Source organism: Xiphophorus maculatus, chromosome 3 (assembly GCF_002775205.1).
Source record: "Xiphophorus maculatus strain JP 163 A chromosome 3, X_maculatus-5.0-male, whole genome shotgun sequence".
Taxonomy (NCBI): Eukaryota; Metazoa; Chordata; class Actinopteri; order Cyprinodontiformes; family Poeciliidae; genus Xiphophorus; species Xiphophorus maculatus.
Window position 1 is genome coordinate 25,182 of NC_036445.1, and position 122,369 is coordinate 147,550.

General features: G+C 47.7%; 13 protein-coding genes across 40 annotated transcripts in view; 8 read left to right on the top strand and 5 right to left on the bottom strand.

The window, feature by feature from the left end:
* tmem79 (transmembrane protein 79) overlaps positions 1–387 on the bottom strand; it is a 2,575-nt gene extending 2,188 nt beyond the window's left edge. The window contains exon 1 of the mRNA XM_005815714.2: positions 354–387. The gene's annotated coding sequence lies outside the window, so the exon portion shown is untranslated. The remainder of the gene's footprint in view (positions 1–353) is intronic.
* A 4,746-nt stretch (positions 388–5,133) lies between these two features.
* On the top strand, positions 5,134–6,735 carry LOC111608185. Its single transcript, XM_023331469.1, has 3 exons — positions 5,134–5,139; positions 5,269–5,948; positions 5,979–6,735. The coding sequence occupies exons 1-3, from the start codon at positions 5,134–5,136 to the stop codon at positions 6,247–6,249; spliced, it is 957 nt and encodes a 318-aa protein (XP_023187237.1). The 3' UTR covers positions 6,250–6,735.
* A 92-nt stretch (positions 6,736–6,827) lies between these two features.
* Positions 6,828–21,847, top strand: arhgef2 (Rho/Rac guanine nucleotide exchange factor 2). Of its 2 annotated transcripts, XM_023331432.1 has the most exons (22): positions 6,828–7,582; positions 10,351–10,501; positions 11,859–11,926; positions 12,005–12,068; positions 12,151–12,283; positions 12,661–12,764; positions 12,843–12,986; positions 13,109–13,359; positions 17,610–17,735; positions 17,880–17,997; positions 18,069–18,317; positions 18,388–18,464; positions 18,572–18,744; positions 18,834–18,901; positions 18,985–19,194; positions 19,289–19,366; positions 19,450–19,502; positions 19,859–19,900; positions 20,027–20,077; positions 20,155–20,433; positions 20,502–20,652; positions 20,721–21,847. In XM_023331432.1, exons 1-22 carry the CDS (start codon positions 7,523–7,525, stop codon positions 20,753–20,755), a joined length of 2,685 nt encoding a protein of 894 aa, XP_023187200.1. In that variant the 5' UTR covers positions 6,828–7,522; the 3' UTR covers positions 20,756–21,847. The 2 variants fall into 2 exon arrangements, with proteins under 2 accessions (XP_023187200.1, XP_023187201.1); XM_023331433.1 differs by lacking the exon at positions 6,828–7,582 and having other exon boundaries at positions 10,409–10,611; positions 11,103–11,926.
* A 10,950-nt stretch (positions 21,848–32,797) lies between these two features.
* LOC102237830 (tropomyosin alpha-4 chain-like) lies at positions 32,798–43,086 on the top strand. 2 transcript variants are annotated; one of them, XM_014475016.2, is made up of 9 exons: positions 32,798–33,038; positions 36,058–36,201; positions 38,379–38,512; positions 39,111–39,228; positions 40,970–41,040; positions 41,495–41,570; positions 42,071–42,133; positions 42,241–42,310; positions 42,554–43,086. In XM_014475016.2, exons 2-9 carry the CDS (start codon positions 36,067–36,069, stop codon positions 42,634–42,636), a joined length of 750 nt encoding a protein of 249 aa, XP_014330502.1. In that variant the 5' UTR covers positions 32,798–33,038; positions 36,058–36,066; the 3' UTR covers positions 42,637–43,086. The 2 variants fall into 2 exon arrangements, with proteins under 2 accessions (XP_014330502.1, XP_014330501.1); XM_014475015.2 differs by lacking the exon at positions 41,495–41,570 and adding an exon at positions 41,768–41,843 and having other exon boundaries at positions 32,799–33,038.
* A 700-nt stretch (positions 43,087–43,786) lies between these two features.
* On the bottom strand, positions 43,787–45,374 carry pmvk (phosphomevalonate kinase). The gene is made up of 5 exons (XM_005815228.2): positions 45,147–45,374; positions 44,560–44,623; positions 44,338–44,490; positions 44,103–44,232; positions 43,787–44,022 (listed from the first exon to the last, which is right to left on the bottom strand). The coding sequence occupies exons 1-5, from the start codon at positions 45,230–45,232 to the stop codon at positions 43,847–43,849; spliced, it is 609 nt and encodes a 202-aa protein (XP_005815285.1). The 5' UTR covers positions 45,233–45,374; the 3' UTR covers positions 43,787–43,846.
* A 204-nt stretch (positions 45,375–45,578) lies between these two features.
* decr1 (2,4-dienoyl-CoA reductase 1) lies at positions 45,579–50,956 on the top strand. Of its 2 annotated transcripts, none has more exons than XM_023331165.1 (10): positions 45,579–45,668; positions 47,508–47,704; positions 47,776–47,833; positions 47,905–47,991; positions 48,077–48,224; positions 48,290–48,389; positions 48,460–48,532; positions 48,690–48,836; positions 49,331–49,393; positions 50,697–50,956. In XM_023331165.1, the coding sequence occupies exons 1-10, from the start codon at positions 45,627–45,629 to the stop codon at positions 50,799–50,801; spliced, it is 1,020 nt and encodes a 339-aa protein (XP_023186933.1). In that variant the 5' UTR covers positions 45,579–45,626; the 3' UTR covers positions 50,802–50,956. The 2 variants fall into 2 exon arrangements, with proteins under 2 accessions (XP_023186933.1, XP_023186934.1); XM_023331166.1 differs by having other exon boundaries at positions 50,742–50,956.
* Positions 50,957–51,030: 74 nt separating this feature from the next.
* Positions 51,031–55,765, bottom strand: LOC102237313 (purine nucleoside phosphorylase-like). Of its 2 annotated transcripts, XM_005815230.2 has the most exons (7): positions 55,675–55,765; positions 55,370–55,542; positions 54,686–54,789; positions 54,216–54,391; positions 53,953–54,137; positions 51,332–51,411; positions 51,031–51,235 (listed from the first exon to the last, which is right to left on the bottom strand). In XM_005815230.2, the coding sequence occupies exons 1-7, from the start codon at positions 55,695–55,697 to the stop codon at positions 51,098–51,100; spliced, it is 879 nt and encodes a 292-aa protein (XP_005815287.1). In that variant the 5' UTR covers positions 55,698–55,765; the 3' UTR covers positions 51,031–51,097. The 2 variants fall into 2 exon arrangements, with proteins under 2 accessions (XP_005815287.1, XP_023186935.1); XM_023331167.1 differs by lacking the exons at positions 51,031–51,235; positions 51,332–51,411 and adding an exon at positions 53,587–53,843.
* A 1,144-nt stretch (positions 55,766–56,909) lies between these two features.
* On the top strand, positions 56,910–61,616 carry LOC102237576 (ankyrin repeat domain-containing protein 34A-like). 3 transcript variants are annotated; one of them, XM_023331164.1, is made up of 2 exons: positions 56,910–56,963; positions 58,451–61,616. In XM_023331164.1, the coding sequence occupies exon 2, from the start codon at positions 58,527–58,529 to the stop codon at positions 60,120–60,122; it is 1,596 nt and encodes a 531-aa protein (XP_023186932.1). In that variant the 5' UTR covers positions 56,910–56,963; positions 58,451–58,526; the 3' UTR covers positions 60,123–61,616. The 3 variants fall into 3 exon arrangements, with proteins under 3 accessions (XP_023186932.1, XP_005815288.1, XP_023186931.1); XM_005815231.3 differs by lacking the exon at positions 56,910–56,963 and adding an exon at positions 57,625–57,701; XM_023331163.1 differs by lacking the exon at positions 56,910–56,963 and adding an exon at positions 57,996–58,078.
* Positions 61,617–62,216: 600 nt separating this feature from the next.
* On the bottom strand, positions 62,217–85,555 carry LOC102238089 (ras GTPase-activating-like protein IQGAP3). Of its 4 annotated transcripts, XM_023331241.1 has the most exons (38): positions 85,388–85,555; positions 76,105–76,192; positions 75,870–76,026; positions 73,270–73,347; positions 73,111–73,187; positions 72,968–73,035; positions 72,726–72,839; positions 72,477–72,655; positions 72,322–72,400; positions 71,688–71,851; positions 71,517–71,604; positions 71,288–71,451; positions 71,045–71,205; positions 70,853–70,968; positions 70,618–70,781; positions 70,456–70,546; positions 70,181–70,348; positions 69,969–70,111; positions 69,253–69,423; positions 69,102–69,185; positions 68,586–68,657; positions 68,407–68,476; positions 67,288–67,496; positions 67,058–67,210; positions 66,809–66,972; positions 66,503–66,727; positions 66,296–66,436; positions 66,077–66,161; positions 65,602–65,834; positions 65,395–65,527; positions 64,647–64,749; positions 64,379–64,502; positions 64,219–64,306; positions 63,931–64,143; positions 63,700–63,863; positions 63,494–63,619; positions 63,315–63,423; positions 62,217–63,022 (listed from the first exon to the last, which is right to left on the bottom strand). In XM_023331241.1, exons 1-38 carry the CDS (start codon positions 85,413–85,415, stop codon positions 62,909–62,911), a joined length of 4,908 nt encoding a protein of 1,635 aa, XP_023187009.1. In that variant the 5' UTR covers positions 85,416–85,555; the 3' UTR covers positions 62,217–62,908. The 4 variants fall into 4 exon arrangements, 3 of the variants coding, with proteins under 3 accessions (XP_023187009.1, XP_023187008.1, XP_023187010.1); XM_023331240.1 differs by having other exon boundaries at positions 69,969–70,348; XM_023331242.1 differs by lacking the exons at positions 76,105–76,192; positions 85,388–85,555 and having other exon boundaries at positions 69,969–70,348; positions 75,814–75,888.
* A 307-nt stretch (positions 85,556–85,862) lies between these two features.
* ttc24 (tetratricopeptide repeat domain 24) lies at positions 85,863–92,059 on the top strand. Of its 14 annotated transcripts, XR_002752598.1 has the most exons (16): positions 86,604–86,784; positions 87,892–88,091; positions 88,206–88,499; positions 88,610–88,642; positions 89,586–89,787; positions 89,856–90,062; positions 90,194–90,322; positions 90,437–90,558; positions 90,682–90,756; positions 90,869–90,939; positions 91,010–91,212; positions 91,300–91,328; positions 91,417–91,456; positions 91,540–91,586; positions 91,668–91,788; positions 91,892–92,059. XR_002752598.1 is itself a non-coding variant. In XM_023331656.1 (15 exons), the coding sequence occupies exons 1-15, from the start codon at positions 86,712–86,714 to the stop codon at positions 91,713–91,715; spliced, it is 1,773 nt and encodes a 590-aa protein (XP_023187424.1). In that variant the 5' UTR covers positions 86,604–86,711; the 3' UTR covers positions 91,716–92,059. The 14 variants fall into 14 exon arrangements, 13 of the variants coding, with proteins under 13 accessions (XP_023187423.1, XP_023187417.1, XP_023187420.1 ...); XM_023331656.1 differs by having other exon boundaries at positions 91,668–92,059; XM_023331657.1 differs by having other exon boundaries at positions 91,010–91,074; positions 91,137–91,212; positions 91,540–92,059.
* Positions 91,770–96,770, top strand: LOC106700302 (gonadotropin-releasing hormone II receptor-like). 4 transcript variants are annotated; one of them, XM_023331660.1, is made up of 5 exons: positions 91,770–92,365; positions 92,698–93,172; positions 93,317–93,842; positions 95,867–96,068; positions 96,220–96,770. In XM_023331660.1, the coding sequence occupies exons 3-5, from the start codon at positions 93,318–93,320 to the stop codon at positions 96,627–96,629; spliced, it is 1,137 nt and encodes a 378-aa protein (XP_023187428.1). In that variant the 5' UTR covers positions 91,770–92,365; positions 92,698–93,172; position 93,317; the 3' UTR covers positions 96,630–96,770. The 4 variants fall into 4 exon arrangements, with proteins under 4 accessions (XP_023187428.1, XP_014331033.2, XP_023187427.1 ...); XM_014475547.2 differs by lacking the exon at positions 92,698–93,172 and having other exon boundaries at positions 91,773–92,365; positions 96,223–96,770; XM_023331659.1 differs by lacking the exon at positions 92,698–93,172 and having other exon boundaries at positions 91,775–92,365.
* A 4,584-nt stretch (positions 96,771–101,354) lies between these two features.
* LOC106700376 (immunoglobulin superfamily DCC subclass member 3) lies at positions 101,355–111,230 on the bottom strand. Its single transcript, XM_023331645.1, has 13 exons — positions 111,013–111,230; positions 107,408–107,902; positions 107,188–107,332; positions 106,982–107,112; positions 106,749–106,886; positions 106,515–106,673; positions 104,291–104,456; positions 103,601–104,073; positions 103,338–103,526; positions 103,067–103,174; positions 102,870–102,993; positions 102,678–102,777; positions 101,355–101,449 (listed from the first exon to the last, which is right to left on the bottom strand). Exons 1-13 carry the CDS (start codon positions 111,053–111,055, stop codon positions 101,375–101,377), a joined length of 2,346 nt encoding a protein of 781 aa, XP_023187413.1. The 5' UTR covers positions 111,056–111,230; the 3' UTR covers positions 101,355–101,374.
* polr3gl (RNA polymerase III subunit G like) lies at positions 106,634–119,332 on the top strand. Of its 3 annotated transcripts, XM_023331663.1 has the most exons (9): positions 111,832–111,989; positions 116,416–116,541; positions 116,674–116,835; positions 116,978–117,107; positions 117,191–117,259; positions 118,363–118,416; positions 118,497–118,588; positions 118,658–118,765; positions 119,133–119,332. In XM_023331663.1, the coding sequence occupies exons 3-9, from the start codon at positions 116,728–116,730 to the stop codon at positions 119,217–119,219; spliced, it is 648 nt and encodes a 215-aa protein (XP_023187431.1). In that variant the 5' UTR covers positions 111,832–111,989; positions 116,416–116,541; positions 116,674–116,727; the 3' UTR covers positions 119,220–119,332. The 3 variants fall into 3 exon arrangements, with proteins under 3 accessions (XP_023187432.1, XP_023187431.1, XP_023187430.1); XM_023331664.1 differs by lacking the exons at positions 111,832–111,989; positions 116,416–116,541 and adding an exon at positions 106,634–106,705; XM_023331662.1 differs by lacking the exon at positions 116,416–116,541 and having other exon boundaries at positions 111,834–111,989.
* The last annotated feature ends 3,037 nt before the right edge of the window (positions 119,333–122,369 follow it).

The following is a 122,369-nucleotide window of genomic DNA, read 5'->3' on the forward strand; positions in this document are numbered from 1 at the left end:
CGCTAACGTCAGCATTAACATTTGTAGAGAAACTGTGGAAAGACGAACTTTGCTACAATCTGATGAAGAACCTGAAGATTAAAATCTAGAAATATCTCTGCTGCTCAACTCTGATGGATATTTATTAAATAATTTTGCTGCAAAGATGATTTTTAAATTAGTGTCTAATGGCCTCAAAGCCATTAGACACTAAAGTAACTTAAATCCTACACAGAAAATCCAGGAGGCCCAAATCAACTCTGTCAGGTTTGATTTCAACCCTTTTAAAGTGTCTATATGGATCCACAGCAGAAAGTGTTAATTTAGCTCTTTTTGGAGAGTTGGTACCTTAACTCTAATTAAGTGTCAAATACCGGGGCGTGCTGTGGTGGCGTAGCGGTTAGCGCGACCCGTATTTGGAGGCCTTGAGTCCTCGTCGCGGGTTCAACTCCCGGAACCGACGACATTTGCCGCATGTCTTCCCCCTCTCCTTCCCCGTTTCCTGTCAGCCTGCTGTCATATAAGGGACACTAGAGCCACAAAAATTTAAAAAAATTTTTTAAAAACTGTCAAATGCCAATTCTGCTGGAGTTAGTCACTTAACGCTAAGCAACACTAACTCTGTGTTAAGAGCTTAATATTAACTCTCCCAGAGTATTTTTTTAAACTTCATAAGAGTTCTTTGTAATGAATATTAAATATGTATTTTATTGTATTGAACTTAGGGTAGGGTTATGGTTAGGCTAACCCTACACGAGCCATGTCTAACATGCACGTTGGCCTCAACTCAAAATAATAGTAATATAAACCATCTCAGAAAAAAATATTGAGCGAGCGTGGTGAAGAAGTTCTGAATTGTTCTGAAATGACTTTTCTTCTGTCGCTTCGCTTGGTGGGAACCTGTGACTCTGGGGGCGGAGTCAGTGAATAAACTCCCTTAGTGTGTGTAGAAATAAAAATGTAATAATCAAGTATATTCATTTTTGTGTGAGTTTTGCATATTTCGAATATTGTAATCACACCTTTTGAATAGCAAGTATAATGCTTCATATTGCTAAATTACGTATTTTCATTATAGTTTGAAATGTTTCAGCTAAGGATAAGATGAATAACCTGAGTGCATGCAACCGTTAGATAAGGAGTGCAAATTATGCTAGAACAGGATGCAGCCGTACGGAATGTACTAACGAGCAGAAGTTTCTGGTAAAAAGGTGCAACATCGAGTACGAAGAAGAAAACACTACTCCTTAAATGATTAGCAGCCAAGAGTGGAGTGTTTAATGCAGGAGAGGATTTGACAGCTAAAGTTTGAGTGTATGGCAATAACTGGAGAAGTTTGTGATGGATGAGAGATTAACGTATGGGTTAGTTAGGGTTGTCTTGTTAGAGATTTTACATTCTGGTTTGTGCCTCATTTTTCTGTCTTGCCTGAAATATCTAAGAGTGGGTAGAGAGACGTGTTTTTGAAGCGATGGTTTATTGAGTCTCTCAACAAGGGTTATAGCCGCTGTAAGAGTTCAGAGCTGGGGCGTGCTGTGGTGGCACAGCAGGTTAGCACGCCCCACGTTTGGAGGCCTTAGTCCTCGACGCGGACGTCACGGGTTCGAGTCCCGATGACCTTTGCCGCATGTCTTCTCTCCTCCCCCTCCTTCCTGTCTGCCTACTGTCGAAAAAATACGAGCCGCTAGCGCCGCAAAAACTCTTCGGAGAAAAAAATGGAGAAAAAAAAAAAAAAGTTCAGAGCTAAAAAGTCAAGAGTTATTGATTCCATTTTAACACCTTCAGATTTGATACGGGAACACTTTGTTTTAAAACTCGATTTTAACTAGAAATAATAATATACTCCCCGGAGTTACATAATCAGAATGTGACTCTATTAGAGTGAAATGAACGCTGCTTTTCCACAGTCTCTAACACCAAAACATTTAACACTTTTGAATTTGCTTTTTCTGCACTCATTTATAGATTATTCTAAGTGTGATGCGAACCACACAGAGTAAGATCCACACCTGACCACAATATTATCATAATATTGTAAGTTATTTAATAATGGTAAGTTTAACAATGTGTCTCCACTTATAAGGTGAACTGAAGTGGAGATTGTTTGATAGTTACAACATTACAAAAAAAAATCTTTAGTAATTTTTGCTTGTTTTGTGTGTTGCACTATTCACTGGAAAACTCTAAGTAGGATTTTAGAGCCTCTCCTCCCTGCCCCAGCCTCCAGGTTCTGCGTTACGGCCCTGTGTTTGCTGCCAGAGCGCAGTGCATGGCGCTTCTCCTGTATGGGGGAATTTTCCTGCCATAATCCAAGAGATGACATTTTCATTTTGAAAGCAGGACTTCATGTCTTCCTTCTCAAAACTTGTAACGCTTGTACTCAAAACTTCTCCTGGCGCTCACTCTTAGTCTCCGCTCAAACTCTCTGCTCGCTTACGAAACATGGAACTGCCTTTTTGGCAGAGTCGCCTAGCAACTTCTCAGCCAATAGAATGAAAGCGTTGTGCTGGGTGCGTTTGCTACTATTGATTGTAGCAGAAATCTCAGCACTGCCGGATGTTTTTGTTCATATCGATGGATTATTGACGTCAGATCTCGGGGGATTACGTTTCACAAGTAAGATGGACATATTACTGTTTATATTTTGTGAATAGAATATTACTATACTGTAGTTATATCCACCAGCTAATATTAGCTATAGTGCTAACAGTGTAACACCGGCTTCAGCTATGAAGGCTAACTGAGATTTTGTAAATCTTAAAAAGTTTTAATTATTCCCTAACATTGATTTAGATTATGCGACACAAAGTTGCAAAGACTGTTATTTATATGTAATTGTTTCACTCTGTCTAAAGTAAGATATCTCCCGTTTTAGTTTAGAAGGTTTCATAAAGAGGGAAATGAGTTTAAGGAAAGACGGATCCACTGTTATGGATCTCTTAAGCTGCAGCTCCTCGGCTGGAAAACATGAATAAAACCTATATAGATATTATGTATATAACCATGTTCATCATTATTTAATCAGCTTTGTTCCTCATATTTATATATATATGTATTGATATGACTAAATAATATATTTAAAAAATATGACTGGTTGTGTGTTTTGTAAAATGCTCATCATACATCAATATCAAAATATTCTATTCCGAATCTATCCTGTTTTCCACACTAATATTTAAATATGCTGAACCATGCATCAGTCGATTCAAAAACACTTAAAAACATAAATTTCCTTGTAAGTGCAGCGATGATAGTTGTTTGAATAATCCTGAAAATCTATTTAGTATTTAGTAAGTTATGATCAATTAAATGCGCTGATACTTCATTACGCCTACAATCAATAGCAGCCACACAGGCAGATCCGCTGGAAGGAAACAAACGCACCCAGCACAACACTTTCATTCTATTGGCTGAGAGGTTGCTAGGCGACTCTGCCAAAAGGCACTTCCATGTGCGAGCAGAGAGTCTGAGCAGAGACTAAGAGTGAGCGCCAGGAGAAGTTTTGAGTACAAGTGTTACAAGTTTTGAGAAGAAAGACATGAAGTCCTGCTTTCAAAATTAAAATGTAAGCAAAAGTATTCAAAGTTTTCTTGGATTATGGCAGGAAAATTTTCCCATACTCCTGCGGCTTCACAACTCAGCTGGCTGCTCAGATTTGTGACATTGATCTTAATATTAATAATTACAACGGCGTTTAGTTGCACAACTTTACGGACTCGTTCATTCATGGCTGTTTTCACTTTATTGCGCTGTTCATTTTAGTCTCGGTGCTTAAAGTTTTCTGGAGCACAATGCGGAGCTCGACGTCATTCAGAGGTCATATATTAATTTGATATTAAAGACACAGCGGGACGATCATCCGGAAAATGATGGACCTGGAAGGTCTGACTAGAACTAACTGGTTGTCAGTCAAATCCTGGGGCTTATTTCAAAACTCAAATGAGTTACTTTACGTTCAAAAACAAGTCCAAAGAAGTGACTCATTACATTTAGAAAAAACGAGCCCAAAGCCGCTCATATTAACCGGACTTGGCGACAGAAACTCTAAATAGTTCCTGTTTTTCCAGCAACAACATGTGGATCTTGCTGTTGGTCACTAAAACACGTAGAGGAAATAAAATTAAATGACAAAGTCATTGTAATCTGATTACTGGATTTTAAATAGCAACGCGATTACTCGTTAAAAAAGTAGCGAGTAATAACTACTTTGTTACTTGTAAAACTGTGTAACGCGTTACTGACGTCACTGTCTCTCTATCCGCTGATGTCGGTTTAAAGCTCCGATGACCCTCCAGTTGGATAAAAGGGTTTATTTTAGATCAAACCCAGCAGAACCTCCACGGTCTTGATTCGCAGCTCAGTCTTTGATCTGAGGAACCGCCAACCTGCTGCTGAATGGAGGGAATTAACTGGTTAGAACCTCCAGAACCAGTCGGTACCAGAATGACTGATCACATTTGCCAGCAGCGGGTTTCATTGGGACCGGATCAGCGGGATCCAATTGGGTTTTTATTTTTATTTCTCTGAATATTTCATCAAAAACAAACAGAACCTTTTGGACCTCCGGAACCACCCGAGTCCACATAAACAGGAAGCGTGTTTGCAGTTTGACGTCACTCTGGTTCAGGTCCACCTGGAACCACCTACGTCACGGACGAATACCGAACCTGCTGACGGAGAAAAGAACTGAAGGCTCTGACCTTGGTTCTGGTTCGGTTCTGGCTCGACGGCTCTGGGTCTGGGCTCGGGCTCTTCTTCTGTTGTTCCGATACTTTGCGGAAGTTCAGCCCAGGTGAGGTCAGGGCAGGTGAATTAAAGGGGATATCCTCTTAAAGGAAAAGCATCACAAAAATTAAAACTCAGACGAAGGATAAGTCAACTTCGGAACCGAAAGTAGAACCAGAAGCCGGAATCAGCGGACCGGAACCGGAGTTCTGCTGAGAAAAATGAGATGAAGAATTTTAATTTTTACTGACAATGAACCAGACTAACTTTATTTAATTATTTATTCTTTTACCCTCCAGGGTCTTTTGTGGCTCTAGTGTCCCTTATATGACAGCAGGCCGACAGGAAACGGGGGAAGACATGCGGCAAATATCGTCGGGTCCGGGAGTCGAACCCGCGACGGCCGCGTCGAGGACTGAGGGCCTCCAAATGCGGGTCGCGCTAACCGCTACGCCACCACGGCACGCCCTCTTTATTTTTATTTTGGTTTTGATTCCTGCAGCAGCGACCGTTCACATCCTCAACGGTCCAGAACGCTGTTGCTGGGGTTCTGACTAAAACCAGGGAGATAGAGACACCACCCGGTTCTACACCGCCCGGTTCTGCAAAGCCTGGTTCTACACCGCCTGGTTCTACACTGCCCAGTTCTACTCCACCTGGTTCTACACCGCCCGGTTTTACACCACAAGGTTCGACACCGCCCGGTTCTACATCACCCGGTTCTACACCACAAGGTTCTACACCGCCCAGTTCTACTCCACCCGGTTCTACACCACAAGGTTCTACATCACAAGGTTCTACACCAAAAGGTTCTACACCGCCCAGTTCTACTCCACCTGGTTCTACATCACCCGGTTCTACACCACAAGGTTCTACATCACCCAGTTCTACACCACCCGGTTCTACACCACAAGGTTCTACACCGCCCAGTTCTACTCCACCTGGTTCTACATCACCCGGTTCTACACCACAAGGTTCTACATCACCCGGTTCTACACCGCCCAGTTCTACACCACAAGGTTCTACATCACCCGGTTCTACACCACAAGGTTCTACACCGCCCGGTTCTACACCACAAGGTTCTACACCACATGGTTCTACACCGCCCAGTTCTACACCACAAGGTTCTACACCGCCCAGTTCTACACCACAAGGTTCTACACTACAAGGTTCTACACCACAAGGTTATACACCGCCTGGTTCTACACCACAAGGTTCTACACTACAAGGTTCTACACCACAAGGTTATACACCGCCTGGTTCTACACCACAAGGTTCTACACTACAAGGTTCTACACCACAAGGTTCTACACTACAAGGTTCTACACCACAAGGTTCTACACCACAAGGTTCTACACCGCCCGGTTCTACACCACAAGGTTCTACACCACAAGGTTCTACACCACAAGGTTCTACACCGCCCGGTTCTACACCACAAGGTTCTACACCGCCCAGTTCTACACCACAAGGTTCTACACTACAAGGTTCTACACTACGAGGTTCTACACCACCCGGTTACATACGCTAAGGTTTCGGAACCTTTAAGCCATCTGGCCCAGCCCAAATGATGATGTCATAGCTTTTTGAGCGTCTGATTGGTTCAGTCAGAACACAGGCGTCTCACCTGCGGAGGTGAAGCAGCAAATCAGACTCTTCCTCGTTTTTTGTATAAGAGAATATTGTAATAGAGACATGAGTCACATCTGTTGATAGATGATGAATTCTGGGACGACCTGTGGAAAAGCAGCCAGAGAAATTAACAGCCATTATGGAAATAATCTGAAGCTCAAAATTACTTTCTCTAGTTTTGTAAAGTATTGATCAACCATATATTGTTATCCAAGATATCCAGCTATGAAAGCTGACTGTAACTGAATGGAAACAGTCAACTGATGGAAAATACCTCTGTTAATACTGATCTTTCTGACGGGAGGGGGCGCTGTGTTGAAATCTAATTTTAGAAAGTGGGTTGTTAAAATCTCATTTCATGTAATTTTCCTTTGGAATCAATAAAGTATTTTAGTATATTTATTACAACTAATTTCAATGAATGTATGTTAAATTTTGTAAATATTCAAAATAAAAAAGTTAATCATAAAGTTGAACCGCAGTTCACGGTGCTGCCGGCAGGCGGCGCCTCCGAACGTGCCTGCTGTGCGTTTTGTGTGATGGCGGGTTGTCATGGTGACGGCGGCAGTGGCCGTCATTGATCCAGATCTGCGGTGATCAGTTATTGTTTATCTCGTGGTTCCGCTGCGGCACCGTCATCTCTTTGTGTCTGAGCGGAGCCGGTGAAGGTTCGGGTCGCTCACCGGCGCCGCCCGCTGCGCTGCGGGGCGGGCGGGGTCCGATCCTTCACTTCCACGTCACTCGGTTGTCTGTTGTCCATGCCTCTGCCGGCGGGCGGAGCTAATCGTTCCGGTGCCGAGAGCGTTTGATCATCAGTCACGTGACTTCTAGTGACGCCCTGGCTGGCTGATGTGGGTCATGTGACTTGGTGACACGTTGTCATAGAGACTAACCCCACCCAAAACGTTGACTGCGCTGCTCCAGCTCCAGAAACGAGTGCTCTCCTAGATGTGTGGGTGGGCGGGGCCTAAGCTACGAGCAGCGACGGGATTAGCCGAGCGCGGCGGCAGCGGGCTGCGCTCTGATTGGTCAGAAGTACAGAGAAGATCTGTCTGTCAGACTCAAGCCCCACCCCCTACACAGACGGCGGAGCGCTCCGGACCGGGACCAGAACCTCCGGACTTTGTGGCTCAGAGTGAGAGAGACTGACTCGGACCGTCGGAACCGATCGGAACCGATTTGCGGCTCGATGTCCCGGCTGCTGGAGAGCCGGAGGGAGAAGGACCGGATGAAGGAGAGCAGCCTGAAGGTGAGCCGCAACCCCGGAACCCGCCGAACCCCGCCGCGCGCGACCACCCACACTTTAATTATAGACACTTTAAAATGGGTCGAACGGAACCGAGCAGACCGGTTCCTGGTCCCGGTCCGAGTCTACTTGGTTCCGCTCCGATCTGACCGGGCACATCTGGAAAACACGAACCGAACCGCTGGTTTCGTTACTTCGGCGGACTGGCTCAGTGAGCGGGCCAGGGTTCGGGTCAGGGCCCGGTTCTGGGTCCAGTTTAAAGGGAAACGGAGCCGAAAAGTTCGGAGATCAGAAACGGGAAACAGATTTTTTTTTCTTTCCGCTAACTCAAACGAGCACGCGCGTTTCTTCTACTGCGCGTGAACAGGGTGCGTGCTTGCGTGGGTCACAGCGTGTGCGAGAAGCGTGGGCCGGTACCGAAGAGGTTCGGTGAGTTCGGACTTTTTAAAGGAGGCAGCGTGGCCGCTTTGTCCTGCAGGAGGAAGCGGGGAGGGGGGGGGAGGGGAGGATGCGCGCGCCGCGTGCGTTGGGGCGCGCGCGTGCCAGTGTCTCATACAGGAAGAGATGGGAAGGTCTGACCTCTGACCCACAAACCCAAACAACCCGGTTCTGACGGAAAACCCAATCAGTTCCTGAACCAGGGCCGGTTCTGATCAGCAGAACCGGCCTTGGTTCTGATTTTGAGGGTTCTTCAGAGCTTCCATGTTTGTAATCAGAACCGTTGCTCTCCTTCCGGGTCGGGTCGGTGTGGCTGAGCTGTGAAGCACGGTGGAGGTGTCATGGTGGTGGGGAGGGGGTCACTGGTTTAACTGGGAATGCTGCTTCAAGGACAGTGGGAGTTTTAAGTTTTTACTCCAAAGTCTTTCAACAGAATCTGAGCTGAGCTCTGATTGGCCCGTCAGTCTCAGGCGCTGACTTCTGATTGGTCGCTCAAGCGGAGCTTAGTGTTCTTCATCCCGATGAAGATGAGGCATAGCGGGTGTTCGCACGCCTACGCCTAGCTGAAGCATCCTGGCCGTTGCCATGGTTACCTGCAGGCTGCAGCAGCCCTGTGCGCCCACTCACTCCACTGCTCAAATATTGATCGAAGCTTGGTGATAAGACAGCCGTACGAAGGATTTATGATCAATAATCTCAGCCATTTAATGAAAGCAGCAGAACTGATCTGAAACCTGCAGGTTGACTCACCTGGAGCTGCAGGTTGCTCTAGTCTCAGCTGTTCAATCGGAACCAAAACAGCAACATTTGTTGCTGTTGCTTTGTTTCTCTTTCTGAGTCAAACCAACTGAACCCTCTGAGCAACGTGTTCACCTCCGCGCCTGTGGGGGCGCTGTGAGGTCTGGTATCCATGGCATTGGTACAACCACCTCATCTTAAATGGAATTGGTTGGAGATTTCAGGGTCAAAGGTCAAACATCAGGTCTGTGGCGGGAGAAGAAGATGGTTGCTGGGTGCTCCAGCAACATGCTAACAGTGCTAGCTCTGCTGCTGGGGCTGTAGCATCACGACCAGAGTTGCTGGTCACTCTGCGTCTCGTCGTTCTGCGTCTTGCTTGTGTCTCATTGCGCTGCGTTAATCTGCGGCTCGCTGGCCCCCTCTGCTGGCTGGGAGCACTAGGGATGTGATTGGCTGTTACCGTAATACCTGGACTAGAGGACTCCAGAACCTTATCACCTTGCAGACTTCAGTGGTCACATGACCTGGAACCACCTTTCTCCTCCTGACTCTCTCTCTCTGCTCTAACCCAACTTGCTCGCCCTCCCTCTCTCTCTCTCCAACAGAGCTCCCTTTCTTCCTCTTCATCACTGAACTCTTTATTTATCCATCAGCTGATCACCGACTGTCACTGAGCGCCGCTTCTGCCCTGAGCCGGTTCCGACAGACCCGGTATGATCCATATGGACCAGCGTAACCCAGTCTGACTCGGTCAGAACCAGTTTAACAAAGTCAGAACCATCTGAACAGCTCATCAGAACAGAACCGTTTTCTTCCAGCCATCTGTGGTGCTGTTGGTGAAATGCATCCTGGGAGTTGTAATCCAGCTGAGGATTAGAGACGATTAATGATGCATACAGGTGGGCGGCGCCAGATTAAGGACCACCCACCTGAACACAAAGGTTACAACCAGAACCAGGACCTGGGCTGCTGTCTGGACCCGGCCCCTTTACACGTCTCTGATGTAATCCTGCGGCCGGTTCTGATGAATACAGATGGACTTCCTGTTCCTCTTCCTGTTGAGAGAAACAGAACAGAGGAAAGCAGAAGTTCCCATAGTGACACAGCCCTCTGACCCGGTTCTGATCCAGTCTGGTACCGCTCTGACCTGGTTTACCTCAGAACAAAACACTGAACAGTGAGAGCTCAGGTGTTTCCAGCCTTCACCCCCTAAGTATTAGCCCCACCCTCTGTTCCAATGGTTCCACTGGTTTCATTGGTTCCACTGGTTTCATTTGTTTCACTGGTTCCACTGGTTTCACTGGTTCTACTGGTTTCATTGGTTCCACTGGTTTAATTTGTTTCACTGGTTTCACTGGTTCTACTGGTTTCATTTGTTTCACTGGTTCCACTGGTTTCACTGGTTCCATTGGTGTCACTGGTTCCATTGGTTTCACTGGTTCTACTGGTTTCACTGGTTCCACTGGTTTCACTGGTTCTACTGGTTTCACCAGTTCCATTGGTTTCACTGGTTCCATTGGTTTCACTGGTTCCACTGATTCCACTGGTTTCACTAGTTCTACTGGTTTCACTGGTTCCAATGGTTTCCTGTCCAGATCAAGGAGAAGGAGCGGCTGAAGGAGACGAGAGAGCGGGAGGCGCGCTCCAGCAGCGGCCACCTGTTCACCTCGCTCAGCGTATCGGCCACTACGCTCTGCTCCTCCTGCAACAAGAGCATCACGGCCAAGGAGGCGCTCAGCTGCCCAGGTAAACTCAGCTGCCCAGGTAAACTCAGCTGCCCAGGTAACTGTGTGACCACCAGGATCAGTTGACCCTCAGATTTGGACTCGGTAATCTAACCACCCTCCAACCCCCAGGTGAGAAAAATGTCCTCACTGTCCACAAGAAGCTCAACTTGTGGGTGAAGTTGGTTCTTTCTATGCACTATAGGCAAGTACACACTCAGCCATTTTGTTGTTCAGTAATGACATCATCAGTTTTTCCACTGATGATGTCATTACTGGACCGAAATATACACACAGCTGTTATACTTCTGCTAAAGTGTGTGTTTTGGTTTTTCTCACGTTGTAAGGCCCATTTTTCTTTTTGTGAGGATCCACTGCTCCGTATGGGCCCCAGAGCCTGGGACCCATAAGGAGAACTACTGTTCTAGGGTCAGAGGTCAGGATTAGGACTGAGGTGTGAGTTGAGTCGGTGCAAAGTCCTTATGAAGATAGAAAGGTGTGTGTCCATAGTGCGTAGAGAGGACCAACTTCACTTTCAGAATCAAAGAAACACAGAACAACTGGGGTGTTAAGAATAAATAGATAAATAAATAAAGTTTGTTCTTGACTTTATGATCCTGAAGCGCCTCCCTGGGGGCAGGAAGAGGTGGTGCTCGCGGTGAAAGGGGTCCGTGGTGATGCTGCGGGCTCTCCGAAGGCAGCGGATCCTGTTGATCTCCTCCAGAGACGGAAGAGGGCATCCAGTCAGTCTGTGGGCGGAGCTTCTGGCCCTCTGGAGCTGCTTCCTCTCTGCAGGAGAACCACTGCGAGACGCCGTGGCTCAACACCAACTCCGCAGAGAGCTCAGCTCTCCGCTTGTTCTTCCTGAGAGTCATCAGGAAGTTCAGACTCTGCTCTGCCCTCTTGAGGACTGAAGTGAAGTTGGCGTTCCAGGTCAGGTCTTCACTGACGTAGCTGCCCAGGAACCTGAAATCTGGCACATTCTCCACCCTGTCCCCGTCTCTAATTATGGGGTGAATGTGTGGTTTGCACCCCTAAAGTCGACGATCAGCTCGTGTTCAAACGGAGGTTGTTGTTCTCCGTTCTCCACTCTGTAGTCGGTTTCCAGAGAGAGGCCCTCAATCCCTGTGATGGTACCATTTGGGTCTGTGGGGCTCTCAGCATGTGGCCTTGTGGAGACCCGGTGCTGGTGGGACAGGTGGGGTCGGGTCCAGGTCTCAGAACTCCAAGTAGGGAAATGGACCAGGTCTACGTGACAGTAATGTCTCACCTGGCTACAGTGATGCACAGGTGCACCTGACCAATCTGTGACATCACTACTGTGGTTCCTGCAAAGCCAATCAGAGAGCAGGTACTGAGCAGACTCCTTTCTTTCCTAGGATGCAACGTCACCATCCACAACCGCTGCAGGGACAGCGTGGCGAGCTGCGCCAAGATGAAGCAGAGGGTAACACGTCTATCTGACCACCTGTCTGTCTGACCATCTGTCTGTCTGACCACCTGTCTGTCTGTCTTTGTCCCACAGCAACAGAAGCTGACGTTAGTCAGAAACAATTCGGCTCTACAGAATGTCGCTCTGCGGACCAAAAGTGAGTCCACCTGTCTGTCTGCCTCCACCTGTCTGTCTGCCTCTGCCCACCCTACATCCTCTTCCTCTGTGCTCATCCTCAGCTCCGATGATGAAGGAGCGTCCGAGCTCAGCTATTTACCCCTCAGACACTTTGCGACAGTCTCTGCTGGGATCCAGGCGGGTTCGGACCGGCCTCACGCTCGCCAAGAGCGTCTCCACCAATAACATCGCAGGGTGAGTAAAAACCAAGATCTGATTGGCTGCTGGGAAGCACTCTCAACTGCTAACAGGTAGCACCTCCACATGCTAACAGATAGCATCTCTACATGCTAACCGGTGGCACCTCCACATGCTAACAGGTAGCACCTCCACATGCTAACAGGTAGCATCTCCACATGCTAACAGGTAGCACCTCCACATGCTAACAGATAGCATCTCCACATGCAACAGATAGCATCTCCACTTCTTCTTCTGTTCCTGACACTGTGGTTAAAAGCTAGCAGGCGATTAATTGGACCTGCAGGTGTGATCATTTGCGCCACTGCTGAGTCCAGAGATCCGTTCAGAGTCCTGAGCTACAGCTTCAGATGGACTGTCTCTCTGTGTCCCAGGGGGACAGAGGAGTCCGTCGGTCTCCGCAGGATTCTGTCCCAGTCCACCGAGTCGCTGAACTTCCGCAACAGAACTCTGTCCATGGAGTCTCTGACCGACGACGGTGCGTTGAGCTTATTGACGGGCCGCTAGCGGCGGCGGGGGGCGCTGCGTCTGATAACGACAGGCTGTATTGTAACAGGCGAGTGGTGGTGGAGCCCCCTGCTGGAGGAGCTGCAGGAGGAGGGCGGCTGCGTCCAGGCCGACAGCTGGAGCATGGCGGTGGACTCCAAGTTCCTGCAGATGCAGCACAAAGACGTCATCAAGCAGCAGGACGTCATCTACGGTACGACGCAGGCCGCGGCCACCAGGGGGAGCCGCCGAGACACAATCACCGGACTGAGCAGGACCAGAACCAAATAAACGGAATAAACTTTACATGTTGCCTCCACCTGTCTCATGTCTCAGAGCTGATCCAGACGGAGTTCCACCACGTCCGGACGCTGCGGATCATGGAGGGCGTTTACCGGCGAGGGATGCAGGAGGAGGTGCTGCTGGAGGCGGGCGTGGTCCACACCATCTTCCCCTGCCTGGACCAGCTGCTGGAGCTGCACACCAACTTCCTGTCCCAGCTGCTGAGCCGCAGGAAGGACGGGCTGCAGGAGGGCAGCGCCAACAACTTTACCGTCCGTCGCCTGGGCGACCTGCTGCTGCGACAGGTGAGCTCACCTGTGGCGACAAGGTGGGTCGGAGGGAATTGGGGTCCGGACAGAACCAGGCAGAACCTGGCAGGTTCAGGTCTGAGGAACCAGTTAAATAAAATATTTTATTTGCACACAAAATCAATAAAAAGACTAGCTGCTCACCTGAGACGTCACAACATGAAGCCAGACTGAAGGTCCGGTTTCAGTCTGAGGGAGACAGCTTCCCCTGCAGGTCTCCAGCGGTACTGAATTCAGCCGGCCCACTTCCTCCGCCTGTGTACTGACAGAGGACGTCCACAAGAGGAGGTTCTGACTGAACTAAAGGCGTTTTTTCACCAGAGCGTCTCTAACCAGTCTGCTCCGGTTCTGTCCCGGTCCGCCCCGACCAGATTCAGTTTCCATCAGCAGATCCGGCGCGACTCAGCCCGGCTGTTCTCAGACTTTCCTACCTACTCCAGGGTTAGCATTAGCAGCACAGCAGGGTACGGCACCGAACCCATTTGATTGGCTTGTGATTTACGACACTGGAAACGGCAAACAGCATTATTTAGCTGTGGACCGGAGGCCCAGCAAGATGGCGGTGTTACAGAAAAATGTGTGAGCGCAGGGGGTGATAGCTCGATGATTCTGGCCAGAATAATCTGTGACCAGTGTGATCCATTTCTTCAGCGGTTACCGGTTTATTAAACGGCCACAGTTGGTTTACATATTTTAACGACAGCACATAGGGATGCGATGGTCATTGTTCACCCTCAGATACAAAGTAATACATTATATTTTCTTTGCGATGGTAATAAAAGAGACCTGAATCTTACAATCCAGCTGTATCAGTATGTACCCAGTAATGAACAGAATCGGTGACAAAGGGCAGCCCTGGCAGAGTCCAACTCTCACAGGAAACGAGCCCGACTTGCTGCCGGCAATGCGGACCAGACTCTGATAAAGGGACCCAACAGCCCGTATCAAAGGGCCCGGTACCCCACACTGCTAGAGAACCCCCACAGTGCTCCCCGAGGGACGCGGTCAAACGCCTTCTCCAAGTCCACAAAACACATGTAGACTGGTTGGGCGAACTTACAAGTTGTCACCTGAAATTACATATCAGAAAAATCAGTCATTACTTTAATCAAATCTATTAAAGCAAACCTTCAAATAGTTATTATTAATAGTATGAAACACCAGTGATGTTCATTAAGAAGCATGAAAATCCATGAGCGTCCTCTTCATCAGAAAAACAGTCTCTTCAGTCAGAGGCTGTAACACAGACTGCTACAGGAGATCCTTCAGCATCAACAACAACTCTTTGTAGAGCCTTGAAATAATGAGATAAACATTAGAACTTATTGGTAATTTAACTACAACTGGCATTAAGCAGAACATCACTTAGTACTTTGTGCTGTGATACCAGTTGATCCTCAGGATTAATATCTGCAGCTGCAAATGATTTCATAGCTGATGATCCAGAGAGAAGGAAAAAACACCCAGTGTTTACTGAGGTTAGCTCAGGATAAACTACATGCTATTATGGATCAGACTGAACATTTACATTTTTTGTTCATCCACAACCATTAATTAGTTTACAGAAACTAGTCCACTTCAGTGCTTACTGGACAGATCCTGCTGGTAGATCCCACCTATGGATCTAAAAATAATTCAATTCAAATATACTTCATTGATCCAAAGGGAAATTAAATGGTGTAACTCCCATTAGCAGCTGCCTCTTCTCATGGCTGTTTTGGAAAATGTCAGCAAGCTTTGCAAATTTGACTGTATAAACTTTAAGTATTAATGCATTTATTTTCTTTAACTTGGCTTTTTAAAAGGGACAATGTACAACCCAAACATAAATGTTACCATTTGAAAAAGCCAATTCGCATTCAGTTCCTGCTGTCACTTTTACTCGTTGCCAGCAGCTCCACTCTGTAGACATGCAGACTCTCCTGATTACCTGCTTACCACTTATGTTGACACTGAGGTTCAGGAAACTACAACATTAAGGGAAAAAAGAGCAGGACATTTCACGCAGAAAAATATTTCTGGCCGCATCAAACTTCTAATCAAAGTTGAGAAGAAATGAGATAATGGCGCCACGTGGTTGATACGAAGGAGGACGAATCTTGTCATGATACAAACACAAAAGGCGTCGGGAACAAATCTGGCTTTTTACGCTCTAACATGCTTGGTTAGAATATGATACAAATAAGTATGGAAACCAATAACCTACCGAATAGATCCCATCGGTTTCATGTGAAGTAAAGAAGCTTTGTTTCATGACTGCAGAAATCTGAAGTGACGTCACTCGGTAGGATATACATTTTATTTTTTTTTACCCCTCCAGGGGTCTTTTGTGGCTCTAGTCCCTTATATGAGAGTACGCTGACAGGAAAGGGGGAAGACATGCGGCAGATATCGTCGGGTCCGGGAGTCGAACCCGCAACGGCCGCATCGAGGACTCAAGGCCTCCAAATGTGGGTCGCGCTAACCGCTACGCCACCACGGCACGCCCCAAATGAAAGGACTTTTATTTAAGTATTACTCTCTTTTGAGATACATTTACATTACATTAGAATAAATGCAATGCAGTTTATGCAGGAAAGGGAGTGAGAAAAATCAGACTTATAACCATATTTTGAATGGAGAGGATAATGTTTTTTCGGGCGTGGAGCCCCCTACTGCCTAAGTGGGGTATTGAATTTAGTAACTTCATTTTATAAAAACGTCGCGCACGGACGTTCAGAGAGTTTTCTAAAGAAAACATAAATGGAGATTTTGTCAAAAATATTAACTACCATAAGGGTTTTAAATTTATTTAAAACTAATTAAGTAAAATTACAGCAAAAATAATTTTTTCCATAATGTGCAAATGTATGGATGGAGTGATCGTTAAGACCGAACATTTGCTTACTAGCTGGGTAGCAGACGTCTTGAGAATCAGAACTAACAGTTAAGTAATGACATTTAAATATTGAAAAAGGTCCGTTTATAATATCATTTCTCTGTTGGGAGGGTTTGTTAGATTTTCCTGTGACTCCATTTAGGGTTAGAAGCTACAACTCTTAGCAGCATTTCTTTTTTTAAAGTTATTTCACTCAATGCTCGAAGGTTAAGTTACAACACTAAAAGAAAGGCAATTTTTTAATATATATTAAAAACTGTAAAGCTGATTTTTGTTTTATCCAACAAACTCAAGTACAAATGATACCAAATTCCGGAAAACTCAGTGGAGGGACAAAGTGTGGCTGGTACATGTTACTGCTCAATCAGCAGGAGAGGCAATATTACAAAATCTTACAAATGATTACAAATTACAAATCTTAATTAAAAGTTGTCAAGTGTTGTATATTATCTCAGGGGGGCCTGGAGGGCCGGCATCCTGCACGTTTTAGTTCTGTCCCTGGTTAACAACCTTTTCATCATGTCAGTGTTTTTCTTAGGCCTCTAACGAGCCGTCATTGGGTCCAGGTGCGTTAAAGCAGGGAGAGAACTAAAACATTCAAGGACCCACTTTGGGAACCACTGCATTAACTGTAATGCATCTGCAGGGTTAGGGTTAAAATTGTCTCATGGTTGCTCTAAAGGTTATTATATGAAAAGTTGTCCAGTCTCCCCGTATTTATTTATTCTTGACATATTCTTTCAGTTAAAATAAAGAAAAAAATTACAGTGATTAATGTTGAAAACAGAAATATTGTAATTTCTTAGCTTGCTGATGATACTGCAGTATTTCTAAAGAATAAATGTGAAATAAAAAACTCTATTGAAATTATCAACACCTTCTCCAAAGTTTGGTTCGACTCTAAACCTAAACAAATGTGAATTACTTCCCATTAAATCTCCTTTAAAAGGCACATTCCTCAACATTCCTATAAAAGACAAAGTTAAATAAGTATAGTGATGAATACCTGGACCTTTTAGATGTTCTTTATGATTTTGCTCCAAACCAGTACAGCATGTTAAAACGTCTTCACATGAGAACTAGTACTCCCAGTTTAAATCATTATATTCTATTTGTTTGCTTGTTTTAATCACACTTTCAAATCTGTTGACTTCTTGATCCTTAATGTTCCTCCACCACATTTGGAGAAATGAAGTGAAAAATACAGAATTTATCAGTGACTCCCATTGGGGGGCCGGGCCCCGCACAGCAGCTAGCAGCGGCCCTGAACACCCCAAATCTGGTGAGGTCTGGAGACAGATGGGAACATCAGCTTCAGAGTCCTGAAGGACAGAACATGTTTCTAATAAGTGTGTGTGTGTGTGTGCAGTTCTCAGGTCAGTGTGCCGAAGACATGAAGAAGCTTTACTCCGAGTTCTGCAGCCGCCACCCCAAAGCCGTGAAACTCTACAAAGAAGTGCTGAACCGAGACCGCAGGCTGCAGCAGTTCATCAGGGTGAGGAGAAGGACCTGATTCACTCCGGTTTACACCGACTGAACCGGATTCACTCCGGTTTACACTGATTGAACTAGAACTGGATTAAAGCGGGTGCTGCTGGACGGTATCCAGATTAAACCGGTTTCTTTCTGTGTTAATCAGCGGGTTTGTCGCGGTCCTCTGCTGCGTCGCCATGGCGTCCAGGAGTGCATCCTGCTGGTCACCCAGCGGATCACCAAATACCCGGTTCTGATCCAGAGGATCCTGGACAACACCAAAGGTGAGGCTCCACCCCCACACCAGGTCCTCCTCATCCCCGGCGGCGGCGCTGATCCGCTCTGCCCCCTGCAGGCTGTCCGGACGAGCGGCGAGACCTACAGGAGGCCCTGGTCCTCCTGAAGGAGCTGATCGGCTCGGTGGATCAGGAGGTTCTGGAGCTGGACCGGAACCGGCGGCTGCAGGAGGTCCAGGCCCGGTTGGACCCACGGGCCCAGGCTGAGGTGAAGGGAGGCGGCGCGTTCAGAGGGGGGGAGCTGCTGAGGAGGAAGCTGCTCCATGAGGGGACACTCACCTGGAAGGTGCAGGGCTCCAGGATGAAAGGTAGGCGGGGCGGGGACACCTGGGGAACACCTGGGGAGCACCTGCTGACTACACTCACTGCTCTCTCCAGATGTGCAGGTCTTGCTGATGTCAGACATCTTAGTTTTCCTCCAGGAAAAGGACCAGAAATTCACTTTTGCGTCACTGGTGAGCCACACCTGATTTCACCTTTATCACCTTTAAAAACCTGTGAACTCTCTGAGGGACCCTGCCTGTCCTCTGTCTCTTCACCTGTCTGTCCTCCTGCGTCTCAGGACAAGTCCCCTGTGGTTTCCCTGACCAAGCTGATCGTCAGAGAAGTAGCCAATCAGGAAAAGGGGATGTACCTGATCAGTGACTCCGCCCCCCCAGAGATGTACGAGCTGTACGCTTCGTCCAAAGACGACCGGAAGACGTGGATGAGCTGCATCCAGAAGGCCGCTCAGAGGTCGGTGCTCCGCCCAGCTACAGTGACGTAGTTTGCAGTTCCTTCTTGTTCTGAACTGGTTCGTAAAGCTCGTCATGTTTTCTTTGCAGCTGTCCTTCCAGAGACGAGTTTCCTCTCATTGAGACTGAAGACAAAGCTCTACAGCGCCGCCTCAGAGGTACTGATGCTGCTCCCGGTGACCTCTGACCCTGAGTGAATTTGGGTCCTAATGTCCCTCCTCTTCCTCGCCTGTCTCCACAGCTGACATCCAGCAGAAGGACAAGGAGGTTCTGGAGCTCCTGCAGGAGCGGGCCACCTTGTTCTCCGACTTGGTCCAGGCCACGGCGCGAGAAGACGGAGAGGAGCGGCGTGTGGAGGCGAAGACCTCCTCCTGTAACCGGAACCTGTTCAGAGCCGACACGCCGCACGCTCCCAAAGCAGAACCGCTCCTCCTGGCCGCCATTGGAGAAGGTGAGGAGGTTCTGCTTGGTCCTTGTTGGACCTGCTTGGTTCTGGTTGGTCATCCTGGTTGAATCTGACTTTCCTTCTCTGTTTCTTGTTTCAGTCGACAAACTGGCGGCGCTGCTGTCCGACACCAGCAATCAGAAATCCTCCGTGACCAACGGCAACCAGGACATCAGCAGTGAGTCACACCTGTTCTGCTCTTTTCCTGGCCCGGTTCCGACCTCCTCTCACCTGTCCCTCCCTCACCTGTTTCTCTCTCAGATGGGGATTCGGGTTCTGTCAACGGTTCTTTTAAACTCAACAGCTCTTCCAAGGTAAAGCTCCTTCCACCAGAACTCCGCTGATTCTACTTAGTCTGAGGCGGTTCAGGTCCAGTTCAGGTCCAGTTCAGGTGTAGGTTTGGTTTAGGTTTGCAGATTAATGATGAAGGTTCTGACTGGTCCCAGTTGGGCTGTTGGTGGTGTTGCCATGGCAACAGGAGCAGCTGCATGGCGGCGGTATCGCTCTGCAGTTCTGGGCGGGTCCATTTTCACTCGGCTGGCCGGCGATCCGAGAAGGTTCTGTTTCAGCGAGTCGTCTGGAGGTGGCTGATGAGAGCCGGGCTCGACCCGTTTCATCAGAGTGTGTGTGACCATGAGGGTTCTGGTTCTGACCCGGTTTTGTGTTTCAGGACCGGAACGGAAACCAGCTGCAGGAACGGACCCTGAACGAGGTAACCACTACTTCCTGTTTCTGCTTCGACCAATCAGCTTTCAGTCGGCTCAGAGGTTAGGCTGAGCCGCAGCGTCAGAACCCGGTTCTGGGTCTGACCCAGTTCTGACCCGCTTTATGTCAACAGGAAGTGCGCCAGCGGCTGGTCGGGCTCAGCACGCAGCTTCACGCCCTGCAGGTCCGTTCCTCCGTTCTAAAAGTGTTTCCTGTTGAAGCAGGAAGTGATGTAATAGCTGTGTTTGGCTCTGCCCCCAGGCGGCGGTGATCCGGCAGGACTCGATCCTGGAGCTGTCGGCGGGCGCCGCCCCCCAGGCTGGCCCTGGCTCCGCCCCCCGCCTAGTGCGGTCGATGTCGCGCGATGCGGCGCTGGACGCCAGTGGCGAGGCGGTGCTGCTGCGCCGGCAGGTGGAGCTGCTGCAGGAGGAGCTGTCGCGGCTGCGTCTGAAGGCGGAAGAGGGTGGCAAGAAGGGGGCGGGCTCCGGAAAGAAGAAAAAGAAGAACAAAGGGAAGGGCGACGCCTCCAAGGACCAGCAGGTGCGTCTGGAGAGCCAGGTGATGTGGCGACGGCGAACAGCGCTGAGGTCCGTTGTTTCTCCCAACAGGTCGACAGGAAGCCGGAGGCCGAGCCGCCCGCCGTCGCCCCGTTGGCTCTCGAGGATCCCGTCGACCAATTAGATGGCCTGGAGGAGGGGCTTGAGGAGGAGGAGGACGAAGAAGTGATGAAGATCTCGCCACGCTCCGACAGTCCCAGAGGTCAGTACCGCCGTCACTGCCGTGCGCCTCACTGTCACCATGGTAACCGCCGCTCTGTGACCCCCCAGACCTCCAGGACATTCCCGAGGAGAGCGAGAGCTAACCTCCCAGTGGATGTCGCCGCCATGATGTCACCGTCGCTACCAGAGATCCACTCGCTGTCGGACATTTTCCTTCAACATTTCCTAAATTTTCTGTTCGATACAGGAAGTGTAACCATGACAACTGTTTACTGATCATGTCTGCTGGAGGGGGGAGGGGCATAGAGAGAGGGAGGGGCTTACAGAGGCTGTGGTCAGCTCTGATTGGAGGCCCTAAGGCCATTGGGCGGAGTTTGTGTGTCTCAGTCCAAAGTTCAAAATCTGCTTCAAAAAATGCTTCATCCGATCGGCCATGCTGGGAGCTGGAGACCAGTACAGGTTTACTGGGAGCTACTGGGAGGGTCAGGGGAAAAGAAGCTGGAGTGAAACTGTGGATAAAACAGGAAACGCTGCTTGGCAGGATTCAGATATTAAAATGAGAGTCTGATCAATAAGTAATAATCGATTTGGCCTTATAGGAACGCTGATTCAGCAGATCTCAGAGCAGACCGACCTGCTGACCTTCACTGGAAGCAGAAACATTTCTGTTCCTGGCTCAGAGCCAAACATGAGACACATGAACGGTCACCACACTACATTACCCAGAAGGCCTTTGGAGCTGCAGCCTGACTGTGGGAACTTTATTTAAACAGAAGTAGTTTTAGAAACTTTTATTCTGTTTGTTACGTCTGAATATTTAGCTTCAAAATCTGTTCCAGGTTCAGGTGAAGCCAAAACATTTTAATGCAGCAGCAGGGTGGGAGGAGGGACCAGTTAGAGATAGGGACTGGGAGGACTGGGAGGGAGATCTGCATGAGTCACAGCTGCTGTACATTAGCATGTTAGCATGGCTGCTTTTTCTATAAGAGTTAATTAACCAGTTTGTAAGTGTCAACATGATGATGATGATGATGATGTAAACACTATGAACCTGCTGATGGACACAAACGACTCCAGCTCTTCAGCTGATGAAGATGATGATGAAGGTTTCCTGTCCAGAACATTTTAGAGAATTTACAGAAACATCTGGAAGATCCAGGAGAACAACCTGAAACCTTTCAGGAACCGATTATTGATTATTGATTTCTGCTGAATATAAAAACTTCAGAAACTTCCTGTCTGCTGTCGTTAGGATGGATGGATGAATGATGAATAGAGATGTGGATGAATGATAAGGGCTGCACAGTGGCAGTTGCCTTGTAGCAAGAAGGTCCTGGGTTCGATTCCCGGCCTGGAGTCTTTCTACATGTTCTTCCTGTGCATGGTGGGTTCTCTCCGGTTCTCCTGCTTCCTCCCACAGTCCAAAAACATGACTGTCAGGTGAATTGGTTTCTCTAAATTCTCCCTAGAAGTGTGTGTGTGTGTGTGTGTGTTGTTTATCCTGTCTGTCTCTGTGTTGCCCTGCGACCTGTCCAGGTGACCCCACCTCTCGCCCGAAACGTTCGCTGGAGAGGCAAAAGCACCCCATGATCCCACTGGGGACAAGGGTGAAAGAAAATGGATGATGTGAAGCTAACCTGGCTAGCGACTGGTTCATGTTCCTGCTACGGTGGCCCTGAGGTACAAACCACTTCAACAAATTACAAAAACACAACGTTAAGAAGCACAATTACAAATTCAAAAACGCTACAACATTGACAAAACGGAAAGGGTAAGCCCCAGCTGGAAACCTGAGAATTGGCTGATTGGACAGCAGTGCTTTGAACCGGAAGTTATCAAGCGGCAACTTCCAGTCGGCCCGTTGTTGCGATACGTTATAGCGTCCGCCATATTGAAAGTAGCTTATCTTCCAGCAACCTAATACAAGTAAATGGGCCGAACTTCGCAAAGTGCCGTTCTGCAAAGTATTTTAAGTTAATGAATGTCACCGACACAATCTCTCACACACTATTATATATAGGAATGGGGAAAAACTAAGGGCAACGTTTCAAACTTTTTGATGTGATTATTTAATTGTTTTGGGGCACAATAATTACATTTGATACAGCTGATTCTGAGAAATCGTTTTTATTGAACACACACACAGTGGTGTATTCATGAATATATTAACATAATTCAATGTGCATTTGCTATTTCAAGATATGAAAAAACGTAACTTCATTTACATTTTTAGTCATTTTATTGTAAAGACAAACTTTGATAATAGTTGTCAAACTAGCTACATATTTTTACTTAAGAAAAAATATTTATTACAGCGTAATATGTCAACTGTGTAATAGAGAGCAATGTCAACGAAATCTAACAAACTAAATTATTTTTAATTTCTTTACATAAACTGTCGTAATACCCTAATACTTCAAATTGAGATATTTCACTTAAAATGCACAAAAAGTGAAAGGAAAAAGTGCACAGTACATTACAAATTTATATTATACTGGCAACACATAGCACAGACAGTCTATAGTGTTATCACTACATGTTGGATACTCTGTGTATGTTAACACAGATTAACAGCAAGACTAACTAAATTTTCATGAGCCAGGATCCCTTTATTACGGTCTTTTGTACAATTTTGTGTGGGAAGCTCAATAAAAGCGTTGAGTTAAACTATAAACAGAAACATAAAATTAAAATATGCATCAGCTCTAAATGCACAGAATAAACTTCTAGTTTAACATAAATCAGAATTAACCTTAGCTGTTGTTAAAAACAGTCACGTTAGCTATGATCATTACTATGTAAAAAAAAAAAAAAAAACTACTGGGATGGGACATGGCTAATTACTGGAATAAACACATTTGGAAAATGACCTCTAAATAAATTCTAATAAAAGAAATAGCGCCAAACAGAACACAGATTGAACTTACAGCCACTCCTTTCGGAGTTAGAAAAGATTGACGACACAGGAGGCGAAGTTTGTACATTAATAGACAAGTTTTCTCTCCGCAAACACCTGTTCCTCACTGCCACTGCTACCCACAATGCACTGATACCTCAAAATAAAATACAGATGAACCAATACTGTAGAAATTTTTAAACTTTCAAGACATATTTCTAATTTCTACCCTTGGGCAGAACACAGTCTGCTAGTCAAGCTGGGATCGGTTCGGTGACTGGGCCTTCCGATACATCTGGCTAGCCACAGGTTAAAGCGAATGATAGAAAATACATCCCTGATTGGTTCACGTTCAGAAAAAAACCAACATATCTTCACCATTTGCAGGCTTTGACTCAGCATATAAACCCAGTCCTTGTGGAGATGAGCTGCCAAACAGAAGTGTGAAGAAAAACAGCTGCAGCTCTGATCTTTATGGACCCGTCCTGAGGAAATCCCCGGTCTGGACCGGTCCAGGTCGCTATCAAGCTAATTTTCTATTATCAGCTTTACAAATCTTTTACATTATGTGACCAGCAGGGAGGGTCTTTTTAAACAAGATGCACCAGAACACAGAATAGTCCACAATATTTTATTAAACAATTTCATTAAAACATTTCTCTTTTTAAAAACATGGCTTCAGGCCTACGACTCGGTCCCTGGAAACAAAAGGGATCATATGAAATAAAGGACAATTTAAATTATTCCAAAAAATAAATGAACAAACAAAACATGCAATGCAAAAGAAAACAAATTAGTAAATCAAAACAAAAGAAAGCAAACGCATTAGTAATTTCAATAATGAGCAAACAAACTGTAAAAGAAAAAATACAAGCACTTCAAACGGTGGAACAAATTGTCGTTGTCCAATTTCAATGCCTTTCAAATGGGCCAGAGGAGTCGGGTCCCGCTCGCTCAGCCTGTCCAAGCAGCAACAGGCTTTGTTGAGAGCGGCCCAAACAAACACCGGCAAGACAAGACAGCAGAGCGTCCAAAGCAATCCTAAACCAGAAAACTCATTAGAAAACCTGTAATAAGTTTATAGCAGGTGTGTGAATGACCTAATGATCAGACTGCTGATTGCAGCTGGTCCACATTGTTAGCAGAACTAGAGGGCCCCAAAACCACATTTGGCTTAGGGCCCCATGGAGGCTTGGGCCGGCCCTGGCCTCTCTCTCTTTAGAAAAACAACGCAGTATAAAAAAAGGGAGCTAAGGTAAGAAAATAATCAGAGTAGTTAACTGGGGCAATTTAGTAACAAAGGAAATATTTCTCTGCTGGTTAGAAGTTTGTTTCAGGAATTGCACAGTACTGGCCACAAAGTCACGACATTCTGCTCGTAAATTTACATCATTATTATTTTAATTCTTACCTGTGAAAGGTAAAGGCAGTGGCTCCACTTTGTACTGTAAAATGGTTGAAATTAGTCCACACAGCACGTTCTCTCCACTGCCACTTTCAAGATGGCGGCGTCGTAAGCAGGACTCAGTGGATACGTATTCATGCCTATTGTCCATTCAGCCGTTTCTCAGGTCTCACACTGGGACAACCTCCTCTGTTTTGTTAATGTTTAGCGTTTTTGTCAGTTGTAATTGTGCGTCGTTAATGTTGTTGTGTTTTTGAATTTGTTGAAGTGGTTTGCACCTCAAGGCCACCGTACCCTGCTGTCTGGATAACTAATGAAGCTAACAGAAGAACGGCTGAGGCGTTCCTCAAAGTTCATTTGGAGTCCAGAAATTTCATTTCATGGCGCTGCCATTTTGTTCTGTTTAAGGGAGAATTATTAAATAAACTTATTTTGATTGAAAATGTGTTTTTTTATATAAATGAACCTGAAGACAGATGGGTCCCACACGGATGGGTCCCTCTGAATATCAGTAACGCGCTGTTCTGAAAAGATAGATAGATAGATAGATAGATAGATAGATAGATAGATAGATAGATAGATAGATAGATAGATAGATAGATAGATAGATAGATAGATAGATATCATGTTAGCGAACAGTAGCACAGAAAGAACAGACGCCTCATGGCCGCTCCTGCCTATGGGCTCTTTGCACCTGCCGCCATGACGTCACAACCGCATGCGCAAATGCGGCTCTCTTGTTTCTGCTTTGAGTTACCATGACAGCTAGAAAAGACAAAGTTGTATTTCAGACGCAAATAAAACAATACTATGCACTTTGCTGTCTTCCTAATATAAAGGGCTTTTAAGTTTTCATGGATTTCCAAACAGTCCTGAATTAAGAAGACGGTGGCTTGTAAATATTCGTGGCTACCAGTTAAAGCTAACGCAGCACAGCAAAGTTTACAGCCTTCACTTCACTCCGGATCAACTTGTTCAGCCTAAAGCAGAAGGTAAAGGAGCCTCCTGTGTTATTTCCATGGAATCACTTCTGTATTCAGCCTGAAAGAGTTTATGGGAACCAGAGAGCAGACCAGAACCAGACAGCCGAGCTACTGACCCGCCTGTACACACTGCTGGAAACACCGTCCTGCTTCACAAGAAACATGCTAAACTAATAAAACTAAGTAACACGGAGACCTTAAGGAACACGGCCATATTTTTCTAAAAGCAGCTGAACTAGAACTCTGACACCAGAGCTGCTCTACTGTTAAGCTATGGGCTTGTTGTTCCTCAGGCTGCAGAAGCAAAAAGCCTGAACCGTAAAATCCCCGTTACTTGGTCTCTGACACTAACGACAATAAACCACGTAATATACTTGAACATAAGGTAAAATATTGTCCGTTAGAATGGATGAAAAATGTTTAGATACTTAAATAGCACATTTTATAAGAAAAAAATCAGAGAATATTGCCTTGTAGCATAAGCTAAAGCTAATGTTAGCCACAAAGTTTAAAGACAGTAAAACTCACCTTCGTATCTGTGAACGTATAACGAGGTGAACATTGTTAAGGAAAGAGGATCAATTAATTGCTAGCTTTGGACAAAACGTTTGGCTCTTTTCCTCTTTTCTCCTCGAGTCCTTGGCGAGTGACGCTCTCCGTGCAGCGACCGCGTGCTGCTAAAACGAAACAACAACAAAGCGTGTTGACGTCACAGATCACAGAGTTTAATTCCATACCAAGCAATGAACAACAAAACTGCAGAGGAACAGAGATATGCATTTTCTCATAAAAATAAAAACACACACAAGGGGTAGACAGACAAACACAGAGACAGACAAAGGCGCCCACGTGGAGAAAAGATGAAAAAACTCTCTACTCTCCGGTGATGACCTGAAACTATAAACCAAAAGGGTGTTTCCCTATTTAATATATGCAAAGAAGGCGTTCTGCTCTTCGACCAATTAGAACTCCCTCAGGCCCCCAAAGAAAGTTGGGACTTCCTGATTTATAGCAAAGGTGTCTGTTTTTTATCTAAGCAAAGGGCGGACTACCCCGTGGTCATCTCTGCCTGATACGGAAGATCTCTGGCGCCAAGAAGTCTCTTCTGCTCTATCGGAATTGTAAATTTTATTGCTGTGTCTGTCAAAAGGGGGAGGAAAAAAGGGCCCTGCCTGCCTGTCTGCCATTCCCAGTTCCCACATGCTCAACAGAAAACCGTTCCAAATAAAAGTGTTGGCTATACCTTTACACGTGTCGTATATTAGCTGTATTAAACGCCAACAAATAATCATTTTCCTTTACAACATCTTAAAACTTTTCTCCAGCTTATTGTCGGGGCTTCAGATCGATGTTCATCTTTAATTGTCACCTTGGACAAGCCCTGCTAACACCCAGTGGAAAGTTTCCATTTTCAACAGACTGGAAACGAGGAGCCGCTTTTCCCCGAACGCGGAAGCTGACATGCAAAGAGCCCGTTGTCACTGACGAGATTTAGGGCGGCCATCTTGGATAGGTCGACCGCTCCACTCAGCCTTATATGTTTGACATGGGGAATGAAGTATCAGCGAATTTAATTAATCATAACTTGCTAAATACTAAACAGATTTTCACGATTTTTTGCTATAAGCCTTATTCAAACAGCTATCATCACTACATTTACAAAAAATTATGTTTTTAAGTATTTAGAAAATCTAAGTTAGCCTTTATAGCTGGACCAGGTGTTACACCATTAGCACTATAGCTAATATTAGCTGGTGGATATAAATACAGTTTAGTAATATTCACAAAATATAAACACTAATATATCCATCTTACTTGTGAAACGTAATCCCCCGAGATCTCACGTCAATAGTCCATCGATATGAACACAAATATCCAGCAGTGCTGAGGTTTCTGCTACAATCAATAGTAGCCACACAGGCAGACCAGCTAGAAGGAAACAAACACACCCAGCACAATGCTTTCATTCTACTAGAGCAGAGACTGTCAGCTGGAGAAGTTTTGAGTACAATCGTTACAAGTTTTGAGAAGACAGACATGAAATCCTGCTTTCAAAATGAAAATGTGTGCTCTTGGATTATGGCAGAAAAATTCCCCCATACCGTCTCTCTCCTTTCTCCATCTGAAGCAAACTCACCAGGACTAACATTTCTGAACTTCCCTGAGAAAATGAAAATGGCTGCCGGTGCCTTCCCCTGTAAGGAGAGCTGGGTGGCTCAGAGATCCGGCTCCACTGGTCCTCAGCCAGCGGGCCCCATCCTCACCACCTGCATTCTGCATGGAAATGGGCTGGACATTCACTGGCACCATGCAGGAGAATCCCTGTTTGAGACCTCAGACCTCAGATTGATCCTCTGCAAACTGAACAATGATCTACCAGCAAGTCACTGAAAGGCTCTGCTGGATGTCAGACCATTATCAGCTAAAGGACCAGTTCACAACTCCATCACTGAACGAAATGAGATGTTGATCTGCAGCGGCATCTTCACATCGTCAACGGTCCAGAACGCTGCTGCTGGAGTTCTGACTAAAACCAGGAAGATAGAGACACCACCTAGATCTACATGGATCTACAAGGGGCGTGCTGTGGTGGCGCAGGGGGTTAGCACGTTAGCACGCCCCACATTTGGAGGCCTTAGACCCGCGGACACCGCGGGTTCGACTCCCGGTCCTGACGACCTTTGCCGCATGTCGTCCTTCAAAAAATGGCGCCGGCTTAGCTGGCTGCCTGCAGACGCAGCTCCGTCGTGTGTGTGTTAATCTGTGTATAAAAAATTCTTGCTGTAACTGCGGAATAATTTCCCTGCTGGGATGAATAAAGTAATTCTTCTTATTCTTCACACGGTTCTACAGTCCTTCACTGAGAGAAGAGACTTTAAACTACTGCTGGTGTTGAGAATAAATAATTCTGCTCTGTTAGCTAGTCGCTAAGCTAAAGCTAAGCTAAGTCTGAAGGATATGACATGTTAGAAAATGTAAATGAGAGCTAGGTAAGGGTAAGGAGTGACACACTAGGCAACATACTCTTTAGGGCGTAGCTTAGATGGAGGCTAACAAAGGAGATCACAAACCCATCAAGGTGCCGTTTTGTCTGTTAGCTCTTAAAGGTAGCCGGTCATAATGGACCAGCTATATTTTTAGACTTAGACTTAGACTGACTTTATTGTCATCTTGCATGCACAGGGTGAATACAGAACGAAATTTCGTTGCATACGGCTCAGGACAGTGTTTTGAGCTTCCAATGTTGTGAGGTTACTCCAGAATAAAATAAAATACAGTATAAAATATGAATATAAATATGAATATAAAATATAAAGTGCAGGACTGACAGTAAAATGGAAGTTATTTACCCTACCCTCTGTACATGTGCAGGGTATGAAGTGGAGACCAGATTTTAAGTGCAGTCCAGTTAAGAGTTCAGCAGTCTGATGGCAAGTGGGAAAAAGCTGTTTCAGAACCTGGTGGACCTGCACCGGATGCTGCAGAACCTCTTTCCAGAGGGCAGCAGGGAGAACAGTCCATGGTGGGGGTGTGAGGGGTCACTGATGATGTTTCGGCCTCGGGACACACAGCGCTGGGATGAAATGTCCTGAATGGAGGGAAGGGGGGCCCCGATGATCCTCTCTGCTGTCCGCACCACTCTCCTCACGTTCTTCCAGTCGGAGGCGCTGCAGCCTCCACACCACACAGAGAGGCAGCTGGTCAGAATGCTCTCTATGGTGCTTCTGTAGAACGTCTTGAGGATGGGCGGGGGCAGGTGTGCTCTTCTCATCCTCCGCAGGAAATACAAGCATTTCTGTGCATCTTGACCAGAGACGTGGTGTTCCCAGTCCAGGTGAGGTCGTTTGTGATGTGCACCCCCAGGAATTTGGTGCTGCTGACCACCTCCACAGCCGAGCTGTTGATGAGCAGTGGAGCGTGGCTGGGCCGGTTCTTCCTGAAGTCGACGATCATCTCCTTCGTCTTGTCAACGTTCAGGATCAGGCTGTTGTCTCTGCACCAGTCCACCAGCTGCTCCACCTCCTCTCTGTAGTCCAGGTCGTTGTCGTCTCTGATGAGGCCCACCACCGTTGTGTCGTTCGCGAACTTCACCATGTGGTTGGTGGCGAACCTGGGGACGCAGTCGTGTGTCATCAGAGTGAACAGCAGAGGGCTCAGGACGCAGCCCTGAGGGGAGCCTGTGCTGAGGGTGATGACGTCGGAGGTGTGTTGTCCGATCCGGACTGACTGAGGTCTGTCGGTGAGGAAGTCTAGCAGCCAGTTGCGCAGGGGGGTGCTGAAGCCCAGGTGTCCCAGTTTTCCTGCCAGATGCTGTGGGATGATTGTGTTGAACGCTGAGCTGAAGTCCAGGAACAACATCCGCACCTGAGTGTTCTTCTCCTCCAGGTGAGCCAGGCTCAGGTGTAGGGTGGAGGAGATGGCGTCCTCAGTGGAGCGGTTTCGGCGGTAGGCAAACTGGAACGGGTCGAATGTGGAGGGGAGTCTGGAGACGATGTGTTCTTTTACCAGCCTTTCAAAGCACTTCATCATGATGGGAGTCAGTGCCACAGGCCGGTAATCGTTGAAAGAGGTGACTTGAGGTTTCTTTGGCACCGGAATGATGGAGGCAGTTTTGGTATTAATGAATGGAATTCAAAAATTTAACTCACTGACTTTTTTTTAACCTCATACATCAAGAACTCAGCATGGAGAACGGATGATTCTCTACCATACCAACTTTATTTATGAAGCACTTTATACACCAACAGGACCAAAGTTCTATACACAATCATAAAATACAATGCAATTATAAAATAGAAAAGACTGAAATATAAAATACATACAGACACAATAAAACAAAGTGTAACCTCTCAGATTGTGCCAAACGCCAAAGAAAAAAGATGGGTCTTAAGAAGGGACTTAAAAACAACCAGTGAAGAGGCCAAAGGAAGATCATTGCATAGCTTGGGAGCTGCCACAGAAAAAGCCCGGTTCCCTCTGAGCTTGGACTTTGTCTTTGGTACCTTCAGGAGCAGCTGATCATCTGACCTGAGGGAACGGGACGGTGTGTAAGAATGTAACAGCTCAGAGAGATAGCTAGGGGCGAGGCCATTAAGAGCTTTAAAAACAAATAAAAGGATTTAAAATGAATCCTAAAATTTACTGGCAACCAGTGTAAGGAAGCTAAAATAGGGGAAATATGGTCATATTTTCATGTTCCTGTTAAAAGACGTGCAGCAGCATTTTGTACCCTCTGAAGCTGGGAAATATATAAATCACTGAGTCCTATATAAAGTGCATTACAGTAATCCAGCAGTGTGGTCACAAATGTATGGATCACTGTTTCAAAGTGCTGTCTGGAGAGAATAGGTTTTACTTTGGCAGCTGCCTTAAGTGGAAAAGGCTGGATTTTACAACGGCTCTAATTTGTGCTTCCAGCTTAAGACCAGCATCCATCTTGACCCCTAAATTTGTAATAACCGGCTTAACATACTGGGCCAAAGAGCCAAAATTGGTCAGGGAATCTACAGTGGATCTGCCAAAAATCACCACCTCTGTCTTATCCTCATTAAGTTTCAAGAAATTTAGGGCCACCCAGGCCTTCAAATCTTCCAGACATAAAAACAGAGACTGAATGGAGTCTGCATTCTTTAGTAGTAAATATATCTGTGTGTCATCTGCATAACAATGAAAAGCAATCCCATATTTTCCAAAAATAGAGCCAAGAGGAAGGAGGTACAACAAGAAAAGAAGAGGGCCTAGAACTGAGCCCTGTGGGACACGACAGTGGAGCAGAGGGAGACCTACGGGCATCAAGACAGACACAGAAAGGCCAAATAAGATTTAAACCAATCCAGCGCGATGTGACCGATCCCCACCCACTGTTCCAAACAGGAAAGTAAAATGCCATGATCGACTGTATCAAGAGCAGCTGATAAATCCAAAACAACACAGTCACCAGAATCAGTTGCTAAAAGTATAACATTAAAAACTTTTAAAAGAGCTGACTCTGTGCTATAAAATGGTTTAAAACCTCTAAAATGTTATGTTCATTAAGATAAGCTGATTATAGACTACCTTCTCAAGAATGTTTGAAATAAAAGGCAGTTTAGAGATGGGTCTATAATTCGCCAGAACAGTAGGATCCAAAATCGGTTTCTTAAGTAGAGGCTGCAGAACTGCATGTTTCAGAGCTTTAGGAGCAACACCTGAGGACAAGCTGCTATTTACAAGAGCAAGGACTGAAGGACCTATAGTAAGAAAAACATCTTTAAATAATAGGAGAGGAATAGCATCATCTGGAGAACCAGTTGGCCTGAAGTGACCAACCGCCTCCTGCAATGACTGCAAAGTCTCACATTCAAAGCTGTAAAACAGCAGAACAACGACTGAAGGGTCATCAGCAGAGGGGACGATCTGGGCCCTAATAGAAACGACTTTCTCATCAAAAAAGTGTAAAAAGCTTTCAGTAGGTGAAGTTTCCATAAAACCACTATGTGGATCATTTAGAATATTTAGAACATTCTCTACATAGTAGAAATCGCTGATCTGCTGCTGGATCAACCTGCTGGTTCTGGCACCAAACATGGAGAAAGAGCATTCAGCTTCTATGCATCACAAATCTGGAAAAGCTTCCAGAAAACTAAAAAAGTGTTGAAACACTTAGTTCCGTAATTCCAGACTAAAAACTCACCTGGCTGGAGCTGATTTGATTAATAATAACTGGAACATTAGTTATCGTGGTCTGGATTAGAGTTTAAATGGCTCCTCTTTATTTTGCCACTGAAATATAATGTGTTTCTGTAGTTTGTTGTGTTTTTTTATGTAAAGCACTCTGACCTGAAATGCTTGTGGTTCAGGCTGCAGTTTCTTTGGAGTCCAGCAGGGGGCAGTGGTTTGACTGCTTCTTCCTCTTCCTTAGAAAAGAAGAACAGCTGACGTCATTTCCAGCGGAGGGAACTCAACCCGGAAAAGGGTGTTGGCTGAAGGAGAGGAAGAACCAGAACCAGAACCAGAACCGAATCGAATCCTGAGCTGCATCTTCACCCGGACTCGGAGTTGGACCGGAACTGCGACCAGCTGAGACCTGGGACACTGTAGCAATCCACGCAGCCGCAGTTTGATCCGGAGCGCTCTGCTAGCCGCTAACAGCTAACATTCCGGTAAGTTCGGAGGGAGCGGAGTGGGGTGAGGTTCTTTTTGAGGCCTCTGGACCAGAACTAGCTGTCTGACCCAACCAGGGACCGATCACTGGATCAGAACCCAAAGGAGTCGGAGCCGACGGGACAGGAAGTTACGTCAGCTTAACGGTTCTCTCGTTAAAGTTTTGATCACAGCTGGTTTAGATCCTCAGGGGCCCCCGAATGTCTGAATGTGTTTCAGGGGCCCCACCAGACATTCAGGAGCTGATCCAAAGCGTATTCTGAGCTGCTCACCGGTTCTGATGGATGACTGATTGGTTCTGCTTTTCCAGAAGAACTTGGGCCGTGCAGAGACCTTTGGAGGCGCTCAAAGTTAAAAAACGGCACATTGAACAAGATCTTCAAACACCGCACAAGAACAACCCATATTAATCAATAATGTAATATTTAATCAGATTATTCTGTATGACTGTCATCATGTGGGGACAATGCAGCGCTAATATAGTCCATGTTTCTGATATAATGTTTCTGGTTCTGCTGAGTTGATCTGAGACTGGAGCTGTGAAACAGACCAGAGGAGAGAAGGTCAAAGGTTATGAAGTTATGAAATAAGCTAATTTGCTGCTATTTTACTAAATAAACCCTAATAATATCTGTTTAACTCCATAGCAACTTGGCTGCAGACTTTTAAAGATCGAAAGGCTCAGAGTGGTTAACTCTATGTCAGTTTTCTATATTAGCACCTCAGAGATCTAGAATTATATGACTGAGATATCAAGGCAAAGAAAACTCAGTAGCTGCTGGTAGGGGCCATTCAGGGGCCCCTAGGAATGGTTGAATTGTAACACAGACCATAGATCTAAACCTGTTGCATTCATTTATTGACAGTGTAACAGAATTTTATTTAATGCTTTCAGCAGAAAAAAAATAGTGCATTTAGGATTTAATTAGGACATTTACTTTGTAAAAATGCAAAGAATCATCTTGATAGTCTGATTGTTGTGTTACCATGGCTACAATATGGTGTAATCTTTGTGTTTGAGCTGGTTTGTTCACAAATACATCACAGCAAATAATAACCAATAATCAGTGATTGATTTTAACCTGAGAACGCCTTGGGATTCCCCTGGAGGAGCTGGAACAAGAGGCTGAAGCTGCTGACCCCACGACCCGACCCGACCCCGGATAAGCAGAAGAATATGGATGGTTTTATGCTGCGGTTCAAATTCTGGGCCTGTAGGTTCCTAAATAATGAAGCCATAAGCTTGACGCTCTCCATCTTTCCCCATCGGTCCATTTGATGACGAAAGACCAAAAACAAAAACCAGACTGGATCCTTTTTTTCTTTTTTACCCCTCCAGGGGTCTTTTGTGGGCTCTAGTGTCCCTTATATGGCAGCAGGCTGACAGGAAACGGGGAAGGAGAGGGGGAAAGACATGCGGCAAATATCGTCGGGTCCGGGAGTTGAACCCGCGACGGCTGCGTCGAGGACTGAAGGCCTCCAAATACGGGTCACGCTATCCGCTACGCCACCATGGCACGCCCCGACTGGATCCTTTTGATAAAGTTTAATGGTTTACCTCAAAAATAAAAACGGTACAATTGTTACTTTTCCACAAAAATAATAAAGAGACGAACGAGAGTCTAAAGAGAGAGAGAGAGAGTTAAAAAACTGTGGCTCCACTCAACTGCTCAGCTAACTCTCTAGCCACACCCTAAAATCCATAACTGCAATTAGATATGCAAATTTACAAGAAGGCTTTAGTATAGTCCAATATAACAAATTAGTATATTATAGAGATTTAACTAGTAATCATTTTCATCCTAATATTATTATCATAATTATCATAAGTAATATAAACATAATTTATCCTAAAGGTCTGAATAAACTAAAACTGACTTTAGGCTTGTACATTTTACTGATGTTTATGTAATATTTCTAAATGCTCTGGGCTGAATCTTCCTTTATCACTTGAGGTTCTGCAGTAACTTCTATTCACAGCCGTGAACCCCCAGCCCAGATCCCGTCAGCGGCGGCTTTAACCCGCCTGGTGGTACCGTTGGGGTGAAGCAGAGCGAACGGTGCGCAGGTGGTACCAGCTGGTACCAGGTGGTACCGGGGCTTTTGAAGTGCAGTACCAGCAGTGGTACCATTTCTTTACATCAGGAGATCTGGTTCTGACCCACAGCGGTCAACAGGCTGCCTGTAGTGAACCAGTCCAGCTCAGGGGCAGAATGAGGAAATTAAAACCAGAAGTTTTCTCTGCAGCCAAATGATTTGGCTGCAGAGAAGTCAGGAGAGTTTTCCAGCTATTGTTGGGACAATTACGAAAATAAATAGATATGTTTTTATTAACTTCAACATCAGATCCACTTTTTTATTCACAAACAAGTTTATGTTGAAAAAAATAAATATTCTTTTGCATAATTTGATAGAGGACGTAGATCCAGCTCCCTCCTCCTCACCATGTGTCTGAACATGGAGGCTCTGAGAGTCACTGTTAGGCCGAGGGCAGCCAGACTCATTTATTTAGCTAAATCAGTTGTTGAGGGCCACAGGCCTGACAGACAGATAAAAAATCAATTAAAAAATAGAAAAACTAAAAAAAACGGAACTGAGGGCATCTAGGATAAAAGGGGCATTTCCTCTGCCCCTCCTGCATGTGCCTGAGAAGAACCTGCACCAAAGAAACCACAGACTGAAGTTCCAGCTGGAGTCAGAAGTTTACATACACCTGTCTGACATTCCACCGGAACCAAAACTCTGGTTTTGGGTCAGAATCACCAGAATCATTGGTGTTTACTGAAAGCCTCAGTGATGACAGAAATAATCTCAGAGATTATTATTATTAATGTCTTCAGGATCAGAAGTTTACATACAGAAGAGAATCATGGAGCTAATCCAGTTCTTTGAATAGTTGCCAGTCTGGTTCATTCTGGAAACTAGTTCATCTGAACCAGACTGGGAACTGTTCAGAATGAACAGGTTCAGTCATCGGTGCCGTTTCCTCTCGACCAATCGGCTGCTGTGTCTCTGCAGGAGTGGAAGATGAGTGGCGGGATGAACAGCGTCGACGCAGTGAAGAAGAAGATCAAGGTTCTGCAGGACCAGGCGGAGGAGGCGGAGGAGCGGGCGGAGCAGCTGCAACGGGAGGTGGAGAAGGAGAAGAGGACCAGGGAGGAGGTACGTGCTCTGGTTCTGATCCGGTTCTGACCTGGTTCGAATGGCTCAGAGCTCAGACCTAGAACGGGTTTCAGATGAAGGAGGTAATCCGGTTCCTCTGGTTCTAGAGCCTCTTTGAACACAGGTCTGACCCGGTCCGACCTGGTCTGAACCCGGCCAGGGTTTAGAGTCGGGTTCGATGCTCTCTGGCCCAGTCCGAACCACTCTCTAGAACCCGGAGTGGTTCCGTTGGACCAGACATGTGAGTTTGAAGCCAGTCACTGATTGGTTGGTTGGCTGGCTGTGGGGGCGGAGCCAAACATCCTTTAATTAATCTTTTATTTGGAAAGGCAAGTTACAATTACTTTGTACAATCCAGCTTCACCACAATGGAAGTATGAGAAGGAATAACATAACCAGTCCAGGATTTGTGTTTAGTAACCAAACATCCATAACAGAAGAGTGAGTGGGGGGTAGAGGTCTGATTTTTCTTATGTTAGGGGAAAAACACAATCAAGAGCATCATTTTGCCATAAACCTGAACCAGGGTACAATACACAGCACAACAGTATTTGCATGTGATAAACATATTTAGTCCACAGAAATGACTGATTTTACATAGTTTGTCCATTTAGACCAGATCCTGAAGAACGATTCCCTTCGATCTTGAACAGAAAAAGAACTTCTCCAGAATGTAAATGTCCTGTACAATATTGACCCAGTCCTCAACTGTAGCTGCTTCAGGCTTTAACCATTTCCTAGTGATTGACTTTTTGCTCGCTGCCAGAAGCATTAACAGCAGTTTTTTATCATCCAGATTCCAGTTATCAAATGAAACGTTTCCTAAATATAGGGATTCACATTTACATGGGATCCTTTCAGTAAAGATGTTATTTAGGTGGGAACACAATTGCTCCCAAAAAACCTTAATCACAGGACAACCCCAGAAGATGTGATGGTGATTTGCCCCGTTTGTTCCACAGAGTCTCCAGCATGTGTCTCTGCTGCCCCGATGTTTTTTCTGAACTGGAGTTACAAAATATCGAACAGTGTTTTTCCAGCAGAACTGTCTCCATGTATTGGAGCTCGAGGTCATCCAGTGTAATTTGTTAATCTGTTCCCAGACTTCAGTTGAAATGGATAAGTTTCCTTCTTTTACCCACTTGTTTCTTATGTAGTTTGTGTCACCTTGTTCAGAGGATAGAATACCATTGTACAGCAAGGAAACAAGTTTCTTGTTCCCTTGACTTCAGCAAAGACAAAAACACATTAAAAAGTCCTGCTTCGGCTGTTTCCCAATTGTCACATATATTTTGGTTAAAATAAGCCCTAACCTGTAGATATCTAAAGAAGTCGTCCCTCTCCAGCCCATTAGATCTCTGAAGCTCCTCAAAACTCTGAAACACTCCCTTCTGGGTAAATGTATAATAAATCTTTTTGGATCCATGCTCTAAATCTCCCAACAATCTTGTTCAGTTTAAAAGCTGAATCAAAGACACACCATCTGAGTATTTTTATTTGGTTACCCAATTTCCAAATTTTAATGACCTTTCTCCAAGAATCCAGCATTGACCCATGTGGTATAACTCGGCCCCTCTTGTGGAGCCCAACATCCAGCTGTCTGAGGGACGCTAGTTTCTCCATGTCCACCATTTTGACTGACAGCTTCTGATCCTTCCATTCACGATCTGTTATGACTTGTCAGTGATAATAAATTATGTTAATAACATGATAATATGTTCAGTAGTGTTTTATTTTATTCAGTTTAGTTAATATTCAGCGATCTGAACACAGGATCTTCATCAAACATAACAGGAGATAAACCATGAAATTATGAACAATTCATCTGATTGAATAAACTGGTCGACCTGGAGCTGAGTTCAGGTCTGGATAGTCCCACTAGTCCTACTGGTCCTACTGGTGCTTTTAGACTAGTGAACTTTTCAGAGTGGTTCTGTTGGAACCTGGAGATTCTGACCTCATCAGGTTGACTGGCGTACCTGTCCAGCTCCTCCACCAGGCTGTGTGTGTGCTTGTATTCCTGTGTCTAGAGGACCACCTACACCACTGCCACCCACTAGAGGAGGTCAAAGGGGACAGTGAGGACCTCCCCAGATTTTCTGCAAGGACCTGATTAGAACCAGGTCCTGACCCTTGACCCTGGGCTCCGACTTCTTATTCTGCTCTCTGTGTTGCAGGCGGAGGGAGAGGTGACGTCTCTGAGCCGGCGGCTGCAGCTTAGCGAGGAGAACCTGGATCGGGTCCAGGAGCGTTTGGCAGCCGCACTGCGCAAGCTGGACGAGGTGGAGAAGGTCGCTGATGAGAGCGAGAGGTCAGTGACCCCAGGTCCACATGCAGCAGGGGATGGAGAGGAGGAGGAGCTCATCTTCATCACCTGTTGCTGTCATTCTCACCGACTGCCGGGCAAAAAATCAATAAGAAAATCTATCACAATAGGCATGTTGATCAATATCAATAGATTATACATCTGAGGTTGATTGTGAGATAATACATATTTAATCATTTTACTGAACTCTGACCCAGAACCTCACAGCATTCTGGGAAATGTAGGCAGAGGGAAGGCTTTAGCTCAACCTCTCACGGTTAGGAAAGCTAACCAGCTAAGCTAGCTTTGTGGCATCAACTATCTCACTCTTAAGTCGCCTAGCAACAAACTGTTGAGTAACTTGCGCAGTAGCAGTTTCAGGTTTCGTCACTGAGCCCCATAACTGCTTAGAAATAAAAAACTGGAAAGGTCATGCCACCAGTTTAGCCGGTTTTCAGATATTTAAAACAAAACAAAAATCAATATTTATCGATATTGACTAGTATGAAACAATTGTATCAGCTATATCGCCTAGCCCTGCCTCTAGCAGACAGAAACACCTGAACAGTGTCTTTATGACCCCCACCTGTGTGACTCCCCACAGAGGCATGAAGGTGATCGAGAACCGGGCTCTGAAGGACGAGGAGAAGATGGAGCACCTGGAGGTCCACCTGAGGGAGGCCAAGCTGATCGCTGAGGAGGCCGACCGTAAATATGAGGAGGTACCTGATTGGTCGGCTGGTAGTCATGTCCACACATGGTGACATCATCACATTGAACCCAGACTAGTTAACCCAGAGTAGATCAGTACTAACTCCATCCTAACCCTTTCACAACAGCATTAGTTTCTGTTCAGGACTTCCCTTCACAAATTCACATATACAACATATGTAAACTAGAATAAACTTTTAGAATGTATTTTTCTGTTTTTGCTCACTAAAGAATAATTATTCTGTCCATTTAGCATAATGGTTTCAGTTCTTTGGGTCGTATGTTGCAACATTCTCCGGCGCTGCTGGACGGTTACTTTTGTCCGTTTCTCTCTCGCTACACTAGCTGGAGGATTAAAAAGCAGTTTGATGAAATTGACCGGCAGCGAATCAGAAAGATGAAAATGCAAATCACATTTCAATAAATGTATTTTAATATATTTTTTATAACAATAATTTAAAGTAAGACTATATATTATGATTATGGTTTCCTCGCGGTAGTAGAAGGTAATAAATTAAATGAGCTCAAATTAAGGCCATTAAAAGGTAGTAAAAAGTAACTAAAGGTAGTAAATTTTTCATCATCCCTTCAAAATATTTTTAATTTTCCATTGATGCTCACTTATTGTTTTAAGTTTGTTTTACTAACTACGGTTCTGGCAGGACCTGAGCTGTCACTGATGGACTCCAAGCTGGGTAGTGTTGGACCTGCCTAACGTGTTGAGACTAGCCAGTCATTTTGAGCTTCGCCATGGGAAAATACAAGTTTTCACAACTTTGGCTCGATGATTCGAGATTCAAAGACTAGGAATGACTGGAAGACATTTTGTAAAGTATGCAGGAAAAAATCTAAATTTGACCCGGGACGACGTGACGGCCAAATTTAGATTTGACCGAGCGGACAGAGGCTGATTTTTAGACCTTTGCTAAAGTAGAAAAGATCAGAGGATGAGATCGGCTTCACGTAAATATCAACCGATCTCCCAAAATTGAGGAAATTGGTGTGAAATTGGCTCAATTTTGTGTTGGTAGTAAAAAATATTGTAGAGGTAGTAAAAAAAGTTAGTAAAAAGTAATAAATTCAACTCTGGGATTCCTGTATAAACCCTTATGATGTTAAAAATATATGAACAGTTTACTCTTTTTTTTCTTCTTCTTCTCATTTTTCCTCCAATTTTCCTGAGACCCCTCTACCGCCCCCTGGTGGAATTACTGAAATGCATATAAGTCTGACCTTAGCATTCAGTGGAATTACTGCCTCATGGTTGATGCTTAACATAAAACTATTTCACAATAAAAATAGCCTCTTTTATCATTCAAAATCTTTGAGTACATTAAGAATTTTTCTTACAATAGCCACAGCTAAAAATTTTGGTTATATGGAGAGTAATGGGCACATAGTGACTGGCATTAGCATGTAAGCTAGCTGATTTAAACAAACATTTGGATTGCTACCTAGTGTTTCACTGTCAAATCACTGAGTGAGATATTTACACTTCAGATTTATAGTTCAAGTAGTGCTGCTTTGATGTCACTTCCTGTCTCCATCACAAGTGCAAAATTGGCTTGGTGTGGTGACACTTAGGCTAATAGGCTAATGCTATCATCATTTCACATTACATAATAATGTTTACCAGCAATCCTGTCGAAATGCAGCTTTTACATAACATGTTATCTGCTCACTCTATGAGCGAATATTTACTGCTGATGTTTTATTTATTTACTCTGTCGGCCATTTTACCTGTAACTATAGGTCGCTCGCAAGCTGGTGATGGTGGAGGGAGAACTGGAGCGGGCCGAGGACCGGGCCGAGCAGGCGGACAGGTGAACCCACTCACAACCAGAACCATCAGTCCAGACCAATGACTCAGAACCACACCAGGGTCCAAATGCTGTGCTGAGTAGATCTGATCTTTGACCTCAGTGTGGTGCAACAGATTGAGCCAATAGGAACAGGCTGTGTCATACTGAGCTGAAAGCAGCCAATCAGAGCAGCTCAGCGGGTTCTGCTGGTTCTGATGGTTTGGACTGCTACATGAAGCTCTGCCCTTGATCTTTGATGTCACACTGATGATGATGTCACTCAGACTAACATCCTCCATGTATTTTTACCTGTTTGTTTCCATGGAAACCACTGCATGTGTTGCTGCATCCCCACCTGTCTGTCTGACTCCTCCTCTTTGCTCTGGAAACCGTCTCTCCATTTGTCCTCTCCTGTCTCACCACATGACCTGTCTCTCGCTCGCCCATCTTGCTTTCTCTCTTGCCCATCTCTCAGTAAGGTTTGGAGGCTGGAGGAGCAGCTGAGGGGTTTCGACCAATCACTGAAGAGCCTGCAGGCATCTGAAGACAAGGTACTGTAGGTCATGTGACCTCTCACCTGTCGGTCACAGCGGTGAAGCTCCTCCTCCTTGCCTCCTGTTGCCTCCATGACCTCTGACCTTTACCTGCGCTTCAGCCCCTCCTCCACCCACTGCGCGCTCTAACACACACACACACGCCTTCCAGCAGGCCCCGCCCACACCTGTTTGACGCCATGTGTTCTCTGCAGTAAGTGTCGGCTGGTGGAGGAGGAGCTGAAAACCGTGTTCACCAGCGCCAAGTCTCTGGAGGCGCAGGCGGAGAAGGTAGGAAGGGGGAGGAGCCTGATCACTGATCAGTTCATCGATAACCTCACCTGGAGGAGGTGGAGGTGTGTTCAGTGGCGGCCAGAAAGTCAGATGTTTCAGTGTCCAGCTAACACTAATGACGGATAGAGTTGCTGGAAGGAGAGGTTAAACTGATCCGCTGACTCACCTGAGCTCCGACACCTGAACAGGTGAGCTCTGATTTAAATGTTGTCTCTGTCTCACAGTACTCCAACAAGGAGGACCGCTACGAGGGAGAGATTAAGAATCTCAGCAACAAGCTGAAGGAGGTGAGCCACATTTCAGCAGTTATCTTTCTGTTAGCTTGTCAGTTAGCCTCCTCAGCACTTCTTGTTAGCACTTCCTGTTAGCTTCCTCAGCATTTCCTGTGTTCCAGGCGGAGACCAGAGCCGAGTATGCTGAGCGTACGGTGGCCAAACTAGAGAAAACTATTGATGGCCTGGAAGGTGAGACTGGTCTAATCACTAATCAACAATCAATCAAACCAAATTAAGTAACTAATTGGTAGATAATTGGACTTGTAAGTAATAGTTAATGAACTGTAATCATTTATTTATCTGAACTTAATTCTTAATTATTAATTGATCTGTAATTGTTAACTGATACTTACTTATCAATTATGAATTAATGATTAACGGTAATCATTAATTGATGAGTAATCAATAACTGCCCGCCTCTTCCTGTTCCAGACGCTCTGACCTCAGCTAGAAACGCCAACATGGAGCTGCAGGCGACGCTGAACCAGACCATGGAGGAGCTCAACTCCTGCTGAAGCCCCTCCCACCAAGTCGCCTGACAGGAAGCTCCTCCTTGTCCTCCCAGGGGACAGGTGGAGGTGGGCTGGGGGGGTGTGGCCTCCTGTCTGGATAAATCCTGATGTCACACATTCCGTCTGTCACCTTTGACCCCATCCCGTCATTAACCACTCCCCCGCATTTACGACTAATTCAGTGTTTTCTCTGAATGTTCAGTTTCCTTTGATAATTGATTTGTTAATTAGGGCCAAATATTATTTCAGCCAATAACGTTGGAGGGGCGTGGCTTCAGTGTGTGATCAGCCAATCATGGAAAGACATTCCACTGCCAAATGTGGTGACCCAGGGGCCAATCAGTGCTCAGAGTGTTTTTACCTGGTGATGTCATCACTGTGATGATGTCACAGTTCATTCTAATGACCCAAAGCAAAGATTTTATAAAATAAAAGCGCCGCATGTAAAACTGATCGACTGGCTCATTGATCGCTGACCGGCTGACAATTATTGGAATCGTTCTACTGCAGCGAGTTTGAATATTATTAAGTTAATAACTGGTAGAGCACCAGGGACAGCTCTGTTTCCATGGAAACCTTGTTCCAAGTAGACTGGGCCCGGACCTGCAGAACCGTCCAACCTGATCACCTCTGTAACCATGGAAACCCACGCATCTCATCATTTGTAATGAGGTCCTGAGGCAGAAACCAGAACTAGAACCGGCCTGGTCCAGTCTGCCTGGGTTCAGATCGTTCAGCAGTGGCCCCCTCTGGCCAGAACGAAAACTGCAAGATGAAATTTTTTAATTTTAAACTGTTTATTTCTAAAAGGATCCAGATAAATCATGACTTCATTTAATCAGATTTAAATATTTTCATTCTTCGTCGTTCCTGCTGATGGTACTAAGCAGCCGGTCTGGTTCTGATCCACACAGAACCCTCAGTTCCTCCTGAACACTAGAGGGCACGCGCTCCACAGGCTTAGCCTCCAGCGGGGAACTGCAGCGCCCCCTGGTGGCACACAGCAGAGTTCTTCGTGCAGGTTCCTGAAACACCTGCTGATCCCTCTCAGCCAATCAGAATGCAGCTCTGAGGTCAGGTGGTTCAGCAGGTCTCGCTGTCTGCAGGTGAAGTGGCGCATTCTGCACTTGCTCAGTAGCAGTCTGTGATGTCATCAGTTTAAATCATTTATTTCTAAATAACTGATTAAAATTGAAGCTAATCAATAATAACTTTATTGATCATGTCGGAGCACTGCCACTTCCTGTGCTGCCGCTGCCGCTTCCTGCGCCGCCCTCAGGATGGGCTGCAGCTGCTGGTCCAGGGAGGGGGCGTCGGCCTCGTTCCTGATGATCCAATCAAACTCCACGCCGCGGTCCAGCCCGCACTCCGACTCGGCATCGTCCACACCTGAGGGTCAGGTAAACACCTGAGAAGGTAGACGGCTGCGCTTCACAGAGAGAGAGAGAGAGAAAGGTGGGTCAGCGTACCTGGCGTGAAGCTCCACCCCCTCCGTCCCCGGGTCTCCTCTGAGCACTGGACTCTGACGCTGCGGGTCTGACTGGGAAACTCGGACCGGAACCACTGCAGGTCCGACTGCCGCCTGGCATCGCTCACCACCTGACCAATCAGAGGGCAGAGAGCCGTCCTGACCAATCAGAGGGCAGAGAGCCGTCCTGACCAATCAGAGGGCAGAGAGCCGTCCTGACCAATCGCAGCCCTCACCCACACAGGTTGCTGGGCTCCTCTGGTTGCTAGGCAACAGAAGAAGCCCGGGTCCTGGTTCCGGCGGTCCTCCCCCCAGCGGATCATATCGGCCCGGTACTGTTCCTTGTACGGTCCGGAACCTAGCAGCCGGTCCAGGTCCAGGCCACGCTCCTGAGGGCCCGGCACAGGTCAGGTGGGAGTTACCATGGCGACGAGGTGCAGAGCACAGCGCGGGCTCACCTGAGCGTACTGCTGCTTCAGAGGACCGGACAGACGCAGCACAGCGCAAACCTCCGGGCCAAGACTGCAGAAGAAGAAGAAAACGTTAGACGGAGCAAGCTGATTGGTCCACCACTCGACAGGTCCCGCCTCCTGAGAGAGACAAACGGGAAGAAACCTCTAGAACCAAGACCAGAACAAAGACCAGAATCAGGACCAGAACCAAGACCAGAACCAAAACAAGAACCAGGACCTGAAAAAAAAAAACAACCCAGAACCAGGTCCAGAATCAGGACCAGAACCAAAACAAGAACAGAACCAAGACCAGAACCAGAACCAAAACCAGATCCAAAACCAGAATCAGGACCAGAACCAAGACCAGCACCAGAACAAAACAAGAAACAGGACCAGAAAAAAAACAGAACCAAGACCAGAACCAGGTCCAGAATCAGGACCAGAACCAAAAAAAAAAAAAAAAAAAAACACGACCTTGACCAGAACCAGCACCAGGACCGCAGTGGTTCTGATGCTTCATTTATAAAGGAAACAGCTACGTGACTCCAATGTAAACAACCCGAGCCCGTGCTTTTATCGGAACCGAACCTTACCGTTCCTGGATCACGTCCGTTATATAATCTTTCCCGGACTTCCGCTTTCCGCTGAAGACCAGAACCAGTTCGGGTCGATTCTCCATCTGTCAGTCCACCTGAGAGGCTGTTGGTTCCGTTGTTGGACCGGACCAGAACCGGGACCGCACCGGGAAGCTCTTCACATCAGGATCCAAGTGGACCAGGAGGTTCTGCTGGAACCGGGGACGGAGCTGTTCGAACCACGTGACTATCATCAGATCTCGACCGAACCATAAATGGGGGACGGAACCGGAACCAGATCAGAACCTACAGGTTCTGGTTCCGAGGAAATGCCGGGGTTTGTTCTGTGTTCATTAAAGTATTAAAGTTAAAAATAATAAAAGCAATTTTTACCCATTTTTATTGAACAAAATATTCAAATAAAAAGTTACGTGCTGCCTCCCCTCCTCATGTCGTCATGGTGGTACGGTCCATCATACGTCATCAGCTGAAACCAACATGGCGGCCGTCATGATGAGCTCAGGAAGGAAAGTTCTGCAGGTGAGATCAAGCAGCATCTGTGACGTCAGAGAGTTGCGTATGAAGCGTCATGTGTCGGACTGAAGGAACGTTAAAGTTTTAAGTCCGGGTTGACCTTTCACCCCGTTCCCTCCTACATCGAAAAAGACCCCGACCAGCTGTAGTTCACGTTGTCAGCACCAGGGGGCCACAAGTTTGACATTTATAGGTGTTTTTACGGTGTTTGTGACGTCAGAATGTCCTTCCGTCAGTCCTGGCGTGACCCCCTCCGCCAGAGGGGCAGCGTGGGGGGACAGGCCCCCTGATGACGGACACATAACCAGGGGGTTATACAGTGTTCAGAATCACAAACACAAGAAATGTATAAATAACTATATGTATAGTTCTGTTAACTGGTCCGTAGTCTAAACACAGGAGACGTTTCCTCTTGTCTTCGGGTTGAAATCCCTCATTTGTTCGTAACGAGGCAAAGAACATGAACCACTGAGGTGCTGAAGAGTTCAAGAGCTTAACAGGCCACACAAACTTTTCCTAACTGCCACTCGCTCCAAAGCATGTGTGTTACAGGACGCAGTGCCCCCTTCTGACCGGAGGACTGCTAACCATGTATTTATTTATTCACAGGTTCAGTGACACAAAAATAATTTCAATGCTTTACATTTGAAAACTGTTTTTATTTTTTTTAAACAAGCACAGCTTTCTCTGGACATTGCAATATTTCTCTGACAACTTTTTATTGTATGATGATTTGTCAAATAATGCACATTAAAATCTACAAACATTTAACTGTCTTAATGGCAATTCCCCTGCAAATTGACTAATTATAGAAATCATTACATAATCAGCTGTTACTCAAAAACACATTTATTTTATATGTGGCTGAAAGTTAGCTTGACATAAAGTGGAGCTAATATGCTAACAAAATCAAATTAATTGCAAATATACAGCGTATATAAATGGAACTAAAGTGTCCTTTTTAAAAGAAACTATGAATGTTGTGACTTTATGAACCAAAAATGTACCAAAAAATTAATCAGGAGCTCCGACATCAGTTTTCTCCTCTAGTCTGAGAAGAAAACATTTGTTTAAAAATCAGGATAAATTGCGACTTCATTGAAGTTTTTAGAAAGTTTTCAAAAGTGGATGTTGTACAATAAATCTATTCCGTCTTTAATTTTAATATAATAAACTTTGGTCTTCTAACAGGGATGAAGAGTTAAATTATGATATATTTAATCCTAAGTTTTATTCTCAAATACTGCTTTCTAAAAATCACCTCCACTTTTAAAGTGAAATGATTTTATTATTTACAATCTTTATTTCAATATGTTAATATCTTAATTTAAGATTTGAAATTTGACATTTGTTTTACTTTCCTCAGTTTGTGATTTTTTTTAAATTTCTTCTTTTTCTGCTCAGTTTATCATATCAAACTAATTACTAATGTGCCTTGTCACGATATTTTCTTTTGTCTATAAAAAACAACAAAACGTTGCCATAAATCCGCCTTTTAACTCAAAACGTCACATGCAGCAATGAATTGTGGGTAATAAGTCCACCTGCATGTGGCTTAGTAAAAGGCCGGAAATATGACCAAAGGGGGCGGGGCTAAAGCAGGAAGTGAGAATTTGGACGCTGCAGGAGGAGGAAGGACTGCCCCACCCATGTATCACCATGGTAACAGGCTGCAGTGCCCACTGCAGTAGCCACGCCCACCTAACACCTGGATGGCAGGACGACCTGTCAACCAATCGATTAATTAAGGAATCTGTTAATTAATTAATTGATTGTAATTATTCTCATGTTCAGGAACTTTAACTGAACTGGGTTCTAACCGGGCCACAACTTTGTGTGTCTCAGACCCGGTTCCCCAGGCCGCCGGTCCGGTCCGGATTGGCCCGTCCGTTTGGGTTCTTCACTCCGTCCGAAGGCGCCATGCTGCCGGCGGGAAGCTTCAGAGACCAGCTGGCCTTCATCACCGGAGGCGGCACCGGCCTGGGCCGGGCCATGACCGTGGTTCTGTCCCAGCTGGGAGCCCGCTGCGTCATCGCCAGCAGGTCAGAGGTCACATCAGAGGTCACATGACCCCATCAGGAACCGTTCCTGAACTTCTGCTTGTCTGGTTCAGGAAGCTCGACGTCCTGCAGGAGACGGCCAGCGAGATCAGCAGCCAGACCGGGAACCAGGTAACCGGGTCATCCCGGAACCAGAACGGGTCCAGAACCCAGCGTCTGACCCGGTCCGTATCTGTCCTCAGGTCCACGCCCTCCAGTGTGACGTCAAAGACCCTCAGGCCGTGGCACACTGCGTGGACCAGATGGTGGCGTTAAGTGGACTTCCTGATGTAAACCAGAACCAGAACCTGTAGCCGTCGTGTGTTCAGAGCGTTGGTGATGACATCACGCTGTCCTGTGTCCCCATTGTTCCAGGTGATCATCAACAACGCCGCAGGGAATTTCATCTGTCCGACGGAGCGGCTGACGCCCAACGGCTGGCGGAGCGTCACCGACATCGTCCTGAACGGGACGGCGTTCGTCACGCTGGAGCTGGGCAAGAGGCTGATCCAGGCCCAGAAAGGTCAGAACCAGAACCAGGACCAGAACCAGAACCTGAGCCGTTCTAACCGTATTCTTGTGTCTCAGGCGCCTCGTTCCTCGCCATCACCACCATCTACGCCGAGTCTGGTTCTGGTTTTGTGGTTCCAAGTGCGGCGGCCAAGGCCGGAGTTGAGGCGCTCTACAAGTCAGTTGGACCCCGATGTGTCGCTGCGGCCCTGTCGTTGCCATGGTAACTGTGTGGCTCTCGCCCGCAGGTCTCTGGCCGCAGAGTGGGGGCGCTATGGTCACAGGTTCAACATCATCCAACCTGGACCAATCAAGACCAAGGTACCGCCCACTTCCTGTCCTTTCCCTGGGCTGGTGCGCGGGCCTTGAACTTTGACCTTTCAAGCCCTTTGTTGTAATATGACTTGTTTTATTGCTGAGTTTCTGCTGGATTAAACCGATCGACCCGTCTTAGTACCTGGGTTCTGGTTCTGCTCAGGGAGCCTTCAGCCGTCTGGACCCGACCGGAACCTTTGAGAAGTCGATGATCGATCGGATTCCGACAGGTCGACTCGGAAAACCTGCTGAGCTCGCCAACCTGGCGGCGTACCTGAGCAGCGACTTCGCCAGCTGGATGTCAGGAGCCGTAAGTTCTGACCCGTTTCTGACCGGAACCGACCAGAGTCCTGACCCGGCTCCCATCGTAACCGACTGAGCAGTTAAACCACAGAACCTGTCCAGAACCAGAACAACTGGACAGGTGAGACACCTGTCTCAACCAGCCCACTGCCTCCATAATGAGGTCATAGGTCATGACTTGCTCTGATTGGACAAAGAGAAGATTTTTTCATCACGATTTCTCTGAACGGCCATTTTGGTAGACAAACGCAGCACAAAGCGTAGATGAACTAAATATAGACGTTCCTGACTAACGAAGAGAAAGATACATGAACAAAATGGCTGCTGCCGAGATCGGCCGTATTGTTGCCATAGCAACACCATGCAAACTGTCATGGCAGTTAGTTTTGGATACCTACCAAGATGGCTGTCAGCTACAAAATTGCCAGAAGTTTGACGTCACATGAGAACGAAGATGTGACCCGAACCTGAACCCAAACCTGAACCTGTCTGCATTCACAGGTGATCCGTTTCGATGGAGGGGAGTACGTATCGATGGCAGGAGAGTTTAACGAGCTGCGCAAGGTGAGTTGAGCCGCTCACCTGTCTCATGTCTAGTGACGGCATAGTTACTTTGAAAAAGTAACTATGTTGCATTAAAAGCTGCTTTTTTAGTTACCATCAGCAGCTGCCAACAACACTTCGCCTCCTGCGAAAATGACATTGATCTTTGCCAAAAGATTAAGCCAAAACTTAATTGATAGCTTTTTTTTTACCCCTCCAGGGTCTTTAGTGGCTCTAGTGTCCCTTATATGACAGCAGGCTGACAGGAAACGGGGAAGGAGAGGCAGGAAGACATGCGGCAAATATCGTCGGGTCCGGGAGTCGAACCCGCGACGGCCGCGTCGAGGACTCAAGGCCTCCAAATACGGGTCGCGCTAACCGCTACGCCACCACGGCACGCCCCATTGTTAGCTATTTTATAATGTAACATCAACAATGTGTCTCCACTGATAAGGTTGAACTGAAGGGGAGATTGTTTAATGGTTACAACAGTACAAAAAAACTTTAGTAATTTTGTTTGTTTTTGTGTTTCTATTGTCTAGAAAACTATAAATAGGATTTTAAAGCCCCCCGTCTGCCCCCAGCCTCCAGGTTGTGCGTTACGGCCCTGTGTTTGGTGTCACACAGAGCTCCTCCTGCAGCTCAGCTGGCTGCACAGATTAGTGACACGTATCTTAATATTAATAATTAGAATGGCGTTTAGTTGCACAACTTTATGGACTCGTTCATTCGTGGCTGTTTTCACGTTTCTTACTCTGTTCATATTAGTCTCCATGTTTGCAGTTTTCTGGAGCGCAAAGTGGAGCCCGACGTCATTCACAGGTCATATATTAACTTGACATTAACAAAGACACAGCGGGACGGATCATCTGGGAAATGATGGACAGGGAGAGCCTGACTAAAACTACCTGGAGGTTGGACACATTCTGGGGTTTATCGTGTCTCTGCTTATTTCCAAGCCCAGATGAGCAACTTCACGTTCAAAAACAGCCCAAAAAGGCGAAACCCGCGACTCGTTAAATTTGTTAGCGACTTTAAAAAAGAAACAAGCCCAAAGCCGTTTATAATAATCGGACTTGGCAACAGAAACTCAAAATAGTTCCTGTTTTTCCACCAACAAAATATGCATCTCACTCCTCCTTCAATTGTTTACGTTTCTGTCGCTGCGGATACTGTCGCATAGAAACGGCGATCACTCGACAAGACGCGCAGAGGAAATACAATGAAATTTAAAAAGAAAAAAGTAACGCACAGTGGTTTCGATAACTGTAGTCTGACTACCGGATTAGATTCCTGGTTACTGAAGAAAGTTTTCCCACGTCAGGAACGCGTCACTGACGTCACTGCTGGTGTCTCACCTGTCCTCCAGGTGACTCCGGATCAGTGGAAGACGTTGGAAGCCATGATCAGAGGTACAAAGGGGTCATAGGAATGCTGACAGCTGATTGGGCCACAGAGGCCCCTCCCCCTGCTGATATCTCTACATCTGATTGGTTAATGATTATAACTAATGTGGTGCGGTCATGTGACTGTCTGCACACACTCAGTGTCAACCTTGTTTGATATTAAAAGATGAAATGAGAGGCTTCAAGTTTCATTCACTGACAAACTGCTGGGTCAGAAAGTTCTGGAGGTTCTAAAGAGACCTGGAGACCAAAGAAGGTTCTTCACTTTTATTGTGAACAGAAATCGACTAGAAACCAGGAGCAGCTACAGGTGTGTGTCTCAGTGTGTGTTGATGTTCTGCTGACAGCGGCCAATCAGAGTGGAGACCAGCTTCTGCAGAAGCTCCGCCCTCATCTTGCAGATTTCCAGAACCTCATCATGGTTCACCTTTTCCTCACGGCTGTAGTCCAGAGACACCTGAAGAGGGACAGGAAGAGACAGGTGAGGACAGGAAGAGACAGGTGAGGACAGGAAGAGACAGGTGAGGACAGGACAGTGTGTCCTGTCAGAGACCTTGTTGGTGACGAGGGTCAAACCCAGAACTCTGAGTCCGCAGTGCTTCGCCACGGTGACTTCAGGGACCATCGACATTCCTGGACAGATGAGCGGACGTCACTATGGCATCCAACCAACATCCAACCAACATCCAACCATCAACAAAAGCTTTTTGTTGGAAATTTTTGTTGTTTTCATAAAAACAGACCTGAACATGTTTTCTGGAATGTGCAGCTGAATATCAGGAATATGATCATATTAATACATTTAATCTGGAAACTTCAAACATACGACTGAAAGTCTCTGCTTGAAATCTAGACATGGATCAGAAACAGTTCAGTATGAACGACGATGAAGACGAGCTGCAGCAGCTTCCTACATTAGAAACATGGCGGTCAGATTTCACACGTTCAGTGAATCAGGCTGAAGATCCGTTGCAGCTCAGCAGGTGAGAAAAGTGCATCATAACGAGCTAGCGTTAGCCGCAGCGACTCGCTGACAGAGGACACCGGTCTCTGTTCTGCTCCACGGGGGCGTGGCCTAGTCAAAGCACGGCTCTGTGAGTGACAGCTGCTTCATTCCAGCATCTTCTTGCTGTTTGTCGGATCAAAATTGTCCGTCTGGTTTTTATCAACACTTTCAAATTCACGTTTCATGATTTGGATCTTTGGTCAGATTCTGACAGACAATGGAACCGGATTCAGATCCAGAACTGGATCCGGATCGCAGGGAGACGCAGCATCTGTCTTCAGATCAGGTTCACTGTAAAAATAAACTGGATGGACTTGGGATCGGTTCAGGTTCTGATATTGTCAAGTCAGAGTGCAGAAGGACAGAATCCAGGATGTTGAGCTTTAATAGATTCATGATGTTCTGGTCCTGGACGACCCATTTGAGCTCCAGAACCGGCTCCATCTGGGCCACGATCAGGATTTACCAGAGGTCTCGTGTATAAAACACTGCGCGGTTTTGACACTAAAACTTGGCGTAGGACAAATTGAAAAAGTGAAAAGGGGAAGAAAACATTCAACCTGAATCAGCTCCAGTCTGAAGTCAAGATGTCAGAACTGACTTCATTGGATTTATTTCTTCTTAAAAACAGGCAGTGAGATTTTATTAAACAGTGTCACTGCTTTTAAATTGTTTTCTATTGTTTTACACTTGTGCATATGTTTTAATTAGTTTGATTTTGTAACCAGGTTGCTGTATTGCAGACTTCTGCCCAGGTCCCTGTTGAAAATGAGATCGAGATCCCAACGGGGTTTACCTGCTTAAATAAAGGAAATGAAACAAATAACAAATTGAAAAAGTGTGGCGCACAAAAAGCTCCAGATGTATGAAGCCGAGCTGCGATCAGACCTGCTCACCTTTAGAAATCCTGATTTGGGGAAACAGAGCAGCTGCTGCTCCGCCTGTCGCCTCCATAAATACATATTAATTGGTATAAATACCAGGAAGTCTGCCGCCATGTGAAGCCGTAACCATGGCAACGCCCTTGTTTGTAGCAGAGTAAGTATCTATAATAATAATAATATAGTTTATTTCTAAGTTGCTTTCAGGGCACATAAGGTCACCTCACAAAAATAAAAAATGAAAGAAAGAATCCTAAAGATCTCAGAGCAGACGCTGTTGGAGCAGCAGAGCGTTCAGCCGGGATTTCAATGTTTCTTCTGAATCCAGGAATCAGGAGCAGAAGTTACATTTACAGAGTCCAGATGATTTCTGGCTCCACTGGAGGACGACTGCAGCTGGACCGGTACCGGTACCGGTACCTGCTTTAAGTTCTGCTCAGAGCTCCAGGATGATCAGTCTGGATGAATCTAAACGCTCAGAAACCAGCAGATCAATCTGATCTCTGATCAATGGCTCCATGTTCTCCATCAGAGCCAAAGCTCCTCAGGTAGCGGCTCACCTTGGTGCAGCTACTGATATACCTGGGATTGTCTCCACACCTGATCACCTGATCAATAATCAAACTGTTTGATCAGCCCTGGTTTCTCTCTAGTGAGAATAAATAGATGCATTCAGACGATGAGTTTCATCTTTATGAGACACAAACTGAGCAACATGATTATTTACATTGAGGTTTTCACATCCTTTATTTCTCTTTTCTTTATTCTGTGTGTGTGTGTGTGTGTGTGTGTGTGTGTGTGTGTTAGCTTATTGTCTGAGGATAAATGTCATGGTTTAAACAGTAAAATATTAAAATCATAAAATCATGGGGCTTGATGCTTCCTGGTCTAAATAACTGAATCAGATTTCAGTGGATTTAGTGAGTTTTGACTCTTTCTAGTTTATTATTGTCCACAGAAAAAGTTTGTGTGGCTGCTGCACATTTTCACTGCAGGTCAAAAGTTAACCTATATTTACTCAAACTTTCATTTTCATACATGCCGACTTGTGCGTAAAATATGGCGCCGCACAGTTTTTGTGCGCACGCCGCTTTAGACATGAGGCCTCTGGTCACCAGAACAAAACGACAACCAGGGACGTTCAGAGATGTTGGAGGACGGAGAGACGACAGAGAACCCTAAACATGAAGACATCAATCACAGACACGGACAAGTTGAAGGACAATCTAACCCGGACATCATGTCCAGAACCTTGCTGCTCCTGTCTTCATGTCCTCTCCGTCTTACCCACGCAGTCGCAGCCCAGCGTCAGCAGCATGCGGGCCTCGGCGATGGTCTCGAAGTTGGGTCCGCTCACCATGCAGTAGACGCCGGTGCGGACACTGCAGCCGAGGTCAGAGGCCACGTCCAGCGCCAGCGTCCGCAGTTCTTTGCTGTAGGCGTCCGACATGCAGGGGAACCGCGTCCCGAACCTGGACAGGGGACGGAGGACAGGTCTACCATGACGGAAGAGGGTTGGAGCTTCTGGCCGTTCCGTCGCGGCGCCTTACCGCTCGTCGTTGGGTCCGCACAGAGGGTGCTGGCCGGCGAAACCTGGCAGGTTGATGTGATCCCGGATCACCATGATGTCCCCGACCTTGAAGTCCGGACAGATTCCCCCCGAGGCGTTGGTCACCAGGACAGAGTCCACACCCAGCAGCTTGAAGATCCGAACTGGGAAGGTCACCTTGTGGTGAGGGGGGGGCAGTGGGAGGAACCAGAGGGGGAACCAGAGGAGGAACCGGAGGGGGAACCAGAGGGGGAACCAGAGGAGGAACCAGAGGGGGAACCAGAGGGGGAACCAGAGGAGGAACCGGAGGGGGAACCAGAGGAGGAACCAGAGGAGGGCAGTGGGAGACGTTAACTCAAAGACAAAACTGTCAACTAGCGATACTTTCTTTGGACACAGAGGTAGAATTAGCCATAGGCACTCACCCCGCCCCGCCTCAGTGCATCCTGGGTAGTAATGAGGATGACTCACCTGGCAGAGGGAGTAACCTTCGTACAGGTGGAAGTGTCCCTTCATGAAGACACAGGGCGTCTCCTCGATCGTCCCAAACACCAGGCAGCCTTCGTGGCCTGGGACTGGAGAGCAGAGACAGTGGTTACCATGGCAACAGCTCAGACATGTCATCATCATCCAGGATGGCGCTAGGTTGAGGGAAGCATCCCAGTGAGATTAGCCAGACGCAGCCAACAGGATGAAAGGTTGGAGAAAAGGGGCGGGGCTTCAGGGAGGAGGGAAGATGGAGGACAAATGGCTCTGCTTCATGAATTCATTTAATTTAGTTTCATCATCATGAATCCAGTCTAGATTCAGTGATCAGTTCATTTCTACCAGCTGACCACTGGGGGAACTGGGTTTGTTGGGTTTACTGGGTTTGGTATAGCAACCAATCAGAGCGGAGGCGAAACCTGCCGAGACTCGTGAAGTTTAAACTACCAGGACGGGTTAACCGGGCCGTTAACCGTCACGTCCTGGATGAGAGCCAATGGAGACATTTGGTCCTCATTCCTCTCCAGAAGGTGGCGCTAACATATTGGGCTAATGCTAACCAGCAATTAGCAAGAATAAGAACATCCACTGAGTCACTAAGCAGCTCAATGAATCAGATTCCAGGATCAGATGACCCCGCCCACTCACACCGTGGCCCCGCCCACTCACCTGTGCTGACGGGGAAGTTGGGGATATCCTGGTACCTGAAGGTCTGCTTGTCGGTGGCGGCTTCAGCCAGCAGGCCGAGTCCGGACCCGCAGATCACGGCCACTTTGGGTTGGTGCCGGGTCTGGTTCTGGAGCCATTCGGTGGTCAGCTTGTAGTCATCAAAGGAGCAGCAGCTGGAAGTGGGTCAGATGAACAGAATCAGGTTCTGTTCTGCAGTCAGCGTTAATTGGACCGACTGCAGAACCTGTTCAGCCTGGACCACCTGGTCTACAGAACCAACAGAACTGGTCTGGAGCGGGTCTCACCAGGAGCTTCCTTTGCTGAGCATCGTCAGGCTGTGGAGTCACCAGGAGGAAGACGAGGAAGAGGAGGTCAGAGTCCTCTCCTCTGATTGGCTGATTTCAGCCCCACAAACACTCTCTGGTGCATTGACTCCATGTGACTTTGCCCTTTGACCTCTACAGTTTGTTCAGCCAGAACAACCAATCAGGTGAGGTCAGCTGGCCCACAGCAGACCTGGTTCTGGTTCTGACCCAGCGCAGGTCGGTACGGGTCCATCCGGTCAGCAAAGCCCTGCCGAGCCGGTTCAATGAAGCTGGGTCAGAAGTGGTTCTGGCGGGACGGAACCGACCGGACCCATCAGAACCATGAGAGTATTAGTTCAGTGTAGGATGAAATGTTTTATTTGTTGAATCAAGTTTGTTTGTTTTGATCAGATGTTTTATTTACAAATGGAGAAATTAAAAAATAGAATATATTTTCATATTTTCACTTCATTTTCAAACATTTACAAAACAACTCATGAGCTGGATTTGATATTTGGTTTTTGTCTCCAGTCTGTCCCCAGTCTGTCCGAAGTCTGTCTCCATTCTGTCCGAAGTCTGTCCCCAGTCTGTCCGAAGTCTGTCTCCAATCTGTTCCCAGTCTGTCTCCATTCTGTCCAAAGTCTGTCTCCAGTCTGTCCCCAGTCTGTCTCCATTCTGTCCGAAGTCTGTCCCCAGTCTGTCCGAAGTCTGTCTCCAATCTGTTCCCAGTCTGTCTCCAATCTGTCCGAAGTCTGTCCCCAGTCTGTCTCCATTCTGTCCAAAGTCTGTCCAAAGCCTGTCTCCATTCTGTCCGAAGTCTGTCTCCAGTCTGTCTCCAATCTGTCCGAAGTCTGTCCCCAGTCTGTCCGAAGTCTGTCCCCAGTCTGTCTCCATTCTGTCCAAAGTCTGTCTCCAGTCTGTCTCCATTCTGTCCGAAGTCTGTCTCCAGTCTGTCCCCAGTTTGTCCGAAGTCTGTCCCCAGTCTGTCTCCAATCTGTCCCCAGTCTGTCTCCATTCTGTCCGAAGTCTGTCCCCAGTCTGTCTGAGGAGGAAGAGGAGCAGGTTCTCCTCTGCGGCTCCAGACCAGCAAGGTTTGTGTCACTGTGGGAACCTTCTGCAGGAATTCAGCTCCAGTTGCCATAGAAACTGGGATTCTACAATAGCAACAGTGTGTGTGTGTGTGTGTGTGTGTGTGTGTTCTGCAGTATTTTATTTTTAACTTCAGCAGCTCAGTGATCAGGTTGACGCTCCATCAGTCCGAGGGCTCCAGTGCTTTGTGACATCACCAGGTGAGCCATGACCCGCGTTGTCCAGGTGACCTCCAGGTGACCTCCAGGTCCTGATCGGATCCTGATCCTCCTTCCAACTGATTGGATCTGGATCAGAACTTTCCCTCCAGGATTCAACATCCCATCTGAAGGCAGCTGGAATCTGACTCCCCGCCAGCAGGGGGCGCCTCTCCATCGCTGTCATCTTTGCAGAACCTGACAGAACCTCTGCTGGCGTTGCCGGCTGTAGGTTCTGGTTCTGCCAAAGGAATCCTGGGTCAACAGCAGGTGTTTAACTCCTCAGTTCTTCAGGCTGAGTATCAGAACCCGGGTCAGAACCAGAACTGGATCCAGGAAGACCTCAGTCTGGCCCATCGCTGCTCTCTGCTGCCACCTGGAGGCGCATTCCAAACGGGACAGACGATCCGATGGTCGCGCGTCGGTAATCAGGTGGTTCTGCTGCTGCCACTCGCTCCCTGCGCCGCCCCCTGCTGGACGCAGAGGGAACTGCAGTTCTGCTGAGTTCTGGTTCTGGATGTTTCCGCGCTTGGTCCAGAAGTCTTCGGCAGGCACCAGGAAGTGAGTGTTGCTATGGAGACAGTAAGGCTGCTTCCTGATCAGCTCAGATCTGACTGAGCTCTAAGGGTTAATTAGGGCTGGGAGGAGGAGGAGGAGGAGGAGGAGGAAGAGTCGCGCAGCGGCTCCGTCAGTCGGTCGGAACCAGCTGAGGAAGAGGAGGAAGCCGCTTCTTCAGCTGCGGTAAGACTAGCCTTCCTCCTCTTCATTCCTCCGTCCTTCTTCATCTTCGTCACCCCCTTCATCTTCATCATCAGCTGCAACAGTGGGCGCGTGCCCGTGGTTCTGCTCGTGCAAATGTTGAAATGGTGATGAAGAAACACCGTCCATCTCCTCCCTGCGTGCGTGAGTGCGCGCGCTGCTGCGGTCAATGCACGCGCTCGTGCAGGCGCTGAGTAAATATAGAAAGTGATGCGTCAGAGTGGCGCGGTGACGTAGCAACGGTGACGCCGCATTCCTTCACAGCTTCATCATCATCATCATCATCTGGTGACTGATGAACACACGCAGGACAGGGCGCGTGTTGACCCGGATCAATACTGCAACTCCCAGTCTGACCAGTAAGAGACCAGTCATGATCTAAAGACAGTTACCATGGCAACACCCGTTGGATGGATGAACGGTTGGATAGTTTGTTGGATGGATGGACTAACTTTGTTCTGTAATAAGCAGAAGAAGAAATTCTGCTGTAAAGTGTTAATTAACAGAGCGCCCTCTGTGGCCGAAGTGCATGACTTGTATCAAATGAGATCAGCTGCTCAGACATTCAGGACCATCATCTCATGATGATGATGATGATGGACCTGCAGAGCAGCTGGGATGCTCCTGCATCACCATCTGATGATGTCACGGATCATTCCAACCAAGACTGCAGCAGTCTTCTCTGTCTCTCCAGATGTTCATGTCTAAGTTCCGTGATTTTTCTCTTGCAGGTCATGTGACTTCAGAGAGGATGTTCAGTCTTGAGCGAGCTTCCAGTGGACGGCAGGTGTAGGGAGGCAAAGGATCATGGGAGATGGAGGGCCCCTGCAGACGGAGGGGAACGCTCTCCTCAAAGCTGTGTTCCAGGGAAAGCTGCGGCTCGCCCGGTTGCTGTTAGAGGGCGGAGCCTACATCAACGAAGGCAACGAACGGGGAGAGACACCCATCTCCGCCGCCTGCCTGGGGAACTATGACGACCCGCAGACCCGCCAGAGGATGGTCCGCTACCTGCTGGAGAAAGGCGCTGACCCCAACATCCCAGACAAGAGCGGCCGCACGGCGCTGATGCATGCCTGCGCCGAGCAGGCAGGGCGAGAGGTGGTGACCCTGCTGCTGGAGAACGGGGCAGACCCCAGCCTCAGAGACTACGCCGGTGCCTCCGCCCTGGTCCACGCCATCAACAGGGGAGACCGCGACACGCTGCAGGTACTGCTGGACGCCTGCAAGGCCAAGGGCAAGGAGGTGATCATTATCACCACTGACACATCTCCGTCGGGCACCAAGAAGACCAAGCAGTACCTGAACTCGCCACCCTCACCTGGCATCGTGGACAAACTGTCCCCTGCTTGCATGTCTCCTTCAGAAGTGGAGATCGGCACTGCGTCACCTGCAGGGGACAGGACCAATGGCCAGGAGGGCATCTTCAGCTTTGCGCTCACCTCGGCCTTACCACTGCCTTCCACTCGGCCTCCAGGTGAGAAGCGGCCCCCGCCTCGGAAGCTCCTGAAGAGGCTGAACTCGGAGCCCTGGGGCCTGGTGGCACCCTCGGTGCTGAGCGGAGTTCCTCCGGACCGGCTGGACACGGGTCTTGAGGAAGAGGGCAGCAGCGATCTGAGCAGAGCCACCGCCGAGATGAACGGTCTATCCATCTCAGAGCCGGTCCGGACTCGGTTGTCACGACGACACAGCATCGAGACGCATGACCCCTGCTCTCCCAAGCCCATTGACCGGTCGTGCTCCGAGGACTGCACCGGCCTCTCTGCCACGTCCTGGGCCGACAAGGTGCAGCAGCACCAGATCCTGTACCGGAGAAACACCGCCCCTGAACCCCAGGAGAACGCCGGGGGGCCTGGGGCTATCCGGCTCCTGGTGCACCCTAAACTGAGCCGCATGGAGCACTACGAGTCCGACACTCATCTTTGTCCAGAGTCCATCCCTGGATCGCCAGACTCTGGGCGGGTGTCAGTGGAACGGCGACGGTATAATGCCTCCCCGTTGTCCCTGGTGACCAGCTCATCCAGGGAGTCTCTGGAGAACATTCCTAACTCGGTGTCGCCCATCACTGTGCGCCGTCGGCCCCCAGGTCTGCTGGAGCGCCGCGGCTCCGGGACGCTGCTGCTGGACCACATCTCCCACACTAGGCCCGGCTTCCTGCCTCCTCTCAACATCAACCCCCACAGACCCATTCCTGACATTCGAGCCAATGGAAAACCCACCTCCCCCGTTCACAGCGGACACAAGATCCTGGTCCCCATGGCCCCAATATCTCCTAAGCGGGGCCCCGAATCCAAAATGAAGAAGAAGCTGATGAGGAGGCACTCCATGCAGACAGAGCAGATGAAGCAGCTCTCCACCTTCCAGGAGATCCTGGCTGAGAAGGTGGTTGAGTCCAATGGGGATTGATGACAGGAGGCAACAAAGCATGATGGGTAGCTGCTGAGTCCCAGCTAACACCAGGTCCTGGTGACTGAGGTGAGCTTTGTTTGACACCACCTGACTGGATCAATTCTGTTCACTGAGGTTTGGGTCGAAGGGATGGTTCTGATCCAATGGGATGTTCCCTGCAGCCATCAGAGTGTTACCAGTGTGGAGAATCAGAGCTTTTCCCCATCTAAAACATCAACTTGGAGGTGCGTTTGATTCAGAGATGGTCCTGTATGACGATATGTTGGTGCTGGAGACTCGACAACCAGGCAGATCCTGAACCTCCAGGCAAGTCACAGGGCAGAGGAGGTTCTGATTGGAGCCACACAGTGGCTCCTACAGGACCAGAACTTTTCAGACCAAACCCTCCAAGATCCAGCCAGTGGTCAACCCTGGATTCTGGTGGTATCTCTGCTGAGGTGTGGGGGCGTCTCAGAGAGTTAGGGATGGTCCTCGAAAGATACTCCATCCAAAGTATGGAGAACTGAATGAACCTCCTCACTTCACTGTGTTCTGGATCAGAACCGGTCCTGTAATGTAACCGGGTCGATTTCTCTGACGTGGATGATCTTCAGGACCTCCCCAACCAGGATCAGAGGCTGCGTGACTGCAGGGAAGGTACTGAACCGCTCAGAACCAGAACTCTGGTCCAGGTTTTCTGCAGATCTCAGCAAGAACCTGAGGAGAGTCTGATGCAGGCGAGGTGAACCCTGACCCCTGAGGACCGGAGGCACTTCTGGCACAGAACCAAACTCTACAAGAACTTTTTCTTTAACAACCTCAAACCAAGACAGAGTAACTAAACCCCAAAATACTCTCTATAACCGGTTCTTAAGAGTCCTGTCTTATTTTTTTGTACAGACATTTTCATGCAAATTTGACTAATTCTGCAATATTTTTTTGTCTAAAACCGTCTCAGTGCTGCCCTCATTAGGTTGAAGGGTGGCTACTGCATCTGATTTTTCCTGTTGGTTCCAGTCACTCAGCTGGCATTAGTGCTAACCCCTCCCTCATCCCCACACTTGGCTCCACCCACATGGTGGTTTTTTCATAAATTTGTCAGGGGGCGGAGCTTTGCTTTCTGTTAATTACACTTTAAATCAGCCTGAAGGTGGCGCTTCTGTCCTGCTGCGCGTCACAAACTGAATGCTCAGATCTCATTTGAACGGTTTGCTGATGTGCAAAGACTGACCCCTGGTGGTCACAGCAGATTCAGCAACAGGTCTCTTGCAGGTTCACGGATCTCAAGTCAGGTTTCATCTGCAGCTCGGGCTAAGCTCAAACTAAATCTGACCCGTATTTTAATGATTCAACTGAAAAAATTGAACTGTTATTTTACAGACTTATTCCAGATTGATATCAAATAATCTATATTTGAACTGTTTCAGTTAATGTGGATCAGGGTGTCAAACTCCAGTCCTGGAGGCCCTGAAACCTTTAGATGAGCCTCTGCTGCAGCACCTAAACAGAATAATGAGGTCATTAAGGTTCTGGAGAACCGGTCCACACCAGAAGGTCATGAAGCCGTTTCATTCCAGAGTTTTGTACCTGAGGCTCATCTAAAACCTGCAGGACAGCGACTGCAGTTTGACACCTGTGATGTAGATGTTCTGGTTTAGTTGAAACCTGAAGTTCAGGTTCTGAGAAAATCTGATCAAGCCAATAAATAAAGTACTTTAATCCAGAACTTTTCTGTAATGGATGGAAAACTGAGTGGAAGGAAAATGTGTGAGGACCAAATTGTACGAGACGGTTTTAGAGATGTTTTCTGATTGGCTGTCCCAGGAGGACTTGGTACCGGTTCTGATCGCCGTGGTTCTGTAAATGTTTGGTGTAACTTTGATTCTCCTCCATGTTCTCTGAAGAAGAGCTCATGTTGCTGTCCGGCCGATGAAGGACAGGAAGCTGCTCCCGACAAGCTGACGCACCGAGGTTCTGATGGACAGAGACCCGGTTCTTCCACATCAACGATTAGAAAATAACACTTTCATCCAACTAAACACTGACTTCTGGGTTGGGTAGGAAACCGGCAGAATGATTTCAGAACATGGCAGTCCAATGACCCAAACCGAGAAACATAAAGACGTTTATTAAAGATTAAAATGTTCCTTTAGACAGGAAGTGACATCATAGTTACAGATCACCACTCAAAAACGTATTCATCACTAAAGTGACCAATGAAATCTGTCCAACTGAACTAAGCTCCGCCCACACACGATTCTGCAGGAACTGGATCAGATTTTCAAAATAAAGCTTCAGCTTGCATCCGATGTTGGCGTCTCGTAGCTTACACAGATAGGCGCGAAAGAGGAGATGGCTCACTCTGATCAAGTCCTCAAATGCACCAGTGGAAACTTTAAAGTGCAAAGATCAGTAAAAGCGGGATGCATTACTATGGATCAAAATAACATAGTGTGATGTAAAACAAAGATATGTGTTTGGGCAGATGACTTACTCTGCTTAAAGTTTACTAATAAGGAGTGTTTAAAAAAACGCTTAAACAGACAGAAGTAAAACAGAACCCTCACTCTGTTATGTACTGAGGTCCATTTTAAACAGAGATAGTGTAGAACAGACATCTCACTCTGATCAAACAGTGACAAATAGAGATAGGAGTAAAAAAGAAGCCTCACTCTGATACATACTGAGGCACATTTAAAACAACAGATAGTAGTGCAGAACAGATGTCTCATTCCAGACAAAACGGCAACAAGCAGTGAGACACCAGACAAAGATAGGAGAGAGAAGAGAGAGAGTTCGTTGGTTTATTTTTTGAAGAACTTCTTGTTGAGCAGGAAGATGAGCAGATTGACGTTGACTTTGGCTTTATCGAACATCTTCATCACCGCCACGCCCTCGTACTGCAGCTGCAGCAGATCCTGGGCACAAAACACAGCAGCTGGAGCGAGGCAGGTCCACCGAACCAGAACCAGGACCAGGCAGACCAGCACTGGGTCGCTACCACTCCACAACATGAATCCCACAATGAAAGTTAATAGCTTCTATTCAGGTTTTCTATATTCAGGTTAATATAGTTGTTGAAACTCATAAAGAGATTCAGGAAGTGAAGAGGTTGAGAGCAAACATCGCCGTATTGTTCAATCTGAGATGTTTTCCTAATGTCAGGCAGACCTGGCCTGTGTTCTGGTTCTGACCGGGTTCTGGTGGTACCTGGTATCGGAGCAGGAAGTCCTCCATCTGGACCCCCAGGAAACGGGCGCTGACGCTGAAGCTTCCCGTCTCTGGACCAGGTGTGATGTCGAAGACGACGTTCCTGAACCTGGAAGAGGTCAGAAGGTCAGGGTGGTGGTGATGTCATGGTGATGTCACGCTCCCCCATCCCGCCTCACTGTGTGGTCGGCAGGTCCTCTATCTCCAGCAGCACTCCCTTCTCCTGCAGCCGGGCGGCGCTGTAGCTCAGAGCAGGAAGCTTCTTCTTCCCTCTGCTCTCTGCTGCGTTCCTATTGGTCCCTTTGCTGCAACAGAACAACCGATGACGTGGCCGTCGGGGCCCGAGAACCAATCGGGTCTCTGGAAGCGCGGCGGGTCGTCTCACCTGCCAGTGGTCAGGTAGTCCAGACAGGAAGTGATGTAATGCCTGTAGAACTCGACCTGCTGGCAGTGGAAGCTGCTCTTCTCCTGCAGGCGGCTCAGAGTCTGCTGCAGCTTGTGAAGCTCCGCCCCCCGCCGCTGGCGACGCACCCGCTGCTGTCGGATGTCCTGGAGTGACAAACTGGGTTCAGTCCGGGCCGAAACCGGTTCAGGCTGGTTCTGGTCAGGCTGTTACCTTGGCAACCATCTGCAGGAGCTGCTCCTCGGCCCGCGGCGGCCGCAGAACGCCGAGCGCCTCCAGGCGGCGGAGGCTGCGTACGATCTTCCTCTTCTTTTCCTCCAGGCTCAGGTTGCCGTTGGCGACCAGAGACGGGTTCCTCTTCATCTTCTCAGGCGTCTGAGCGTCCTGCCGGGCCCGGCGCTGCACCAGCCAATTGTGACACACTTCCTGTTTGGAAACAGAACCCGGTCAGGTGAGCGTCACCTGGTGAGGCGAGCGTCGCCCCAGTGAGGCGAGCGTCACCTGGTCAGGCGAGGTCTTTGTTTTCAGGATGTCCCTCAGAGAGTCGCCTGGCTGAGTCCTGATGACGTCGATGATCAGCTGCTTGGTGCTGAAACCAGAACTACAAGTGAGCAGAGCAGAACAACGTGCTGACCTACCTGGACAGGTGAGGCAGAGCTACCTGAGCAGCAGTCCTCGGACGTCCGGTCGGTCTGAAGAGTCGTCAAAAACATCAAATTTGTTGGTGAGCGTCAGAGAAACTTCCATCTTACTGAACTCTGACCCTGGATCAGCCGACGCCTCACCTGAGGATCAAAAACCCCAAAAACTCGTCACAGCAGGTGCCAACATCTGGGTCCAACATCCAAACCCACGAGGACCAGTTTACACCTGTACAGTACTATGCTGCCGCCTGACCCGACCCAAACAGCAGCAGCAGGTAATGGTACCGTTGAGCTCCTGCAGGGAGGGAACCGGTCCGAGGTCATTCAGGATCAGCCTCAGCGGGTCCGACGGGTCAGGACACAAAACCTCCTGATGCTCCAGCAGCAGCTGCAGAGATGGAGGCAGCAGGTCCAGGAGTTTAATGTCTTAAAGCGACCCTAACCCTATGAATCCTCCAGGAGTCATTTTATAGCCAGTGTGTGCTACATAAACAAGACATGATTTAAAAGAAATTCAACTTCATAGTTTAATGTCTTGAAATTGGGCCTCTGTCTCTTTAAGAAGCTGCTACTCTTTCTGATGCTTTGCCTTCAGGAAGTCATCACAACAATGCTTTTGCACCTGGACCGACTGGAAACTGCATCTCAGGAGGCGGGGCTAAGTCCAAGTGTTTAGACATGGTTTCCATGGCGACCCAAATGGTTGCCACAGAGACCAGAGGGTTCCTCAACATGAATGGAAAAAAAACAAACCCCAAAGCAACCCTCCTGGTCTGTAACATGATGTAGAAACATGATACTGCCCCTTTAAGAAAGGCAGCAGCAAGAACACGTTGAGATGAAACCAACAATATTCTTCATCAGTCTCACTGCAGACTCAAATATAACGTCAAACACAGAAAACTAGCAACACCAAAGCTAGATAGCACTCTGCCCATCTAGCCGTGGCTAGGCTAGCATCGGCTCAGTGGCGCCTCCCCGGAACCACACGGACCTTCTGAACCCAAAGAGTCTTGGTTCTGCTGCGGCTCACCTTGTGAGTGTTGAGCAACTCGCTGACGGAGATGTAGACGATGGGTCTGTTGACGATCAGCTGCTCAGAGAACTCGTCCATGCTGAACAGCTCCTCTGGTTCGGGAACATCACAGACGCTGTGCAGGAACTTCCTGTCCAACAGAACATGAGCGGCAATCAGCAACGCCTCCCCTGACCTTTGACCCAAGGCTTCCGACGTCTGTACCTGAACCTGCCGTGGGTCTGGGTGATGTACTGGTTAAGGGCGTGAACGTGGTAGCCGTCTCCGTGGAAGTGCTTGTTGGCGGCGGCGTGCTGCAGCATGCGGGCTATGGACCCCAGGATGTGGCGCTGCTCCGGCTGCAGGGCGGATCCGGCCGACCGGTCCACCACGTCGAAGCCGTCCGGAGCCACGATGGCCGGATTCATGTAGCGATAGTACACCAGGTTTCCCACAATCTGCAGGGAGCATCCCGGTTAGAGGAGAGCCAGACTGACGGACAATAGAACTAGAAATCTGTTCTAGAAATTCATCGGTGCCACATCCTGAGGATTCTTCTGGCCTGGTTCAATCCAGACCAACCTGAGCTGAACATCCAGATTTTGTTCTGAAGGTTTGATTATTTAGTTCTGAACAGGTTTAAATCCAAAGAGACTCAGTCATGATCCAGTCAAACTGGGAGCATTCCAGTACGACTCACCTTGTAGAGCTCGGCCTCGCTGGCCACAGGGAACTTTGTCTTCAAGGCGTCTCGGAGAACCTTGGCTGTGTAACGTAGGCCATACCTGCCATCAACAGAGACCAGCCATCAGAAATTGTTCGATTCAAACTGTCCAGCAATCAATCAGCAAAAATAAGTAACAGGATGTCAGGCTGTGGGTGGACGGCGACAGGAGAGAGCAGGAAGTTGGGGACCTACGGCAGTTTGTTGAGGTTGGAGGTGATGGCTTTGAGGACGCGGTCCGTCAGGTTCTTCAGGTTGATGATGGCGATGTCGATTCTTCGCTGGACTTCCGGGTGGGACAGGGCTTCCTCCGCAGAAACCTCGTAGGGTAGAGAGCTGAAGGGACGGAGCCGGTCAGGTGAGCCCCTCGGTGACCTAATGACCTTGTCCTCGGTGTCTCACCTCTTGTGTCCGGTCTGGGTCTCGGTCTGGTTGATCCAGGTCTTGTAGACCTCCAGCGGGTCGGTTCTGATGCTGAAGGTTTGGTCCAACAGGACGTCCCGCAGCGCCGGACCCAGGGAGTCCCGCAAGGCGTTCTGACCGCGCGCCTGCCGGTAAAAGTTCACCAGCATCTTGATGACGGTGGGATTCCCGGTAATCACTTCCTGCGGCTGCTCCACCTTCAGTCTGACAACACACAGTTGCGTTCAGGGGCAGAGAGACGTCACAGCCTTGAGACAGGTGCTAGATGACATCATAGGATGTTACCTGATCTCGTATCGGAGAGCTTCGGTAAAGAGCTGCAGCAGCAGGAAGGCGTCTCTGCGGTCGGAGCCGTAGTTGAACAGGCTGAAGACCAGCATCTCCACGAAGCAGGTGGAGCGGCTCTGCGGCATCAGGAAGATCACATGGGCCAGGTAGAGGGGCTGCGTCTGGAGCAGAGCAACACGCTGTTACACCTGCGGCAGGCGGAGCAGGCCGGACTCACATGTGGCAGGCGGAGCAGGCCGGACTCACCTGCAGCAGGTAGAACAGGTGCTGGTAGGCCTCCAGCTTCTCCCTGCGGTCGCGGCTCAGAGCCTTCAGCCCTTTGCTTCTCTCCATGTCCATCAGGTCCGACAGGTGCTCCTTGTTCTTCCCGGTCAGCTTCTTGCAGTGGGACACCACTTCCTGTTGGAGGCACGAGTCATAACCAGCAAAGCAGGACGGAACCAGCAAAGCGGGTCGGAACCTGGAACAGCTCCCACCTGCAGCGTGGCCCGGTTCCGGACCAGCAGGCCGATCTTCAGGTCCATCAGGTCAAGGTCGGCCTCCAGTTGCCGGTTAGCGCGGATGCTCCGCACCACTTCCTGCCGCAGCCGCAGAAGCTCCGCCTCCTCTCTGATGTCATCGTCTCCAAGGTCGAGCAGGCGCAGGAACCTCCTGATCACAGACAGGGGGGGCGTGTCCGAATGCACTGGGGAGGGGGTGGAGCTAGTTAGTGATGGTCAGCGGCTCGACCAATCAGGGACTGTGAACTCACCCAGCAGTAGGAGTTGCATCAACTAGTCTAATCACTATCACATGACAAAACTAATTTATCCAAGGAAATGAAAGAAGGTGAACTAGATGAGTTCGTCACAAAGCTCAAATTGTATAAAAATTTAAATAATTTACCAAAGAGAAACCGGGCTCTCTCTCTCTCTCTCATATTGCTGTCAAATAAATTAGTGCCGAAAAAATCCTTTAACAAAAGAGATTTCCGGAGTAATGTGGGACAAGGCGTCATGATGTCGGGCTTTTTATCCATCCAACTGATCAGCGTCACTCTGCGTATTGAAGCTTCTAACCTGGCAGCTTTACGCTCATAAAAATATTATTTGACAACATCTGGAAACGAAGTTAAAGCTTCATCCTGAGGATCTGATGCAGGCGATTTCTGCCGCCGCCTGCATGTCGGTTCAGAGAGCCGCTGCTGATCAGCGGGGCGTCCTGCTGCGCGTCGGGCGGAGCTGTAACCAAACGGGATCCGGTCATAATAAGTTTGGTCTGTGATGCTCCAAAGGCACCATGGTGGTCAGTGTGATAATTTGACTGTGTGATACTGCAGCTCTCCAGAGATCATCAGCATCAGCTGGTGATTGGGAAAAAAAAAAAAAAAGTCACACCCGACTTTGTTCCGCTGCTCACGAAAAAGTTTGTGATAATGATCCGTTTCTTGTTCTTTTAATTCTGCATAATAGATAATTTAGCTGATAAAGCCTCCAAGTTGTTGTGAAGCATTTTGCGCTTATGTCATTATGACGTCACCGCGACTGGTCTACTTTGACTCGACTTTTATCATGTTGTAATCGACCGTAAGAAATATGAAGTCATTCAACCCCTACCCAGCAGGCGGTACTGGTTCCGGGCCCGGCTGGCCCGGAAGAACGTCTGGATCTTCACCACAGCGTCCACCTGTGGGAAATATCACACCATTACCATGGAGATGTCACACACACCTGGACACCAGGTTTGGATCAGAACCAGTTTGGTATGGGTTCAGATTAGAACCACAGAAATTCACATTTTGCCTGAAGAATCGGAGCCGGGTCAGAAGTCTCCTCCTGGCGAGCCACATCCTCACCAGCGCCTGGATCTGCACAGGAGCGATCCACATAATGTTAGCGTCCAGCGCTAACGTTAGAGTCCAGCGCTAACGTTAGCGTCCAGCGCAGTGTCCACCGCGCGAGGCGCCAGTGGTGTGATTGGTCCATTCTCCACCTTTAAATGCATAAACTATAAACCTATCTTCTATAAACTTATCTTGTAGAAATAAATCTGCTCCGCCGCTCAGAGCAACAGAGACGCTTGCAATCCGGCTTTAGGGGGAAAAAAAGGAAAAAAAAAAAGGCTTTTTAAAATTATTATTATTTTCCTAAAAACACAAAGGCTTAGCCTGGCGGTCGGGCTAGTAAAGCATGGCGGGCCGCCAGGCCTATAATACACTGTGGGAAACCCTGACCAGGTGTGTCCCAGTCTCACCTGAGGGTCTCCGAGTGAAGATGTTGTGACGGCCCAGAGGGGTAAAACCATCGGTTACCTTGACAATGGACCTCCAGTTCCTGTAGAGGAGCTGCAGCCGGCGGCGGTACGCCCTCTGCTGGATGAACCTCCTCCAATGAGACTGAAGAACAGAGAGAGGCGGTGATGATGATGAAGATGATGGTGATGGGAGCGGCCGCAGCTCTCACCTGGATGACGACCACAGCAGCACTCTGACCAATCAGGTAGCGCTGGCGACCCTCCAGCTGCTGCCTGACCAGGAAGCCCCGACAGCGCGCCTGCAGGCCGACCACAAGGGCGGCGCTTCTGCGCCACAAAATGCTGCGGTTGTAGGATGCTGAAACGCTGCTCACTACTTCCTGCAGGGGGCGACAACAAGTCAGGGTCCAGCCAATCATCTCGCAATAAACCAAAAAACTATCAGACACGATCAACATCAGTAGCCAGAATACTCGATAATTTTACTGAAACGCACAGCATTCTGGGAGGCAGAGGCGAGCTAAGCTAGCTGGGTAGCATCTGCTCATTCACTAATACAAAGAACGAACCAATAATTATTGATAATGACTGAAATGAAACAGTGATACGTTTTCCAACCGCATGGTCCAGCCAATCAGAGACAAACTCATAAAGCTCCAGCCAATCAGAGCCTCTGAAACTAGACATGAATCCTGTCAGCCCCTCTAACCGCTGCGATCCGGTCCGCCTCTTTTCCATCAGCAGATCCGGTCCGGCACATTTTAGTACCTATTTGAAGGTTAGCACTAGCAGGACGATGGAGGTATCTGATTGGCTGCTGACCGCCTTCATTGATTGGCTATAAAACAAACTTAAAGTGGGTTGGTTCCTGCTCAGTCCAGGTATTTATTCTGACCAGGTGCAGCTACAGGTCCCGCCCCTTCACCTGTATGTCCTGCCGGGTCAAGAAGCGGCCGTGGTTCTGGAAGCCGTCGGGTACCTCCCAGCTTCCCTCCAGCCGGCTCAGGTGGAAGTAATAAAACGACCCGTCGTCCAGCCGGACCCGGACCCATGGACTCCGCTCTGCACCTGGACACGGCAGAACCTTCGCTAGAGTCCACGCCTCACCTGGACGGGCCTCACCTGGACGGGCCTCACCTGGACGGATCCGGTCCGCCAGCCGGCCGCTTAGCTCCTGCTGGTACGCCGCGGCGCAGTCTGGCAGAACGCCACGCAGCTGCAGGTCTGGCAGAGACAGAACCCGCAGCGTCTGCTGGGCCCGGTTCTCCTTTACCGCCTGGTTTGCGGCTGCCACCGCCAGGCACACTGCAGGAGCGGGTCAGAACCACACAGGTGGGTCAGCAGGTTCTGGGCCCTGAGGCCTTCTGCTGATGGGATCGAAGCGGATCGGGAGCGGTTCTGATCGGACTCACGCTTCAGGGCGTTCTGGCTCTGCTGATTGGCTTGCTTCACTACTTCCTGGATATCAGCCAACCACAGCTCAGCTCCTGGGTCTCTGCTCATCTGATTGGACAGAAGCAAAATGATGGGGATCCCTCAGTAAAGCGCTGGTTACCTGTTACCTGTGCGCTCACCTGGGCTTTGTCGTGCCTGCAGCTGGTCAGCAGCATCAGGTACCTGCAGACATTGGCAGGTATGACGTCCTCCAGGCCACCAGAGGGCAGCAGCAGAGCAGACAGCAGCTGCTGGACGTCTCCTCTCATCAGCGCCTCGTTTATCAGGCCGACTGCCTGGAGCTCTGTCACACAGGTAAACACAGGTAAACAGAAGTCCCCTGGTGCATCCGCATGGTGTGTGTGTGTGTCGTACGCTGGTGTTGGTCCTCGGCGCAGCTGTTCACGCTGTTTATTCCTTCCTGCAACTGATTCCAGGTGAGCATGGCTCCGCCCTCCTGCTGCTTCACACCTGCCAGGTGCTGCATGTACCTGGCCAGCACAGACCTCTGCATCATCATCATCATCAGGTGCTGTGGAGCTCAGCAGGTAGACGACCTGCTCTTACCTGTCCATGAGGGCGCTATCCACATCACAGAGTCCTGCAGACAGACTGACCAATGAGGAGCTGAACTGCTGCAGATGTCCCGCCTCCAGGCTCTGATTGGTCAGAGCAACCGCTGACAGCATCTCCACGGCAACAAACAGTTCTTCCTGGTGCAATTCCCCCTGGAGGACAGAACAAGAAGCTACAGGACCAACAGAACTGAGCCGCTTCCTGCTGGACCAGGTGGGACCCAGGTGTGTCTACCTGAGTGGTGCATCTCTGCAGCAGCTGCAGCTCCCGGTGATAAAGCGCCGCCGCAGCTGGAAACACTTCAGGCAGCTGGAGGTCAGAGTTCATCAAGCAGCTGACGGTGCGCCTGGGATCGCTTCCCCGCAGCGACGAGTTGACGCTCTGCACCGCCAGGACAACTGTGAGACAGGTGGACAGGTGAGACGGGTGAGCAGGTGTTTCCTCCAGCAACAACAGGACTTACGTCTCGCGGCGCTCTGAGCTTCCTGGTTGGCAGCAGCGATGCTCTCCTGCAGCTCGGCCGGCTCCAGAGGATCTGGGGAGCCCAGGTCCTGGGTCAAGGGTCAGAGGTCAGAGCGGTGAGCCACAGGGAAGCAGAACATCTGGACCTAGAACGTCAGAGTGCGTTTTATACCAGCGCCTTCTGGTGGCGGTCCTCCAGCAGCTGATCCAGGTACCAGGTACCGTTGGAGACACGGAGGCCCCTGAGGGCCAAACATGGCCGCTGCAGCGCAGCAAGCAGAGAGAGTTCATTGGCAGCGTCCAGAGCCTCGTCCACCTGCTGCACCGCACACCTCACTGCGACACACAGGGAGGACCAATCAGGGCCCTGCAGGACCAATCGGGACCCCTGCAGGACCAATCAGGGCCCTGCAGGACCAATTCAAGTGATTTATTATTGAGTTGAATCTTAATTCCAGTTTGTAACTCCAGGAATTAGAACTGAATTAAATTGTAATTAATTATTCATATAAATATCTTAAGAATTCAAAACAGTTCAAATCAGAAAAGGGTAAAATATTTTGGGTTAGCAGCTGGTTGCTGTAAATCGTAGTAAAAAGAAGGAGGTGGATGTTGGTGCTTCACTGATTCTGTTTTTTGGGGGGAAAATCACTGCAGATGAAATGAATTATGTCTTGGTTTTTATTCATATCAGATTTTGTCATTTTCTGAAAATTTCCTGATTGTTTTATTTTGACCAAAGTCGTCTTTCTTCCCGTTTCTCTCCTGTTGTGATGGCGGTCTGGGTCGGTCTGCCGTGTTCTCACCGTTGACGCTGCCGATGAGCTCCTGGATCTCCTGGCGGCTCAGGAACTCCTCGTACATGTCTCTGTCCTCCAGGCCTCCCTGCTCACACACAGGCGGGTCAGAACCAGCAGCCGATTGGACGGCAGCGTTTCGTCTTCGACCAATCACGGCTGACCTGATGAGCCGCTCGCTCCGCCTTCCTCCTCCTGGCCTCCCTCAGCGCCTCCTGGTAGGGGGCCATCAGCGCCTCCTGCAGGTCGCAGAGCAGCGCCGCGGGGTTCCTCAGAGCCGCCGCCGTGCCGCTCACCTCCCCTCGGTCCACCGCCTCATTAATGGCCGCCACGGCCGCGTGCACTGAGGACGGAGCACGGCGTCAAACCAGTACCTCTACCCGGGTGCTGCCAGCCAATCGGAGCGCTCCTACCTGCGGCTTCGTCCACAGACAGCTCGTTGGCCAGGATGCCTCCGATCTTACTGAAGGCCGGCATCTGGATCCCGTATTTATCCAGCTCCAGCTCCATGTTGCTGATCTCCTCAGCTGCAGAGTCACATGTTACCAACGTTGCTCTCTGATTGGTCCAAATATACACCAAGACTCAATCTGGCTGCTGATGCTTCCTGGAAAACACACCCGAGTCTAACACTCACCTGTCTGTCAACATTTACCTGTGAACTTTACTTTTCCATAGAGGTCATAAATAGGAGGAGCCAAGCCGAGTCTGTGCAGGTAGAGGCTGCAGAGACACGAGAGACAGACAGGTGAGCCTATAGACAGACAGACGGACGGACGGACGGACGGACGGACGGACCTGAGGGCGTGGATGCAGTAAACTGCTCTGGGCATGTTCTTCTTGTCATAAACGTCTGTAGTTTCAGGATGGAAGATCTGGAAACATGAACAGCCAATCATGAGTTGTGAAGCTGATCAGCTGACCAACAAGCGACCAATCCTGTGAAGGTTGTCTGACCGCTGGCAGGCCCAGGGTCGTCATGGCGTTCCTCCAGTGGTTTATGTTGTCAGTGTGACGAAACTGGAGACCCACAGCCTGCACAGATCAATGTTATTGATTAGAGGAATCAGTTCTGATCGGTTTCTGGACCGGAACCCGACGGAACCGATACTCGGAAACCAGAACTTCTTAGAAACCCGAGGCTGCATGACAGCCGGGTTTTCTGATCGAGTGGTGCATGATTCAATAATTCAGCTCAATCTTTCACCTGGCCTGGCTCAGGGGTTAGCTTACCTGAAAAACAGCTAGCCACTGAAACATTCAAGATGGGCCCCATTTTTCAAGATGGAAACATTACCATGAAAATGTAATTTTTGGACTAAAATCGCTAATTGGATGAACAGGGTTTCCCCCACTAATCCCGCCGGCAGACTAAGGGTTAAAGCTGGATCGCAAGCATCTCTGTTGCTCTGAGCGTTTTACTGGCGCAGCAGATTTATTCCTAAAAGATAAGATTATAGTTTATGCATTTAAAGCCAGGAGAGCGGACCAATCACGTCGCTGCCGCTTTATTTCTGAAGTTTACCTCAGCACAGATCCTCCTTTCAGTCAAACTGGACTCAGGCTGACCTGTATGGACATTTACATCAATCCCTGCGAGGAATCATGTTTCTTTGGAGAAATTTACATAAAGGTAGGAGTTTAAAACGAACTGTGTTAGTTCTGGTTGTGCAGCTCTATGTGAACCGCAGGAATAACTTCTAGTGGCTTTCAGAGGAACGTTGATGGAGCGCTGAGAATGATTTATATTTGTGAACAAAGAATGATGTTGGGCGTTTCCATCTCAACTCGCTGCCCAGCGTGTGGCGCTGTCTGCCCTGTAAAGTTCATGTCTGTGTCCCGGTTGGTCGGAGCGTTAGCGGTTAACGAACCAGCGCTAACCTCCACGCTGGTTTTATATTAGTTTATTATTATTTTTCCGGTTACACGAAGCATCAAACCATATTAATGATTTGTATATTTAGTCAGAGTTAATGCGCGCAGAGATCTGAAAAACTCTTAAACTTCAGCAACCAAAGCAGTTTCTGTGGCTCTTATTAAAAACTGAACAAACACAAAATGTTAGAGCTACTAAAGCCACATTAGCAGCATTAAATGAAATCTCAGTTTGTTGCTCATCATCAGTGCAGCAGATTTAACTCATCCTGCAGGGCCGGTCCAAGGCTGCATGGGGCCTGGGGCAGAATCTGACCTAGGGGCCCCTCTTGCTGCTAAAACCATCAGCACCTCTGATGCTGATGGATTTAGTGAAGTCTGGGATAGCGGGTCCAGTTTAATTGACAGAGCAGTCAAATGTAATTGTAGCTTACTAAAATTTATTTATGAATGGTGTAAACTCAAAGATTAAACTCACAGTATCAGATTGTTGCTATGGTAACAAAACAATCCAACTATGAATATTGTTCTTTGAACTTTTACAAAGTAAACTTGCCAGCTCCTTAAAATCTTAAATTTAAATGTTAAACAATTTAAAATCTTTTAATTTATAATCACCATTAAATCAAATTTTGCAGCTTTGATCATCTCAATAAATAAATGTTACATTTATGTATCTGTGCTAAAATATCAGCATTTATGGCCCCTGAAGCCCTGGGGGCCTCATGGAGCCGCTGACTTCATTTGGATTAAACAGAAGTGAAAATAATTGATATTCATCTCAATTGTATTTTTTGATTTGTTGTTTTTAAGACTAGCTGTGGATTTAAATGGTTTCACTGTAACATGTAATTACCCAGTAATATTTTTACATTTCCTGCCAACTTAACATGTTTTAATACAAAAACCTGGCGGACCGCCGATGGGCTGAGCAGGTTTTCTGGGGAAAACCTGGATATATGCGTTAAGTGTTAAATCAAACCTACACATTTTAGAAATAACACATTTTCTTGATTTTGACTTTTTTCCGGAGGACTTTTCTCATGGTTGCAATGGAAAATACATATGTTTGCACTAAAACTATCAGTAACCACAACTACTGCTAGCTGTGGCTAAGTTAAGTTAACTAACTAGTTGTGGCAAAAAAAAGTTAAGTTCACTGATCAGCAAACAAGAATCTTACCTCAGCTAATGCTAATCTGCTATACACATAAAAAGTTACCAGAAGCCAACGCCACTAAACATAAAAAAAAACTTAGCAGAAGCTAACGCTAACGTTAACATGTCGGTCTCTCTTCTTCTTCTCCTCCTTCCTGGTCTGAGACTCGCTAACAGCAGAGTCCTCCGTTTCTGATTCTGCTGCATTTTATCACTTTAACGTTTCATGAACTAAAACAGGATGTGACTTAAAGTTCATCCAAGTCATGAAAATGGGAAACATTTTATGGCACTAACTGGTTTAAAGGGCTAAGCTGTCCGCCATCTTGAGAAATGGCTGTCATCCTGAAATCCAGGTAGCTGATGGGAAATATGAAAAGTGTGCGACCTGAGGGGTTAGCATGCTAATGCTTGTATCCCTAGTTGAAATACATTCACAGTAAAATGCTGAACTATTAACACAAAAACCTCAGATCATCATGTTGTGGTCTCTGGACCGGACCAGAACAGAACCAGCACCGAACCTGGTATCGGAACTGTTCTGGATCGTAGATCTTCTTCAGTGGCACGGCAGTCGGAGCGAAGTGCTGACCCAGTTTGGCCAGAATGACTCCATTACGTAGCGCCTCCTCCAGCTGGGTCGGGGCAGGAAGCTCCTCCCCCAGACACGCCTCCATCCACCTGGGCAGGAAACACGGGTCCCAGTGAGAAAACCCCCACATGGACGCACCAGGCCCAGTTCTGGTTCTGACCACCGACCTTTTAGCCTCCTCCAGCCTGCAAAGGTACTGATAGGCCACGTTCTGGATCCTCTGCTCGTCCATCTGCTCTGCTGTGAGACGCTCATCTGGGAGGAGAAGGGAACAAAACACATCTGAGACTAGTGGAGAAGATATTTTTTCCTTTTGACGCTCAGCTCTCACTCTCAGTGGCTCTACCTCGCTCACAGCAGAGCTAAGCTTTGATTGGCAGCACAGCAGCCTTGTGGCCAATCACGTGAGGATATGAGATCATACCTTTTGTGAAAACAGAGGGGGGGCCAGGTGAGTCCATCCCCACAGTCTGTAGGAAGCAGTGAGGAGGAGACCCCTAAATCTGACCGAGACCTTTAAATAAAGCAGCATCTAGCTGCAGTTTGAAGTAGTTCAGTAAATTTATTTGTACAGCACAGTTCACTGATAAAAATCACAAAGTGTGTCACAAAAATCACATCAAACTTATAGAATAGAATTCAACTTTATTGTCATTAGACTGTCACAAGTACAAGCAACAAGATGTAGTTTGCATCTATCCAGAAGTGCTCTACGAGATATAGATATTTATTTACAGATGTACAAGACTATGTATGTATGGACTATAAGGGGTTATAGTAAGAGATATACACTGCCTGGCCAAAAAAAAGTTGCCACCTGGATTTAACTAAGCAAATAGGTACAAGCCTCCTATTGGATAAGTTCTGCATAGGCGATTATCTTTCAGCTGGCAACAAGTTATTTAACCCCAGCTGATGCAATGAGTAACTCCTCATTTCTTAAACAACCATGGCAAAAGACACATCCTGTGGTTGGGAAAAGACCTTAGTCTGTTTAAGAAGGGTCAAATCATTGGCATGCATCAAGCAGAGAAAACATCTAAGGAGATTGCAGAAACTACTAGAATTGGGTTAAGAACTGTCCAATGCATCATTAAAAACTGGAAGGATGGTGGGGAACCATCGTCTTCCAGGAAGAAATGTGGTCGGAAAAAAATCCTGAATGATCATGATCGGCGATTACTTAAACGTTTGGTCAAATCAAATCGAAGAAAAACAACAGCAGAACTCAGGAGTATGTTTAATTGTGAACGCAAAAGCATTTCCACACGCACAATGCGAAGGGAACTCAAGGGGTTGGGATTGAACAGCTGTGTAGCCATAAGAAAACCTATAATCAGTAAGGCTACCCAGAAAAAAAGGCTTCAGTTTGCTAGGGAGCATAAAGATTGGACTCTGGAGGAATGGAAGAGGGTCATATGGTCTGATGAGTCCAGATTTACCCTGTTCCAGAGTGATGGGCGCATCAGGGTAAGAAGAGAGGCAGGTGAAGTGATGCACCCATCATGCCTAGTGCCTACTGTACAAGCCTGTGGGGGCAGTGCTATGATCTGGGGTTGCTGCAGTTGGTCAGGTCTAGGTTCAGCAACATTGTGGCTCAAAGAATGAGGTCAGCTGACTACCTGAATATACTGAATGACCAGGTTATTCCATCAATGGATTTTGTCTTCCCAAATGGAACGGGCATATTCCAAGATGACAATGCCAGGATTCATGGGGCTCACATTGTGAAAGAGTGGTTCAGGGAGCATGAGACATCTTTTCACACATGGATTGGCCACCATAGAGTCCAGACCTTAACCCCATTGAGAATCTTTGGGATGTGCTGGAGAAGGCTTTGCGCAGTGGTCAGACTCTCCCATCATCAATACAAGATCTTGGTGAAAGATTAATGCAACACTGGATGGAAATAAATCTTGTGACACTGCAGAAGCTTATTGAAACAATGCCACAGCGAATGCGGGCTGTAATCAAAGCTAAAGGCGGTCCAACAAAATATTAGAGAGTGTGACCATTTTTTGGTGGCGACTTTTTTTTTGGCCAGGCAGTGTAGATATTGTGTATAAATATAAATATGGGAGCTGTATGCACAGATTATGCAGATTATACAAGAATGTTAGGGAATGGATTATATATGTATATAATATAATACAAGATAAATAATGGCAGATAAAATGTACAGGTTGTATGTGTGTGTGAAGAAAACAGTCCGTGATGTGTGTGTGTGTGTGAGGATAGTCCATGTGTTATTGTTGTATGAGAGGATAGGGGAGTACAGTCCTTATAGTTTATAGTTTATGTCAGGAGGCGTTCAAAAGCGTGACAGCTGTGGGAAATAAGCTGTTCCAGTGCCTGGTGGTTCTGGTCCGTAGGCTTCTGTAGCGCCTCCCAGAGGGCAGGAGAGAAAAGAGTGTGTGTGCTGGGTGAGTGGAGTCCTTTGTGATTTTCCTGGCCCTTTTCAAACAGGAGGTGCTGATGCGCCTTCTTAATGAGTTTGGAGCAGCTGGTCGTCCAGGTCAGGTCCTCGGAGATGTGGACTCCCAGGAACTTAAAGGTGTCCACACGCTCCACCACTGTCCCCTTAATGTGGATGGGTGGATGTGGGTCAGCGTTCCTCCTGAAGTCCACGATAAGCTCCTTGGTCTTCTCTTGGTAATAAAGGTATTACATAATAAATTATTATTATGGTTTATTATGGTTTTGCAATACTGCAATACTCTTGTTTGCAGAGTATTCCTCGAATGATTCGAGTATCTCGATTATTAAAATTCCTCGAGGAAAATCTATCTACCTCAAAGCTTTGTCAATTTATGTTTTATTATTTAGCGCACCCATTACTTGCGTTGCACAGAGCTCTCACTTCCGCCTCTGAGTTGTTGACGAAAACAAAGTGTTATCATCATAACGTCCAATGTTCAAGTTCGGCTCGTGGGGATTTTATTGATCCATGATAATGTCCGGGGTTTCGTTGTTTTCGGGGGACCAATAAGCATCTTTAAAATGGCTGGCGCCATGCCTGGAGTACGGCAGCCTTTCTCCTCCAGGAGCTGCTGGTTCAGAGCGAACGGCAGGAAGAGCTGCAAGTATTAATACAGGTGAGCTGATAGACTGAACACGGCGGGCGGCTGAGTAGCTGATGGTTACAGTTTAAGTGTAGCTTTACGGACAAACCTCACAATAAATTTCATATCATCCCGGTCTGAACAAATGGCTGGCGGAGCGTCGTGGCAGTTCATGGCTGGTAGACAAGTTTCTGAGTGTGACGAACTAAGGTGCCAGACATATCGTGTATTGCTCCCCCAGTTCTTACGTTCGTCCCCTGGTCTATTTCCTCCCCTCTTACGTTCGTTCGCTCGCCTGCCCCCCACCACCACCGCCCCAAGTCCCCATCTCCCGTTTTCTCAAACCCAAAGCTCGACAGGTATGGGGCAAGGTGACAGTTCATCTATTAAACTGACTGAAGATGAAGACAAACGAAAAGCTGGAGTATAGACATTTTTTATAAGCGTATCTTTATTATTAAATTGAATATAATTTCAGGTTTTTGTATATCTTTTCTTCAGGTTAACTTAGAAAGTGAGCTGTTATTGTTGCAGGTTAGTTTTCTAAATTACAGAAAAGTAACTGTTAGGGAAGCTCAAATATGAAAACTTTTACTGATATTGATATCTGAGAGTAACACCTTGTGTCAGCACCGCCTCCCACAACGGCGCTACCCAATAGACTTAGACTTATTTTATTGTCATTACTCAAAGAAACATAAGTAAAACTGGCAATGAAATGTTATGGATTGGCCACCAGAGCACACACAGCAACACAAGTGTGCCTATAATTACATAATAAACAAATGATAATGTATTACTAAATATATATAACTTAGTATTTTCAAGCAGTCTGAGACAGTTTTAGTGATTGGATTGTTGAGCAACCTGATGGCCAGTTTGAGACAGCTATTTCTGAGTCTGGCTGTTCTGCAGTGGATGCTACGGACTCTCCTCCCAGACGGCAAGCGGATGAACAGACCATGGAGAGGATGGCTGGAGCCAGAGAGGATCTGGTTTGCTCTGGCTAAGCAGCGTCTGTGTGCAATGGTATGGATAGGGGGGAGTGGAGTCCCAACGATCCTCTCCGCTGTCTTCACAGAGACTTCCAGTCTGAGGCCTTGCAGCTCCCAGACCAGATGGAGATCCTGCTGGTCAGCAGACTCTCAATGGTTCCTCTGTAGAAGGTGGAGAGGATGGGTGAAGGAGGGAAGCCCTTTTCATTCGTCTCAGAAAGTGAAGACGCTGCTGTGCCTTTTTCACCAGTGAAGTGATGTGAGTCGTCCAGCTGAGATTGTCTGTAATGTGAACCCCCAGGAACTCAGTGCTGCTAACGATCTCCTCTGTTCTGTCGTTAATGAGAAGCGGTGTGTGGTTTGGTCAAGACCTTCTGAAGTCGACAATATACCAATATATTATTTTATCAAAATTTTTATCTGATTACTTGATTAATCGTAAGAATAATAGATGGATTACACGATTACTAAAATATTTGTTTACAACAGCCCTAGTTAAATTAATGTTACACAAAAGCAAGACTGTTTTCAGAACGAACACATCAAATTAGTCAAATACAAGGGTTGTCATAAAACATTGAGTGCAAAAAAGATTTATTAATAATAGAAAAAAAACATTAATATTTGCCCAGTAAAGCTAAAATAAGACGCAAATGATTAGGCCGCTCATGATAGAAAATTTTGCTCAACGATTAATTGTCTCAAAAATTATTGCGATAAACGATAATATTGTTTGAAGATCTTTTTACACTGATTTAATGGAAATGAGGTAATAATGCATGCGATTTCCTGCCAAAGATAGATACACTTTATTTTCAAAAGAACCCTTAACACTGGAACTGATCAACAAAACAACCAAAACCAAAATTAAATTGGATTCTCAGTCTCCATCCATCCATCTTCTTCCGCTTATCCGAGGTCGGGTCGCGGGGGTAGCAGCTTCAGAAGGGAGGCCCAGACTTCCTTCTCCCCGGCCACTTCTTCTAGCTCCTCCGGGGGAATCCCGAGGCGTTCCCAGGCCAGCCGAGAGACATAGTCCCTCCAGCGTGTCCTGGGTCTTCCCCGGGGCCTCCTCACCAGGGAGGCGTCCAGGAGGCATCCTGACCAGATGCCCGAGCCACCTCAACTGGCTCCTCTCGATGTGAAGGAGCAGCGGCTCTACTCTGAGTCCCTCCCGGATGACTGAGCTTCTCACCCTATCTCTAAGGGAGAGCCCAGCCACCCTACGGAGAAAACCCATTTCGGCCGCTTGTATCCGCAATCTCGTTCATTCGGTCATGACCCAAAGCTCATGACCATAGATGAGGGTGGGAACGTAGATCGACCGGTAAATCGAGAGCTTCGCTTTTTGGCTCAGCTCTCTCTTCACCACGACGGACCGGTACAGCGCCCGCTTGACAGCAGACACTGCGCCAATCCGCCTGTCGACCTCCCGCTCCCTTCTTCCCCCATTCGTGAACAAGATCCCGAGATACTTGAACTCCTCCACCTGGGGCAGGACACCCCCCTTGACCCGGAGAAGGCACTCTACCCTTTTCCGGCTCAAGACCATGGCCTCGGATTTGGAGGCACTGATCCCCATCCCGGCCGCTTCACACTCGGCTGCGAACCGCTCCAGCGAGAGCTGCAGATCATGACCTGATGAGGCCAGTAGGACCACATCGTCTGCAAAAAGCAGAGACGAGATCCTAAGGCCACCAAATCGGATCCCCTCAACACCTTGGCTGCGCCTAGAAATTCTGTCCATGAAAGTAATGAACAGAATCGGTGACAAAGGGCAGCCCTGGCGGAGTCCAACTCTCACCGGAAACGAGCCCGACTTACTGCCGGCAATGCGGACCAGACTCTGACACCGGTCATACAGGGACCTGACAGCCCGTATCAAAGGGCCCGGTACCCCATACTCCCGGAGAACCCCCCACAGGGCTCCCCGAGAGACACGGTCGAACGCCTTCTCCAAGTCCACAAAACACATGTAGACTGGTTGGGCGAACTCCCATGCACCCTCCAGGACCCTGCCGAGGGTGTAGAGCTGGTCCAGTGATCCACGACCAGGACGAAAACCACACTGCTCTTCCTGGATCCGAGGTTCGACTATCCGACGGACCCTCCTCTCCAGGACCCCTGAATAGACCTTGCCAGGGAGGCTTAAGAGTGTGACCCCTCTATAATTGGAGCACACCCTCCGGTCTCCCTTTTTGAACAGGGGGACCACCACCCCGGTCTGCCAGTCCAGGGGAACTGCCCCCAATGTCAATGCGATATTGCAGAGTCGCGTCAGCCAACACAACCCTACAACATCCAGAGCCTTAAGGAACTCCGGGCGGATCTCATCCACCCCCGGAGCCTTGCCACCGAGGAGCTTCTCAACCACCTCGGCGACCTCGTCCCCAGAGATTGGAGAGCCCAACCCAGAGTCCCCAGGCTCAGCTTCTTCAATAGAAGGGATGTTGGTGGGATTGAGGAGGTCTTCGAAGTACTCTGCCCACCGGCCCACAACGTCCCGAGTAGAGGTCAGCAGCACACCATCCCCACTATAAACAGTGTTGGTGCCGTACTGCTTCCCCCCCCGAGACGCCGGATGGTGGACCAGAATCGCTTTGAAGCCGTACGGAAGTCTTTCTCCATGGCCTCTCCAAACTCCTCCCATGCCCGAGTTTTTGCCTCAGCAACCACCCGAGCCGCATGCCGCTTCGCCTGCCGGTACCCATCAGCTGCTTCCGGAGTCCCACAGGCCAAAAAGGCCCGGTAAGACTCTTTCTTCAGCCTGACGGCATCCCTCAGCGAAGGTGTCCACCAACGGGTACGAGGGTTGCCGCCGCGACAGGCACCGACAACCTTGCGGCCACAGCTCCGACCGGCCGCCTCGACAATGGAGGCACGGAACACAGTCCACTCAGACTCCATGTCCCCCACCTCCCCCGGGACGTGTTCAAAGTTTTGCCGGAGATGGGAGTTAAAGCTCCGTCTCACAGGGGATTCCGCCAGACGTTCCCAGCAGACCCTCACAACACGTTTGGGCCTGCCAGGTCTGACCGGCTTCTCAGTCTCCATTAACAAAAAATGTACTTGAATAAAAACTAAATAACATAAAGCCAAAGTGGAAATAAATACTGCATTCAACCAAAAGAGTGCAGATTATGAAGTCTGTATATTATGTTGCCCTTCAGTAATAATTAGATTTAAATAGAGAAGATGGGCACATCGACTACCTGATGCAATAATTCACACTACATGATTTATTGCTCCTATTTTTCCCCTTACAACAATCTTAAACCGTTGGTCTTTCTAAGATTGTGTGGTGTGTTGGTAGATCGTCAGGGGTTTTCCCCCACTGGGAGCTTTAACTACACCTGTTGAATGTGACAGGTAGCCAATCAGAAAGGGAGGATTCCCCTCCGTGTTTTCTGAGGGGAAATTATGGAGGGGAATCCCAAACAGCTGACACGGCAACCCGAAGTCCAGCGGACATCGGAGATGATATGTGGAAACAACATTAATGTTTATTCAACATGCAAAGAATATAGAAATGACAAGAGGAGGAGTTGGAGCGAAATTGCTACTGCAGTTGATAAACCCGGTAACTTTTCAGCTGTGATGTAAATAGGTTATAATGATTTTCATTCAGTCAGGACTTTACGCTGACACTAGCCACATGCATTGCAGGTAGATTGTAGTAAAGCATTGATTAATGCCTGGTTTTAAAATTAGTTCACTGGACTTGTAGCCATTATTTTGTGCCCATTGTTGGACACCACACGGCAGGAACGAACCCGATTGAACCGTTATACCTAGGATTTCTGTCGGCTAATGTTTGGTCTGTCAGGTTTTGAAAACGGGCGACAATCGGCGACAGCTCTAAGATCGTGTAGTGTGCGCTGGGCTTTACACTAAGGAAATGAGGAAGGGAGGGAGGGTCAGTGGAGAGCACCGGAGTTGAGCCTTTTTTCATTTGGTGTCATCAACAGAAAGAGAAAAAGGCCGGAAGAGAGATAATGCCGATAATTAAAATGACGTTGATAGTTTTAATTTATCGTACGATTAATTGATTTACCGTTTATTGCGACAGGCCTACGGAATGATAACATGTGAGACGTTGACACAAATTAACTAACAGCCCGACATGGAGGGAATTTGACTGGAAGGTTAAGATGCGTTACTTTAACACCCCGGTTATCACATCTAATTATGGTAAAACATCTAGGCTTTGTTGGAGAAATTGTGGAAAGGTGGGGGATTTTACCCATATATTTTGGGACTGTCCAAAGGTGCTCGAGTTCTGGAAGGAGGTGCAAACGGATATAAAAAATATTTTAGGTATCTATTTGGATGCATCTGTTTATATTTTAGGAATAATTACCTCGGACATGATTGACAAAAACAATAAATACTTGATCAGAATTTTGCTTATGATTGCGAAGAAATGTATAACATATGCTTGGTTGAGGCCATGGCCTCCCAGTATTACAGAGATAGAATCAGAAAAGTCTACACTATGGAAAAAACAACCTCAAGACTACAACTCAAGATGGAGACCTTTGAAACAAAATTGAGACCTATAACTAATTTCATATTGTAACCTTGACACCTCTATTTGTTTGTTTGTGTACCGTTCAAATTTATTTTGTATTATTATCTTTGTGTACTTTTATTGCTTGTTTGTGTTCTCATTATGTCTACTGTTGTCCCTATCACTGTAATTATTGTAATGTATATATCCATGGATGTTGATGACTATAAGTGTCTCTTAACGGGTCCAATGTCTATCAGAAGGAAATGTATCTCGGTTGGACTGTTTTCTCCATCAACATTCCCTGGAAGACTGTTGGCAGAGATGGAGGTGTACGGCCAGTCTGCTTGGTGTGGGTTAAATGTCTGGAATAATCTGCGTAAATAAGATGTAAATTGTGAGTGGTGACAGGGGTGGACATGTGTATGTGTTGATATAAAACAGTTTTTGAAAATAAGAAGTTAAAAAAAAAAAAGTGAGACGAAAGAATCGGGAGCCGTGCCAAAACAGTCGGCTCTCTGAAAAGAACCGAACTTTCCAACACTAAACAACCCAGACCGGCGGTCAGACACGCACCAGAACCAGTCCACAATCAAGAACACACATAAATCAACAGAACATGATCTGAATAGAACTGCAATGGTCCGAGAGGCTCATATTCAGCATGAGTCCACAACCAGAACCAGAGCCAAATGACCAGAACCCTCTATTTTAGTTAAGTCTTGGTGTTTCAGCGATTGTGGGTTTTAATTGTGCTACATTTATTCGGTTGCAGCAGAAACTAACTATAAAGTTATTCCATGAACACTAAAACCACATTTTGAACAAATCAATAAAACCACGAACGACGAGAAATTAATCAAACTGGTTTTTAGAGACTCACAACGGCTCCCTACTGCTGGTTCCGACATGTTGTCCCGGTTCTTTGTCCTCTGGCAGGTGAAAAACCGCCTCCCGGTTCGGTCAGAAGATAAAACTGGACCCGAATGTCTTTGCAAAACCTTAAATCAGAAAAACAAGCTTCAGCGCTCCGAGCTAACTGACCGCTGCTTCTAGCTACTTCCTGTCTGAGATTTGAAAGCTCCCGCCGCTCTCTGATTGGTCCAATCATCAGCCTCGATAGTATCACTTCTGCTATTGGCCAGAAGGTTGCCGCGTTGGATTCTGGTCTGTGTAGTTCTGTGTTGTCAGTCAAAGCGAATTTTAAACTTATTTTAAAGCCTCATTAATCCCCAGAACAGGAAACAGAACCTTTATTTTTCCGTAAAATGACTCAGATCAAATGGTAATTTAATTTTTCGATGTCTACGCTTCTCGGTTACCATAGCAACCGAACCAAACTAACAGTGTCGGTAGAGTGTCAGTTGGCTGTTTCCGATGTGCCTTATTTGAAGAAGTTTTGATCTGTGACTAGGTGAGAAGCTCCACCTTCAGCAGTAGGTGAGTTTCTGATGATCATCTGGTTACCTGGTTAACCAGGTGGTAATCTGTGGTTAGTTATTATGGCTGGAAAAGTCTGTGTTTAGGAACAAAATGTTATACTTTTAAAAACTTTTTTGAATCCGTTCGCAGTTATCAGAGCAGCACTGCGTCAATCATTCAATCTTTATTTATATAGCACTATTATCACACACAATAGATTAGCAAAAAACAGTAAAATACGCGAAATTAAAACACAAAGTCAGAATAAAATAAATAATAAACGCAATAATTATCCAGCTTAGCATAATTCAAGGCCAAAGAAAGCAAACAAATTAAAGGAGACTAAAGTCAGCTGGTGGCATTAAAGGGGCAGTCCGTGTTTTCCAGGCACAACATGGCGGCTGCAGTTAGAAATGCTGCATGTCCAAATACGGCTCAAAGGTTCACAGGGTAAGCTCAGCTCAGCTCAGCTGGAGAGAATAGCTTCGCTGGACAGGTGACACCTGGAGCACCTGGACCACGCGCTCCATGTGTTTCAGAGACGTTTTCAGCTCATCCTGGCCCTGTACCCTTGTGATCTAAGCCAGCTCAACTTCACACCTGGTGAACACCTGTGGAGCGTCACTTGGAGCTGTGACTCATCAGGTTGGGTCAAAATGAATAAATTCTCTTGGGCCCCCTGGTGGCCGCGGCAGGTACCGCACGCTTCGCCGGTACCGAGCTGCCGAGCAGAACATCCAAAGGTCCAAAGCTCCGGTCAGAAGTTAAGTTAGTAAAACTACAGTATGTCTCAGAAAAGGACTGATCCTTCAGGGAGGGAGAAAAGAAAGAGGAAGAATAGAAAAAGCCAAGATAAAGGTTTTAATGAGTCTTGCTAATGTAATGTAAAGATTAGTAAAGCTGCTAACAGAACATTAGCTTGATAGCGACCTGGACCGGTCCAGTTCAGCAGTAAACATTTATGCTAGAGTTTAAACTTTAAATGAGTTGATTCTCATGGTGGCTCTGGATATTTCTGAGCTATTTTGGCTTCAAACCGTCTTTAATAAGAATAATTAAAACTTGTCAATGTTTGACATTGTTAGCTAAATGTTTTTCCGTCAGGCTACAAGCTGCTACATGATGAGCTGCTCTATGTTGTTTGCTGCTGAGCAAAATCATTTAGTGGCTAAAACATTATTTTTACATCAACTTCTAAGTTATGAGAAACTTCTGTTAAAATCATTTGAAGGCTCAGAATCAGTCTGGTACCGGTACCGGTCCACTTTCTCGGGGGAGAAAGACTCACCTGGTATAAATTACAGTTTAGCTGTTGGAGTAACGCTTAAGAGAAATGAATTTAATCAAAGAATGTCATGAATATGTGTAGAGCTGCACCGATTGCAGTTTTCTGGCCGATCCCTGGTTACCGATCTTTAAAAGCCTGACTTGCTGATTTAGATTTTGGCTGATATGAATTTTTTTTTTGTCTGAAATGTAGCAAGAAAGTCACTGAGTTGGTAACAATGGGGTGAATATTGTTAGCTGTAAACGTTCAGACCTGGTGGGCCGGTCTGTCAGTCAAACGTCTCACTGCAGAGCAGAGGAGGACAGAGATGATTTTTAAACCTTTGCTGATGAAGATCAGATCAGCTTCACATGTAAGAATCAGCCGATCACGATGCCCCAAAATGAAGGAAATCGGCTCCCAGAAATCAACTGGTTGATAAACCAGTTGGCCAATAAATGTATCCTATATTATACATGTTTATAATGTAAACAGCTGGAGATGCAATAAGTTTATAGCAGGTGTGTGAATGATCTAATGATCAGACTGCTGATTGCAGCCGGTCCACATTGTTAGCAGAACTAGAGGGCCCCAAAACCACATTTGGCTTAGGGCCCCATGGAGGCTTGGGCCGGCCCTGGGTGGGTTCTGGTTCTGAATCAGATTCCAGGAATGAAACAGCTGTTCCTCTCATCCAGGTAAGCCCACCTGCTGTAGATCCAACATGGCCTCTGAGGAGTCTCCTCCAGGTGAGCAGGTGAAGAGGAGCAGCAGGAGGCCTCAGAAGAAGATCGGAGAGGTGGAGGACCGGACGTGGGCCGGCCACAGAGCGCTGCAGGCCGGGCGGCCGCAGGACGCGCTGCGCTGCTTCAAGCAGGCCCTGCAGGCCGCTGTACAGGTGAGTCAGACAGGTGAGATTCCACTGCTGGCCTATTAGCTGGTGGTGTGTAGCGGTTTGTAGTCCTTTGGTGGTGTGAGAACTCCATTTCCCATCCTGCCCCTGTGCGTCCAGCTGCAGGACTCACGGGCTTTGCGTGCCTGTTCCTTCAACCTGGGCGCCGCCTACGTGGAGGCGGGCCGACCTGGGAGAGGACTAGACCTTCTGCGCCGAAACCGGCCCGGTCCAAAAGCTGAGCGGCTCCCGGACCTGCAGTTCAACACAGCGCTGGCCCACAATGCACTGGGGCAGTACCAGGAGGCCGTCACCCACTTCCAGCGGGCCGCTCAGCTTTACCGATCGCAGGGAGACGGAGGCAGCGAGGGCGACGCCTGCATGGAGCTGGGCCGCTGCTGCAGCAGAACCCAGGTCAGAACCACCTCAGCACCAGAACCGGGTCAGAACCAGAACCCAGAACCTGATGAAAAATCAACTAAGTGTCAATTTTCTTGTAAATGAGGTTCCTGTGGTTTTTCCAGGTGTTTTTCCAGGTATCTTCCAGGTGTTTCCAGGTATCTTCCAGGTGTTATTCCGGGTAACTTCCAGGTGTTATTCAAGGTGTTTCCAGGTATCTTCTAGGTGTTTTTCAAGGTGTTTTTCCAGGTGTTTCCAGGTATCTTCCAGGTGTTATTCAAGCTGTTCTTTCAGGTGTTATTCAAGGTGTTTTTCCAGGTATCTTCCAGGTGTTTTTTCAGGTGTTATTCAAGGTGTTTCCAGGTATCTTCCAAGTGTTTCCAGGTATCTTCTAGGTGTTTTTCAAGGTGTTTCCAGGTATCTTCTAGATGTTTTTCAAGGTGTTATTCAAGCTGTTCTTCCAGGTGTTATTCAAGGTGTTTTTCCAGGTATTTTCCAGGTGTTTTTACAGGTGTTATTCAAGGTATTTTTCCAGGTATCTTCCAGGTGTTCCCAGGTGTTATTCCAGGTGTTTTCCCAGGTATCTTCCAGGTGTTATTCCAGGTAACTTCAAGGTGTTTTCCCAGGTATCTTTCCAGGTGTTATTCAAGGTGTTTCTAGGTATCTTCCAAGTGTTTCCAGGTATCTTCTAGGTGTGTTTCCAGGTATCTTCCAGGTGTTATTCAAGGTGTTTTTCCAGGTATCTTTCAGGTGTTTCCAGGTATCTTCTAGGTGTTTTTTCAGGTGTTATTCAAGGTGTTATTCCAGGTATCTTCCAGGTGTTATTCAAGGTGTTTTTTCAAGTGTTCGTCCAGGTGTTTTTCAAGGTGTTTTTCCAGGTATCTTCCAGGTGTTTTTCCAGGTATCTTCCAGGTGTTTTTCCAGGTATCTTCCAGGTGTTATTCAAGATGTTTTTTCAAGTGTTCGTCCAGGTGTTTTTCAAGGTGTTTTTCCAGGTATCTTCCAGGTGTTTTTCCAGGTATCTTCCAGGTGTTTTTCCAGGTATCTTCCAGGTGTTATTCAAGATGTTTTTCCAGGTGTTTTGTGTCATGTCTGCTGTAGGACTGGCCTCAGGCGGTGCAGAGTTTCCTCCGCGCAGCAGAGAGTTATAAAATGGCCTCCATGTTGGATTCTGCAGCCGCCGCCCTTAAAGAGGCAGGAAGTCACATGGTCCAATCAGATCTGTCCAACCATGATGACATCAGCAGCGTGCTGACAGAGTGTCTGAGTTTGAGCAGCAGCATCAGAGACCCGAGCATTCTGGGTAATCACCTTTCCTGACCCGGAGACTTCCTGCAGCGGCCGATCAGTAACTTTCCTCATGTTGTCCAGGTGAGCTGTACCTGTCGGTGGGCGTGGCCTACTGCCGCATCAGGTGCTTCCAGGAGGCGGTGAGCTGCCTCGGGCGAGCCGTGGAGCCGGCAGCTCACCGCCCCCCCCTGCTGGCCAAAGTGCTGCACAACCTGGGAGCGGCGCTTAACGCCGCGGGCGACTTCAGCTCAGCTGTGGAGCGGCACCGTCTGGCCGCGCGGCTCTACGGTGAGCGTTGCCATGGAAACATTCAACTCAGTTATTCCTGTGAAACACTTGAAACTTAACCTGCTGAGAGTTGACCTCTCAATAGACCTTTACCTGTTCTCAGTGTGACATTCAGGTGTGTGTACCTGCAGGCTCTCAAGGTTGCCGTGGTGATCAGGCTCGATGTTTCAGTAACCTGGCCATCGCCTGCAGTCACCTGGGGGATGACCAGGAGGCAGCAGAGAGCTTCATCCTGGCACTACAGGGATTCAGAGACACAGGTACCAAGAGGAGGTGTGCTAACGAGGAGCAGGTGTGCTAACAAAGGGTAGATGTGTAACCTGTGCTTGTTAAGAAGGACCAGGTGTGCTACCTGTGTGTCTCCACCTGCGCAGGTGACCGCCTGGCTGAGGTCCAGGTGTGTGAGCATCTGGCTGAGTGTTACCTGAGGCAGAAGAAGCTGCAGAAAGCTGTTGAGCTCTACAAACAGGCCCTCAGCGCGCTCTCTCACTGCAAGGTAGAAAACCTGTCACACCTGGAGGTGAAAGGTCACCCTGAGATCTGCGCTGAATGAGAGAAGTTGAGCCAATCAGAGATCAGCCCACAGATCGTCGTGACCAATCGGTGGTGTTGTTCTCAGGAGGCTGAAGGTGTTCAGGACCGGCTGGTGGAACGTCTGACTGCGGCTCTGCAGCTCAGTCTGACGGCGACACAGGTGCAGCACCTCACCTGCAGCACCACCCATCCTGATTCCACCCACCCAGCTTCAGGTGTCTGATATAGTTAGAAATCAGTAAGTGTTTTTCCTTCTCCTCTCCTCTCCTCAGAGGCCACGCCCCCACAGGCCCCGCCCACATCTGCCCCAGCCCCACAGCTCACCTGGTCACCAGGACGTCAGGTGAGTGTCTGTGGATCAGAGGGAACCCAGAGCTCAGCGCCGCGTCTCATTCTGTCATTTCTGAACTCAGGAAGCTTGACGTGGCACGTCTGGCAGCCAATCAGCATTTAGATGAGCAAAGGGTGGAGTCTCCAGGTAAGTTTTACCTTTATTATTTTCTTTCTTTCGTTGCTATGGTTACACCTGATTGTGCTCAGGAGCAAAAGCTGAGAAGAGCTCAGGTAGACAGGCAGCGGCTGATCCAGAGGGCGGAGTCACACCTGGACGACACCTGTAAGATAACACCGTTTCATTGGTTCATCTGAGAAGTCCAGGTGTAGAAAACCAGGTGTGACCACAAAGTCTGTGTTTGTGTTTCAGCTCAGAACCACCAGAGGAGCTGCAGCAAGGTGAGTCACCTGGACTTTACACATCTGCTACACCTGAGCAGCAGGTCGACTGGAGCTGAAGAAGTGAGCTACCTGTTTGCGTTTCCAGGTGAGCTGTGGTTGGACAGAGCCAACCCTCACACGGACAGGTAACTGATATCTGTTGATTGTTCTTTTTTTTTTAAGGACAATAAAGTTTTTGAATTATTGAAACAAATTCTTTGTGTTTCAGTGAAGCTTCTTCACCTGAGCAGCTGGAGTCCCCCCCCTCCTGTTCAGGTGATCTCAGGAAGTCTGGTTCACCTGAGGCCAGTTGGAGGTCCTGCCTCTGTTCTCTGATGTAGCCTTCTGATTGGACAGTGGACTGATGATGTCAGACCATCAAGACTGAGATGTTTCATCACATGATCTTCATGCAGCTCTGCATCCATCATGGCTTCCTGATGCAGATTTACCTCCTGACTCCCAGATTCTAACCCAGGTAACCAGGTGACCAGGTAACCTAGGTTTGAATCTGGGAGTCAGAAAAAATATTGTATTGTCACATGACTTATTGTAAATATTACATTTTGTAATCCCCCGAGGATTTTCTAAAAACTAGAAGCAGGTCGACCACCAGGGGGCGCTGGACTACACCCTAACCCTCTCCACTGGAGACAGCGCCACCTACCTGTCCTTACAAGATCATTGAGGAAGAGGACAGATTGAGCTTCATCAATAAATTCCTCCTGCTGCGTCTCACCTGAATGTTTTCATCAAGTTTTTAAAGATTCAGATCTACAAACACTGAAACACACACACACTGAAACACACAAACACTGACACACACACACATTAACCCCCCCTTGCAGCAGCTTCAGGCTCCGCCCCCTTGCAGTCTCCAGGTCTCTCCAGTTTTCCTGCTCTGTTTCGGATCAGTTGCTGTGGGTCGTTATCTGGACCGGACCTGGTTCTGCTGGTTCTGTTTGGGTCGGAGTTCTGGGGGAACATGAGAAGGAGAGGAGCAGAACACCGGACCCGGGCCTGAGGAGCAGAACCGACTCAGAACTGCTGAGCAGGTAAAAACACCAACTCCTTCACAATAAAAGCATCCAGATGATGCTGAATTCCTGAGTGATGGAATTCAGCCGGTTCTGGTAGTTCTGTTCACCAGATGAACAGAACTACCAGGTTGATGTTGTGTGCTGTCTCTCAGATGTCTGAGCAGTTAGTTTGAGTCGGATCTAAGAACCAGCAGGTTCTGCTGGTTCTCCAAGCATCAAGTTTGATTCTTCAGAGTTTGGCTCAAACAGACGGGTCGAGGAGTTCTCACGGTTCTGTTGGTAAAAATGGAGAAAGTGAAACAAACATCTGGATTAAAATGTTGTCTCCATCCATTTCTAAACCGGAGGCGGATCCAGAGTCAATCAGAGACGTCGGCGACTCCTGTGCAGTCACGCAGGTTGCCACGACGACATGGTGAACACAGAGCGGCCGCAGCTAAAAATAGCGTCAGGCTGCTGAAAGCTGATCTGATTGTGGAGACGGAGGCGCCTTTGCTCCGCCTGATCTGGATGGTTTGGGTCTGACCGGTGTCAGATCACCGCCAGATTACCCAGCAGGAGATGAATGGATCCTGGACCTGCTCCATCTTCAGAACCAGGCTCTAGTCAAGGTTCTGCTGCCATCATCATCATCGCTTGACTTCTCCTCAGAGGTTAAAAGGTGTTACCATGGAAACCCTCAGGTTCCTTGCCGCCTTCGGAAAGGAAACCTGCCAGCGGTCTTTGAGGACAGGAAGTGGACAAAAGGTACCGATGGACCTCCAACTGCGGATAAGATGACAGCTGACAGGTGCTGTAAAGTGTCCAATCACAGCTCAGCAGGTGATTTGGCCTCTATCAGAACAGGCGTCGGATCAGAACCGCCAGAACCCGGCGTGGCTCTGAGTGGACCCGCTGTCTGAGCCTGTCAGACGCAGTTCAGGGCTGAGCCAGATCTGCTCACACTGCTCTTCTTCCCCTCCTCAGGATGTCAGGAAACATGTCATCTCTGGCTCCGCCCACCAGTGCGTCACCCCCACCTCCTCTCAACGTCTCCCAGTATCCTCCCCTCACCGACTGGGAGCCTCCCAGTTTCACCCGAGCTGCTCAGTTCCGGGTCGGCGCCACCTCAGTGCTCTTCCTGTTCGCCGCCTGCAGCAATCTGGCGCTGCTGGCCAGCGTCTGGTGCGGCCGCGGCCGCCGGCTGTCGTCTCACTTGCGGCCGTTGATGCTGAGCCTGGCGGTGGCGGACCTGATGATGACGTTTGTGGTGATGCCTCTGGATGCGGCGTGGAACATCACGGTGCAGTGGTACGGCGGCGAGGCGCTCTGCAAGCTGCTCTGCTTCCTGAAGCTGTTCGCCATGCACGCCGCCGCCTTCATCCTGGTCGTCATCAGCCTGGACCGCCATTACGCCATCCTGCACCCGCTGGATGCCCTGAGCGCACACCGCAGGAACCGCTGTATGCTGCTGCTGGCCTGGAGTCTGAGTCTGCTGCTGGCTTCCCCACAGGTAGGGCTCATCAGGTAGGGCTCATCAGGTAGGGCTCATCAGGTAGGGCTCATCAGGTAGGGCTCATTCTCCTGTTCAGGCTGTGTGACAGGGTTTGGTTTAGTCTTAGGTAGCCATCCACCTGCAGTCAGTTTGTCTCACCTGAACAGGAAACTCATTTGCAGCATGGCTCTGGTCTTCCTGAGTGGAAATCAGATTCCCTCCCCTGCAGTGTTTGTTGCGCTGTAGCGACTGAAGGTCCAGACTAGGGTCACGGGCGCATTGCCATGTTCCCTCTAAGCTGTGTGTTTGCACAATCACGCACTGCTCGCACATTCTCAGCACACCAGAAAATCTATGCAGTGCATAAAATAAAATCCAACATCATCAGTTTTGCACCGTGCAGGTTAGCTAGATCAGAATAGTGCGGCACCGTTAAGAGGTGCGAAAGCTAACCGGTTATCATGTCTAAGCGAACGGGCATCCCAAGGCGTTCCCAGTAGAGGAACATCGTCCCTCCAGGGTGTCCCGGTTTTCCCCTCCTCCTGGTGGGACCTGAACTCCTCACCAGGGAGGCGTCCAGGAGCAATCCTGACCAGATGCTCCTCAACTGGCTCCTCTCGATGTGAAGGAGCAGCGGCTCTACTCTGAGTCCCTCCCGGATGACTGAGCTTCTCACCCTATCTCTAAGGGAGAGCCCAGCCACCCTACAGAGAAAACCCATTTCGGCCGCTTGTATCCGTGATCTCGTTCTTTCGGTCATGACCCAAAGCTCATGACCATAGATGAGGGTGGGAACGTAGATGGACCGGTAAATCGAGAGCTTCGCTTTTTGGCTCAGCTCTCTCTTCACCACGACGGACCGGTACAACGCCCGCTTAACGGCAGACGCTGCGCCAATCCGCCTGTCGATCTCCCGCTTCCTTCTTCCCTCATTTGTGAACAAGATCCCGAGATACTTGAACTCCTCCACTTGGGGCAGGACACCCCCCCGACCCGGAGAAGGCTCTCTACCCTTTTCCGGGTTAGGAGTTTTGACTGTGGATCAGCATTTCTACACTGCCAAAGAAGTATGAGGCCATTCTCTCCCACCCACAGACTATGGAGCCCATTAACAGTCGATATGCTGAATTCAAGTACATAATGAAGCAAAAACCTAAACAGGGTCAGTCACACATTCTCAGATATGGAGGCTGCAGCACTTACATGTGAGGAGCTACAGGAGAAACAGGAATCCAGCTCTGATTGTGAAAGAGGATTTAGTTTAATGAATTGTATCAAAACAGAATCCAGAAATCGTCTTGAAGTGGCACATTTGGACCGGCTGATTAAAGTCAAAGCCAGAAACAGACAGAGCCATCAACCTGGACAGACGTGAAAAACTGTGTGATTCAATATTTTACAAGAATTTATACTGTATCAAATGCTCCAGCGCACATTTCATTGTGCAAAATGTGATTGTTTTAATGTGAACCAGAAGCTGCCTGACAGGTGTAACGTCTCATTTCTCACCTGGCTGAAGCAGGACTCTCTTGAACAGAAAGGGTTTTATTTTTTCATCTCAACTCGGCCAAATCACTTATACTAAAAGCAAACTAATGGAAATTGCTGATGTAATTTGATTAGTTTAATAAGCCATGTGCTATGATCCCAGATTCATAACAGCTGTGTGGCCGCATGCTGCTCTCACTGGTCCTCAGTGAGATTCCCACTCTGCAAGCCTGTGTGTTTGCAGAGACACCATTAGAGGGAGCATTGGCTGCACATGAATATATGATGAGCAGGTCACATGACCGCGTTTCCCACAGTGAGAGCTGCTGCAGCAAATCATGCGACGGAAAATCCTTGCAGGAATGTTCAGAGGATTAAAGAAACTCACTGCTGGTTCCTGACAGGAAACGCTGAGCCAGCTCTTTGTGCTGCAGCTCTTCCTCGCTCTGCTCTTTGTGCTGCATCCATCTCTCACTCTGCTCTTTGTGCTGCAGCTCTTCCTCGCTCTGCTCTTTGTGCTGCATCCATCTCTCACTCTGCTCTTTGTGCTGCAGCTCTTCCTCTTCAGAACCATCCGTCTGGACGCGGCCAACTTCACGCAGTGCGCGTCCCACGGCAGCTTCACTCACCGCTGGCAGGAAACGCTCTACAACATGTTCCACTTCGTCACGCTGTACGTTGTGCCGCTGCTTCTGCTGAGCTGCTGCTACAGCCGCATCCTGCTGCACATCAACCAGCAGCACCTGCAGCACAAAGGTACACCTGTAGGATACCTGTCATCCACCTGCAGCACAACTAGACGTCAGGTGTCATCGCTCTGAAATACACCTGTAATGTGATGCACTTGTAGTTGCGTTGGCAACACTTGTCAACAGATTGTACCTGACGTAGCTCCTCCCCCTGCCAGCAGGTGAGTCCCCCCTGCGGCGCAGCGGCACTGACCTCATCCCCAAGGCGCGGATGAAGACGCTGAAGATGACGGTGGTGATCGTGCTGTCCTTCGTCGTGTGCTGGACGCCATACTACCTGCTGGGGATCTGGTACTGGTTCCAGCCCGACATGTTGCGGGTCATGCCCGAGTACGTCCACCACGCCCTGTTCGTGTTCGGGAACCTGAACACCTGCTGCGACCCCGTCATCTACGGCTTCTACACGCCGTCGTTCCGCGCCGACCTGGCTGCCTTCTGCCGCTGGACGAGGAGCCACGCTTCGCCGCGCTCGCCGGAGCACCTGTCCGCCAGGCAGGGTCCGCACAGCGGCGAGGACGAGGCGCCGCCTGGCCCCGCCCACTGGGCAAACCAGGCGGCGCCTCGCTGACCAATCACAAGCCAGAACTGAACCACGGGACGTTCTCTGCTTCTCTGGTTTTATTCCTTCGTGTTTGGAGGTTTCTCAGTTTCTCAGCAGCAGATTGAATCTCTGAATAAAACGTTTCTCTGCTTCTGATTGGTCACAATATTTGAACTTTAATCCTGTGCTCTGATTGGCTGATAACCACGAGCCAGATGCTTTGAATTGGAAGTTAGAACCTGATATGCAGTCCAGCAGCGCCACCTGCAGGACTTCCTGCCATGATGAGCTGAAAGTCATTAACTACGGAGCCCTGTAGGGGACATGGGAAACATTTTCTTTTGCGTTCCCTTGTAATAAGCTTACTGCAATATTTGCTGGTCTATTTTGTATAGTCACAAATGTCAATTTAGAATTTCAAATGTATGCACATTTAAAGAAACCCAGTGGTTATTAACTCTTTGGTGCAAAAACCGGACAGAAAATGGATTCATTCACTGCATGTTTATGTCTGTTAGTGAAGGTTGGGATGGAAACGGCCCTTTAAGCGTTCAGACCAACCAGACACTGAACTGTCAGATGATTTATTACCCGCGATAATAACTCAGAAATAGTCCAGATGGTTTGGATGTATTTTTTCTTCTTTCCTACTTATGGAAAGTTTCTGTTTATGTCAGAGGTTTGTGGTTCATTTCTATCCTAAAGAAAAAGATATAAAACTTCAGATATTTCATAATGAGATATTAACATCTAAGGAAAAACCTGATGAAAGCCTCATATTATAGCAGAAAGTATGATGGCCCCGTGAGAAAGGCTTACAGTGTTCAGTCATAACACCTGAACTGATCAGGACATTACTGCCAGGGAACGCAAAAGAAAAAATCCCCATGTCCCCTAAGGGCCTCCGTAATTAACAATCTGTTGAAACGCAGCAACAAAAGGTGAACAAACAGAACCTGCAGGTTCTGATCAGGTGGAGGTTAGGCTCCTCCCCTAGGCTCTGATTGGATGACATTGCTGTGTAAAGCAGGTGATCACTACATTACCCATTATCCACCTGGGTTGCTGCAGTTTGTAACCAAAGACGAAGTTCACCTCGCTGCAGCAAACAGGAAACGGACCGCTGTCAGTCTCATACCTTATTTGGAAATAGGACCATTGCACTCCGGAAGTGAAGGGGGCGCTATTTTGCTATGTTATCTGAGGCAGCAGTATCAGGCCCGAAAAGATGCGACTAAGGAGCAGATTTAGAAGTTCACAGAAAGCTACAGAATCTGTTAAAAACTGTGAGCTGCACTGAAGTAAATAAAAGTTCAAATTCATGCTAAGAGTGAAAATCCTTCCTAAAATGAAGATATGTCACAGATTTCAAAAGAAAATAAAAACGGGAGACCGCGGATAACCGTCCGCGTTATACCATAGACATAAAGAAACAGGCGCTTCATGGCCGCGCCTGCCTATTGTCGCTGACGAGATTTAGGGCGGCCATCTTGGAGAGGTCGACCGCTCCACTCAGCCTTATATGTTTGACATGGGGAATGAAGTATCAGCGCATTTAATTAACCATAACTCGCTAAATACTCAACATATTTTCACGATGTTTTGCTGTAAACCTTATTCAAACAGATATAATCGCTACATTTACAAGGACATTATTTTTAAGTGTTTTTGAATCGACTGATGCATGGTTCAGCATATTTAAATATTAGTGTGGAAAACAGGATAGATTCGGAATAGAATATTTTGATATTGATGTATGATGAGCATTTTACAAAACACACAACCAGTCATATTTTTTAAATATATTATTTAGTCATATCAATACATATATATATAATATGAGGAACAAAGATGATTAAATAATGATGAACATGGTTATATACATAATATCTATATAGGTTTTATTCATGTTTTCCAGCCGAGGAGCTGCAGCTTAAGAGATCCATAACAGTGGATCCGTCTTTCCTTAAACTCATTTCCCTCTTTATGAAACCTTCTAAACTAAAACGGGAGATATCTTACTTTAGACAGAGTGAAACAATTACATATAAATAACAGTCTTTGCAACTTTGTGTCGCATAATCTAAATCAATGTTAGGGAATAATTAAAACTTTTTAAGATTTACAAAATCTCAGTTAGCCTTCATAGCTGAAGCCGGTGTTACACCGTTAGCACTACAGCAGTGGTTCTTAACCTTTTTTGAGGTACCGAACCCACCAGTTTCATTTGCACATTCACTGAACCCTTCCTTAGTGATAAATGTTTTGTTTTTCCAAATTCCAAATTATGTTTTTTTACTGGTGCACAAAATGAGCCGTGAATGAATGTCACTTTGCTCAAAGAACAAAACCAACACAATTCATGAACTCACAGCAAGTTACAGTGTTACTTTATTCTGGCCCCCCAAAAATATTTCGGCCCCATAAAAGAATTTCAGCCCCCAAAAATATTTTATAGTGACTATAGCTAATATTAGCTGGTGGATATAACTACAGTATAGTAATATTCTATTCACAAAATATAAACAGTAATATGTCCATCTTGCTTGTGAAACGTAATCCCCCGAGATCTGACGTCAATAATCCATCGATATGAACAAAAACATCCGGCAGTGCTGAGGTTTCTGCGGCTGTTTTGGTTTAGCCAAGTAGGAGGGACGACCGCTCCAAGATGGCCGCCTTAAATCTCGTCAGCGACAACAGGTCATGAGGCGTCTATTCTTTAAATCTGTCTATGTTTGTAACCGGCTGCCATGTTTCCATCAGCGTTTTATTTATTCATATTTTGAAGCATCGCATTAGAAACAGCTGAAGGAAAATACTAAATATAAAATCAATCTGTCAAACGCTTCAAGTGTTTCTTCAGAAAAACAGACCGCAGCTCTGACGTAGCGAACATTTTACCTGAATGACGCTTCGCTTCAAACCAGCAGGTGGAGACGCAGAGTCAGAAACAGCGACTGTCTCTAAGCTCTTTATGGACGTCGATCTGTCCGTTCAAGTTTTAAAACTGTTCACTTTACTTATTATAGATAATCTGATTAGGTCGTGCCAACATGGACCCGACCAGAACCGGGCTCAGAGTGAAAAGAAGCAGAACTTCAGTCCAGTTTCTACATGAATAACTTTTATTTGGCGTCTAAACAACAGAGAGAAAAATGGCTGCTTGTTCCAACAGCAGGAAAAATATTCAAACATTCCAGAAAATTCATTCAAAACAGACAAAAATCTCCATCAGAATCAGTTAAAGCTCCGCGCTTCACTAGAAATCCATTAAAGCATTTCATCATTGGTTCTAGCCTCAAATCTCTATGATCTACAGCTTCTAGAGCTGCTCCAGCTGGAAGGTTCTGGTTCCAGTTCTGGTTCCGGTCCATCTCCTCCAGCTGGAAGCAGTTTTCATCTACAGAGTAAAAACGGGTTGGGGTTCTGGGCCTACGGGAATCGTCTTCACATCAGCAGAATTTGGCAGAGCTTCCTGTCCGCCGCCGATGGTGGCGACCGAAACTTGGACTCAGCTGACGGAAGAAAGTTCTAGAAAACCAGAATAATTAGCAACATTAAAGGCTTTGCTCTGCATGAAATCGGGTCGCTCCAGAACCGACACCAAGGCAGCAAGAAGCTCCAGGCAGAGAAGACATGTGACCCCGAGGACAGAGGGGCGGGGCTTAGCGGGGGGACTCCACTGATGGACTCGTGTCCTCCAGTTCTACGCTGGGAGTTTAAAGGGACAGGTCTGAGTTTTACTGCAGGCCGTCCTCAGGGTCGGGGGTCAGGGGTCACCGTAAAGACTTGTAACGTAACTCGGTGAACTCCCAGGCCCTCTGTGGTTCTCCATATGAACCTCAGAGGTCAGAGGTGAAGGTGGAGCTACAGGTGTCTCCATCTGTCTCTCATTTGGTCGTTTGGACTCATCGTCCAATAGAAACTCGTCGTTTTGGTTCCTTTGTTCTTCAGAGCGAACACAAACTGAATCTGGATCAGAACTTCCTCTTTGGACGCCGTTCAGCGTGTTAATATTTGGCTCCAACACATCACAGGTACGCTGAAACATGGCCGACAGGAAGTGGCCACGCCCGCCTTTATGTGTTCATAAAGAGACGGTGAGGACGTCCCACAGAGACGTGTCCACCATGTCCAAACTGTCCTGCTTCACCTCTGCAGCAGCTCAGAGGTCAGAGGTCAAGGGACAATCATGGAGCTTTTGGTTGTGAGGTAGCTTGGCCTGAGCAGCAGGAGGTCAGAGGTCAAAGCCTGAGGTAGTGGTGTGGGGGTATAGGGGCAGCTCTTCCTCCACTTTCTGACCTACAGTGAACTCTGCTGCCACCTGCTGGCCAGAACGTGGTAATCCCTTTGGTTCTGGCCCCAGAGGCCCGGCAGGTCCGCTACCTGCTCAGGTGGTTCTGAGGCCCGGTTCTGGTCGGACCGACGGGAACTCGGCACAGTTGGTGATCAAACGGAAACGACACCAAACTAAAGAAAAAAGGTTTTGGTTTGAGCAGGAAGTGACTCTGTTTCCACAGAGGACGGTCTGGGTCAGGGGTCAGGGGTCAGGGTCAATGTGACCAGGTCATTGTGGTACCGGGTCAGAGGGGCTCAGCTTTGGCTCAATGTGGGAGAGGTAGTGAACAGAGCGATCAGTCTCTGCAGCTTCATCATTTAAAGGTGGAGGTGAGGCTGTGGGGGGTGGGGTGGGGGGCTGGGGGGGTCTAACCCACCCTCCCTGTGGGGGGGCAGAGGGGGGGTCTAACCCACCCTCCCTGTGGGGGGGGTTATCTGGGTCCAGATTCAGCAGATCGACTCGACTCGACCATGACGGTCACTGGAGGAGGGGCGGAGTCACATCTCTGCAGGTGGAGCAAAAGGTGATGATTAGCTTGGTTCTGATCAGCACCATCAGAACCATCAGCAGAACCGAACACATATTATAGCTGAAGCTAACGTTAAACCATTAAGCACATTTAAAATATTAAAAAGGTTAGCAGAAGCTAATGCTAATGCGGCACACAGCCCTTTTTGATGAAATAGTCGATGTAAATTAAATCTTTGGTGTTTTTGCGTATTAGTTACTGGCTCTGTTGCAGTTTGACGTGGTTGCGGTGGGGGTCAGTATCGCTCCGCCGTTGCTAGGAGACAACAGTTGTGGAACGGATGTTTTGTTCTCTCTTCCTAATGGCTGTGTAGCGATACCGCTAACTTTCTAACAACTATTAAATTCAAATGTTGCGGACTCAATTACAATATCTCGCTTGATTGTTTGCCACCGTTACACAAACGTTAAGACGTCGGTCTCTCTTCTTCTTCTTCTCCTCCTTCCTGGTCTGAGACTCGCTAACAGCAGAGTCCTCCGTTTCTGATTCTGCTGCATTTTATCACTTTAACGTTTCATGAACTAAAACAGGATGTGACTTAAAGTTCATCCAAGTCATGAAAATGGGAAACATTGGGGGCGTGCTGTGGTGGCGCAGCGGGTTAGCACGCCCCACGTTTGGAGGCCTTAGTCCTCGACGCAGACGTCGCGGGTTCGACTCCCGGTCCCGATGACCTTTACCGCATGTCTTCTCTCCTCGCCCTCCATCCTGTCTGCCTACTGTGGGAAAAATACGAGCCGCTAGCGCCGCAAAAACTCTTAGAAGAAAATGGGAAACATTTTATGGCAATAACTGCTTCGAGTGGCTCAAATAAATGCAGCCATGTTGAAAAATGGTGGTCATCCTGACATTCTATTGCTGGGTTTCAGATGATGTAGCATCGACGTCACCCAGTGCAGATGGAGGGCAGGAAGTGAGTGCAGGCCGTTTAGTCTGAGTCCTGTACGGTTGTTCCAACCGCTCTAATAGAGAGAAAGATAAACTTTATTTTCCTGTTTGGAAGGTAGTCGGTCACAGGGAGTTAATTAAAAAAATTAAAGCGCCATCCGGGTCTCGTGACTGAAACCCAGCAATTGGCTGATGGGAAATATGAAGATTAGCGCATGCTAATGTTTCTGCCAGAGCTGGGTTGTGATTGGCTGGTTGGATTCAGCTGAATGTTTGTGACCAGGTCTGAAGCTAATCGTTCAGGTGTTCTCCTCACCTGGCTCAGCTCAACCCTCTCTGCCCTTTGACCTTTAGCCCCTCTCACTCCAGTCAGGGTGGCTGGAGTCTCCCAGCTCCTCTCCTTTCTGCAGATAAAACTGAACAGAAACAGGAAGTTGCAGGTCATAGTGACAGAGGAAGCAGACAGATGATGATGATGATGATGATGATGATGGTGATGATGATGTACCTGCGTCTGTACGCCAGCAGGATGAAGAGCAGGCAGCAGAGGACGCAGGCCAGGCCGCTGTGGACGCCGACCAGCAGCGTCGACATGGATTGGTCGGACTGGTCGCAGTTACAGCTCTGACCAGCTGGGGGCGACAAAGCTGTCAGGTTAACCTCTAAACTGGGCAAACTGGTTCCAGCATTGGAAGCTCCGCCTACCTGCTGCTGAGGCTCCGCCCTCTGCCAGAGACACCAGGTGACGAGCGGACGGACTGTCTCCGTTCCCGTTGAACGCCACCAGCTGGATCTCATAAACCGCTGCTGGTTCTACACACACACACACACACACACACACACACACACACACACACACACACACACACACACACACACACACACACATCAGGTTACCCTGGGCCCCCTGGCCAGGTGAGCAGGGGGCGGGGCCACCACTTCTACACCTGGCTCAGTAGCGTTAGCTGCAGCTCACCCAGGTTGGAGACGGTGTGAGTGTTGATGTGTCCTGGGAACACTTCCTGCCCCTGGACGTCGGGGTTGGAGACCCCATGGTACTGCAGCCTGAAGCCCTCCACCTTCCCTGGTTTACTGGGCAGCTCCCAGTACACCTGCATGGCTGTCTGGTTCAGCACCTTGGTGAAGAAACTGGGAGTACTGGGAACTGTGGAACAGACAGAGGGTGACGGTAAGCAACCCAGACCGGGGGGGCGTGTCTCAGGTGAGTACCAGGTGTACCTCCGCCCAGTGTGGTGGCGGTGACGGCGGCGGACGGCGGGCTGCCGCCCTCAGCAGAGTACGCCTTCAGGTAGACGTGGTAGCTGGTGGCGGCCTCCAGGTTCTGGACGTCGTGGCTGAAGGTGTTCTGGTCCACGGCCTCCTGCAGCTCGGCGCCGTCGGGTTCTGGGAACGCAGCGGAGTCAGAACCTGCTAGACAGAACCACCCGGCCCGGCTCTTACCTCCCAGTCTCCGGATGTGCAGCACGTATCCGATGACCCGCTGGGCGTCCTGCGGGTCGGGCCGGTCCCAGGTGAGCCGTAAACCTGCGGCGCTCAGGGCAGCGGCGCGCAGCCCGGCGGGCGCCTCGGGCAACGCCGGCCCTGGCGCCACCGCCAGCCGTGCGCTGGCCTGGTTGGTACCGGCGCCGCTCTCCGCGATGCACTGGTAGATCGCCTCGTCCTCTGCGGAGATGCGTGTGATGGCCAGCGTCCTGCAGGGGGCAGAGCGGGTCAGAGGGATCTAGACTCTAGAACCAGGTCTGAAACGGATTCTGACCCTCTAGATCTAACCCTAACCCTAACCCTAACCCTCTAGAATCTAGAGGGTCAGAATCCGTTTCTGACCCTCTAGGTTCTAGAGGGTCAGAATCCGTTTCAGACCTGGTTCTGACCCGGTTCCGGCCCAGTCCCAGGCCCCAGCAGCCTTACGTGTTGGCGTTGGTGAGTTTGACGTTGGCGCCGGGCGCCAGCAGCTTGCCATTCTTCAGCCAGATGAGGTGCGGCTGGGGGACTCCGGTGGCGGTGCAGCTGAAGACGGCGCTGCCCCCTGCTGGCCGGGAGACGGACTGCGGCCACTGAACGAACTCTGGAGGAGCTGCAGAGCGACACGACAGCATTAGCAGGAAGCCTCCTGCAGGGGGCACCGGCAGCAGGAAGAGCCACTCACTGAAACTTCAGGATTCATTCAAACTGTGAAATTCGTGATGATAAAAAACTAAATATTATTAGTAAAATGAGAACATCGGAATAATTAATAGCCTTCTGCATGGAGGGAACATTGGGTGGAAGGAAAAAATATGCTGGAAACAGGGTTCTGCAGCTTTGAGAGGATTGTGATCCAGGAGTTTCTCCAGAGCTGCAGCGTGTTAGGACAATAAAACTGGAGAAGGTTGCCATAGCGATACAATTAACAAAGTGTCTGTGTCTTTCTGCTAAGTAAAGTATTTTCTTTGTGGGATGGTGAGACTGAGATGAAGATCCTGATGATGATGATGATGATGATGATGAAGAGCAACAGCTGCAGTCGCCTCTTGGCTCCAGCAGGGGGCCGCTCTCTGGGATTTCCCACGCTGTCGTCCCGTCAGTGAACTCATCTCTCTTTCTGAACTTGAACTTCTTTGTGTCTGTGTTTAAACTCCACTTTGACCTTTGACCCCTGCACCCCTGCAGACAGACAGGTGCTGTCTCGCCTCTGGCCGCCTGTCGTCACGGTAACCTGGAGACCCCACTCACAGCTCCTGAAGCCCCACCCCTTTGGCTTTAAATGCAAAGAAAGGGGAGGAGGTGGGGTCAGGGGTCAAAGGGCAGATTGTGTGTGTGTGTGTGTGTGGGGGGGGCGGGGGGTTCAGTAGAAGAGAAATAAAGATGATCTATGAAGCGTGGAGGCACACACACACACACACACACACACACACACACACACACACACACACACAGAGGGATGAAGATGAAGATGATGATGATTCAGATCAATCCTAAAGACGCAAACTGGTCCAGTTTCGTCCAGGTTCTGATTCTGGTCCAGATGCTGCATTCTTCCTCTTACTCATTTCTTCGGACCGCCTCAGAGAACTGACCGGGTTCTGTGACAAACAGAAGGTGGTTCTGACCCAGATGGGTCGGCTGGTACTGACTCTGCAGATCAGAGGTTCTGCTGCAGCCCAACAGAACCAGGATAAACGGGTCCATCAAGTTCTGCTCAGTGACGGGGCGGTTCTGACCGGGTCGGGTTCTGCCGGGACAGACGGCGCCGCTGTGGGAACCAGATCCTCATTGTGCGCTGCGTCTCTTCTCATGCTAATCAACATGCTAATGGCCTGACCTCTGACCCCACAGCACCCCCAACCTCAGGCTGAGCGAAGCTAACAGACCTTCATCTGGACCAGAACCAGAGCCTTTCGATAGCAGCCTGCTGGTTCTGCTGGAGTGGGAGGCGGATCCAACAGTACCAGCTTGTGCAGATGAACCCCTTCTTGGCTGGGGTCATCCAGAGCGCTCGCTGTAGTCATGCTGCTACACTCCTCTCTCTCAGAGAGGAACTGATTCCAACAAAGAACTGAAAACCACCAAGTGATTAAGAATCTGTCTGATCCGATTGGTTCTGGATCGGCCCGGTTTGTCTGTGAGGCCAGAGGTCCAAAGTCGGTTCTTTACCCAGAACGCTGCTGCTGGAGTTCTGACCAGAACCAGGAGGATAGAGACATAAACCCAGTTCTCCAGAACCTCCACTGGATCCCTGCAGCTCAGAGAATAAACTTTAAATCCTGTTAGTTTATAAATCACTGAACGGATCAGAACCACAACACATTAAAGATCTGCTGCTGGATCAACCTTCCAGACCCCTCAGGTTCTGGTTCTGGTTCTGCTCTGCATCAGAACCAGAACCAAACGAGGAGAAGCAGCTTTCAGCTTCTGTGCACCACAAATCTGGAACAAACTTCCAGAAAACTGAAAACCAGCTGAAACACTGAGATCCTTTAAATCTGGACTAAAACCCTCTGATTAGAGTTTTATTAGAAACATAATCAATAATCAATTTAACGATGGAACTTTATGTCATGTTTGATTGTTGATTCTGTTTTATGACTTTGTGTTTTTATCATGTAAAGCTCTGAAAGGACTTGCCGTACAGATTAAACTCGATTGGATTCACCTTGCACCACCAGGCGTCCCAGCGCAGTTCTTCTGGACCGGCTGCCGGGCCGGTTGGCGGAGCAGACGTAAACCCCGGAGTGCTGCAGAGACGCGTCCGAGATCATCAGGTTCCCCGTCCCCAGGACCTGGACGCCCTCCACGCCGATGGACCGGCCGTCTGGTGGCGGAGGACAGGACAGGTGAGGACAGGTGAGGACAGCTGCTACAGACAGACAGGTGACGGTGGCGTTACCAAGGCGACTCCAGGACACAATGGGGCGTGGGTTTCCTGTTGCGATGCATTCCAAGATGGCGGTTTGGTGGATGTTGATGGTGAGGTTCTGAGGTCCAGAGAGGATGACGGGCTCCTTGTAGGTTCTGGACCCTGCAACTGGACCCACAGAACCAGAACCCATCAGAGAAATGGCCCAGACCCGCCAACACCAGAACCACCGATCAGGTAGAGAGCTCAGCCGGTTCCCTTACCGGTGACGGACAGCTGGGCTTCGCGGCTGTAGCGCGTGTTGGCCACGTTGGAGGCGACGCAGCGGAACAGGCCGCCGTCGGAGCGCTGGACGGCGGTCACCTGCAGGACGCCGTTGGGGAGCAGAGTGTACCTGCAGACACGGCCGAGGGAAACGTGATGACGAGGCTCTGGACGCCTGCCAGGAGCTGCAGGTAAGGAGGGTCACCTGGGGTTGGCGGTGCTCAGAGGGAGGCGGTCCTTCTGCCAGGTGATGTTTGCCTCAGGAATCCCGTTCACCTGGCAGCTGAGTCTGGCCACACCCCCTTCGTCCACGGCCAGGGACTGTGGGTGGGACAGGAACTTTGGGAGCGCTGCAGGATGGAGACAGGTCAGTTCAGGTGTGCTGCAGGTGGGGGATGATGTCACATGGTGCAGGTGTGACTCACAGGCCAACTGCGCCCGCGCCTTGCGGCTGATCAGCAACCCGTAGCGGTTCTGTGCTGCGCAGTCGTACTCGCCGGCATCCGACTCGTTGCTCTCTCGCCTCTTGGAGAAGTTCCTGATGAGCAGCGTGCCGTTGGCCAGCACCGCCGCCCTGTCGCCGGTTGCTATGGGAACGCCGTTATGCCTCCAGGTGATGCTGACGGGCCCCTCCCCCTCTACCTGGCAGTGCAGCATCAGGGGGCGGTCCCTGACAGCGATCACGTCCTTGGGCTCCATCAGGAAGGCGAGCTCCGATGCTCCCAGCACACCTGGAGGGCAGGTAGGAAAGGGGCGGGGCCTCAGCTGGAGCACACGTAACAATAAGGTCTGCCTGCAGGCAAAACTCAGGGCACAACTCACTGCAGGCTCTACTGAGGAATGAGAACCATGGAGGCTGATGAAGGTGATGATGAAGGTGATGGTGATGATGATGATGTCAGCATTCCTTCCGGTCGCGCCTGCAGGCAGAACTCTGGGTTAAAATCAAACTCCTTAAATCAGGATCGCCACACAGGGGAGTGGGCGGAGCTAATGCTGCTCACACCGAGCGCGTCCAGGACGCGACGCCTGAAGCGTTTCGAGAGTTTTGAGGCCGACGACGGAGTTTATAAAATCTGAACTTTTGCCGATGGACCCGGAGCATGAACCAATCAGAGAGACTCTGCTATGTGACGTAGTGGCGGCTGCCAGGAGATCCGCAGGCACTGATGGGGTCGTGAGACGGAAACAGCGCCGATAGTCCAGCTAGCCAGTGAAACCCGGGAAACTTCGGAATCATCTGGAGAATTCAAACAGGCGCTGGACGGCGACATTCTGGTGATTTCAGTAAATAAAACCAGACTTCAGTATTTCATAGGGAAGAGGATTAACTGTCACCGTCTCAGTAGAAAGACATCTGAGCTTCATATTTTGGTGCTACTCTCTAAATTTCATCCGCCATAGTCCAGAGACCGGCGGCGGAAAACAGCGACTCGTCCCAAGTTCACTTGGCTGCGCTGAAGTAAATAAGAGAGAAAAGTTCAAATTCATGCTGAGAGTGAAAATCCTTCCTAAAGGTGAAGATATATCACAGATTTCAAAAGAAAATAAAAACAGGAGACCGCGAATAATATAGCAAATAGCGCCCCCTTCACTTCCGGAGTGCAATGGTCCCTTTTCCAAATAAGGTCTGAGACTGACAGCGGTCCGACCCGCCCCTTCCTGTTTGCTGCAGCGAGGTCCTTCTCTCTCATCCTACCGTGCATCCGACCTGAAGCGTCAGACGCGTTCGGTGTGAACGCAGCATTAGCCCTGACGTCATATGACCAGCCCGCCTGGTGTGACATCACAGCTCCACCTGTGGGTTGGGGTTGTTATTAAAGGTGACTGAATGTCTGCGATCTCATTGGCTGAGTTGGTTCAGGACTCAGGTGTGTCAAACTCCAGGCCTCCGGTCGCTGTCCTCCAGGTTTTAGATAAGCCTCAGGTACAAAATGCTGGAATGAAACGGCTTCATGACCTCCTGGTGTGGACCGGTTCTCCAGAGTTCTGCTAATGACCTCATTATTCTGTCCAGGTGCAGCAGAGGAACATCAGGCCACCGACCCTCCTGTGGTTCAGGTGTTTCGTTACGGTTCTTCAAACTGAACCCCACCAGAACCGATGGTCTTGTTTAACCACCCAGAGTGGCTAGAGGAGGCAGAACCAGACCAAAGCTGGACTGGAGCTGACTGGGTGGAACCAGGTTCTGATCTGATCAATCGGGTCAACGATGCTCTGCTGGTTTCCATAGAAACATCTAAACTGGTCATAATAAGTAGCTGAGTTCACTGCACCGATAACCGATCAACTGGAATGAATGAATGAATGAACTGAAATTACTTTCATAAAGTTCTTGAACTCAGCTGCAGTCTGACCCCCCAGCTGACTGACCTCTGACCCCCAGCATGAAAGAAAACAATCAGAACAACAAACCAGACCAGACATGATCCCCCTGCAGCCCCGCTGCAGCTGTCCGACCCACCAGAACCTCCTGGTCGTTCCTCATCCAGGTTCTGGTCCGAACGCTTCTGGTTCTGGTTCTGGTTCTGGACCAGAACCAGATAATAACAGATACATTGATAAAAACACAAAGCGTTGCTACGGAATAAATCACCTGAAATCATGGCAACATGTTTTCCTATGTGGAATCGAACCAGCAACCCCAGAGCTGGCCGTTGTTTGTGCTGTGGTGTTGCCATAGCGATGGAGCTGATATTTCATGATGTTTTCGTAACTAGTTGTTCATTTTTCTGGAGAATCAGGCAAAGAATTGATTTAAGTTTTTACCCAAAACCTTTGAAGCTCCTTTAGAAACTATTTTAAAATTTTGTAATTAATTTTAATTGAATAATTTATTCCAACTTATTATATGACGAATAATAATGGTATCAAAGCATAACTGGGACATTTCTAAAGGTTAAATTATTTCTAATAAATCTAAAATTAAAAAGTGAATGTTTCCATGAGCCGTAAATAAATAAAACATTAAAATCTGTGAGATATTTTCCTTTTCCATCCGTCGGTGTTGGCAGCTCCTGCTTCGCTTTACGAAGACAAGCTGGCGCCGGCGGCGCTTCGTCAAAACGGGGCTCCGATGGAGCTGAAGGTCCAGCATCATCATCATCATCATCACCCCCCTTCCTGAGGGGGAGGGGCTCATTATGGGGGGGTCTGACTGCACATCCCCCAACCCTGAGCAGCAGACGGGCCCAGAGGTCAGGAGGTCATGAGACCGACCCCCAGACCCCGCCCCCCCGGCTCTGAACGTGAACTTCACGGTTCCAACAATTACCCCCCCAGGGGTAAATCCTTCAGCACCCTGAGAACCAGACAGCCGCCCCCTGGACAGATGTCCTTCAGTCTGCTGCTGAACGGGTCACTTCCTGTTCAGGTGAGTCACCCGGGTTGGGTTAAACTGGGTGACTTTAGCCCAGTGCTTCCCAGTCCTCAGGCCCCCAGTCTGCAGCTTTACATGAGCCTCTGCTCCAGAACCGCTGATCCAAACGGTTCCATCAAGAACTGCAGCCTGTTAATCAATCCAGGTGTGGCAGCAGGGAAACATGCAGGCAGGAGGACCGGACCTGAGAAACGCTGCTTTACACTGAACCAGTTTCTCCCAGTTTGATCTGCTGCTGGTCAAACTGGGAGCCTGAAAGTAAAAACTGGAGTGAAGACAAAAGAAAACGAAGAGAAAAAGGAGCGAATGATGGAGGGAGGATGAAGAGAGAGAGAAACGACGGTGACGATGATGGTTCTGGTTCTGATCCGATCAGATTTCAGCATCAGCCTTTCAGCAGCTTTTAAACTGATTTTCATTAAACCACACTGCTGTGTTTTTATTGGTCAGATGAAAAATGGGAAGCTCTGATTGGCTGAAGCAGAAAAGCTTCAGAAATAAACTTCTGGGTTCCTGATGAAGAGGAAGAGAAATCAGGAAATGATGAAGAGGAGGGAATGTAAATCAGAAGATGAATCAGATCCAGAACCTCAGAGTTCTGATGGCATCGAGTCGGTGAACAGAACCTTTGGTTCTGAAACAGAGTCTGACCTGAACAGCAGAGTCCCAGCAGCATCATCAACATCTTCATCATCGTCTTCAGCCTCCTGATTCTTCTCTTCCCTGTTACAGAACCCGGTTCTCCTCTGGCTCTGACCCGGTTCTGCTGCAGAGCCTCCTCGCTGCTGCTCCGTCTGAAGTCGGGCTCCAACTGAACCAGAACCCGGAGACGCCTGGCTGATGTGGGAGGGGCATGAGGGGGAGGAGGGGTTAAAGGTCAGACAGCAGGGAGGAGGGGGAGAAAGAGGAGTTTTTATTTTATGGCAACAGAACAACAGAATCAGAACCACACTGAGGTTCTGCCTAGAACTGAGGTTCTGACCCGTTTCACCGGTTCTGATCATCAGAAACATCCAGCGGGTCCAATCTCTGCTTCTGTCAGATTCTTTAGATTCTACAAAAGTTCTGGTACAAACTGGACCTGAAGCTGGTCAGAACCAGTCCGTCAGAACCAATCCTTTAACTTCCTCTCAGTCCAGAAGTTCTGGTTCAGCCCGGTTCTGCTGATCCGAGCAGGAGGAACCTCGACTTATTTAATGTCCGATCCATTTAGCTGCCGGTTCTGTTCTGGTTTTGTTGAGGTTTTGGTTCTGAGGAAGCAGTGAAGCCTCCCAGTTGAGGCCCAGTTGAACCAGAACCGTTTTGGGTTCGAACTGGTTCTGCAGCATCAGAACCTGAAGCTTCTATGTGGAGCTATAACAGAACCATCGGACCAAACGAACTGGGCCAATAAAGCTGGTTCTGGTTCTGAAACATAAAGTAAGTGTAGAGCCCCCGCTGGCCGCTGGGTGGCGGCAGAGAGCCGCTCAGGCTGCAGCAGCAGAAGAAGAAGCGTGGCGGGATGTAAACAGGAAGTGGACCTCTGACTGAAACAGGACGGGTTCTTTTCTGAAAGATTTAGGATAAACTGATGGAGGTTCGGCTGCAGGAAGATGACTGTTAGAACCGGAACCAGAACCCGCTGAAAGGTCAGAACAGACCGAACCGAACCATCAGAGTTTAGACTGAGGTTCTGCTCGAATTCTGACATCAGAACTTCTTTTGTAGTTTTATTTAAAAGGGTCGGAGGTTCTGATCCGGAGATCCAGTTCATGATCAGTTTCGGAACTCTCCAGTTTGGATCAGGGTCCGGTTCGGTTAGAGTTCCTCCGGTCCAAATAGATCAGAACCGGTGTTCTGACTATCTGAGCTGCCTCGTCAGATTTTCCTACCGTAGCACGTAGTCTGTCTGTCGGTGCTACCCGTCCAAAGCTGCTACCGTCATGTTTACAATCAGAAACTACAGCAGGTTGTTAATGTTAAATATATTTTATAACATTATTTGAGTGACTGAAGTGGAAGCTTAGCAGTTATGGTTAGCTTAGCATCGGAACAATTTCTATCCATGACGAAACCACAAGAAGATCACTTCCTTCATCTGAACATCTACCTGTTTAAAATGAAAAGCTGTAGATGTTTGCACTAATCCTTTACTAGAATATCCTACCTGTTAAAAGATTTTAAATACAGAGGCGTTTGTAAGAATAAAACAGTATCAGACTGAGGAAACAGGTTTTTATTGGAATTAAATTAAACAGACAACAGATCGCCGTAACTTTTTTGCGCATTAATCCGCTGTATAACAAACTTTATCAAATGCAGCGCAGCCACAATGTGTCACTAACCCTAACCCACCCACCGTGTTCCTGAAATGATAGGATATGATTAATATACACTAATATTACACTGTTATTACACAGCTTCAGTCCCACATCTATTTAGCAAAGTTTAATAATAAAGAAAGAGTGTAATTAAACTAAAATATTTTAAAATTTAGGGACAGAATAGCCCAAAAAACAACGTATTTTGTCCCGATTAACCACCAAACAATGACAGTTGTTTACAGTAGTAACGACTATGCAGACGGCAAACTAAAGCCATTTACAAGCTGCCTGTCATCCATTTTCTTTCACCCTTGTCCTTAGAGGGGTCGAAAGGTGCTGCTGTCTATCTCCAGATAACGTTCCGGGCGAGAGGCAGGGTACGCCCTGGACAGGTCGCCAGTCTGTCGCAGGGCAACACAGACATGCAAACTCCATGCAGAAAGACCCCAGGCTGGGAATCGAACCCAGGACCTTCTTGCTTCAAGGCAACAGTGCTACCAACTGGGCCACTGTGCAGCCTGTTATGTAAAGTAAAAACATGAAGTGAAACAGCAGTGAAAGCCACGTATAAAATAAATTAAATAAAGCTTACTATAATCTTCGATGAAACAAAACACATGGTAGGACGTATATATAAGAAATCTGCTGAGTTAGCAGTATGTGACGTAGCATTGATGTGCACATTACCACAAGGTAGGACGGATTTACAGTTAGCACAGATAAACAGAACACCTGTTGCCCTGGACTTTAACAGGGGATGGGGCATTGGCTAATTTTGGGGGCAAAATGAGTCTATGTAGCAACAATAATATGACTCAAGTAAAAGAAAAAGGTACAGTGCAGTAAAACTACATTAGCTAGTCATCTTTTAGCTAACATTAGCTAGTCATCTTTTAGCTAACTTTAGCTAGTCATCTTTTAGCTAACATGAGCTAGTCATCTTTAGGCTAACATTAGCTAGTCATCCTTTAGCTAACATTAGCTAGTCATCCTTTAGCTAACATTAGCTAGTCATCTTTTAGCTAACATTAGCTAGTCATCTTTTAGCTAACATGAGCTAGTCATCTTTAGGCTAACATTAGCTAGTCATCCTTTAGGCTAACATTAGCTAGTCATCGTTTAGCTAACATTAGCTAGTCATCTTTTAGCTAACATTAGCTAGTCACCTTTTAGCTAACATGAGCTAGTCATCTTTAGGCTAACATTAGCTAGTCATCCTTTAGGCTAACATTAGCTAGTCATCGTTTAGCTAACATTAGCTAGTCATCTTTTAGCTAACATTAGCTAGTCATCTTTAGGCTAACATTAGCTAGTCATCTTTTAGCTAACATTAGCTAGTCATCTTTTAGCTAACATTAGCTAGTCATCTTTTAGCTAGCATTAGCTAGTCATCTTTTAGCTAACATTAGCTAGTCATCTTTAGGCTAACATTAGCTAGTCATCTTTTAGCTAACATTAGCTAGTCATCGTTTAGCTAACATTAGCTAGTCATCTTTTAGCTAACATTAGCTAGTCATCTTTTAGCTAGCATTAGCTAGTCATCTTTAGGCTAACATTAGCTAGTCATCTTTTAGCTAACATTAGCTAGTCATCTTTTAGCTAACATGAGCTAGTCATCTTTAGGCTAACATTAGCTACTCATCCTTTAGCTAACATTAGCTAGTCATCCTTTAGCTAACATTAGCTAGTCATCTTTTAGCTAACATTAGCTAGTCATCTTTTGGCTAACATTAGCTAGTCATCTTTTAGCTAACATGAGCTAGTCATCTTTTAGCTAACATTAGCTAGTCATCTTTTAGCTAACATGAGCTAGTCATCTTTTAGCTAACATTAGCTAGTCATCTTTTAGCTAACATTAGCTAGTCATCTTTAGGCTAACATTAGCTAGTCATCTTTTAGCTAACATTAGCTAGTCATCTTTTAGCTAACATTAGCTAGTCATCGTTTAGCTAACATTAGCTAGTCATCTTTAGGCTAACATTAGCTAGTCATCTTTTAGCTAACATTAGCTAGTCATCGTTTAGCTAACATTAGCTAGTCATCTTTAGGCTAACATTAGCTAGTCATCTTTTAGCTAACATTAGCTAGTCATCTTTTAGCTAACATTAGCTAGTCATCTTTAGGCTAACATTAGCTAGTCATCGTTTAGCTAACATTAGCTAGTCATCTTTTAGCTAACATTAGCTAGTCATCTTTTAGCTAACATGAGCTAGTCATCTTTAGGCTAACATTAGCTAGTCATCCTTTAGCTAACATTAGCTAGTCATCCTTTAGCTAACATTAGCTAGTCATCTTTAGGCTAACATTAGCTAGTCATCTTTTAGCTAACATGAGCTAGTCATCTTTAGGCTAACATGAGCTAGTCATCTTTTAGCTAACATTAGCTAGTCATCTTTTAGCTAGCATTAGCTAGTCATCTTTTAGCTAACATTAGCTAGTCATCGTTTAGCTAACATTAGCTAGTCATCTTTAGGCTAACATTAGCTAGTCATCTTTTAGCTAACATTAGCTAGTCATCTTTTAGCTAACATTAGCTAGTCATCTTTTAGCTAACATTAGCTAGTCATCTTTAGGCTCACATTAGCTAGTCATCGTTTAGCTAACATTAGCTAGTCATCTTTTAGCTAACATTAGCTAGTCATCTTTTAGCTAACATGAGCTAGTCATCTTTAGGCTAACATTAGCTAGTCATCTTTTAGCTAACATTAGCTAGTCATCTTTTAGCTAACATTAGCTAGTCATCTTTTAGCTAACATTAGCTAGTCATCTTTTAGCTAACATTAGCTAGTCATCTTTTAGCTAACATGAGCTAGTCATCTTTAGGCTAACATTAGCTAGTCATCTTTTAGCTAACATTAGCTAGTCATCTTTTAGCTAACATTAGCTAGTCATCTTTAGGCTAACATTAGCTGTATCCAACAGCTTTACTCAACTCAGTCGGTTAGTTTGGGGAAAAACTGTGCCAAGTTCTTTGCGTTTTGTTGGTTTGCTGCTATGATTCTAACACACCTGAGCAGCTCTGCACAACAGCGCTCGCTCATGTTGTGTTTAAAGGCGGCTCGGAAAAACATGTTGCGACGTGTTAACAATGGATTAAACAGTTTTAACGGCTGAAAAATGTGACAGAAGGTGCAGACATGGGAAGTGTGGAAGCCCCTACTGTATCAAACCGATAGAGGAATAACAGATGGCTGACTCTGTGGGCGCCCAATGACCGCCAATGCAACCGGGCCTCTGCAGAACTTGACGGCTCTGGTTCTACAGCACTTGGACACACTGTGGGGGCGTGGTCTCCGTCAGGTGTGGGTTGGGGGCGTGGCCTCTGAATTTATTAATTTATGTTTCCTCTCAAAATGAAAACGACAGAAGCAATGAAGCAAAAATCTCAATAAAAAATGTCTGAAGAGTTTTAAAAGTGAACAATAAATACATAGTATTTTTGATATTGAATCATCAATAATCAATCATCAATCAGCAGCAACACTAAAAACTGGAAGAAGCTGGTCCAGACGAACCAGAACCAGAAGTGTCAGGTTCTGGTTCTGGACCAGTAAGATGGTCCAAAAATTAGTTTTCATCATTTAATTTTATTCAAACGTTTAAAAAATGGAAAGAGAATTGTTTTTGACCCGTTTTCAATGAAAGTTCTGACAAAAGATCTATGGACTGGAACCGAACTAGAACCGAGTCAGCAGGTCTTATGAAGTTGATTGTTTTATCTGAACAGAACCTTTTTGGTTATCTGATCTAGGTCCATCAGGAGCTGCTGATTCTGGATGAAGTTCTGACCCAGTTGGGTTTGGGTCAGCACAGTTCTGATTGGTACTGGTCCAGTTCACACAGGATTTTAGGACTGAAGGAAGAGAAAATCTTCCAGGTCGGTTTGGTTTCAGATCTGGGTCTAGAATCGGTCCTGAGTTCTGATTGGACCAGTCGGTGCGTTCGTATTGGGTCAGAACCATGTCGGGTCAGAACCCGGTACTGAAGCTCTGTCTCTCTGTGTTTTCAGGATCCAGATTCTCCCGGTCCAGGTTCTGGTTCTGATCCGGCAGTCTGGGTGGCGATGGCGGGTCGCGGACGCGGCCGCAGAACTCTGGGTTTGGACCCGGTCGGAACCAGCAGAGGCGACTCCCTGCCTCCGGCCGTGCAGCAGCCCACACCCGTGTTCCCGGTAAGCTCCGCCCCCTTTCCTCTCATCAGGCTCCTGTCCTCAAGTGGTTCTGGTTCTGTTGGAAAGGTCCAACTCCAAACGAACTAGAATGAGGGCAGCAGTGCACTCTGGGAGTTGTAGTTGATGCTGTGCGGTTTCCCAGGTAATGGAGCAGAAGCCCCTCCCCTTAGCAGGTGGGGAGGAGTCAGAGTACCTGACGGCGCTGAAGCAGGACTTCAGGGTGGCCATGAGGAGTCAGCCATGTTTCATCCAGCCGGCCGCCGCCCACAGAGGTCAGAACTAACCAATCAGGAGTCAGCAGCTGACTCACCAAGCTGTGCTCTTATTCTGAAAAGCTCTCTCTACTTCCTGTCAGATGTGGAGCGATACTCAGATAAATATCACCTGAGTGACAAGATGGACGGCCTCACTGACTGGATCATAGGTGAGTTCAATTCAATACGGAACAGTTCATTTCAGTTTAGTTTGGTTTAGTTCGGTTTGTTTTAGTTCAGTTCGGTTTGGTTCGTTTTAGTTCAGTTCGGTTTGGTTCATTTTAGTTCAGTTCGGTTTGGTTCGGTTTAGTTCAGTTCGGTTTGGTTCATTTTAGTTCAGTTCGGTTTGGTTTGGTTCAGTTCCGTTCAGTTTAGTTTAGTTCGGTTCGTTTTAGTTCAGTTCAGTTTAGTTTGTTTCTTTTTCGGTTCGGTTCAGCTCGTTTTAGTTCGGTTTGGTTCAGTTCAGTTCGGTTTAGTTTGGTTCAGTTCGTTTTAGTTCGGTTTGGTTTAGTTCGGTTCAGTTCAGTTTGTTTTAGTTCAGTTCGGTTTGGTTTAGTTCAGTTTGGTTTGGTTTAGTTCGGTTCGGTTCAGTTCAGTTCGGTCTGGGTTAGTTCAGTTCGGTCAGTTAGGTTCAGTTCAGTTTGGTTTAGTTCGGTTCAGTTCAGTTCGTTTTAGTTTGGTTCATTTTAGTACAGTTTGGTTCAGTTTGGTTCGGTTTGGTCAGTTCAGTTTGGTTCGGTTTGGGTTCGATTTAGTTTGGTTTGGTTTAGTTCGGTCTGGTTTAGTTCAGTTCGGTTCAGTTCAGTTCGGTCTGGGTTAGTTCAGTTCGGTTCAGCTCAGTTTAATTCAGTTCGTTTGGGTTCAGTTCGGTTTAGTTTTGTTTGGTTCAATTTAGTTCGATTCGGTTCAGTTCGGTCTGTTTAGTTCGGTTTAGTTTCGGTTTGGTTCGGTTCAGTTGGTTTTAGTTTGGTGCATTTTAGTGTAGTTCGGTTCAGTTTAGTTTGGTTCAGTTTTGTTCGGTTCAGTTGGGTCATTTTCAGTTTGGTTTAGTTCAGTTCGGTTCTCGTCCGTTGAACCCGACTCGGTTCAAACTTGGTTCAGAACCTCAAAGCAAACAGAACCTGTTTTCTAGAGCATTCCAGTCTGGACCCTGGTGAGTCCAACAGCTCCCCCTGCAGGACTGACTGGTTCTTATGAACTGGGTCTGTTGAAGGAACCAGAACCCGGTGGAACCAGCTGAGGTCCTGCTGAGGTTCTGCTGCTTTTGTTTCAGACTGGAAGAGAATCCCCAAAGAGCTCCGGGTCCAAATCAGGAAACCCAGAGACGGTCAGTACTCTGATACCATCTGACAGTAATCTGATTACCTGAGCCAGTGACAGCAACTGCAGTTTGCTGTGTGTCCACAGGGGCGGCGCTCAGCCGCCTGGCTGCTCCACCGTCGGGACAGAAGAAGAAGAAGAAGGTTGGCGAAAAAGAGGAGGTGCTGCTCAAACTGGAGGTGAGTGTTTGGACTGAGAACAGGTGGGGTGGGTTGCACACCATGTGACCTTTGGCCTTTGACCTCCAGACGCTGGAGAAGAAGGAGCAGCAGGAGAGTTCTGAGGAGGAGGGCGAGGAGCAGAAGGAGGACGAGGCCGAGGCTGAGGAAGAGTATGATGAAGACGAGTTTGAGGAGGTGAGGAAGGTCATGTGACCAAAGCTACTTCCTGCCAGAGCGCTAGCATGCTACCTACAGCCGCGCGTCAGCCATATTGAGAGTGGCAGGAACCGGATCCAGTCTGGCTGCAAATTCTCTCCTGATTGGACGCCCAGCAGCCAATCAAAAGCCTTCATTCACCTGTGACATCAACCAATTAAATTTAAATTTATTTCTGAAAAATAATGTTTAGTTGAAAAATACTTAGAGTAGAACTTTTCACAACAACTTTTATAATTATTTGATTATTCCATTATTAACGTTTTGTGATGAACTAATGTGTGTGTGTGTGTGTGTGTGTGTGTGTGTGTGTGTGTGTGTGTGTGTGTGTGTGTGTGTGTGTCAGGAGACGGACTACATCATGTCGTACTTCGATAATGGCGAGGACTTCGGAGGAGACAGTGACGACAACATGGACGAGGCCGTCTACTAGAACTGGTTCTGGTTCCGACCCGACTGATCCGTTTTATCGGAGCGTTCTTAAAGTTTTTGTACAAAAACTGTTTTTATTGTTTTTTGCTGTTGAAAATAAACCAGTGTGATGTTTGTAATGGTTCTGACTCAGTTGGATCCATAATGTGGTTTCACTCTTCCTGGTTCTGACCCAATTGGATCTGCCTGGTTCTGACCCGGGGGAACCAACCATGAAGCCTCCCTTAACACCCCCTGCTGGCCCACCATGACTGCTGAAACCCACCAGAACCAAGGCTGGTCAGAACCTGAGCCAGGAGTTCCTCCAGAACCATCCGGAACCAAGACTTTGTTTGGGTCAGTTTGGTTCTGCCTATACTGGGTCGGTACCAGTACAGGATTTCCAGCTGGTTCTGACTTTCCTGAAGTTCTGGATGTTTCTTGGCCCATTTGGTTCTGGTTCTGAAGACTGGTACCATCCTACTGCTTTCAGACAGAACCAGAACCTGGACCTGCTCCGGTCCCTCTGCTGCTGTGTGCGACCTTTGCCCTGGTTCTGGTCTGCAGGAAACCTGAGCTGCTGACTCAGAGGCCCAAACCGTCGGCCAATCAGATGCCGACTGGGGCGGTTCTGGTTCTGGGTGCCGGGTCAGCAGAAAGGGGAGAGGGTGGATGTGCAGCACGTGTCGGTTCTGAAGAACCCGGTCAACCCAGTTCAGCTCAGCGGCTTCTGCCCCACTTCCAGTTCACCCTCAGTGGTTCTGGTTCTGTCTGTGGTTTTATTGGGTTACAGGTTCTGATGGAAACAGCTGTAAACAGGAGATCCAGTTCCAGCTGAACCGGGTCAGAACAGTTTAATTGCAGGTTGATCAGCCTGGACCCGACCTGCTGTAGAACCAGAACCGACCCTCTGACAGTCCTGTCATCCTTTTCTGGTTCCGAGAAGCTGAACCTGAGACCGGGACAGCTGGGACGTCTCTGCTAAAAATGTCCCGCTGTCCTCATGTCCAACCGTCCGCTGAGACACTCAGCTCTTACTGTGAAGGAGACGGGAAGGGTTTTATTGTGAAGGCCTGAGGTTCCTGTTTTGGCTGGAATGAATCAGAACAGAAACTCAGAGTTCTGGAACGTTCTGGAAGAAAACTGATCAAGTTTAATGAATGAGTGAACCAATGAATGAATTAACTATCTGCTGCTACTTATCTTACAAGACAACTGAGGGTAAATTCTGGCACTGGTGCAACACAAAGACACTAATAATCACTAAGCAGTTGATGTCAGTAGCAAAAGATGATTTATTTTACAATTTAGGTCAAATTTCAGTCACAAGAGAAGAAAAACACCAGGAAGCTTTAAGCTTCAGGTTCTCCAACACCTGGCTTCAACACCTGGATCAGCTGATCGGCTCGGTACCAGGCCCGTCAGAGCCGGTCCCGGTCTGTTGGGATGCATCTAACAGAACTGGACCTGAGTACCTGCATTAGACCGACCCGCTACCTCCTCCTGTCATCTTCTCTTTCTCTCTGTCATGATATGAGGGAAGACAGGAGAAGCTATCCGGTTGAAAAGCCGTGCTCTTTATTATTGCTCAAGCGTGAGGTAACAATATGAACTGCCTCTTATTCGAACTCGTTTCTGTGTGTCCTTTCCTAGTGCTCCCCCAGTGGTCAGGAAGTGTAACTACCGTTACTCTAGATATACAACAGAAACTAATCTCGCGACACTCTCCATCCTCACAGCTGAATGACATGAATTTTGTGTTAAGATGGTTTAAAAATCAAACCACATAAAAAATGAATCTTTAATTTAATGTCCTTGTTGGACAACAGTTACTGACTGGACACTGCATCTGTTCTGATCACCACTGTAGTGATATTTGGTAAAGACATTTAAACTCAAATGTCTCCCTGCCAGAATCACCTTTTTAGTGACACTGAGGACTAATAAACTTGTACAACTCATCTTTAATTAAAATATCAATAATAATAATAAATATGTGAATAAATTGCTGCCTAAAAGAACGAAACAAAAAAGTGAGCCAAAGATACAATATATTGATTTTTTTTTAACTTGCCCGTATTCAACTTCACTGAAATTGTTCAGCCTGGGATGCGCGTCTTCCCACTCATGGAATATTATTGAGGTAACGTGACTTAATGATTGATTCTATATTGCATTGTGATTCTGTGTTTGTTATGATGTAAAGCACTTTGAAATGCCTTGCTGCTGAAATGTGCTATACAAATAAAATTTGATTGATTGATTGATTGATTTTAGAAAGACGCGGGCTGATCGCGGCTCACCGCGGCTGCGTAGAGTCCGTCTCTAGGCAACCGTTCTGGGGTCCTTTAGCTCCCGCCACGACAATTTAGCTGACCTTAACATATCCTGTGTTTAATTAGGTCATTATTGTTACACTTAGTGTTGATATGTGTGTGATAGGCGTGTCTATTTATAGAAATACGGAACAAATCGCGTCCGTATTAACAGTTTGTAACAGCCGTAATTGTGTAGTGTCTCTTTAAGATACTCTAGTATCGCTAATGATGTCACAAGTATGCGCCACGGCTTCTCTCTAGAGAGCGTGGGAGAAACGTGCTAGACGGACATGTTAGCTCCCTAACTTTTAGTAACGTTACGGGTTATTTGGACTCATTTTCATGTTTGGCTTTGTAAGGTTGGTGAAGGTTGGTGTTTAATAAGAGCGTGTACCAGCACCAGGTTGGGAGTTTTTGACGAGTCTGCCGCCTCCTCTCCTCCTTAAACACAACCCAAGTTAAATACGGGATGATTGTGTATTTTGTGGGAGGGGTGGCAACCCTAATTACAAGACAACAGAAAGCTGCCATTACAGACTAGCTTAAGCTAACCTGAATATTTACAACCCTCCTGTTCATTCCTTACTGTCTTTCAACCACTTTGAAAAGCTTTTCTTCGTCCCTCCAACATCTTTACCCCTCCCCCCTCTTCCGTTTTCTGTTTTGTGCCGCAGAGGGGTTTTTTTGTTTGTTTTTTTTACCCCTGGGTAAAAACCAGGGGTAAACCCCCCCCCCCCCCCCCAGACCAGGGGGTCTTTTTGTGGGCTCTAGTGTCCCTTTTTACGAAAGTAGACTGACAGGAAACGGGGAAGGAGAGGAGGGAAGACATGCGGCAAATGTCGCCGGGTCCGGGA

Coding starts and splice junctions, on each gene's coding strand:
- LOC111608185 (XM_023331469.1), top strand. Junction 5,949..5,978: donor ACAAGGTTCTACACCACAAG/GTTATACACCGC, acceptor CTACACCACAAG/GTTCTACACTACAAGGTTCT.
- arhgef2 (XM_023331432.1), top strand. CDS start 7,523: ATGTCCCGGCTGCTGGAGAGCCGGAGGGAGAAGGACCGGATGAAGGAG. Junction 19,195..19,288: donor CCTGGCCGCCATTGGAGAAG/GTGAGGAGGTTC, acceptor TTCTTGTTTCAG/TCGACAAACTGGCGGCGCTG. Junction 19,901..20,026: donor AGGAACGGACCCTGAACGAG/GTAACCACTACT, acceptor TTATGTCAACAG/GAAGTGCGCCAGCGGCTGGT.
- LOC102237830 (XM_014475016.2), top strand. CDS start 36,067: ATGAGTGGCGGGATGAACAGCGTCGACGCAGTGAAGAAGAAGATCAAG. Junction 42,134..42,240: donor TCAGCAACAAGCTGAAGGAG/GTGAGCCACATT, acceptor CCTGTGTTCCAG/GCGGAGACCAGAGCCGAGTA. Junction 42,311..42,553: donor AACTATTGATGGCCTGGAAG/GTGAGACTGGTC, acceptor TTCCTGTTCCAG/ACGCTCTGACCTCAGCTAGA.
- pmvk (XM_005815228.2), bottom strand. CDS start 45,232: ATGGAGAATCGACCCGAACTGGTTCTGGTCTTCAGCGGAAAGCGGAAG. Junction 44,491..44,559: donor TGAAGCAGCAGTACGCTCAG/GTGAGCCCGCGC, acceptor CCGGGCCCTCAG/GAGCGTGGCCTGGACCTGGA. Junction 44,233..44,337: donor GAGCCCAGCAACCTGTGTGG/GTGAGGGCTGCG, acceptor CTGATTGGTCAG/GTGGTGAGCGATGCCAGGCG.
- decr1 (XM_023331165.1), top strand. CDS start 45,627: ATGGCGGCCGTCATGATGAGCTCAGGAAGGAAAGTTCTGCAG. Junction 47,992..48,076: donor CGTTAAGTGGACTTCCTGAT/GTAAACCAGAAC, acceptor CCATTGTTCCAG/GTGATCATCAACAACGCCGC. Junction 48,533..48,689: donor CTGGACCAATCAAGACCAAG/GTACCGCCCACT, acceptor GGTTCTGCTCAG/GGAGCCTTCAGCCGTCTGGA.
- LOC102237313 (XM_005815230.2), bottom strand. CDS start 55,697: ATGCTCAGCAAAGGAAGCTCCTG. Junction 54,392..54,685: donor AAGGTTACTCCCTCTGCCAG/GTGAGTCATCCT, acceptor CCTCACCACAAG/GTGACCTTCCCAGTTCGGAT. Junction 54,138..54,215: donor TGCGGACCCAACGACGAGCG/GTAAGGCGCCGC, acceptor TCCCCTGTCCAG/GTTCGGGACGCGGTTCCCCT.
- LOC102237576 (XM_023331164.1), top strand. CDS start 58,527: ATGGGAGATGGAGGGCCCCTGCAGACGGAGGGGAACGCTCTCCTCAAA.
- LOC102238089 (XM_023331240.1), bottom strand. CDS start 85,415: ATGTCGGAACCAGCAGTAGGGAGCCGTT. Junction 71,452..71,516: donor AGCTCAGAGCGCCGCGAGAC/GTAAGTCCTGTT, acceptor CCTGTCTCACAG/TTGTCCTGGCGGTGCAGAGC. Junction 69,424..69,968: donor TGACCCGGCAGGACATACAG/GTGAAGGGGCGG, acceptor CGCCCCCTGCAG/GAAGTAGTGAGCAGCGTTTC.
- ttc24 (XM_023331646.1), top strand. CDS start 86,712: ATGTCTCAGAAAAGGACTGATCCTTCAGGGAGGGAGAAAAGAAAGAGG. Junction 88,092..88,205: donor CCCTGCAGGCCGCTGTACAG/GTGAGTCAGACA, acceptor CTGTGCGTCCAG/CTGCAGGACTCACGGGCTTT. Junction 90,063..90,193: donor TCTGGCCGCGCGGCTCTACG/GTGAGCGTTGCC, acceptor GTGTACCTGCAG/GCTCTCAAGGTTGCCGTGGT.
- LOC106700302 (XM_023331660.1), top strand. CDS start 93,318: ATGTCAGGAAACATGTCATCTCTGGCTCCGCCCACCAGTGCGTCACCC. Junction 93,843..95,866: donor TGCTGCTGGCTTCCCCACAG/GTAGGGCTCATC, acceptor TTTGTGCTGCAG/CTCTTCCTCTTCAGAACCAT. Junction 96,069..96,219: donor GCAGCACCTGCAGCACAAAG/GTACACCTGTAG, acceptor TCCCCCTGCCAG/CAGGTGAGTCCCCCCTGCGG.
- LOC106700376 (XM_023331645.1), bottom strand. CDS start 111,055: ATGATGAAGATGTTGATGATGCTGCTGGGACTCTGCTGTTCAG. Junction 103,175..103,337: donor TCACACCGTCTCCAACCTGG/GTGAGCTGCAGC, acceptor GTGTGTGTGTAG/AACCAGCAGCGGTTTATGAG. Junction 101,450..102,677: donor AGAGGGTTGAGCTGAGCCAG/GTGAGGAGAACA, acceptor CTCCACCTGCAG/AGATGTGACTCCGCCCCTCC.
- polr3gl (XM_023331664.1), top strand. CDS start 116,728: ATGGCGGGTCGCGGACGCGGCCGCAGAACTCTGGGTTTGGACCCGGTC. Junction 117,260..118,362: donor CCTCACTGACTGGATCATAG/GTGAGTTCAATT, acceptor CTTTTGTTTCAG/ACTGGAAGAGAATCCCCAAA. Junction 118,417..118,496: donor AATCAGGAAACCCAGAGACG/GTCAGTACTCTG, acceptor GTGTGTCCACAG/GGGCGGCGCTCAGCCGCCTG.